This window comes from Artibeus jamaicensis, unplaced genomic scaffold (genome assembly GCF_021234435.1).
Source record: "Artibeus jamaicensis isolate MK-2021 breed Jamaican fruit bat unplaced genomic scaffold, CSHL_Jam_final scaffold_3307, whole genome shotgun sequence".
Classification (NCBI taxonomy): Eukaryota; Metazoa; Chordata; class Mammalia; order Chiroptera; family Phyllostomidae; genus Artibeus; species Artibeus jamaicensis.
This window is the reverse complement of record NW_026522040.1, coordinates 8,185,038-8,329,216: the sequence shown is the minus strand read 5'-3', so window position 1 is coordinate 8,329,216 and position 144,179 is coordinate 8,185,038. Positions and strand designations below refer to the sequence as shown.

The following is a 144,179-nucleotide window of genomic DNA, read 5'->3' as shown; positions in this document are numbered from 1 at the left end:
GAGGAGGGGCAACCTAGGCCAGACATGATCACTTGGGAGGCCATCATGGAAGGACTCAGTGGGGGAGGGGGTGCTGCAACAAAAAGCAATGGACTCTCACCCCCCAGCTTTGAGATAGCCAGACTTCCCATGTCCTCTGGGAGAAGCACTTCCTGGCCCTAATCCCCATAAGCCTGAATACCTGGTGGGGAGGAGTGCAGCTCCTTGCCTTGCTAGAGCGTGTCCAGGGGGAAAATCTGGCATCACATAGACTTCCTGATAAACCTGTGAAATCTGCTCTGCTAAGAGTGATTTCATTCATTTGTTAAGGGTTTGGGCAAAAAACCCTAAAACTCTTCCTGACAGACTCCAACTTGGACTAAGCCCTCAGATTTCTTTGAAATATTATCTACTGTTTGATCCTTGCCACCCTGTATTTTTGTGTATTATGACCCAATAAAAGCCTTTGGAGGAAGGGGCTCAACGCCTTTTTCCCCTGAGAAACTGGCCACTGCTCAAGGCCTTTTTCCTCTGGGAAACTGGCCACCTCTCCTCCCCAAGCAGATCACATTATGTCTCTGTCATGTTTACTTTCATCCGTGGCTCATGGGGGGACTTTCAAGGAAAGTCGCCCCCACACTATCTCTGCTTTCTTGCTGCTCCAATGTGTCTAGGAGGTTTGCCACATAATCAGGCTTTACCCAGGAGCAAGGCACAGGTCATTCCTGCTCCTGGAACCCTGCAAAGCAAGCTGAGCTTTCTGTCATCCTCACCCAGGGCTTGGGCACTGCCAACCAAGTACTCTAGAGCCAAACTGTCTCAGTGCAAACACTGGCTCTGCCACTTACTAACTGTGACTTTGGGCCCATCACTTGTCCCTGTGTGCCTCAGTTTTCTCATCTGCAAAATGGTATCTCATAGGTTATTGACAGGATAAATGAACTAAAGTATATAACGCACTTAGAATGCTTGGCACATAGTATGTACTAGATGTGTTCGATGGTGTTGTTGCTGCTAGTCCTTGATGGAAGATGGGATGGAACATCCCTTCTAGAACCATATCAGTGTCGGCCGATGGTGATGGTCTCTAGCACGAATTCAATGCCAACAGGAATCCCCTATTTGGGGTGAAGGAGGAAACTTTCAGTGCAAAACAACTCAATTATGATACAGCACAGCTGTGAGGCAGCCCTGGGGCCAAGACCCTCTCTAGCTAAAACAGCTGTGCTGTGCTGTGCTTCCCATGGGTCTGCTCTGGCCTGTGCTGGTCCGCTCCACTGTGCTCTGGAGAGGAGACATCTTCCATGTTTCCGCTCAGCCAGGGAAACACAGACTCTACTGGAAAGGCAGAGTGCACTCCCAGAGCCAGAGGGGGCTGACTTATATAGAAAGAAGTCTCTGCCTCTGGTCCCTAATTAGTCTGTCCTCATGCAAACAAGGACTCCAAATCCTTGCAGTTTGGTCCAAAAGGCACTGTCCTGACTGATCAGAATATAGCCACTCTGATTAGTCAGTGAAGATGTCGACAGGAATATAGCTGTGAAGCTTCATCTGGATGGGGAAAGCCTCGGCTCCATTGGCTGAAATAGGATTTCCGGAACTCCTTTATATGGTCTGGCTCTGCTCACAGGAATACAGTGCAGGCAGGCAGTTCAGCGCAGAGGCAGGTATTATGGTTTGTGCAGACCTCTCCCTGAAGTGCAGTTTGCATGAGAAGCCCCTGTGTAAAAATGGCTGCTAGACTTTGTTTTATAAAATTTGAGCCCAGTTAGTCACTGAGAGTCCTTCTTAGTAGGTGTCTTCTTTCTCAGGGTTCACACGGCATATCTCACCCGGCCTAGCTGTCACCCACACCCTGTCTCTCCACATCTGTTGTACGGGTAGGAACTTCGTGTTCCACACCTTCAGTATCTCAGCCTTCTGACACTCAGAATACCTTTATCTTTCAAAAACCTGGACTTCTGCAACTTAAAATCTTGACTGCCATACAAATCAAGAAACTACTGAACTATTGGAATTTCAAAGTCAGTTATTGGGTTGGCCAAAAAGTCCAGTTTTTTCTGTAAAATAGAAGACACATTTTTTCATTTTCGCCAATAATGTTATTGATCTGGATATTTTGAGTATGTCACCTATCTCCTGTGTGGTATAACATTGATCGTTCTTAATTAATGTCTCAATTTGATTGCTATCAACTCTAACTGGTCTACCAGGGAGCACTATTCAGCGAGAAATCTCCAACACAAACTTCGCAAACCACTTTTAACCCGTTCAATCAGTCACAGCACCTTCTCCATACACTGCACAAATCTTTTTTTTTTTTTGCATTTCAGTTGCATTTTTACCTTTCTTCAAATAATAAAGCCTTATGTGCCAAAACTGTTGCACATAAGATTTTTCTCCCATCTTCAATATTAAAATGGCTACGCAAAACGTCAGCAATTTTGACAAGTTTTTCTAATGCATGCTGATATGACAGCTGTCCCAATACAATCTAACAATACTGTTTCAAATGAAGTAAAAGGCAACTAAGTGCTACTAGAGCCACCATACAAAAGAGGGGAAAAAAAGAACTTTTTGGCCAACCCAGTATTAGTATTCTGCTCTTGTCTCCTCTCTCAGGTAGTAACCCTAAGCCTTGTTATCAGGTACATATCATGGAACATTTGTGAGTTCAAAAGTTAGCATTCCTCTCAACTGAACTGCTAGTCTGAGCATTTTGTGGGGAGAGTAATTGGATGGCTAGGATGGCCATGGCTGCCCCGTGCCTTAAATATTCCTAGTAATCATGAGAGCAGTTAAACATTAGCCAAGCTAATATCCTGCTAAAGTAATTAGTTGAGGCAAATCATGGAAAAATGCAAAAGTACACTAAAACAGGTGTGCTAGAACCATCTGTGCTGTAACAAAAACAACTCATACCACCGGGATTCAGCTGCTACTGCCACTATTAGAGCAATGATGTTAATGCTTTTGTAGAAAAATTAAAATCTGTAATCAGCCTGTGCCCACAAGAACTTTGTTCTGAGTACAAGTGGCATCAACACCTTGTGAGGTGATTGTTAGCCAATCTGAGGGGAATCCTGTAGAAATTTGTTTAAATCACAGATTCACCACTGGGGTTTTCATTTTAAGCTCTAAATGTGTTTTTGGTCACTGAACCAGATCCCTTGGCATTAAAGCGCATCCTCTGTGCGTACTCAGAGATATATCGCCTCTTCCAGACCACTACGGCAATGTGCGATGAGTTACACCCCAGGCTACAGGGGCCATTACTCACACTGAATCCCTGAAAACATCTGTTTGGCTCCACGGGCTCTAATGTTACAGCTTAAAGTCAAGTCTCTGAAAGCCTTTTTAAGAAACCACTAAATGACACCACCAGGCATTTTAAATCAACCCACATTCATTTGAACTTCAAGTGGTCAAACCATGTGTGAGAAAACGTAACACCATTTTCTCGGCAGCTGTACTCTGCCACACCACAAGGTCCTTCTGACTTGTGATCCTGTCCATACACATGTTTTAAATGTCAGCTATTCGGGCAGTAATGAATCCACAGATTCAGCTCAGTGGTTACAACTGAATTAATTATGATACATGAGAGGCAGGATCCTAGAATGCCCCAGGCAGACGGCTTTGAAAATCTGGTTCATTTATGTATGTTAATAGAGCCCGCTCCACGTTTCTGTAAAACCACAAAACTATTGATCATTTTCATTGGCATCACTTCCATTCTCATAGCCTCAGACTGATATTAAATGTATAGTTAAATGACTGCCTAGTTGTTTGGTATCAGATAATGGTAATAGCTTACACTTACAGGGTGTGAGTATATTAGGGAGGGTGGGTTATAATGGCCCATTCTATTTAAGAGTATTATCCAATTTGGTATTATATATATTGCCATTTTACTTAAGCCTCACGAAAGTTCAGGGACTTGTCTAAGGTCACACAGCTCATGAGTATGAAGCTAGAACTAAACTAAACTCAGGTCTGTCTGAGTTTAGTCTGTCTGATTTCAGAGCCCCAACTCAACCTGAACTAGACCATACCACTGCCTATACAACAGAATTTACAAAAATTGAGGCTGCATTCTCTTTCATCCCTGGCAAAACCAAATATGATTCTGATCCTAAACAGATGTTAGATTTTCCTCCTTGAAATGTCTTTTCTTCTTTTCCTCCCGTCCCTTTTAGTGTATCTCTGCTTCCTTCCACCTTAAAATAATCTCTGACCCCTTTTATATGCAAAGAGCTTCACACCCCAGATCACAGAATGCCTCTAACATAATACACATATCCATTAAGGTCTATAAGACACTTGGAAAAATTAAAGCAAGTCTTTACAAAATATGAATATTCCTATAATGCTATAAAAATATAAGTAATTCTGCCCTGGCTGGTGTAGCTCAGTGGATTGAGCGTGGGCCCGTGAACCAAAAGATCACAGTTTGATTCCCAGTCAGGGCACATGCCTGGCTTGCAGGTCAGTTCCCAGCAGGGGACGCACAAGAGGCAACCATACATTGATATTTCTCTCCCTCTCTCCTTCCCTTTCCCTCTGAAAATAAATAAAATCTTTTATATATATATATATATGTAATTCTTTTTTGATTCTTAAAAATATTCTTTTTTGAAAAGGCTGTCTTATTACATAAATAAAGAAAAATAACAGGTGATCAAAACAAACAAAACACGAATTTTAAGGAAAATTTACAGGCAATGAAGCAACAGAGACATAAGTGCCACCCTCTTTCCATCACACGGTGAAGCAGTCTTTGGTCACGCATAGCCACACACACCATGCAAAGTGCACCAGAGGAAGGACCATGGCTATGTCACTTTCCATGTCACAGAGGCATTGAAATGGGACTAGGAAAGATCCGGACACCTGAGAGACAATGGAAACTTCGTGGTAGATGAGATGGCCTTGTTAGAACGGGGGCCTCTCCTGAGCTCAGCCTCTGGGGTAGCCTACCCCACTGTAGAGCTATCTTAGATGCCAGAGCCAGATTCTTTCTCAGCTATTAAAAGAGAGACCAGAAGAAACTCCCAGTAGTCGCTATATTTGTATCTTTTCAGGATTTGAGCAAATATTTTTAGCATTTTAGTTTCAAATAGGAACAACTTCAAATATGTTAGGACACAGTAGCCAACTTGAAGGGGCTCCCAAAAGCCAGATATGAGACCATTTAAGCAACAAGAACAAAAAAAAAGGAGAATAATGGATTATGATTTATGGACTAAAATAAGAATCCAAGAGTTCCAGGAATATTAATAAATAAATCTTTCTTAGAGTAGATTTCTAACTAACAAATATTAGATAAGCGAATTATTAAAACAGAGAGTCCTTTTGGCCGACACCCCAGTAATAACTGTTTTACAAGAATCAATGACAAATGCTAAGATCTGTGAGTGAGGACCTGATGAGAGACGGGATCATTGCAGAATCACAAAGCATCTCTCAATCATTGCACATAATGGAGGAATGAGGAACTATTTGGAAAACCCTGGCAGACATCACCTTCATTAAGTGCTTAGTTAATATCACCAGCAATGGAATGAATTAATACCATGCACCTCTCAAAGTGATGCACTGAAAAGGACAAAATATCACTTTTGATATTGTCCCAAAAATTGAATTCTGAGGAAACATCAGGAAAAATGCAGATTGAGTGACACTCCACAAAATAGCAGAAGACTCTTCAAAAGTATTCAAGCCCGTGAAAGGCAAAAATGTATAAAAGACCAAAGAAAGTGGAGGAAGAACCACCAGAGCAACACTCCTGGCCATTGGTCCCACCCCGATTCACTCCCCTGCTGTGCATGGTGGGGGCAGGCCGCCCTGAGTGGAAGGGAGCGCAGTGGAGGTGTGGGCACTCAGTGCTGCCTGTGATGAGGCGGTAAACCTGCCTCATTCTGGACAAAAATATTAGCAAGACCTAAAGCTATATTCTCCACCGGCTTTATCAGTTATTAAGCTGGCATTTTGCTATCAGTCTGACTCCTGAACTGTTTCTCAAGAGGTCTAAGCCTGGACAGGAAAGATATGGTGTTATTTATTAGCAGAGTGACCATACACTTTACTGTCCAAACTGAGACACACCTGAGAAAGAAAGGAAGCACTATTAATAATTACACCAGGACCTCAGGCAAAATCTGGGACTTGTCCCTCTGGTCCTATTAGCCCCAGCTCATGCATGAGCAGGGATGTTGAGAGATAGACAGAAAAAAAGGATCTGAGGAGAAAAGTAACACAAAAATTGATGGTCTGGCTTAATCTTCAGAAGCATGGGTCATATAGAGTGTCTTTTATCTTTTTTTCTAAAATAAAACGTAGATATAGAACATTACACTTAACAAATACATAGCTGAATGAATATTATAAAGTAAACATACTTGTAAGTATCATCCGGGTCAGGAAATCGCCCTTTGCCAACCACTCGTGAAGCCCATCTGTTGGGTAGGATAGGCAGTAAACTAAGGCAGGGAGGATGGGGGAGACACGGCTCACCCATTGACTCAGCAGCCCTGAGCCTGTGCCGATAAGATTGCCAGGTGTTCAAACGTCACAGCAGGAATAGTGCAGGAGGAAGGGAGTCCTTGGGACTCTGTGCCAGGAAAGGGAGCCTCTGTAGCAAGCTCACTAACTAGGACAAAAGGCCTTTAATAACTGTGAAAGAAAGCCTTTGTAGTTGTACATTATTCCCAAGGTTTAGAAGGGGAAGAAGGAGGGGGACCTAAAAGCTGACTGAGGTACCTAACTCCTAAACTCCAATAGTTGGTGCACTCCGACTAGCTGAGCGCCCACTTGTAGCCTCAGCTCCAGTGAATAGAACTAACAACTTTATTTCCTCTGTACATACATGGGGCATCCAGACTAGCTGGATGCCTGCTTATAGCTTTGTGCTCATATGTGTTTCAAAAATAAACTTGTGATCTCATTTCTACTATATGTGTTCCCTCTTGTTTGAATCCTTCTCTTGCAAGCAAGGCAAGAACTTGAGGGACAAGCTCAGGGGGTTGGGAGCCCTGACCCAGGTCTCTCCCTACTAATACATCCCTGTGCCCTGTCCCAATCACAGCCCTCCTCCCTCCCTCCACAACTAACCTCTATCTTCCCTTATAGTTATTACTAATTTATATTTCTTTGTGTCTTGTACTGCTCATTTGTGTATCATTAGAATCAATAGTTTAGTCTTGCCCATCTTTAAATATCTTTTAACCTACGGATTTCGCCTTTTGCTTCTTCCTTTCCCTTACATTTTATCTGATGGAATATTCATACCATTTGGCCTGGCTTCCCGCAGCCTGAGTGTGGTTGGCTGTAGACTCAGGGTGCAGTTCCCATCCCTCTGTCCTCTACAGGTCCTACAAATTGGCATCTGGATCCTGAGGCTTGATTGGATTCAGGTTCGGTCTCACTGCGAAGCCTATATAGATGGTTATGTTCCTTTTATGTGATATTAGCAGCCACTGACACTCACTGTCAGATCTGTGAACTCACCAAGAGCAGCAAAACGGTGGTATTCCACTTCAACATTTTATCTTCATTTATTAGCTAGAATATTTTGATAAGTAGATAATTAACTCATCTGCTATTTAGTTATCCAGTGTACCCACTGGTATAGTTTATACAGGAAATGCTTGATCTTTCTCTCTAAAAATTAAAAAAAAAAAGAATTATAAGATAATAAGTTATTTTCCTGTTATCATCTGAATATGACCAATAATTTTATATCATAATGAATTTATTAATTTAGGCATATTATATGAACTAAATCCACTGAATTTCTTATCCTTAATAAAGCTCAATTGTCCCATCTTTGGCTAGTGGAGGTCTCTTCAAGTTGACTCCTTGGTTCTTTGGACACTGCCATAGTAGCCTTTCACAAGCATCTTACTATTTGGTGTAACAAGATATTCTAGACTCGTCTTGTAGACAACGGATGTAAACTATATGGCTTTTAAACATCCTTCTAGTTTTACAGTTTTGAAATCATAACATCTGGAATTAATTGGAAACATTTTATAGTAAGCCATACAATCATTTTATTATAATTTTACCTCTATTGTAGCATTTACAACTTCCCTTGTATGAGAATTATTTTAGTAGTTACATATTCCTCTTGCCCTGTTCATCTTTTATCACACTTAACTTGTAACACATTGCAGATGATGAGCAAATGCTTAGTGGATTAAATTGAACTATAAGACTTAAATACTTTACCGTCTTAATGGACTATACTATTAGATGAAGTTTCTCTGGTCTATAGATATAATTTGGGGTATTATCACTGATAATACAAGAGAGCAAATAGTTTACTTGTTAATATGAAAGAACAGGAGACACATCAATACTCCATTTCGAAGTAAACATTAAAAAAAGGGTTAGCCTGTCCTTTCCATGTTCTCAGTTCCATCTTGTATTCTGAGAGGCTTTCAGAAAAATTTAATCTCCTAACCTTTATTTTTGTAGGGAATGGAAGGTGGTAAGAGGGTAGAAATGTTAGGACCTATGGATTCCATAATTGTACTGCCATGTAGATGCACAGGAAAGCCAGGAGTCATGGGCTCTTTTTAAAATCCTGTTTCTTGTTGTGGAGGCAGTGAAGTCAGAGTAGGCGGTATGGGTGGAGGCGATGCAGAGAACGTGGGGACTTTGTCCTGCCCACATCTCACATCCATGAAACTCGAAGAGCAGAAACTTTATCTGTTACAAGAAAAAAAAATTTATAATAATGTTAAAATTAGATACCATTAATGTGTACAAGATGGACTACAGACATATGTTGTTATTTTTTAATAAAATGGTTTATTGTGGATATCGTACTGCTCTGTGAAAAGCTGAGTAATCTTTGGTCTTCCTGTCAGAAAACAGAACTTTTCACTTGCTAATACATCCTTTAAAAACCATGTTAGTCACTCAGGGCATTTCACATACAGTAATTTTCTGTTTTAAGAAATAGTTTTAAAAAGACTTCTGCTTTTGGGAATGTGGAATGTATACTTTTCTTCCTTCCTCCAAGAAGTACCATGAGAAACCTAAACATTACATATAAAAGCAATACAAAAAGACTCGGAAAGGTGAAGAGAAGAAACATGCTTCTTCAGATTATGTTAAACTGACACCCTGTTTCGAGATTCACCCTGCAGTATCTTCCTCTGCACATACTTGCTGCATGTTGTGTTGCTTTGCTTAAATACTGCATGTGAACAGAGTCCCGTTGTCAGAGAGCTCAGGGGTGTTTCACCACCACCCAAACCCACCATTTTTTGCCCCTCTCCCTGATCATTTTGAGCGAGGGAAAAACAAACTTCAAAAGCACCCAAGTGGTAGAACAATCATGGCAGGTATGAGCTTCATCTTGTGGCCAGATCTCTCATCTATTCTGGGCTTAGAAGTCCCAGAATGTAAGTCTAGAGAAACTTCCAAAAAAACTCCAGAGCAATGAATTCTCTCTCCAGATCTTAACAAAAACTAACATTTATTGAACATCACTGTGGGTCAGCATTCCTCTAAATGCTTTAAATAGACTAACTAACACATTTAATTCCCAGCCCATGACTTACATTCACCTTTTCTGTTTGGAAACTGAGGTACAGAATGGTCACATAACTAATTTAAAGTCACAGAGTAAGGGAAGGAACCAAGATCTAAACCTAAGTAATCCAACCTCCAGATTTCTTTGACTTTTGAGACCAAAATACTTGAAATGGTGTTTGTTGAGGTTGATCCAAAGGATTTGCTTCAGGATCATGAAGCAGAGGACATGTGTTTATGAAGCTGATTCCTTCCACTCCAGCATTATCAAATCTGAAGTCTCTGGATAGGATCTAGGAATCCATATTGTCAACATGCACCCAGGTGGCTCTCGTATGCAAGAAAACCTGAAACTCACTGACATAAGCACACTCCTGTAAGAAAAATACACTGATTTCTGAGAGAAAATAGGTCACACACAGGCCACTCTTAGTGGCCCAGAGGATCCCTTAACATTCCAGTAAGTAAAAGTAGAAAATCAAAGTCAGCTGATGAGTATCACTCTCCAAAATGAGGACTCCAAAGAGGGGTGCTGTGTGAAGGTTATTTTATTCTTGTCCTTTGGAGCTTTAGTACAGGATCTTAGTAGCAGTGCTCTAATTCTATCCCATGAACCAACCATCTAATGGTCAACCACTTGATTCGAAAAGCCCTAATATATATGAGGGGCTCTGCCTGCAGGGCCCCCACCCCCAGCTGCCACGAATGAGAATAAGTCTACCAAAACATGATCTGCTTGGGGAGGAAAGGTGGCTGATCTTTCAAAAGTGAAGGGCCTTCAGCCTGTTCCTCAATGGGCTTTTATTGGGTTTAATTTGCATAGGAATACAGGGTGTATATGTAAAGCTCATCAATCATTGTCAGGCAGTAGTGATCAAAGGATAGATAACATTCAAAGAACTCTGAGGGCTTATTCTGAGTCAGGGTCAGATAGCTAAAGCACCATAAAACTTTGGGAAACAAACTCATTTCCTGCTTGGAGCCTTATCATTTAAATTGAGGGTATTAGCAAAGCAGGTTTCATAGAATTTTATGCTTTCTTTCTTAGGCCTGATCACCACCCCAACCCGCCCTTTCCAGCACAGGGCCACATCTACCTCCAGCACTGTTTCAGGCTTAAGTCAGGTAGGGGAAGTAAGGCAGTCAAAAGATTAGGAGACTTCTTGTAGACAGAATGAAGACTCAGGCTAGGTCAAAACTGAGGAGCCAGGGTCCATCACCCCCTTTTTCTATACCCCCATCATGACTGTGCCTATCTTAGGTCATCCCTCCCTTGAGGAATCTTACCCATAATTGGCTAACTGGTCATCCCCTGAGGGCCAAGCAGGGTGAAATAAAAGAGGGCAGAGGTGGTGTTCCTACAAGGTAGATAAGCTTTGTCTCCTAAGTGGTTCATGGTCTCAAGGTCACTCACTCAGCCCTAGCCATGGGGCGTTACAGCTTCTGAAACCAGGCAGGGCAGTCCCCAACACTAACATTTTGCTTACTTGTTTAACTAAAGTTTATGTTATACTTCTGGTCAGTATTCCCACCATGATTGCTTTTTGAAAATAAAATAACTAACTGAATGAATGAAATCTATAGGTCATTCATCAAAATAACTCACAATTTACCATTCACCTTAGCAAATATTTCTGGATGTACTGCCACTCTCAAGTGTCATTATTCATGTTAAAAGAAATTATCCAAGTTCATTTACATGGACAGCATTTGTCCCCTAAACAATGTAAGTGTGTGTATCCTTCATGATGATGTAATGTCTCAAAGCTGACTGTCTGATGGAGATAAGAATTGACAGCACTGAGAGGTGAGTAGTGGGGGAATTCATTATAAATGTTGCACTGAAGAAGCCATATTTCTTGCAAAAAGGATTATTAAAGTAAATACAGCCATTAACATAAAGACATCAGTGACCTAATTAAAAAATAAACCCCCAAAAAGAGTGTTAATAGCTTTCTTTGGTGGCGCAATAGATAATACCATAAGCCTGTTTGATGAGACACTGTGTTTGTTATAAATGGAGGTTTAGATTAGTATTTAAAAGACCTGGTGAGAAGGTCTACAACTATGGGTAAGTAACACTACTTAATAGAACAGGACTAATATGAATTTTGTGAACCAGGTAGAACTGGGGGGATTAACGTTTTTCCAAAATTGTGCTGAAATATCACTATGTACTGGAATCTGAAATAAGGCTGGGCCAGCTGGACCACCCAAGGACACATACATAAAAATATGACCACAGACTGTGGGGTCAGACCACCTTGGATTCAAATCTTCCTTACTAGCTATGTTATCATGATCCAGTCACGTACATTCTCAGAGCCTTCTTTCCACACCTATAAAATGGGCATCATGATAATAATAACCATAATAATAAATATACATATTATAAAATCACTGGGATAACAAATATTAAGCACTTAGCACAGAAGCTGACATATATTACTAGGCCCTATATATGGGCATTAGTTCTCTTTCTTCTCTCCTCCCCATGCAAGCAGCTACAGTTACCAGAATAATAAAATAAAGTCCAAATGAGAACATCTTACCAAAGAAGGACCCCACTGATACGAACTCAGATGACAGTAATGCATGGAAGTTGTACTTCCAAAGATTCATTGTATACTTGGCATTCCTAAATAAGATAGAAGAAGTTAATCTTAGCCCTCTAGCTACTCTTTAAAAATATATACCTTTAAACTCATATTTTAATGTTCAGTTGGTTTCCATGGATTAGTAGATATTAGAATTGTAGAAATAATAGTTAAAATACTGTAGAGTTTTGTTCTTACTTTTTTCCTTCTTTAATCTTTAGCATCTTTTAAAAAAGACTGTTACAGCCACACAGAAAACCTGAGTCACCGCACGGTAGGGTTTTGTAGTTCTCTGGAATTACAAAGTAGTGAAGCTCTCCAACCTCTTCCCTCCAGGGCCAGTGTGCTAATGGTATGGCCAGGGAACTCGGCTCTGCTGTGTGCGTAGGTTTTTAGGTAGGAACAAAGCAGAGAAAACAAAGATGAAGGAAGCAGGACCACGTTTTTCACAAACCTAGACTGCAAGCCAAGCAGCGCTAGAAATGGAGCACTAACACAAATTATAGAGAGGTGAGTGTATCACATCATCCTCCTGTTTGAGAAAGAAACTCCTGGTAATGTGGTTTCCAATAGGCAAAAAGAACATCAAAGGTCACAAGTAGCCTGCTGCTAAATCTATCCTGTGTACGCATTTAATGTGCCCCTCAGTGAGCCTCAGAAGCTGTTAACAAGCTCTGTCCGTTTCAGTCCATAGCTGTTCTTCCATGTGTCTCACCCTGATCACATCTATGCATAGAAAGAGCCTGCTTCTTATGGCCACATCTTTCACACAGGGCTGTTTCTCAGAAGCCAGTGGTCATGTCTCAAGACCTGGTGGGCTTAAATAGAACTTGAACTGAGATAGGACTGTTGCTGTGGCTCTCAGTTCTTGATCCAAATCCATCCTGCTCTGAATGAACTCTTGTGAGACATAGCACAAAAGACTCACCTCCTGCCATCCTTCCAGCCAATGACACCTTGTCTTTATTACTAGACAGTGCATCTCTCCCACAGCTCTGTTAGCTCATGAAGTGTAGAGAAACATGATGGTTTCTTTACCTCTCTCCCCTGAGTCAAGAGCTATATATATTTCCCCATCATGTCATCACCAAGAACACTTTTCCTTTTATGCATCATGAAATTCAACATGGACAAAGAGTCAAATCCCTAACTTTGATTCCAAAGAAGAACCTTGAAAGCTCTGACTTTTCATTTTATGATCCAAGTATTTATGAGAGAAAATGTTTATAGAGAAAGGCTGATGAGCTAAATTTGAAGCTCTTAGCTTGGATACCAAGAGCCAGGCTGAGAGACTGTAGGTGTAGCATGTTAACAAGAAAGGAGGGATCCAAGATGGCGGCAAAGTATGTGGAAGTTACACTTACCTCCTCCCACCAACCAAACTGGAATTACAACAAATGCATAGAACAATCAACCTGAATAACCAACTGAAGACTAGCTGGACAGAAGTTTATGACTAAGGATTTACAAAAGAAGCCACATCAAGACTGGTAGAAAAAAAAAGAGCTGGTCTCACACCAGAGGAATATCTTAGCTGCCGAGTTTCCCCCAGAGAAGTATAAGGTCTCAATCCCATGCCAGACACCCCAGCCCAGAGCACCATAGCCAAGGAGAGGTGCCCATAAAATCTGCAGCTCTGAAAATCAGCAAGGATTCTGTACACCAAAAAAAGACCGAAATCAGCTACAGACACAGGTATACTTTTAAGGGGCTAATGCACAAAATCTCATTCACAGCCACTCATCCTGTGCTCAAGTGGAGGGAAGGGGAAGTAGACCAGAGTCATGTGAGCAGAGACTGGGGATTGTGGCTCTGAGGTGACAGCTAAAGGGACAGCCACAAATAAATGTCTGTGCTGAGTCCCTCTCCCACACCACAGGCACTAGCTTTCATCAGTGGAGCATACCCTCTTGCAAAATCACCTAGGGAAATGCAATAGCCTCACCCTCTAGACTCCCTGTCTCACCACCTTGTGGAGCTTAGGCACTGCTGAGGTGTCAGCTGCCTGAGCCAGAGTGTAGAGGTCTGGGCAGACAGAAGGCATGCTGGTTACTGAACTGTGTGACTTTCGTGGAACATTCCCTCCACTTTAACATGAACCTGAATGGTGCCTCCCTCTGATGAGAGATCCACTAGCCGCATCATCCTGACACCTAGAGACCCCACCCTTTCAAGGTCTGAGCAAAATCTGGGTCAGACTGAGTTGTGTGGCTCTAGAGCAAAGGCAACTATATCCACCCCCCAGCCTGATTGGTACCTCACCATCACGGAGATTCACTACCCCAATTCTCCTGGCTCCCAGCAATCCTGCCCTGTTAAGCTCAGGGTCCTGGCAGAATCTTGGACGGACTGAGTTGTGTGGCTCTAAGACAGTGGCCATTTTTCCTCACATGCCTGACAGGTAAGGAAAACCTCCCACCCCCCTTCACGTGGCCATATCTTGATCTGTTTGGGCCTGATAAATACTGCTGGTCTTACCCTGATGACTCTCTGAGACCCCACCCCACCACAAAGGTTGGCCAGGACCCACAGGGTGGTAGCTAGACTTGATATACCCTGGGGAATTTGCTGAGTGGACTGAGACCCTGCATGGGCACAAATGTTGAACCTGTATCAGTCTAGTGATCACCACGCACCCCTACCTAGTGACTCACTGAAAACCTACCTCATGCAACCTGAGTACCTCCAGAGACTCTTTCAGTGACTAAGCCTAACAGGCAGCTGTCAGATGGAGGCCTGCAGAGGCAGATCTTGGGGTGCCTTGAGATGTTTGTTGACCTGCTTGTGGGCCCAGTGCTGGTAACAGGCAGGCTTGGTGCACAGCTTATTCCTTCCCATACATACCAAGGCTGAGCAGAGGGAGCCAAAAACTGAGGACCACTTTGTAGCTCCAAACAGTTTATTCAGGACCAGTTATAGGCAGCCTCTGACATTGGCCTGCACCAGAGTCTCTTCCAAGAGGCCCCAGAACCAATACACCCAGTGGCCAGCTTCAGACAACATCACAGAAGGACATAAATAGCTTCAAAAGTGGCATATCCAAAGAGAAAACTCTATAGTCATCAGACCCTGCTGAAATGATTTCCATTTCATGTGGTCAGCACCTGCATAGCAACTTGTACATTGCAATGAATCTTCATAGTCAGCCAGCCTGAGGGTCAACCCCATGAACAAATAGGCCAATAGAAATCAAGACTCAATTACAATGAGAAGGCCTATGTAATCCACACAAGGAATGTTCCTTGAGCACCCAGCTCAGGTAATCAAGGGGACTGTGCCACTGGGACCCACAGGACACCTACCTAAACCAGAGGAGGGATACAAGATGGCAGTATAGCAGGGGGAAGTTATACTAGTACATAAGTCCACCCTACCAAGACTGGGAGTCATGGAAGATCTACCTAATACTTAGAAACAAACACAAAGAGGCAGCCAAAATTGAGAGACATAGACACATGTCCCAAATAAAAGAACAATAGAAATCTCCAGAAAAAGGAGCTGACAAAAATGGAGGCAAGCAATTTACCAGATATAGAAATCGAAAAAAATAATTATAAGGTCACTAAATGAACTTTGTGAGAATTACAACAACATGAAAAAGGACATCCAAGCCAGTTTAAAAATCATTCAGAAGTGAAGAATACAGTATCTGAAATGAAGACTACCCCAAAAGGAATAAACAATGGGTCAGATAAAGCAGAGGATCAAATCAGGGTTTGGAAGACAAGGTAGCAGAAAATACTCAATCAGAGCAGCAAAAAGAAAAAAAGAATTAAAAAATGAGGATAGTTTAAGGGACCTTTACAACAACATGAAATGTATCAACATCCACATCATTGGGGTACCAGAAGGAGGAGAGAGACTGCAAGGGATTGAGAACCTATTTGAAAAAATAATGACTGAAATCTTCCAAAACCTGGTAAAGAAAAAAGACACATTAGTCCAGGAAGTTAAGAGAGTCATACACAATGTAATCCCAAAGAAGTCCACAGCAAAAAAAATAATCATAATTAAAATGGCAAAGGTTAAAGACAAAGAAAAAGTGTTAAAAACAGTGAAAGAAAGACAGTAACCTACAAAAGAGCTCCCATAAGACTGTCAGCTGCCATAAGATTGATTGGGTGGCTTGGTTAGTTGGAGCATTGTCCTGTATACCAATGGCATTCTTCACAGAACAAGAACAATGACCCGAAAAGGAGTATGAAACCACAAAAGACCCCAAATAGCCAAAGCAATCTTGAGAAAGGAAAACAACATTGGAGGAATCAAGCTACCTGGTATCAAACTATACTACGAAGCCATAGTAAGCAAAACAGCATAGTATTGGCATAAAAATGGACATATGTTTAATATTGCAATGGAACAGAATAGGAAACTCAGAAATAACCCGTGCCTTTATAGTTAATTAATATTTTACAAAAGCAACAAGAACATACACTGGGGTAAAGTTGGTTTATTCAATAAATGGTGATGGTAAAATTGGACAGATACATGAAAAAAAGTGAAACTAGACCATCTATTTACATCATACACTAGAATAAACTCAAGATAGATTAAAGACTTAAATGTAAGACTGAAAACCATAAAAATAGTAGAGGTAAACCTAGGAAGTAAAATTTTAGACATTTTTCATCAGGCAAGAAAAACAAGAGAAAAAATAAACATATGGGACTACATTAAACTAAAAAGTTTTTGAGCAGCAAAGGAAACCATCTACAAAATGAAAAGACTCCCACTGAATGAGAGAACATATTCACCAATGATACATCTTGTAAGGGGTTATTATCCAAAATTTATAAAGAACATATACAACTCAAAACCAAAAAAAAAAAAAAATCCATTAAGAAATGGGCAAAGAACCTGAATTGATACTTCTCCAAAGAGGACATACAGATGGCCAATAGGCATAAGGAAACATGTTCACCATCACTAATCATTACAGAAATGCAAATGAGAACCACAATGAGATATCACCTCACACCTATCAGAATGGCTATCATCAATAAATTCACAAACAACAAGTGTTGGCATGAAGAAGGAGTAAAGGGAACCTTCATATACCACTGGTGAGAGTGCAGATTGGTGCAGCCAGTGTGGAAAACAGCATGAAGTTTTTTCAAAAAAATTGAAAATGAAACTGCCTTCTGCAACCACATCAAAATTACAACTACAGAACAACTATTATTTATAACTGCCCAAAATCTAGCTAAATGAAAGAAACAAATGAACCATTCCCACACTTACAAGTAGCAGATAAAAATCGGGAGGGTTCGCTCTGCTGCAGAGGACCCTGAAGCCAAGGGTCCCAGCCCCACACCAGGCCTTCCAGCCCAATGTTCCAGTGCCAGGAAGAAAAGTCCCCATAACTTCTGGCAGTAAAAACCAGCAGGAATTGAAGCTGAGTGGGTTGGAGGGCTTTCGGAGTCCCAGGCAGTTCCTCTTATAGGACCCATACAGGGACTTACTTGGACTCACTTCCTCTTAGCTCTAGCTTCAGGCAGCAGCTAAAAGAAAACAGGGTCATATGAGGAGGAAATGAATAATCTGGCATCAGGATGAGAGCTGAGGGGCAGTTTTGTGCCAGTCAAAAGTGCTGGCAGAAGGGCCCATCGTTCCCCTTCTGAGCCCTTCAACCACAGACCTGGCAGGCAGGCACCATATCTGAGTCTCCATCATCCTGGCTCATTTCATTCACCTTGCAGATCCCACTGCACCCAACTTGTGGGCCCACCCAAGCTGTTTCCAGTGGCTCATCCATACACATGGCCTGTCTTTGCTCTTGCTTGGACTTTCTTAACATTTCTCAAGCAAGCAATATCTGGCATCTGCATACCTCACAAAATGGCCACAATCCTGGTACTAGTTCAGCCAGTGTTAGTTGGCAACTTGGCCTTGCCTGGATACCTCCAAGCCCAGCACATGCAGCAGCCATCTACAGGTTACTTTGTGGTCATGCTGGGTGGCCCCAGGCAGAGTACACGTGGTGGCTGACCTTGACCTGGACCTCCCAGGAGGCCCTAGAGCCACACACCCAGTGGACAACCTCAGACCAAGCATAATCCAGCTACCTCCACAAACAACACACTCAAGAGCTGGACTGAGTGGGCACCAGAGCTCCGCCAAAGTAAGTTCTGCTCTGTGGTGTGGACCCCTGCACAGCTGACCCTCCATGATGTCACTAGTCCCAGCCAGTCCTTGCAGCAGACTGGCCTAAGAGTAAAGCCCTCCCATTGCCATGCCAAGAGCAATCAATGCTAAACTACAATAGGAGGGTGTATATACTCCACACTGTGTGACTATAGAGTGCCCGGCTTGGGTTCAGGGAGGTTCTGCCACTGGACCCTACAGACAAGCAATCTATTAGATGCAGAGTTTGAAATTGGTTACAAGGATGCTCAATAAACTTAGTGAAAACTTCAACAAAAAGATAGTAAACATAAAAAAGGACATAGAAACCATAAAAAAGAACTAGTCAGAAATAAAGATACACTAACTGAAATGAAGAATAATTTACAAGGAATCAACAGTAGAATTGATGAAGCCAAGAATCAAATCAGCAAGTTTGCATATAAGGAAGCAAAAGCACCCAATCAGAACAGAAAAGAGAATCCCGCAAAATGAATATAGTGTAAGGACCCTCTAGGACAACTTCAAGCGTGCCAACACTTTCATCGTCAGAATGCCAGAAGGAGAAGAGAAAAAGCAAAAAATTGGAAACCCATCTGAAAAAAATGACAGAAAACTTTCCTAACCTGGTAAAGAAAATAGACATGTAAATCCAAAAGGCACAGAGTCCCAAACAAGATGAACTCAAAGAAGCCCACCCAAGACACATCATAATTAAAATGCAAAAGGTTAAAGACAAAGAAAGAAGCTTAAAAGCAGTAAGACAAAAACAGTTAGTTATCTATAAGAAAGCTCCCATAAGACTGTCAGCTGACTTCTGAACAGAAATTTGGCAGGCTAGAAGGGAGTGGCAAAACATATTTGAAGTGATAAAAAGCAAGGGCCTACAACCAAGATTCCTCTATCCAGCAAGACTATCATTTAGGACCTAAGGACATGTAACAAGCTTCCCACATAAAGAAAAGCTGTAGCAGTTCATCACCACCAAACCAGTATCACATGAAATGTTACAGGGTCTTCTTTAAGAAAAAGAATAAGGATAAGAAAAATATGAATGATAAAATGGTAATAAATACATATCTATTAAAAGTTGATCTAAAAAACAAAATAATGAACAAGCAGAATGGAAAGAGAATCATAGATATAGAGAATGTTGATAACCAGGTGAAAGGAGGATTGGGAGGATGGGTGAAAAGGCAAAGGGCTTAAAAAGTACAAATTGGTTATTAAGAATAGTCATGGGAATGTAAATTACAGCATAGGAACTATAGTCAGTAATAGTCTAATAACTATTATGGTGTCAGATGGGTATGAAATTTATCAGGATGATAACTAAGTTATATAATGTCTAGTCACTGGTATACACCTCTGAAACTCATACAATATTGTATGTCAACTGTAAAAATTAAAAATAAAACTGTCTTATGACCCAGTGACTCCACTTCTGGAAATATATCCAAGGAATCTCAAAACACTAATTTGAAAGGATATATGCATCTCTATGTTCATTGCTGCATTACTTACAATAGCCAAGATTTGGAAGTAGCCCAAGTGCCTATCAGTAAATGAGTGGATAAAAAAGCTGTGGTACTTTTACGCAGTGGAATACTACTTAGCTATAAAATAAAAGGAAACATTACCTTCTGTGACAGTATTAATGTACCTGGAAAGTACTATGCTAAGTGAAATAAGCCAGTCAGAGAAAGACAAATACCTCATGATTTGACTTACATGTGGAATCTAGTGAACAAAATAAACAAACAAAATAGAACCTAACTCAAAGATACAGAGAACAGACTGACAACTATCAGAGGAGAGGTGGTTTTGGGGCCTGGGTGAAAAATGTGAAGGGATTAAGTAAAAAAACCCCAACAAACTCATAGACACAGACAACAGTGTGTTCATTACCAGAGGGAAGGAGAAGAATGGGAGGTAGAAGCTGGTAAAAGGGGTGATAAATGATTACAGGAGGAGATTTGACTTTTGATGGTGAATATACAGACAATGTACTATAAAATTTTATACCTGAAATCTATATACTTTTGTTAACCATAAAAGTCAATAAATTCAATTAAATATTTATGATAAACCAGAGAATTGAGCAGGATGTATGTTGACTTAAGATCCAATTTGCCATTACACAAAGGAGAGATTCGGGGATGGGGAAAGATGAATAGAGAGAGGAGGAAAAAGGCTTCCATATTGGCCTGGGCACCTGTTCCATCATTTGTCCCTTCTTCGAGACATATGACTCTTATTTTCCAGAAAATCATCATGTACAAATCAATGGTGTCTATAATGTGGATAGGACTCCCTTTGATGTGACACCATTGTACAGTGTATAACCATTTTAGGAAGGCCCAGGGCACAGACTGTTCCTAACTATTCCCTTGATAAACACTCAACTGCAGAGGTAAAGATTAAAAATTCTTCTATAGGTTGGGGATCTATAAGCACAGAGAACAGCTGTGCTATGCTTGCCATCATAGGTATCTTGAAGGTGGCAGGCTCAGAGTGCGCAAACAAGCACGGAGCTGCAATACAGTAGGAGCTGGCAGCCAAGTGTTTGCTCTCAGCTAGGTCTGAGATGACAACCATTCCCCGACCTGAATTTTGGGGGCCTCTAAGAAACCCAGAGAAAATAAGCATAGACAGTAGATAGAAAATAGATAGGGGGAGGGTAAGAATAGTATGGGAAATATAGAATCTAAAGAACTTGAGACACATGGTCATAAACTAAAGGGGGGAGAATGGTGGGGGAGGGGTGTGCAGGGTGGAGGGGAACGGAGGAGGGGAAATAGAACAAATTTAATGGCATAATCAATAAAATAAAAAAATAAAAAAGAAACCCAGAGGGGCACTGAAGACAGCTGAGGACTGAAAGTCAGCAAAGCTGCTAAGTGACAACTGTGGTTCTAGGCAAGCTGACTCGTACCTAAAGCTGCAGATAAACCAGCAGGGACCAGGAAGATATTACTGACTCTCAGAATAGCAAGTCCAACAAGAGCTGAGGTTAGGACCAAATCTGGAAAGAGAGATGCTGAGCTTTTCTGGGGAATACTTGCCCAGTATTTCTGGGGAATAAAAGGCTGGATAACGAGTCACAAAAATGTAGATGCACAGAGGAACAAGACAACTCAAATGTCATCCTCAGACGCCAGGACCATGACCCCCTGGGGTCACAGGCAGAGAGAAGGGGAGAAAAGGAGGAAGGAGGGCTCTATTCGACAGTGACTCAGCAGCTTCGAACTGGCAAGATTATCTTTCCCTTATTGATTTTTTTTCCTAAAAACCACGATATTTCTTTTTGCCACTTGAATTGTGTAATTATGTGAATATCATGCTTACCACAGACAAAATGTTCATTATGTATTTCTCAGGTGTCTCCTTTCCCCGCCTCTCAGTTCTCTCTCAGCCGCAGGCTAGGAATTCGAATTCCATAATCAGCCCCAATAGGGACATTTAACCCTGTAAGACTTCAGATTTTTCTTTTAAACTGTAGACTCTCCTCATTTCTCTTACTCTGTATGTTCAAGTAGAGTAACCAGTAGTATATTTTTTAGAAAAACCTAATCACACATGGTTGTTTAGGAAATAGAAGTAAAAGGGATTGGTAACTAAGTTTTGTTCCTGATCTGCAGCAGATGATGGAGAGCCTGTTGCCAGCCTGGTGGGGGAGGGGCCAGCATTGGTGAGGGAGGACCACTGCCTCACGACAGTCCTGGAGGGCTAATCCTGGAGATCGGAATGATGGAAGGACAACATTCTTCTTCACGGAATGTCCTCTCCCAAGGTGGTGAGAGTGATTTGGGTAAAGTGTAGAGCCCGTAAGTGTGTACTCTTTAAGGAATAAAATACAAAATGTTTCATTTTATGGGCTTGTATATAAACTTAACAACTTCAAAATGTAGATTCTTTCTGAAAATGAGAACTTTAACTCCCTGTTCTACCCAAGTGGTGGCTTTAACAAAATTCAGAACCTATTATAGTAGTAATTGCTAACACTTACCGAGCATCTTATTACAGGAATTAGTCAATAGACTCTATATAAATGAACTCATTCAGTTCTTCCAACCCAATGAGACAACTACTCAATTTATAGATGGAACAACTGAGGCACAGACAACAACTGAGGCACAGACAGGTTAAATAAGGTCTCACAGCTGGGGAGGTTAGATCCCCCTCTCTAAACCACAGTAGTCTCATATCTAAGCTGGTCTTTAAGTTTTAAAACTCTTTTAAGTTTTAGGAATTGTCTTCTATCCATACTACCTAGCACAATAGGCAGAGAACAGGCAACAAATAGAAGATTATTGACTTGACTTTTAGAAATAATATGGGAATTGTGCTCTTACCTGTCTCTGTGGATCTAATATAAACCCTCTTACTTTACAACTGGTTCTATAAAAGAAGTTCACTACCAGTCACCTCAATCCAATCTATGGTAGACTATGTCTCTAAGAAAATTGGTCTAGATATTATATCTATAGTTAGAACCAGAGCTTTGATTTGATCTTTCTGAAACACATTGTGGTACATCTTGATTTATTGGTAGTATTTTTTTTTTAACAAGACCTGAAGTCTGCTTGCAAAATGACTGCCTCACAGGGATAATTTTTGTCATATGTGATATACATTTATTACAGGGAAGATGAATGTAAACTGACTCAAATTTCAACTGTACTTGGGCAGTTTGTTTCTGAAAGATACTCTATGGTGAATATTTTATAAATGAAAAAAAATTCATGAGTTCCTTTTGTAAATCTATGTAAATTATACCTGTGTCAAATTAATATTCTCAATCTGACACCCTAGCAATAGTAATAATGCAAGTAGGTGGCCTTTTTATAGCCTTATAATATCAGTAAAGTCTTTGGCTGACAGAGGAACGCTTCCTCAGACTGATCGTCAGAGGAGCTCCACAGTGTGTGTATGAGGCGCTTCTAGGGGTCCCTTCCAGAATACAGTCATCACATTCAAGTTCCTGAGCCATTCAATTTTGTTCCCAAGCAAAGGGATTCAGCCTTACCTCACTTTCTCTGCTGCCTTACTGAGATCCTCCGCCTTACTGACAGCCTCTGGTCACTGTCCAGAGCTGCGTTAATGTTAATACCAGCATTAGCTGCAACCCTTCTCTCTCACTGAGGGATGAGATTAAGTCCCACTCAGAATCCAGAAGCCTGACTACGGCTGTGGGGCTCCTGGCTGCCATTTTCATCTCTCCACCCCTACCCCCACCCCCACACTTTTTTTCTCCCAACATCTAGTGCCCTGGGGGAAACTTGGGGTCTTGGGGGTCTGCATATCTCCCAAGAAATACAACCTACTGGGAGGAACTTCTGCACCAGCCTGACAGGTGTAGCTTAAGGACTCAGTGTCTCACTTGCTGGCTTGCTCTCAGTGATTGGCTTGCTCTGAGAGAGAAGAAAGGAAGGAGAAAGAGAGGAAGAGAAACATCAATGTGTGGTTGCCTCTTGCACATCCCCCACTGGGGAGACCTGGCCCGCAACCCAGGCACGTGCCCTGACTGGGAATCCAACTGGTGACCCTTTGGTTCGAAGGCTAGTGCTCAATCCACTGAGCTACACCTCGCTTTGCACTTTGCTTTGCCATGGAGGTGAGAGCTGAGACTGGGAAATGGGCTTGAGAGAATGAGTTGTCTTTCAGCCTGCCTCACTAATAGATGCACAGCTGCCTCTTGTGGCACCAGTGGGATCCTGCACTGGAAGGTCTGAGTACAAATCACAACAAGTGCACACTGGCAGACTTCTGTCCTCTCTGCCCATGTTTCCCACAAGTTCCTTTAAGTGCGGGCAGATTGCTTCAAAACAAAGGTCATATGCATCAGGGATTCTGATCCAATACGACTCAAATCTTATTTTCACTCATGATTCTAAGTCTCCAGCATTCTGGAAAATTTATTATTATCTGTGCTATAAATATAATTAATTCATCTTTGGGTTAAAATTGTACTGTCTGGCTTCTAAAAGTTCTAGTTAAATGTTTCTAATTAGTACTACTGGATAGCTAAAAGCAGTTCATGTCTTATGCTAGATTCTTTTTTAATTGCATTTATCTAACTGTATTAATATTCTCAGTTGTTATTGGTTTGTTGTTGTTTTTAAGAGTAAAAAGTAGCCCTGACTGGTGTGGCTCAGCACTCAGAATTGAGTGCTGGCCTGCAAACCAGAAAGGTCACTGGTTCAATTCCCAGTCAGGGCACACTCCTGGGTGGAGGGCCAGGTCCCCAGTTGGGGACATGTAAGCAGCAACCACACAATGATGTTTCTCTCCCTCTCTTTCTCCCTCCTTTCCTCTCCTTCTAAAAATAAATAAATGAAATCATTTTTTAAAAACAGTGAAAAGTAAAAGGCAAAGATCCTGAGAGCTGAAGTTGATGGGTACTTGCCTGTATTTCTGCAACTGATTCCAATGGGGATGGACATTCATCAGCAACAGCCTGAGGTAAAAGTTTAGTTTTTAGTAAGAAACAAAAGTAAGAAACTATCTCCAGTGTTCCCATTGATCTGCTCACACCCTCTCAGACTACTCATTACTTCTTAATAATAGTACATTTTCTCCTTTCTTAGGAAGAATTGATTTTCCATTTTAGTCCTTATAATTCACAAAACAAAGCATATGAAGATTTTTGCCTTTAGAAGATGAAAGCTCAGGAAGAGAATGTGAAATTAAAATGAATCCTTATTTTTAATATGATAGCCTTTCTGAAAAATCAATATGGCTAAGAAATTAAAAGAGCACACCCCCTGAACTTACTGTAAATATAGCTAACAAATCTAAATCAGAGAAAAAATATTTTAACTGTACTTAAATTGAAAAAAGAATTTAAAAATTCTCTCCAAGAGAAAACAAGAAAGATGAAGACTTTGAAGAAGTTTTGCAACTGAATGTATCTGTGGTAGCTGTCCAGTTTACCCCGTGGTAGGAGAAGCAGTAACAATAGTAGTGAGAGTGGTAGCCACTAACATTGGAGAACTTGCTATGTTCCAGGACTTGTGCAAGGTCTTTATGTGCTTAATTTAATGTACTCCTTAAGGAAATCTCTAAGAGAGAAGTAATTATTGTATTATTATTCCCACTTTTCAGATAAAAAAAAAACTAAGGCTTCAAAAAATATAAGTAGCCTTGTACAGGTGGCTCACTTGGTTGGAGCATTGTGCCCTATACCAAAAAGGTTGTGGGTTTGATTCCCCGTCAAGGCACACAGCTAGTTTGCAGGTTCCATTCTCTATAGGGGCACCTATGGGAGGCAGCGGATTGATGCTTTTTTTCTCACTTTGATGGGTTTTTTTTTCTCTCTCTCTCCCTTTCCCTCTCCCTATTTCTTAAATTAATAAACATATCCTCAGGTGAAGATTAAATATGTAATTTGCTTTAGGTCACATAATTAATAAGTGGTAAGGCAGAGTGTGAACCCAGACGTTGATCTTAACACTTGGACTCAGAATTTCAGGAGTGAGCAACCAGAGAGTGCTGGGTTCTTCCTCCACCTGCCAGCCCTCTTAGGTAATGCCTCGAACCATGGAGGCAGAACCAGCCCACACAGACCAGCACTGGGAGAGTTCTGGAAACTTGAGGAAACACAGGTGAGAATGGGGACAGGATTTGAGTGGCCCAAGGACCTACCATCAGTAACAGCTGAGAAGCTGAAACATCCAGAACTTTCGAGGGCTGCAGAGTACATAGGAAATATCCAGAAATGAAACCTCGAGAGCTTAGAACTGGAAGTAGAATAGAACTCTGTGGGAAGAAGGCAAACAGAAGACTAGCAGGACTCACCAGAGGATGAAGGTGCTGATGTCCCAACTCCAGAAAGAGGAACGTGACCACCACACATGAGTAACTATACCATAATTTCATGTCATCTTATTATAAAACTATCAAAAACATAGGAAAGTTAAAATAATTGTACACTGTGTACTCCCACCTAAATCTGACAACTACTGTTACACTACATTTGCACTGTAACATATTGATCCTTTTCTCCATCCTTCTACCCAGCCATCAATCTGACTTGTTTTTGATGCATTTCAAAGTAGGTTGCAGACATTGGTACATTTTGCTCCTAAATACACCAGCATTCATACCATTAGCTAGAATTCAATATTTGTTTTCTGCTTTTGTTATTGTTGTTCAGTTATAGTTGTCTCTCCTTTTTCTCTGTTGCTCTCCCCTTCCCTGCCCCCACACAGTCAATCCCCCTCATTGTCTGTGCCCATGAGTCTTCTATTCATGTTCCTTGACTTGCCCCTCCCCCTTCTATCCCCTGTTAACCCCCTCCCCTGTGGTCACCATCAGTGCAACTGAATGTATTCGTGGTAGCTGTTCTTTATTTCCGTGGCTCTGGTTTTGTTTTACTCACTTGTTTGTTTTGTTGATTAGGTTCCACTCAACATCTGTTTATGAATCTCACTTTTTGCTATAGAACACTATCATCATCTCGGAAAGTTCGCTCAGGTTCCCCTCCAGTCAATCCCCATCCCCCACACCAGAGACAACCTGTTTTGGTGTTTTTCATCATAGCTCAATTATGCCTGTTCTTAAACTTTTTAAAAATAGAAGTATGCTTTATGTATTCTTTTGTGTAAGGCTTCTTTCATGCAGCATAGTGCTTTTGAGATTCACGCATATTTTTTTCTGAGTCTCAGAGGCTCGTTGCTCTTCATTGCTGAGTAGTATTCCATTGTATGTTGAATGCCTCGGTGTGATTTGTCCACTCTCCTCTAGAAAATCACCCCAGATATTTCCAGTGCTTAGCTATTAAAAATAAAGCTGATATGAATATAATTGTACAAGTATTGGGGCTGACACATTTCCTTAGGTAAGTACCCAGGAGTGAAATTTCTGGGTCATCGGGCAGATGTATGTTTAATTTTATAAGAAATTGCCAGATTTTTTCCAAAGTAATTGCACCACTTTGCAGTCCCAGAAACAATAGACCTCAGAGTTCTGGCTGTTTCATAGGCCCACCAACCTTTGGTATTGCCAGTTTTTAGAGCTTTAGCCATTCTAGTGGTAAATAAAATTTATTCTCATAAGTCTTCATCCATTTCTCTTTCCCCTAATTTCCCCCCTTCCACCTTTATCTGAATGTTCTTAATAGCACTCATTGGGCACTTATTATATGTCAAATACTGTGCTAACCACACTGTGTAGATGTCAATGTACAGAAATTCTTTTTTATTATCATTTTACAGGTGAAGCTACTGAGACTTAGTAATTCCATCAAGACATTGCTACCACGTGTACTTGCCCAACTCCAAAGCCCATGGTTTGAACCTCTCTATTATACTGTATCACAAAGCTGGGGCTAGGACAGAGAAAGATTTCCCACTTGGAGCTACTACCTATTCTTCCTTCCGCATAACTAAATCTCCTCCACAAGGCACACAAGTCCTCTTTCATTAGTATGAGGAATAACTAAAGAAAACTCGAAGCCTAGTAGGATCCACAGAGCCACAGGTAGCCCAGCTGAGTGCTCACGAGAAGCGCATCCAATTCCAGGAGTCAGTGCACCATTCCTTCTTCCTTCAGCCAATTGCCTCCAACTGCCCCTCCCAGGGTGCCCGATGCTGTGCTGGACTCGGGATTCCAGAAAAACTAACCAATTTCACAAACCCAAAGATGCCACTCTTTTATTTACTGCTAAGAAATAAAAATCACTGCACTCTTACCATTTGCAGTTTTTATTTTACACTTATTAAAAGAATTATCTTTATACTCAAAAGTGTCAATAACCTAACCTGTGCTCACTTGATCTTGACCTTCCTTAGGAGCTTTGCACTGACAGTATCATTTCAAGACACATCAAAAAACACCTGAGTTGTACTGTTAACTGTATTTCCACTTTGCCTATATTCATAGTTTAACTTTTTTTCCTCAACAAAATCACGTTAGTGGAAGTTAAGAAGTTTCTACTGAAAGGTAGTAGAAAGTTTCTGATAAATGTGCATGTGTTGCCTAACCAATAGACCTGCATGGGTGCGGGGGTCGGGAGGGGGGTGTGTCGGGGAACTGACCTCACCAGCTTCTCTCATTATTTTAAAATTCTATCACCTGCTCTGAGGGATTTGACAAGTTCTGCCTTCAGGGGTTTGGCTCGGCCTGCGATAGGGAGTGCTTTTGCACAGGCATCAGGAACAAATATGCCATAGTTTCATCTGCTTGAGGGGACCTCCTGTCTTAGGCACCTTAAAACACACTTGGTTTTGCTTTATAAGAAAGTATAGAGTTGCATTTATCACTCCAACAGTGAATATCATATTCACTAATATCAAATGTATGCTGGATTGCTCTGTTTCTGTGCCTCTCTTTAAACATCATAATGTTCAATGCTGAATCATATAGTAATATTTTTGTAGCCCACAGTAATCAAAACAGCCTGGTACTGGTATAAGAACAGACAAACAGATCAATGAAACACAATAGAGAGCCCAGAAATAAACCCAAGTCTCTACAGTCAATTAATATTTGACAAAGAGGGCAGAAACATAAAATGGAGTAAACATAGCCTCTTCAACAAATGGTGTGGGGAGATCTGGACAGCAACACGAAAAAAAAATTCAACCACCAACTTACACCATGCACAAAAATAAATTCTAAGTGGATAAAAGACTTCCAGATAAGTCATGACACCATTAAAGTCCCAGAGGAGAATGTAGGCAGGGAAAATCTCAGACATTCCATGCAGCAATATTTTCACTGATATGTCCCCTAGAGCAATGGACATAAAGGAAAGAATAAACAAATGAGAGTTCATCAAAATAAAAAGCTTCTGCGTGGCTAAAGAAAACATCGCCACCATGAAAAGGAAACCAACTGCATGGGAAAATATAGTTGCAAATGATACCTCGGACAAAGGTTTGATTTCCAAAATCTATAAAGAACTCACACAACTCTACTTCAGGAAGATAAACAACCCAGTTAAAAACTGGGCAAAGGACTTGAACAGACACTCGTCCAAGGAAGACAGAGCACCCAGAGACATGAAAGGTTGTTCAGTATCACTAGCCAACAGGGAGATGGAAATTAAAACCACAATGAGAGAGGACTTCCGCCAAGATGGAGGCATAGGTGGATGTGCCGTGCCTTCTCACACAACCAAGTTTAGGGACAACTAAATATTAGCGACACAAAACACAGCCAGAACACGGAAAATTGAACTTTTCGGAAGTCCGTTAACAACAAATTCTGCAGCCTGACTGGTAAGGGGCAAAACCAGTGGCTGGTGGAGCGGGATTGCACAGGAGGACTCGGTCAGACGGGCTCAGGCGCGGAATCCAGGCGCAGGGTTGGACCTAGTGAGCGACCCAGCGAGTGACCAGGCGAGCGACCGCGGAGGAGACAGCGGGGAAGCGGTGCTGCGTGTTGACTGGGGTCACCTATTTGTGCGCGAGCGGACAGGCGAGGGAGTGGGCGGTTCGACCGGGGCCAGCGTCCCTGCAGCAAGCGGCAGTAGAGGGCGCCGCCATTTCCCCACTCTGACCACGCCCCCACATACAGCTTCACAACCCAGCGACCTGGGAGTCCAAGGCGCCGCTTCTCACACTTAAAGGGCCAGAACAGACCAAAAATGTCGCAAATTCTCAAAATCCCTGAGCCCATAGACCTAAGTGATGAAGAAATAGCAAAACTCTCAGACGCACAGTTTAAAACACTGGTCATCAGGATCCTCACAGAACTGGTTGATTATAGCCACAAATTAGAGAAACATATGAAGGCGAAACTAATTGAAATGAATGGAATTGCACAGGAAACCAATAGCAATGAAAAGGAAACTGGGACTCAAATCAATGGAGTGGACCAGAAGAAAGCAAATAATGGCCAAACAGAAAAGAGTCAAGAAGCAAGAATTCAAAGAAATGAGGAGAGTCTTAGGAACCTCCAGGACATCTTCAAACGCTCCAATATCCGAATTATAGGGGTACCAGAAAGGGGAAAGGCACAGCCACCAGTGGAAAACTTATTTGCACAAATAATAAAGGAAAATTTCCCCAATTTGGCAAAGGAAATAGACTTCCAGGAAATCCAGGAAGCTCAGAGAGTACCAAAGAAGTTGGACCCAAGAAGGAACACACCAAGGCACATCATAATTACATTAGCCAAAATTAAAATGAAGGAGAGAATCCTAGAAGCAGCAAGAGCTAAGGGGACAGTCACCTACAAAGAAGTCCCCATCAGACTGTCAGCAGTTTTCTCAAAAGAGACCTTACAGGCAAGAAGGGGCTGGAAAGAGGTATTCCAAGTCATGAAATCCAAAGACCTACAACCAAGATTGCTCTATCCAGCAAAACTTTCATTTAGAATGGAAGGACAGATAAGGTGCTTCTCAGATAAGATCAAATTCAAGGAGTTCATCATCACCAAGCCCTTATTATATGAAATGTTAAAGGGACTTATCTAAGAAAAAGAAGTTAAAGAAACATGAACAGTGAAAGGACAACAAACTCACAGTTATTAACAACCACACCTAAAACGAAAGCAAACTAAAAGGACAGCTAGATCAGGAGTGGAAACATAGAAATGAAGATCTCAAGGAGGGTTAGCAACAAGGGAGTGGGAGGAGGAGATAGGGGGAGAAGGTACAGAAAATAAGTAGCATAGACAGTAGATAGAAAATAGATGGGGGGGCAAGAATAGCATGGGAAATATAGAATCTAAAGGACTTGAGACACATGGTCATAAACTAAAGGGGGGGTAATGGTGGGGATGGGGGGTAGGGTGGAGGGGAATGAAGGGGGGAATAGAACAACTGTAACAGCATAATCAATTAAAAAAATAAAAATTAAAAAAAAAAACCACAATGAGATACCACTTCACACAGGTCAGAATGGCCATCACTAACAAATCAACAAACAAGTGCTGGCGAGGTTGTAGAGAAAAGGGAAACCTAGTGCACTTTTTGGGGGGATACAGACTGGTGCAGCCAACTGTGGAAAATAATATGGAATTTCCTCAGAAAACTAAAAATGGAACTGCCTTTTGACCCAACAATTCCACTGCTAGGCTTATATCCTAAGAACTCTGAAACACCAGTCCAAAAGAATCCATGCACCCCAACGTTCATAGCAGCACAATTTATAATAGCTAAGTATTGGATGCAAACTAAGTGTCCATCAGTAAATGAGTGGATCAAAAAACTGTGGTACACTCACACAGTGGAGTATTACACAGCAGAAAGAATGAAGGAAATCCTCTTAGTGACAGCATGGATGAAACTGGAGAGTATTATGCTAAGTGAAAGACAAATACCATATGATCTCACCTGTAAGTGGAACCTAATCAACAAAACAAACACACAAGCAAAATACAACCAGAGACATTGAAATAAAGAACTGACAGTAACCAGAGGGGAAGTGGGGGATGATGGGAGAAAAAAGTGTAGGGTCATCAAGGAACATGTATAAAGGACACATGGACAAAGCCAAAGGGGGGTAGGATACAGGGTGGGAGGCGGGGATGGGTGGGGAAGGCACCGGTAGAGGGAAAATGGAGACAACTGTACATGAACAACAATTTTTTTAAAACTTCAAATAAATATCAAAGAAACAGGAAAAATATTTTTAATCAGTAAATTTATTGGCTTAACCAAAAAAATCTCTGTGGAGATTTGAGATTGTGTTGGTTAGTTTACGCCTATTCCAGAACTGTGAGGAAGCTGGCCACCTTCTGAGCAACCTGATCTTTCTTCCAGAAAAATCAGATTTTAGGACACTTCCACCTGATCTTTTAAACTCTAAATTTCCTGTTATAGACTGAATTCTCTCACATAGCAGTATGAGCCTTCTGATACATCTCTCCCAACAAGCCCCGCAGTTAATGTTTTTCTTTAAATATTAAAATAACTATTTCTTATAAGCATGTACCCATAATATGTTGACCATGTGCTTCTGCATGGAATTCATTGCTTTCTGCATTGTAACCAGGGAATCACTTGGTATCTGGGGGAGATGGAACACTCCACATCCTGAGCTCCCTCCGAGTCCCAAAACTTTGTTCCCAAAGCTGGTCTGGCCAAGTCCCACATCTGAACAGCACGTGAAGGCAGCAGGCTGACCATCAGTCCTTTCCACCTTCCATTCCTCTCCAGCCACCTAGACCTCACTTGACCGTCTCAGAACTTGTCCACACCTGTGCCTTCTGCTGCAGCAGGCCCTAGAGACCACCGCACGTGCCTGGGGAGTCTGTGAGCAGACGTTGCACAGACTACCATCCTCTTCTTTTCGGGCATGAGCGAGCTGGCAGGGTCAGCCTCTGTAGGAACCGCAGACTGTCATCCTGCATTCGGGCGAGGTGTACTCCTTCGTACCTGGATTACCAAGTGCCCTAGGCGTGGGAACCCTACTTTCTCCTCCTCCTTCTTCTAAATTTCATGTCAAGTTACCTCTTGACAACTTTAACAGACCTTTCCATATTCATGGCTTGATACAAACCTTCAGGCTTCACAATACTGCAAAGGAAAAGGCTTTTGAAAACAGTTTTACGTGGCTTTTGTTTGAACTAAACTCAACATGTAGTGCCAACAATGCATATCACTTGATTGATAAGAGGACTTTTTGAAAAGCAACACCACATCACCACTGCCACCAATGTCAACGTGAAAAAAGCCTCATCTAGAAATGGATGGACGATGGTGGGAACAGCCCCGATTTTAAGAAATGCCAGGACTTACCTCCTTCAAGTCTATGTACTTTCTGAAGAGTGCATTCAACTGTCATTTCAGGGATCATTTTTTATATGTAAGTGAAGGTTATTTTTAAAATGTTCTTCTTCCTATTATACAGCTAAAATGGAAATAAATTTAATGTAAATTGACACTTAAAGACTAATACCAATGTACATTGCTGGAAATAATTGTGGGCCTTAATTAGATTTTATTCTGCTACTGAGAATAAATTTTTTAACTTGAGGGACTACTTGAAATGTGGTTTCTGGTGGCAGCCTGGAAAAGTACTGATAACATGCATTTCTGCAATAAAAATTTGTGAAATTCAAATCTATTAGTAGATATTTAAATAACAATTATTCCTGGTTCCCAAGTAATTAAAGGGAAAAACATTACCTAAAACAAATAACAGATCAGTCATGAAAACAGAAGTCTACACAGTATGCTAACTGATGAGTTCGAGGTTTCGTTCTGTTTTTCCCAGTTGTCAACATTATCCTTCTTTCCATCTTTAACCACAACATGTAATGTAGCGAAACTTTCTATGCCTCATTGTATTGTAAAAGGGTTCCACTTTTATTAACGCTTTCCAGGAACACCGACCTCAGTAAAGTCCACAGATTCCACTTCATTTATAACCAAGAAGTCTGCATTAAGAGACAAAATTAGTGTCTGTGGCCAAAACTATAAGATGTCAGGTACATGTCCCAATGTTCTGCTTATCTCATTAAACTACACTTCCTTCAGTTCTCTTCCTTCGGTTCCTATTAACTCATTCAACCAAAACGAACTGAGTTTCTTTGATGGGGGCCCCAGAATAGTGACAGCTCAAAAGCAAACCATTTCTCCTCCTTTAGTTCCTTTATCACCTTTCCAACTTAGATGAGAGCCCAGGGACTAAGAGAAAAAACTTTAAAGGCAGCATGACATTTTTAAAGGTTTGATTATTTTAAAGCATCTGTGCCAGCCAGAAAATCGGTCCTTTCATAATGGATATTCTCAATCTCTAGTTCCTCATTCGGTTCCTTTGAATTTTATGTCTATGATATAGTGCTGATGTGGGCAACTATGGGAAATAGTATATTCCAGAGGATGATCACCCAAGTACTTAGAGATATTTCCTGGGCAATTAATCAAGAGAAATAATTTCTGACATACTATTGAATTGAATGTGCTGTCTTACATTTTAAATAGTCAGCACATATCTACATTCTGAAGTATGAACAGAAGCATTTCTGAGGGCTGTGAACTTTAAATCTTGCTCTAGCTATTCTCTTTCTGAACCTCAGCCTACATTTGTTATAGAATTTCTATTGACTTAAAAACAGAACTACAGAATAGCTTAAGTTTTCCCAGAAAATTAGCATTACACTATTGTGTTTGATTTATTATGCATAATGATAAATAATTACATATCACAGAATAGTGAAAGTCAGGTAAGGAAAACAATAGCAAACTGCTTTTAAGTGCTGTTTTAGCCTAAAAAACTTGGGTTTGCATATATCATTTTCAGATTTCTGCTAATGCTAAAGCAAAAACCTACAAAGGAGAATTAATTATATTATTTGCATAAAATCTAATTTTTACAAAACATTTTATAGTATTTGAATGAAAAAGTGCCAGAGAAAATTATCAAAGCAATTAAATAAATTGCTGATTGCATATCCCTTTTACTTAGAAACAATGGATGCTGTTAAAGAATGACATAAAAGTAAAATTGCAAATTTAAGGTTTGTCGTTTGGGGGAATATTTTTCATTTAGCTCAAAATTGACAAGCTGGTCATTAAGCACTGCCAATTAAAACTGAGACTTTAGTCCTGGCTGGGTGGCTTAGGTTGGTTGGAGCATCATTCTGCTCACCAAAGGGTTGCGGGTTCAATTCCCAGTTAGGGCACATATCTTGGTTTTGGGTTTGCCTTCAATATGCAGTGTGGTCAGGGGGTGTACAGAGGCAAACAACTGATGTGTGTCTCTGTCTTTCATCAATAAAAAACATTCCCTGGTGAGCATTTAAAAAAAAAGAAACAAATCTGATTTATGACAAGTCAAAGTAGAGGGACTTTAAAGAGGCAACCCAGTTAGTAAGCGTCCCTACGAATGTGGAGCTACAGTGAGCCGGGTCTGACCCTTCCTTGCATTAGTTTCCCATCGCTGCTGTAACAAATCAGTGGCTTAAAACAATGCAAATTTATTATATCGCCATTCTGGAGGTCAGAAGTCTCAGTAAACCAAATTGTAGGTGTCAGCAGGGCCGTATGCCTTCCAGACGCTTCAGAGAGGAACAACTTCCTTGCCTTCCCCACCTTCCAGAGGCAGTCCGCAACGTCAGCCTAACAACCTCTGCTTCCGCCATCACGTCTTCTCTGCTCTCCTACCTCTTTCCCTGGTAAGGGCCTCTGTGGTTACACTGGGCCCAACCAGAGGATCCAAGATCATCTCCTCATTTTAAGATCCCTCTTCCACAGTCCTTTTTGCCACGTAAAGTAACACAGTCACAGGTTGAAGGACTGGCTCTGGTCTGTAGGCTGTGACCTGTCTATGATATTGAACCGAAAGTAAGCTTTTAGAATATGCTATCAAAGTTTGACAATAATTTTATGTCTGTAGAATATGATCATTTAAGGTGTTTTAATTTGTATCGTTTTAATTTTACTAGAAATTCATTTGTATTGTATATTTTCAAAACTACTAATTGGTCCATGGCACATTGGAAAACACTGGAAATGACTACTTTCTTTTTCTTTAATACACACACAAACCTGGCTCTTCACGATGGATTGTTTTTTCAAGAAACCCTGAGCTAGCAGAGAGTGCATCACTCACAGAGAGGAATTCCAGGTGAAAGGTCCCCCCTAGGAATATCCAAGGAACCAAAATTCACTTTAAACACCTCCCAGGCCAGTGCCTTCCATACCAACTCTGAATACTATCAGTCCATTAAGAACTTTCTAGGTCCCCTTACCCTCCTCCCACATCATGCTCCAACTCAAGGCTGGGCAAGCTAGGAGAAGCTAAGGAGCACTAAGCCGGGAAAAGGGATGGAGCCTGTCCACAGCCGGCAAGTAGCCATCCTTTGGCCACCCTCAGGGCCTAGGCGTGTTCAACTGAAGGCACAATAAATGCACCAAAGGGGCTCCCAAAGCAAAGCTGTTTAGACTGAGAATTCTGGGTCCCAGGCTCCCCCGTCCCTTTATCCTGGGAGAGCAAGAGTGACCAAAGGAGACCAGAGCAAACCCTGTACAGCATGGGACCCAAAGTAGGGCCTCTCTTAACTGGGAACTGGGTCTGAGAGCAATGCCGCAATCAGAGCCTCAGGCCATGCTGGGACTAACTTCTCAGTGCATAACAACAATAGGCACCGGAAAAGCAATCTATTCTACATGTCAAATCAACTGAAAGTTACAACATCAATACCAGTTCAGTGACATAATACTGGAGTATAGAAGCCAAGCAAAAGGGCCATCAGGATATTACTAAATTCATAAACAAAATCAATGTTTCCTAAAGTTTTATAATAATAAAATATTTATAACATACTTTTAAGGCAAACTTTTTTCTTTAATGCAGAACTTCTCAGACTCTTTAATATAAGAATGTGTTTTATGGCCCTCCAAATAGGCAAATAATAATAGGTGATATTTCCCAAACATGTATAAAGGAGGCATGCACCTCCACATATATGCATAGTACATCTCTTGGCACAAGAATCCTGAAAATACTATCAAATGAGACAAAATAACTGTTTCAGCTGGAGTTGAGTGTGACAGAAACTACTTACAACTAGTTTGAGGAACAAAGGAATTAAATGGATGATTATCAGGGGAGTCTTCAAGACCAGGCTTGAAGGGCAAGCCGTCTGGGCATAGAAACCATGGCGGGAACAGCCCAGTACTAATGCTACTAATACTGAAATAAATCAATTCCCAAACATCTCTACTGCCTTATGTAATGATTATTTGTAAGCATTCCTTATTTGAAATGCTTATAAATAATCAGTGACAAAACAAAACAATGCTGCAAAAGAAAATGAACCAAATTCTATAAAAAAGAAAGAGCCTTGCACAGATATGGTCCTAGAAGGAAATACAATAAAATGTTAGCATTTTTTTCTGCATTTAGAGTAGTAAGTAATTTTTATTTTCTTTACATACATGAATTATATTTGTAATTATAAGATTAAATATTTTTAGAACTACCTTTGTCAAGTCTAAAAGAAAAACTGTTGTAATGCCAAAATTTTGTGTCAAAGTACATGTTCACAATTTTCAAATAGTTCTTGAGTTCGTAAACTTTGCTAATGAGTTTTTCTAATTATTAGGTGATCATTTAATTCTATATACCTGAGGACTTTTGATGCAGTAAATATTTTTAAAGCTCTTTCTTGTTTTTTACATGAGTAATTGGACAGTATATAGAAATCACAATTCCAGTATGTGTTTGGTATTAGGAGTATACCACAGCTCTGTTGTCAGTAATCAGTGTATTACCATGCATTAGCACAATGGCTGGCTCTTATATAAAAAGGAGCTCTAGGTGCTGTTTGCATATAACTTCAGACAAGACCACTTTGAGATAACTTCACTCTTTCTAAATGCAATTAGCTTTTTATTAAAATAGCAAAATAAATATTAATAAATTTACTTCTTATTAAAAAGTAAATAGGATTAACAATGACAAAACCTCACAATGCTATCTTAAATAAAATCAGTAAAAACTGAAATAAAAATAGCAATTATAATCTGTTGTTTTAAAATAGCAACAATTAAGAGACTACATATCAAAACAAAATGCATATCAAAGTCAAAATGCATTGACTTTGCATTTTGAGATGCAAAGTTGTGCTCAGAGGTAAATTTATAGCTTTATGTGTCCTGTTATTAAATAAGAAATTAAAATAAATGAACTAAGTCATCAATTACAAGAAAACAATAAAATAAACTTAAAGGGATAAAGAAGGAATTAATAAAGAGTAAAAATTACATTAAAGATGTTAAAAATAGAAAAATATAATTTATAAAATACCTGTTAGTTCCTTTAAAAGACTAGCAAGTCTAATAAAGAAAAATGCAACTAAAAATACTTGAAATGAGAAAGAAGTTATAACTACAAATATAGACAAAATGTTTTCATTACTATAGGAGTCTACTAATAAACTTTAAAATTCTGTAAAAATGCATGATTTTTACAATTATTATTTTTTTAATTTATACTCAAGAATTAGTAATTAATCTGTCTAAGCCAAAAACCACAGAGGAAAAACTTTGTTTTCAGAGATGAACTTCCACTCACACACCCTTAAAACCAGCCTGAGTCCTAAGCAGTGCGGTGGATAAGTTCCTCCAAACCATCGAAGAATAGGCAATTCCTATACCCTATACTAATCCAGAGGAGGGATTTTTTTAAATCTCATAAAAATAGAATTAAAAAATGTAAAACTATAGTCCAATTTTATATGTGAGTATAAATACAATTATCCTAAGTAAAATGTAAAAAGTTGAATTCAGTATTATTATATTGAAAGAGGAAAAAACCTACACTAATGAAACAAGATGCATTTCATGCAGAAATAATTCAATATTGAAAATTTTATTTAAGGGAGTAAAACCACGTGGTAACTTCTAGCACCCCAGAATATTTTTAATATAATTTATAACAACTTTCAATAAAATGATTAGGATACTTAAACCAGGAAACAGCTTTCTTTATCTTATAAAGACTTTTATTTTACTCCAACAGCTAATATTAGAAGCTGATGAAATATTAATGGCATTCCTAAAAAGTCAGGAATAAGATGAAATTAATAGCATCATTTATTTAATATATGAGGTATAAATATTGTAAAGAAAGGGAGAAAATATCATTAATTATACTTCAAATTGTCTACTTAGAAGAGAATCAACTAGAAGGATTAATAAAAGAGTTCAGAAAAGTTGCCAAATACAAAAATCAGTAGGTTGACCCTGCAAGGAACAGCTGGTTATAAAACAGAATGAGAAAATTACTTCAACAAAGATATGAAACACCTATTAATATTATTAATAAGAATATGTGGGATCTACAAAATTACTGAGGAATATATAAGAAACCTTCAATTACCTTGACATCTGAAAAGTTCCTGAATGGAATAATTAATATCACAAAGATTGCAAACTCTAACTCAACAAATCTATAACAGTAAAGCAATTCCAAACAAAATGCTAGTAGAATTTCTTTTGAAACCTGCCCAAAATATAATTAAAGTTTACCTTGAAAAAGAAATGTACAAGTATAGATGAAAATATTTTGAAAAAGAACAATGTTTACTCCATTAAAAAGATAATCACACAATAAAGCAAATTTTAAAATGACATTGTAAAATGACAGCAAGTTTCAGGAAAAGATACCAAAAAATGAACAAACACACAAATAAAATCCAGAAACACCCCAAATATATGTAAGAATTTAATATTTGATAAACATGGAATTTTCAAAACAGTGGAAGAGAGAGTTTACAATAAACAATGATGCATCAGCTAAATAAATATTTATAGTCTTAATCACATCTATATCAAAAATAAATTTTATTTGGAGTAAAGATTTAAATCTAAAAAAAATTTAAAGAAAACATACACAAATACTTATTTAACATTGAGACGGAGAAGACTTTTAAAAAACATATCACCAAAAAACAGAAATCATGAAAGAAAAGATAAGTTTATGTAAATGAAAAATGTAATATTTCTGTATATCAAAGACATCATGAATTAAATTGATACATATATGACAAAGGGAAAAAATGTCTGCAGCTTACAGAATAAACAAACGGGTAGTGGTTGTAATATATAAAGAGCTCTTACAAATCAATAAAAAGTGAACTCCCAAAAGAAAAATTAGCAGATTGTTCATTCCTTCAACAGATATTTATTGTGCACCTAACATGTGCCAATATTGTTCTAGGGGCTGGGAATACAATGTTGAAGAATCTAGACCTCCAGACACAGTCTCTTCACATACACACACACAAAGTAAATAAACAAATAAATAAAGTTACAAATTGAGATAAGGAATCCAAGAAAAGAACTGAGATAGTAAATGGGAGGTCAGAGGCTATTTTCAATCAATGTTGTTGGCAGGCCTTTCTTAAGATGATGTATTTCAACTGTTATCCAAAAGACAAGGTTGTGATGGGGGAGAGAATAGCCAAGGAGAAAAGTTTAAGCAGAGATACAGCGCTTACTAAGCCTCTGAGGTGCAGAAAATATAAACGGAGCAGCATACGTGGGGTTCGAGATACAGGGAAGGGTCAGATTATGCAGGACTCTATGAGCCATGTAAGGAGTTCAGATTTTATCTCATGAGCAATGCTTTACTCATTCAATTCATGAGTAAAGCCATTGTTGCTACTCTATCAAGAAGTGGGTCTTGGGTCAAGGAGCAGGAGCAGAGACCAGGAAGGACTGGCTGTCAGGTAGGAAAAAAATATTGATGAGGATTGATAACATTGAAAATGAAAAGCAGCAGAAATATTAAAGATATATTTGAGGGTAAAACAGATCGATTTTGCTGGTCTACTTGATGTAGGAGAGGCCATGAAAAGAATCAAAGGTGATGCCTAGATTCCTAGCTTGAGCATATGATTGGATGGTGGTGCTATTTTACTGTTTAAGGAAAAAATAGGGGAAACAAGTTCGGGGTGAGAATGAGGAATTAAATTGTGGACATGTTAAGTTTGAGAGATCTGTATCATCCAAAGGAAGATATTGAGCAAGCAATTACACATTTGAGTCTAGAACTTATAGAAAAGTTCAAAGTGGAAAACAAATTTTAAACTCATTAGCATAAATGCATACTTAAATCTATAAAAACTGATAAGATCATCCTGGGAAAGGACAGAGAAAGAAAAGAGGGGCCCAAATGAAGGTGAGAAACCTCAGCTTTTCAAATTTAGGCAGGAAATAGGTAGCATAATGCTGAGGAGTGATCAGTGAAACAAGAAAACCAGGAGAGAATAATGCCTTGGATATGAATAGAAAACATTTAAAGAAGCAAAAACTAATCAAGGTGAGGACAGGAAATACCCTTTTGGAGAGAGTAATATGGAATTGACTGGTGATCTTAACAATGATATTTTCAGTGGTGGTGATGTGGAAGTCACCTGTGGATAGGTTAGAAAATAGAAGCAATATATAAGGATAATTCCATAAAGAAATTTGGTTATGAAAGAGAGCTGAGAAATGTCACTGATGGAAGAAAAGATGCACACGAGGGGACGCTTAGTTACGATGGTGGACACTGGAGCATGTCTGCAATCTGATGAGAACGATTCATTCGAGACAGACTGATGGTACAGAAGGAAGGGGATAACCTAAGGAGAAAAGTTCTTGAAAAGGCAAGGGGGATGAGATCCAGAGCTCAAGAGGAGGAACTAATCTTGGAAACTTCCTTCATAGTCAAAAAAAGGATGAAGATGGTTACCCAGGTACCTCGAGGCAGTACCTTGAATGAAGCAGAGGCGGGGGTCTTGTGGTGAAAGCTGAGGAAGTTTGTATGTAATACCTTCTATTTCCCAAATGAAATTTGAAGTAAACTGGGAGGAAGGGATCAGAAAATTTTGAGGAGAGACCAAAAAGTATAAATAGTAGTTTTAGAAATGAGAAACTGATACTACAGTAGGAACAATAGCACCAATTTGAAGTTTGAGATAACAAATTCAGAGTAAAACTGGTTGGCTACATTGTGTGCTTTTCTAGAAGAAAATGCTTATCTCAGTCAGGCACATGAAAGGCAAATGGTAAAGTTCATCCAGCATTGGGATTTTACAGGAAAGTAAATTGGAAAAAATTCAGGTTCAAGATTGCTGAAAGCATATGTTTCAAGAAGAATGATTATAATGATGGACCATGGGCTCTAGGCTAGAAAGGAAGGATGTGAATCCAAGAAGGGGCTGATACATAGTGGAAAAAATTAATAAATTAGCTGTCAGTGAACAAGGGAGCCAAGATAGAACAATGGTGATCAGAGTGGAATGTCTGACATTGTGTTAGCTCAGGTCCCCCTAGAAGCAGACACCAAGACAGGGTTCAACTTGTAAGGGTTTTATTGAGGGAACATCACACTGGAGTATAAAGGGAAGAATTAGAAGGAGGGGGAGGCCTTCACACCATAATGGAAGTCTGACACCTATGAAAGGAGGCAGGGATTGGGCAAGAGCCTTAGACTGCACCCAACACAGTTCTAAGAAAGTCTCAGCCAGGCTGCTGAGGAGTTCCCATGCCAAAGTTGTTCATTAGAAGAGTCCAGCGTTCCACATGAATGGACCATCACTAATACCCTCACTGTGCTCAGTCTTGCACAGGGAATAGGCTGATAGTCTGGGAGAAGCACACTTCAGTGCAAACCCAGCAGAAGTGGGTTCCCTGGGGTGGCAGTACAGAGAAAAAATCAGTCCTTGGGAGCATGGCCCCAGTCACTGAGGATTTGTGCACTACAAAAACAATCTTCTGGCAGACGGTGGAGGGGTTGGGGGTAGCGACCTGGTGAGAGGATTTGAGATGGCAAAGACTAAAATGGGAGCTAGTCTTGGAAGAACTAATAACGAAAGCAACTAAGCAGTTGATAAATTATTAGGAGGGAAAGAGGATGGTATTCACAGGGGTGTCCAACCTTTTGGTGTCTCTGTGCCACAATGGAAGAAGAGCTGTCTTGGGCCACACATTCAATACATTGCAACATGTAATCACAAACAAAGTTTTAAATTTACAATTTTGTGTTGTGCCACATTCACAGCCATCCTGAGCCTCATGAGGCCCGTGGGTCCCGGGTTGGACATCCCTGGTCCAGGGGCAAGATTCTCAAAGACACCAGGATTTTGGCAGGCAGCAAGAGGATGTAATGCTCTGTGAGTAGCAACAACTGGCAAGAAAACCATCCTCCCCACCCACCGGGCCCTAAGGCACATGGTCCTCCTGAAGGTCTGCAGAGGGAGTTAGAGGGTAAACCAGGTTCCGCCTAAGCCAGGGGGTGAGGGGGGGTCTGTGAAATCCGCAGGCACCGGGGAGCTTGCTGACGACAGAGGGTCTGGAGGGCAGGCGGGCACAGAGGCGAGTTACGGTGAGGCGCCTGAGGTACTGGAGCCGTGTGCAGTGCTGGCGTCATCCCGCCGGTGGCCGGGAGGTGGCACTCAAGGGGGCGCGGGCTTCCGTAGGCCCCGGGCGGCGAGCTGGCGCTCCCGGGCAGCGCCCCCGCGGAGCTTAGGGCGGCAGCTGGCAGCGGCCTGGCGAGTGGTGACAGCCGCAGCCCCAGAGGGGCAGCGGCTCCCCGGGGCAGCCGTGCGCGTGGCGGCAGCGCTGCGGGACGACGGCTTCCCGAGGCTTCGGCCGCACAGGCGGCAGCAGTCCCCAGGGAGAAAGACAAAGACACGCCGGTTAGAAACGGGACTAGGCAGCACCGGCGCCTCCCAGCTCATCAAAAAGTCGCAAACCCAAACTCCTGTGATGGCATTTCCGCCTAACAGGTTGTCTGGCTGTCACTCTGACACTGGAGATAACTTGTGTTGACCAGAAGGAAACGGCATCCAATTGAAGTCGCACACATGTTTTAGCAATTTAAGAAAATGTATCAAAACTCTTAAATTTTTAAGTACTCTTTGACGCAGAAAATCTAGTTTCAGAATTCTCCCTTAAATAATAATCATGAATAAATACAAAATTTTCATACAGGGTATTCACTGACATATCTATAATAGCAAAAAAATTTTGAAGAAAAACTGGAAATATCCTGTAACTAATAATAAGGTGTTCATTAGATTGTCTTTTTCTTATAATGTATACTGACCAGCTGTTAAAGTAATGTTGAGGAATAATACCTAATCATATGGGAAAGTATAGTAAATGGAATAAAATCAGTTTCATCCTCATTTGTAGTGTGTGTGGGTGTGTATATACTTAAGTGTACACAACACACTACACATGTACAAAGTAATGGAGAAAAAGACTCCAAAATGTTAACTGGTTATCTCCAGGTGATGAGGATGCAGATAATCTTCATTTCCCAAATTGTATACGATATTTTATTTTTATGACAAAAATACAAGTTAATTTAATAAAAGGAATTTTACTCCATTCTTATGTACCCAAACTTTCTCCCAATTTAAATGTATTAAATCTAACTATTTTATATTGTGTAGCAAAGTGGACATCAAAAGATTTTAAGAATTAATGGTCTACTAAGTACTTTATCTTCCTCAAAGGTTCTAAGTAAATCTCAGTATTACAGAGCAAGTTTATCCCTTAACCATTACACAGTTTTACTCCCTTTTGTGAGTTATACCTCATTTTATTCTATTAAACATTTCTATTTCAGCGGGAAGAAAAATGCTTTCCAGGCTTCTAACATCTAATTTGGTTTGTTATCTCCACAGACCTGGGAACACAAACTTTGCTAAAAACCAAAAAAAAAATCACATTTTGGAACAAATGCTTTAAATACCAATGTTTTAACAATGTATTCAATAATTTTCTCTTTAACTTGAAAGATTTTCGTAGGAGCAGAACTAAACTATTACAATTAAACTATAGTCTATACTTAACATCTTGGTCTTCCAATCACAACAAATTAAAAAATTCTGGAAGTTATTAACATCTAGGGAGTCTGTTTTTGCTAAACTTTATTCCAGGAAAATATAAGGATGAAATAAAATTACCCAAGTATGACACAGAGGCGGGGTTCCAGGGCTTTGTTTCTAAACTGACAGGAGATAGATACATCCTAAGGTCCAAGGATGTTTTAAGCTAAAGTGCCCTCAGAGTTGTCAGGCTGATTTTACCTAATGATGAGCAAGCCTAAGTTCAGAATGTTGATTAGAATGTTACTTAAACCACACCACCCCACAAGTTTCCTTCCCTCTGAAGGTACTGGATAAAAATTATCATGTATAAATGCATACCTTTAGTTAAAAAAATCAGAAATAAAATTTACAAATTTGACAAATCCAAGAGGCTAAAAGTTCATTAATCAACTGTTTCTGAACAAAAAGGAAGCTGTGTGAGCTTTTTATGAAGCATCATCTCTCCAAAAACCTTACCACCAAATGATTTAACATAACAGGATTAAATACAGATAAAATGGAAGAGCATTTATGTTTGGTGCTATACAGCTCAACTTTTTATCCACAGCGATTTCATCTTAATTCAATATTTTTGAGTGACCATTGTCTCAAATACTGCTCATTTAAGAAAAAACATGAGGTTCCTGCCTTTGAGAAGCTCTGTCTAGAACATTACTCTCAGTGTAAAGGAACTCAGACCCTGGGGATAACTTGAAACCCTGAACCACCCCACCCACCACTCTGCAGTCCTTCCAAAGCTTTCCTTCCCATCATATTCTTCATGAGCTTTCTAATTTCTGGTGGATTCTTTGCTCAAATTCATCCTGAGCACCCCATTATCTCCACACTAGCTAAATTATTGGTTTTCAGCTGTTCAGGGGAGTTAAAAACCAGTCTGAGATTCTGATTAAAGACATGGACTCTGTCCTCCAGAAACGTGCACAGAAATGCATATACCATATACTTTATTTCACTTCGTGAACGTAAGCAAAACAAAAAAAAAACACATTATTTAAAAAAGATTGTGCCTCCCTCACATTATGTTTTCATGAAAGAAAAATTGTTTCCTGAAAAAGATTAATTTAAAAAATTCTAACTGCTCAGTAGTAAATTTCAATGAATTTTGGCTTATTGAGTTGAAACTATGATACGGCATTTGACACAGCAACAAATACATCATCTCTGATAATCAAGTGCAACTTCTTTCTCCATGGCAACAAGTGCTGAAATCCTAGACTCAAGGGTACACAGCACAAAAGCAGAATTCCATAGCATGCTTTGTCATGTTATAGCAGCCTGTGTACTAGAACACTAACTTCCTCCAAGAATTTCAAGTTCAAGTCACATTATTTCCTCTATCTTCAAATTCAATTAAGACTTCTGGAGAGTCAGCAAATTTCTGTATGGGAGAGAAAAACATATTCTGTTCCTGGGAATATTCATATTCTTGGCAATACCTTTTGGAAAGGTGGTGACAACTGTTGATATGGAAAACAGGAAGGCACAATGATGTGTGGCTATCCTTTGCTCATTAGCAGGACCACCATGATGTATGCTTTAACATCATAGGTACACATCTGCCCTCAAAGTGCTATCGTTTTTTCTCCCATTTGAATATTTATTAAAGAAAGACAGACAGGAGAGAGAGAATTTAAAAGATGTTAATGCCCCGGTAGGTGTGGCTCAGTGGCTTGAGCTCTGGCCTGTGAACCAAAGGGCTGTGGTTTGATTCCCAGGCTAGAACACATGCCTGGGTTACAGACCAGGTCCGCGGTAGGGGGCACGCGAGAAGCTATCACATAATGTTGTTTCTCTCCCTCTCTTTCCCCCTCTACTCCCCTCTAAAAGTAAATAAAATTTTTAATAAATGACACCATTTCCAGTTTCCAAAAATCATCCCAAAATGGAATTCTTTGATGACATCACAGAGCACATGAAAACACGAAGCTCGATGCACGGAGAGGCACAACAGTTTCATCCATTTGTGCTCTGAACAGAAATGGCATAGCGCCCTTTCAGAAGCACTGCCTCAATTCTCTTTCACAGACTGTATTTAAGAACCTTGGCACCAAACTATCTGACTCTCCGCACCCCCAACATACACTGTTATTTCCCAACCAATGTTTTTGACATTTCACCCATCAAAAAACAAGGGCGTCTTCCTCTCATCTAGTCAAATGATGCCCATCCCTTGAGACCCAGACCAAAGCCATTCTGATATGCTTTCCCTTATTACTGCAGTCTGAAATGATTTACCCATTTTCTTAATTCCCACAATGTTTGCTATCCATGCGTCTTCTCAGAGTGGTTCTGAGACCACCAGCTTCAAAAATACACCATGATCTGTATTTTTACAAACACCAGTAAAAGCTGTGGCAATTTTTCCTGTTTTCACAAATCTCTTTTGCTCTTAAAAGAGTAAGTCATCCCACGTGCATGGAGAGGGGAAGGCCAACAAGGCTTACTGTTGCTGGAGTGACCAACTGACTCATCTCATTTGTCCTATCTGTACTCATTTGCACAGAAAGTTTTGATTTGTCAATTGTGTACTTGTCAGGTCTGTAATGTCATTGTTGATTGCTGAATTCACCATCATTATATGTCCACCCCTGTGTTTTTCAATCATTGCCTCCCAATTCCACAGCCATCCTACTGTTCTAAGGCTTCAGATGCTATTTTCTAAATAGCATTACACTCCATGAGAAAAAATTTAGACAGAGCCTGAAATGAAGTTAAGCATGATTAGATGGAAAGGACTACAACTGACATCATTTACTCAGATAAAATACAAAGTCACACATACATTCTAGAGGTGAGCAGTAACCTGAGGATCATCTCTTCTATCAGACTGACATTACAGATGGGGGAACTGTGGGAAATGCAGCATTTTGAAGCAAATAAACTAACATCTTATAAAAATCTAAATTTCAAAAACAAAATAGTAGCTAAAGCCCAAATTGTCCTAATTAGCCCACAGATTCAACATTAAGGATAAATTAAGGAGTTAAAAGAATTAAAGAATAAAAATGTAAAAGATGTAATAGATCAGACATCTATAGAAAGGGTACAAAAGATTTTCTCTGACATTGTTTAAGTAACAAGATGACCTGAACTCAACACTGGCCACATTAATATTTATTATTTATTTACATATATGCCAGGCATTAGGATGTTTTACATACATTAGCACAATTTTACTAACCTCTAATGGAAAAAAAGGTGCTAAAGAAGATAGTCTATGGTAACTTTGTAAGAAAAGAAACCAAGAAAGAAGAAAGCAAAAACTGTCCATGTATCTGCACCTTGGTCTAATAGAAAGGATGCTCTAAAAACTGAAAAATATCTGGTCTGAGTGGCAAGTACAGGGTGGGGCAAAGTAGGCCTACAGTTCTTTGTATAGAAAATAATACATAATTAATAAATAATAATACACAAATAAACTCTGTTTAGCTTACTCACAACTATAAACCTACTTTTGCCCCACCCTGTATATCCTGTGGGAAAGATAAATGTATCACACTACAAGAGCTGATATTGGTCAGAGAGCTGACTCAATGCTCATCTAACAACCTCATGATCATAATTAAGTTTTCCAAGCCGATTTGCCCACTGGGAGAAAATACATTACACCATAAAGATGAGAAGCAAGTGTGCCTGATCCCTCTCATTGCAAATTTTAAAAACTAGCATTGCAGTCATTATACCCCATTATCTATGAGGCTAGTTAGTGTGACACAGTCTTCTCACACCCAGTCACCTTGCTAGATGAACCAATAATCAGGGCCAACCTTAGAACACAGTGGCCACATCAAAGTTACCTGTGAGGCCTGGCAGGGAGGCTAGCCTGCCCTCTCTGTCTTGCTCTTCACCTCTTCAAACTATAACGCTGTATGATTTCAAACATGTACATGCAACCACGCACACACACATGCACACAAAAGAACCATTTAATTAGAAATGGAAATGATGAGAAAGGGGGGAACAAAACATAGTGTTTTTTCTCCATGTTCTAGAGCACCACCTTGTGAATTTAGAATTTAGTTTTTACAAAGGATAAGGCTGAGTGTGTGGGTTTTGTTTTGTTTTTTTAACATTTTATTTATTTATTTTTAGAGAGGGGAAGGGAGGGAGAAAGAGAGGGAGAGAAACATCAAGGTACAGTTGCCTCTCCTGTGTCCCTTGTTGGGGACCGGGCCCACAACCCAGGCATGTGCCCTGACTGGAACTCGAACCAGCGACCCTTTGGTTCGCAACCCAGTACTGAGCCACACCAGCCAGGGCTGAATGTGTTTTTTAATGGCACAAACAAGTATTTGTTTCACTTTTAAAAGAATCTGCCACCAAAACAAAAAAATTCAAGCAGAACTTAAGACATAAAACATCAAAATATTTCCCATGTCCACAAATATATATAATACGCAATTTCTCAGTGTGTTTTTTTTTCCTGTTTTCTTTGTCATTGTTTTCTGACAACATCTCCATAGGAGAGAGATCTATATACAGCAAGGTCCTAACATGACATCACAAGTCCTGACAAAACTTGCAGTCACAATCTCACACCAAGAATTACAAAGTCAGAATGCAATAAGAACCAATAGGACCTCATGTCAAGGGTTGAGGATAACACACACAAAACCTGCACTAACTAATGCTATGTACCTCAAGAATACAATCTTACATGTTCCACTAAATGAATTTTAACTATCATAATGGTATTATTGAAAAATACTTTTAATCTGGTTAACTTTTTTCCAATCAGTAGTGGACTTATAATTAATACAATTTTCAAAGAGAATTACTCAGTAAATAATACACTGAGAAGTCCTGCCATCTTTAGGGAGGGAGAATGCTGGGTAACTAAATAACTAAATTATTTAGCCCCACTGTAAGTACTTAACCTCTATGAATGCTATCATGGAAATTTGGCATGAGACACATTTTAAAAAATAATTTGTATTTTTTGGTACAGTTTCCTTAAAAGATCTAAAATCAAGCAGTTGGACCTGGCTCGTGTATGTAGCTCAGTGTATTGAGTGCTGGCCTGCAAACCGAAAGGTCACTGGTTCAATTCTAGTCAAGGCACATGCCTGGGATGTAGGCCAGGTCCCCAGTTGGGGATGTGTGAGAGGCAACCAATCAATGTTTCTCTCACACATCCATGTTTCTCTCCCTCTCTTTCTCTCTCCCTCCCCCCTCTCTGAAAATAAATTAAAAACCTTAAAAAAATAAAATCAAACAGTTCTGGTAAGTACCAATAACCTCTGAAAAATAAAGTGAAAATTGCATTAACAGATAACTTGGCCAAAATAAATGAAGAATGATCGAAATTAAGGATATATTTCTATAAGATACAGTTAAAAACTATTTCAAGAAACATAAAAATTATTTCTGTTATTTTTTCATATGAGAGTGGAGTTTTAAAATCTAGAAAATAAACACTGGTAGTTTGATATTTATAAAATCATTGCTTTTCACTGGCACTGAGCTATTAAACTGTTTTGTACATACCACAGAGGTTTTTACACAAGTCTAAAGGTAAATGATTTCCCTGAAAACTTCACTTGCCATTTCTTTATCAAATGGAAAAGAAAATATCCCAATAAGTCATTTTGGTAACTAGCAGTAATTACTATATACGTTTCATGTATGATTTTTTTAACTTCAACATTTATCATAAAATAAGTCAATAACCACAATATCTTTCTGGGAAGAAATGTGAAATACATTATATTGCAGATGAGGTACTCAACATGATATGCTAGAAACAAAGAACAATTTAACACTTTGTTCATTTCCATTAACAAAAACTGGATACCTGAATGACAGGCAATATAGTAAAAAAATGGAAAGTTCATGGACAAAGGAATAAAAATACCTGGGTTCTACAATTTTCAGACATAGTGTTAAAACATGATAAAAAACAAGGAACAGAAAAGTGTGTACAATATGCTAGCATTTGTGTGAAGGGAAATTATATTTATATGAGTATATATCCATAGAGCAGCTCCTGAAAGTCCAAGAAACTAGTGAACTGCTGACTCCGGGGAAGAGAATGAGAGAAGTGGGAATGGAGTAGAACAAAGACTTACCTTTCACAGTACACCTCTACGTACTGTTTTTCTGACATGCACATGTTATCATCTAATAAAGTAATCTTTAAGAGGTAGATCGCCTCCATTCCTGACTTCTTTACTAACTACATGTGTGACCTTGTACAATCACTTACCTCAATTTTCTCCACTTTAAAATAAGGTTATATTAAATCTCTTAAAGTCCCATCTACAATTCAACAGAATTATGGCTCAAGAGAAGGCATATACAAAATGCCAGGTGGCTAAATAAAATAAGCTTTACTTTGTGGTGACATACATAACACGACATTATAATTACTTATATTACTGCCTGCTCTGTTCCTACCAGACTAAAACAACATAATAAGCAAGAAGGTCCGGGAAGAAAATTCATATTTATGAACTTGATAATGTTTATCACCTTTCTATTCTCTATCAAAAGTAAAAGTCTGAGGTGAGCCTAATGTATGGTGACAGAAGATGGTGTGAATTTATGTGGTGGACACAGTGCAACACACACCTATACCACAGAAATGCACACTTGAAACCTGTATGATCCTATTAATCTACATTGCCCCAATAAATTTAATTTTAATAAAAAGTAAAAGTCTAGTTAATTCTTTTTATATATACAATTGCTTCTAAGATATGGACTCTCAAAATATGTTTTGATAAATTAATATTATTAAAAGCATATAAAGAGGTAAAATTTTTATGGTAGTTTAAAAATGAATCCTGAGATAGAAAAAAAAAGCTTCAAGATCACTCCTTTGTTCATTCCCATTAAATTAGCCCAAAATCTCCTAAAATCATCCATAATCTTCATAAACACAACACATTAACAGAACCACTGCAGCCAAAAGTAAAGCAATACAGCAAGTTTAGACCAGTAAAAGTAAGTCATGAAGAGTGGAGAACAGAGAATGGGGACATGGGACTCCCTCATTCATAACCCCACATGCTATAGAGTAAAACTGTTAGTTTAGGGTCTCAAAGGGCTTTAAGCTTAATCACGGTGACACTGCAATTAAATAATAATGCAATAATAACAAAAGGTGAAAATGAAAAATAAGTTCAGTGTTGTTGGTTCATCAGAAGAAGAGGTCACTGTGGGTTGGGGCCATGAGCACAAATTCACAGAAGAAACAGGACTTAGAAATCCGTGTGATCGGCAAAGTGGCAGTGACAGCATGGACCGAACAAAGTGAGCAGGGGAGTCAGTTCTGGGAGCAGGATGATAAATTACTTTTTGTGATAGATGGATTTTAAATAGTAACTTGGCAAAAATGCCAGAAATATTTTTCAAATATTGGGTTGCTAAATAGTCTTCATAGAATATATTACAAAGAAGCAATGACAGGCTGGTAATATATCAAAACTCACTGACCAGACTGAAATACAAGATCAATACGCATCTAGATGTAATTTTTAATAGGGCAGAGCCCTGAAGTATGAGAAAATTAGGCATACAGGGTGTTTGGCAACCCTCTTCCAGTATTTTCTTACAAGTATTTAGTATCATTTCCTATCACAACCTTCATTCTCAGGAGTCATCTCCACCCCAAAATACATATAACCAGGATAAAGGAGGTGCCTGTTTTACTTTTCCATTGAATTGGACCTGGTTAATGAAATAAAATGCTATGGGTTTCACTAAATTTAAAAAAATGTCAAAACAGAACAAAATAAAACAAAAAAAACTACCCTCAGTATCTCAGTGGTCTGGTGATCCTGTAAAGATAAAGGAATAATATCTAACCACTTAACTTCTGGAAAAATATGCAATGTAAGTTAAACATATCCATTATTTCATTTTAAAAAGTGTTTGTGTTTGCAACCCATGCATTCAAGTGTGTGTTTTATTGGTAACACACTGATAAATCTGTAAAATGTTGAAACAGTATGAGAAAGAATATCAACAAATATAAAGGTTAAGCAAAGTCCTCAATGCAGAAAGTATATATTCTAAAAATATATTCCACTATTCATTTGTTACAAGCCTTTGCCTAACTGATATTACCTTTATTCAATAGCCTCTTAATGATTTACTGAAGTAAGAATGGATGTATAACCCTGATTGGTGTGGCTCAGTGGGTTGTGTATCAACCCACAAACTGAAAGGTCACCAGTTCAATTCCGGCTCAGGGCACATGCCTGGGTTGGAGGCTGGGTCCCCCCCAGTTGGGGGTATTCGAGAGGCAACTGATGAATGTTTCTCTCATACAACAATGTTTCTCTTCCTCTTTCTCTCTCCTTTCCCCTCCTTCTAAAAATAAATTAAAAAATAAAATCTTAAAAACAAAAAGAATGGGTATATAGAGGCTTGCCATAAAAAAAAATCCATGTTAAAAAACAAATTTATTTTAAAAAGATTTGAACCAGGTACTGAAGTTTGATGATTTAAAATGATTCTGTGCTATATCATGTGCCTTGTGTTATTTTGACATGGACATGAGGTTTATATTAATGCCTATTATTGATAAATTTAAAATTCAAGAAATAAGAAAAAGAAACCCCTTTCTAAGCATTAGAGCAGAAAACTTTAAAGGTTTTTCCTCATTTTACTACAAACTGTAAGATTATAATAAGTGTTCTTTTATTATAGCTATCCTTTTCTTCAAGTCTGTCACCATCTCTATTATTGACTTCCACGTTTAAGGGTCATAACTTACCCATAACATTTACTCTATTAAAATTTGAAAAAGTCTCCTCGGATTATTTTCCCTTCAAAAGCAGATTTTAAGTTAATCAAAATTTATATAGCTCAAATGGTACACAGACCTACACTTTCAGTATTAAATCATTGATTTGTATACCAATCAAGGCTGACTTCTTAAAGGTTATTTTGTATATCCTCCTAAATACCTCTTGACCTGGGCAGGGTAAATAGGCTGCTTCATTTCAGTTCTGGGGTTAACAAAAACCTCCACTTGAATTCTAGTGGCTATCTAGATGGCAAGATCTAAGTTTTACTGTTAGGTTCTCCCTTCAAAAAGGAGGTGAAAAGAAAGTGATTCCACTCTTAGGAATTTATCCAAAGAAACCCAAAACACTAATTCAGGAGACTATATGCACCCCTATGTTCACTACAGCATTATTTACAAGAGCAAATATCTAGAATTACCCCAAGTGTCCATCAGTAATCAAGTGGATAAAAATACTGTGGTATATTTACACAATGGAATACTACACGGCCACAAAAAAAGAAGGAAATCTTACCCTTTGTGACAACATGGATGAACCTTGAGAGTATTAGGCTAAGAAAAATAAGCCAGTCAGAGAAAGACAAGTACCATATGATTTCATTCATATGTAGAAGCTAATGAACAAGCAAGTAAAATAGACAGACTCATAGAATATGCTGACATATTTTGGGGGTGGGGTCAGGGGGGAGGGTTGGAGGACTAGAGGGATTGAGCAAAAAAAGAGAAAAAGAGAGAAAAAACTGAGGAACATGAAGACAATATGGTGATTGCCAGAGGGAGTGGGCAAGGAGAAGTGAAAAGAGAGTAAAGGGGGGATAAGTGGTGATGGAAGGCGACTTGACTTGAGGTGATGGACACTGTACAGTGTTTGTACAGACGATGTGTGTGGAACCATGTTCCTGAAACTGGTATAATTTTGTTACCTAGTGTTACCTCAATGAATTCAATAAAAAGAAAAAACAAAATTGGGAGAAACCAGTGAGGGTCACAGGAACATATATGACAGTGCAGGACCTAGTTTTTATTAACTGCTATTTTAAATATGCACTAGTCCAAAAAGTGCAATTTGAAAAAGTAAAATTAATATATTCAATCATTTGTTCAATGTTTACTATCACATTTTTTTCCTGTAGAATCTGGCTATGGATATGAAATTACTTAAATTTATTGTATGGATTATGTAAGATTCTACTAGTTTACCCAGATGTCTTCCTCTTACTTTTCAGAAATGGTTTCTGCTGTGGTCAAAGACATGGGGACTAAATCACAAACAATTCCTAGACAGAATAAAGCTATGGGACTCAACAAACCTTGTTCAGTCCAACAACACTAATTGATTGTTTCATATTTGAAAATAAGATATTTCATTTTTAAAGAAATAATCTTTTAAAATAGGTCCTACAGACTTTTAAAAGCCCTCTAAATACAGCACATGGATTAGTTCACATTGCCTAATACTATTATTACTTAACTATCCAGTACTTCTTTTTTAAATTGATTAAAATTTTAAATCTTTATCGTATTTTTCCATTGCCACTTAGTCCCCTTATATATACCACCCCCAGTACAAGTATTTCTTAGAGTAATATCAAATGCATGTTCTCTTACATATTTTATACATGGCAGTGGGTGTGGGGCATGGAAGGTAGGGTGGGGAAGGTCACAGAGAGAAAATCAGGGCTAGCCAAACATCATTTCTAAATGAAAAACTGAAATAGGAAGATACTGAACTAAATTAAATAATAAACTAAGAGAACATGAGAAGTGCTATGTTGTTTCTATTTATTCTTCCATGTAATCTCTTCAAAACCTATCGCTGCAACAAGCACATGTACAGTGATGACGCCTAAGTCTCCAGCCCCTACACAATCTCTCTCCTGACTGATAGTCTGTATATCCTATCCCTACTAAGCATCTCCAATTACATGTCCCACAAGCAACTCAAACTCAACACACCTAAACTTTACTTCAACATTTCCCCCAGAAAGTGTTCCTTTTCCCATTCCCTACCTTAAAAAATGGTACCAGCCACCTGCCCAATCAGAATGACTAAACCTGAGAATCATACTAAATTTCTTCTTCATCTCCACTGTCTGGAAAGTTCTACTTCTGAAATAATTATGTACCCATCTCCACTGTCTCGTTGTAATTAACTAAATTTAGACCTCTATCATTTCTTAGATTTCTGAAACTGGCTTCCATTTGATTTCTCCACGACAAATATCCTCTTACCTCCACTCCAATTCAGTCTCCTCAATGCTATCAGATATCCCTGCTTACAACCCTTCAACAGTTACCCCTAATCTTAAAAGTATAATTCATACTACTAGGTACATAAATCTTTCTTGATTTGGCCATTGCCTTGTCTTATATTACTTCCCTAGTCTACATGCAGTCTCATGTCTCTGTAGCTTCCTGGAAAGTCTTCTGCCCAACTAACTCAAAATTCAACTCAAGAATGAACTTAGGAATTATGAAAAGCCTTCATTGATTTAAGGGAAGACTTTTCATAATTAATATTCCACTGCTGTATATCCTTATAATGTGTTCTTCTTCCATAGTACTTGAGAGGAGAAACTGAGTTTTTCTCTGTAACCCTTACACCTAATTTTGTCTTGCACAAACTAGGAGCTCAATATGTCTACTGAATGAATGAAGCAAGTCAACCTAACACAGTGAAAGCTGAAGAATCCTCCTGAAATGCTTACATTTTTTACACCCCTTCAGGGTCAATGGGAGAAAAGTTTAATTTTCTCATTATTGCTAATCTGACCCTAGATAATATTTTAAACAATTTATCTTCTGTCCACAATAAGTTTGTTAAAATGAAATCTTTAATCTTTAAAAGGCAAATAAATACCTCATTTCAGACACAGCTGGTCCTACAAGTAATAATGACTTTAATTAGCAAATAGTACAAAGGCTTGCATCACACAAGAGGCTCAAAAGGAATCTGGGTTGGCACAGCCTTGCAAATACCCGTTTGGCTACATACCTACAGTACCACCTATGAATCAATTTAAAAGGTAAACAAATCTAGCTGCCATCACCGAGGGCTCCCAAATCTACTGTAGTTATATCAGCATTAGTATGAGTGTGGGGTAATATAATTGTTAAATCCCATCCTCAGGGACATGAATGCAAGAAGCAGAAGGGAGAAGCCCATTACTATTCCAGAAAGGCTAGAACACAAACCACGGATTCTTGAGAATGTAGAAAGATTCCAGGACCCTATAACTTCTCTGCCTTTGCTACCTCCTGCTTGCCTATACTGATTTATCTATCAACTACCCACACACTCAACAAATGTTTTTTAAACATTACTATGTCCCAAGCATTGTGGTAGGCACAGGATCTACATAGCTCTCCCTAGTTTTTTCCCCTCTCCAGTCTCTTATATGTCTGTTCAATGGGAAGATAGATGTTAAATAAAACCATTCACAGATGTAAGCATAAGTACAAACTGTATTACATGATAATAAAAAAATGAAGCAGAACTATCAGAGAAACATACTTTATTTTTGAATCTTTGAAAAAAAATTTTAATCCTCACCCAAGGGTATGTTTATTGATTTTAGAGAAAGAAGGGAGGAAAAAACATCAATCGGTTGCCTCCTGTATGCACCCTGACTGGGGAGGGAAACTGCAACCTAGGTATATGCCCTGACTGGGATCAAACCCACAAACTTTTGCTGCAAGGAACAATGCTCCAACCTACTGAGCCACCAGGCCAGGGGAAGGAGACACACTTTAAATTGTCTTTATTTAGAAGTGGTATTTAAGCTGAGTCCTGAGAATAAGTTAGTCAAGTGATAAAAAGCAATGAACATACAGTAGCAACAGACAGTTCTGAGAGCAGCTTGGAAGACAGATTAGAAAGGGGTCAGTTAAGTGACTACTGCAACAGTATAGGAAAGATAAGAGTCCAAACTAAACTACTAACGGTGGAGGGGGAAAGGATCCAAATGTGAAAAACATTCAAAGGCAGGATGGACAGGCACTGATTGCTAATTAGGTAAAAAAAAAAAAAAAGTGTGTGAGACAGAAAGAAGTCCAATTATTTCCTAGGATTCTCATTAGCCTAGGTATGTGGGGGGCTAGAAGTGTGAATGACTGAAATAGGGGACACATAAAGAAGGAACGAGTTTAAAGGGAAGATAGATAAGTGCAAGTTTCTGTTGCACTTAAGATACTGGAGAAATATTCATGTGGAGATGTCTGACTTGCAACTCTGAAAACAATGGTCTTTAAAAAATGATCCTAGAGTAGGTAGGCTAGAAAACAGGTCTAGGGTACCTTCACAGAAGTGCTAAGTGATGCTCTGGGAAAAGATAAATCATTGAGAATATAAAACAAGAAAAGTGACTAAGAAAACTCTGACTTATATTTAAACACCTAGTAACAAAAGCTACTGCAAAGAAAGGAAGAATCAGAGTTCACAGAAACATCTACCACCTTCTAGGTATGATGCTAGATATTAGGTATATAAGTAAAAGACAGATCTACCCTTAACATGCTTACAGCCTAGGGGAGGGACACAAATACATCATTTCAGTATAGTCATAGATGGGGCACCTTAGAAATACACAAAGGGGAAACCCAGTCAAACCCAGGAGTTCTGGAAATACACACTGGAGGAGATAGTGTCTCATATAAGGTTTTAAGATTGATTAAAATCATGCAAAGAAAGTTAAGTGAGGGCAAACCAGATGAAATCAAGAGAATAATCCCAGACTTTTGGAATGCTGAGCAGGATAATGTGTTTAAAAAAAAAATCCTGGAAGAAGCCAAGAGGCTGAAGTGATTTAAACTGGAGTTACTTACACTTATTTGTGAAGTCTAATGAACAAAATAAACTGACAAAATAGAAATAGGCGTGAATAAATGGACTAGACGGGCAGCTGTCAGAGGGGAGTGGGGAAGGGGCAAGAACTAGATGAAAGAAGGTGAAGGGATTAGCCAAAGAACATATATGCATAACCTATAGACACAGACAACATCGTGATGATGGCCAGAGGGAAGGGGGTGGTGAGTGGAGGCGGGCAAAGGGGGTAAATATGGGGACATCTGTAACAGTGTCGATATAAAAGTAAAGAAAAAAGAAAGAAGTTACTCCTAGAAGAAAATAATAAACCCAGAAGATGGGAAAAGTGGACAAGGGGTGTTTGGTAGAAAATTTACAGGTTGGGGGCAGGGGGCGGAATGTTACAGAAGAGAGATTGGAGAAAGCTGCCAAGCTGTATGAGGATTTGGGAAGAGAGCTGGGTAAAGAGAATTTACATGAAGTTTTACTTTATGTAATTGTATCTTTTGACCTTAGATGACTTCTGTAAATAGTAGAAAGATTCATTATTTTCCAAAGATTCTTTGAGCTTGTCTATTTATTTTGGATATATCAGGCTGAGACCACCCAAGGTGACCCAGTTTTAAGTGATCATGAAAATCTGGAAAAGGTAAATTTGTAAGCACTAATGGTTGTAGAAAGGTCAAAGCATGATGGGAAAAAAGGCAGGCCATCAGATTGAGCACTAAGTGGTCATCGATGCCCTTCAAACTTTCAGTAGAAATGCAGAGGTGGAAAATTGCAGATGGTTCACAAGTGAATGGTGTACACATGACTCTATACTATTCATTCATTCAACAAATATTTTCTGAGTGCCTACTACATACTGGGAACTATCCTAGGCAAGAGCTTATTGCCTAACAGAAGACAAGGAAATAGATTAGAGGTATAGTGAAAGCAGAGCAAACATGGAAGTTTGACAGTAAAGGAAGGACTAATAGACAGCGGTAACTTCACTGAAAGTAGAATGAAGGGGAAGTTTACTTCTTGGCTAAACGGAATTTGAGCATGTTTGTAAGCTGAGTGGGAAAAGCTTGTGGAAAACGAGACAGACGATGAGAAGGGAGGAAAGAGAAGAGAATAGTTGGGGGAAGCTCCAGGGAAGGAGACTGGCAAGGGTAGAATTGTTGGACTTGGAGAAGTAGAACAGCTCTTCCTCCAAACAACCAAAGAAGGAACAGAAGACAAAAAAATAATTGTGAAGCAAAAGGAGAGCATAAAGAAATGTCCTCTTCCTTTTGCCACAGCACAGATAAGGTTTGCCTCTTATCAAGGAAGCAAAACAGGGTTAGAGGCTTTGAGGACAGTCTAAAAGTTTTGAAGTTTGCAATGTGAAAACTGGATAAGTGAAATAACTAATAATTTCCAATTTAAGATTACACAGATAATGGAAGAGGCAATCAATGACTGTACGCTTGCTTTGTTTCTATCTGGAAGTAAAATATAAAGTAAAATGTGACCTATATTTCACAGAATTCAGGAAGCATAAATTAAACAAAGCTAAAACTTAAAAAGAATTATCAAAATATCACAAGTGTACACCCATACAGTGCATGATTGATTATGGACTACTTATCAGAGAATACAGTCAATACAGCACTCCCAGAGTTTGAAACCTGTCACTATTACTTAGTAGCAATGGCAGAATCAAGGAAGCTCACAAAATGAATGCAGGTAATAAGATTCCATCAGTAACAAAAACAAAGAGGAGCTTGCAAGCTTGCAAGTAGAGAAGCTATATACAAGGGGAACCACCCCAAAATGGAACTTATTTATAAAAAATTGTGTACTTATTTACATGTATAAACTTTAGTCACCTTCAAGGTACTTTCCATTTGATGGATACACCTATTAAGGCATTTTTTCCACCACTCAAGTTTTTGAACTCAATGATTTTGATGCCTGTTAGTACTTCTGTTGTTGTTGTTGTTTTGTTTCACGTCTCCCACACCTGCAAAGTTACCCTTTGAGGACTTTTTTCATCCAGGGAAACAAAAAATGTCATTTGAGGAGAGATCCGGTGAATAGAGAGGGTGGGGCACAAGGGTCATGCTGTTTTGGTCAAAAACTACTCAACACAGCACAGTTTGGGCAGGTGCACTTGTAAATCACCAATTTACAAGCTGAAATGGCAAAAAGCACCAGAAGTGTTCAAAAATTTTTCACTGAAGCCAAACACAGCCTCTCACACCACCACCAACTAGTACACTGACACAGATGGGTTCTTAGAACACTCACCTTAGTGGGGGAAGCCTGTACTACAATGGGCCTGACCTCCAGAAGATAATTCAGGGTTTTCTGGGGGGTCTCCCCTTGTGTATTAAATGAGGTACTGGAAAAGAAGCTTAAAAGCAAGGACATACTGTGGGCTAATGTTAAGTCTGAAGATAACTGATTTTAATGTTCCTGCCTTCCCTTTTTCCTTCCTTCCACATGCTCTTAGCACCTGTTCTATGCCAGGTACACTGTGAGGCACTGGTGATACAAAGAAAAAACATGGTTCTTGCTTGTAAAGTCAGAATATGTTCATGTGCCCATAGCCTAATATTTACAAAAACAAAAAAAAACCCTCAAAATGTGCTCTGAGTTTTATTACCCCAAACTCTACATTGTTCTATAAGACATTAACCACAAAGAAGCAAAATATCAAAAAGGTCAACAAATATTTCAACAATTAGCAAAAAAAAATGTGCTGCAAAAGTGGCAGTATATTGAAGACCCATAAAATGACATTGTAACAATAAACTTGTATATTTTGGCTTTCTCATAGATGTTACATCTGACTTTTCATTAAAAAGGTGGATTAATGCCAACAAAAAGGCAATGAACATCAAATGGCAAAGCAAGATAACCAGAACCTAATGCCAAGAAGTATTCCAGCAGCAAATCATCAATTTTAGTGATCACTACAACAGTAATACATGTTTACTGAGCTCTTACTTGAGCCAGACATTGTGTTAAGTATATTATATGCAATATACCATGAAACTTTTATAAATTCCTACAACAAACCTACCTATAAGGTAGTTTTTAATACTATTGTACTGACAAGAAAAGTAACGCTTAGAAAAAGTTACATGCCTAAACTACACAGCTAGTAAGGTAAAGAAGCCAGAACTTGAACTTGGGTCTGCATGTTCTTAAAAAACCATGCTTTAACCACTGTGTGATTCTGTTTCCCCCAAATTATGGAATAGTGCCAGGCTCACCATGGACACTCAATAATGTCTGTTGTTGAAGGCATGAGTGCGAAGATATAAAGCAGCTACTGCAGAGTGAACCTAAATGTGGAAAATACAAATAGAAAAGCAGAAGCAATATTTTAAGGGTTCACCTAATCACCCAAACTGTGAAGCATAATTGTGGGTGTCTGGAAATTAGCAGTAACTGACAGAATGGCCTGATAGGCTGTTACAGGAAATGTGATGGCTCTGAGTGAAAACTTCAGGCTGTCCATGATTCTGCAAACCAAAGATAGAAATAGCACCAAGCAGTTTAGGAAAGAAACTGCAGATGCTTATCAGAAATCTCTTTCCCACATTTTCTGAACATGGAAAGGATTGTTGGTGATGCACTGACATAAGAGTCAAGCTCACACATTACCTTTAATTTTATTACCTTCAAAATGGAAGAAAGTCATGTGTACTGGAAAGATTATTACATTCTAGTACTACCCAGATCCCTCTTGCAAGATTCTCATCCTAAGATTCCTTTTATTAGCTCCAGGGCCATGTTTTATTCCAGTGACTCTGCCACCATGATCACCAATGATAGGACCAACAGAGAGCACCTGTCCCAAGAGCAGCCAAACAATGAAGAACAGCCTATAGCCAGCAATCTATGAAGAGGCCTGGCACAGGAGGTTTGCCCAATCTAACTGAACCAATCACACTTTCTCTTACAGTAGTCTGAACTCAAGCTATATGGACAGGGAACGTAGCTGGAAGACACAGAGAAAGTAAGCAACAGAAGTAAGGAGGTAGTAATAACCATACTGAGAAGACAGAATGAGGTAATTCATTTTCAAAAAAGTAAAAGCAGAGTCTGAAAGGGGATAAGAGCAGCAGAGAAGCAATACTTCCACTGCTAAGACGCCAACACCTAATCAGTAGAATTACATTGATTTTTTCCACTTTCTATGAAATCTACATGGCAAAGCCAGTTGGTACAATTACCACTAGAGTCCCTCCCATAAGGCCTGGCCACTTCTATCTCACTCATTTCCCCACATAACGCCTTCTAATAAACCTCTCCTTACTAGCTATAGACCAATGAAAACTATGTGCTTGCAACCAAAAAAATAAAACAAAATAAAAAGCATAGCTCAGTATTTGGATATATGGGTGCACATGCACTCACACACCTGCAGTTAGATGACATGGTAAATCAGGTGGTGGCTGGTAATACAAGCACTGTGGGTTTTGCTTCCATCTTGTAGCATCTGTGGTTTAAATTACTGTGCTACTCAGCTCTAGTTAACTTTTAGAAAGAAGGGCCTTCAAAGAAACATCTTAAACCTTAAAAATTAGTAATTCCTATCATTACAATTATTCACTTAAAGATTAAAAAGAGATCCAGGGAAGTTACAGAAAACAAAACCATCTCTTAAAAGGGAAGAAACTTAAAAGTTTCTTCCTCTTGTGCATGTACAGATCTGTCTGTGTCCATATGTCATGGCAAATAAGTGATTTTGTTCTCTTACAGTCACAAGAAACAATAGTGGACTAGTCAAGACAGCCAGGCAAAGAAAGGGCAAATTGGAAAACTTTAAAAGTGTTTTGAGGAAAGTTTAACTTTAAGATACAAATATTAAAAATTACTTTTAAATTTCAAAAAGTATGTTCCTGTCTATCTTTATGGAAGCCCCATATCTTATTTCCTCAAAGCCTGTCCATGCAAAGAGAAGGATGCTCTGAAAAGTCTCAAACATCTACGAATGCCCAGCATGGTGGATTCCAGGGAACTCCATAAGTAACTAATGATCAAAAGGCATGAAGGTGACATGGCCATCCTCCTAGAGCAGCTCATATAAAACAACCCTAACAAATTCTATCTCATAAATTCAAAGAAACTACATAAAAATCCTTTCCTTCCTTAATTTTTTTCCATATGACTCAGTCACTTGAGCACACGATGTTCCTAGTGCTTCGCTATTTTCTTCTCTGAAGAAAAGCATTCCTTGCTTTTTCTTCCCATCCACAAAATAAAAAGCTACCCAGTCACAACTAGCAGGTACTTTGGGCTTTAGGTCTAAAAAGGCACCCAAGACAGTCTCAACTTTAAAAAAAAAATACTTTGCACAGCTTAGAAAGAAAGTTTGACTACAGTCATAGTTCCACTTCTCAGAGTTAATTTATTTTCAGGATAATCCCACAGATAAGAGGAATTTAAAGCAAATATTCAACCTGAGTTGTAATAACAGTTCTATGCACTTAAGGTTTCTTTTGCTGTAATAACTTCTCCTCGATCACCATCACACATTCTATTGAAAATGTTACCAGATTACATAGAGCAGGACACCCAAATACACTGCAAGTTATTACTGTTCAAGCATTCAGTGGAGGGCGACGGGGGATTGTTTATTTTGGTTTGGCTGTATTTTCAACCACACTCTACTATTCTACTGCTTAAACATTATAATAATTTGTGTGTCAGGAATATGCTCCAGACACCTGACACAAGTATTTGAGTATCAGAAATACTAAGAAGCCACACAAGCCAAGTGTTGGAACCCCAGCACTTGATCTGAAGTTTCAGGATATGAAAGGTCATTCAAATCTAGAAACAAGGTTTTCTGGTGTTGCAAATTGTACCGGTCCCTAAATCCTAAAATTTCTAAAATCATCATCTTATTGTTAAAAATGCAAGATCAACCAACAGTCAGGTGTATGGATAAACCCTCTCAGCAGATAATTTAACAGTACTTGGGCCTCAGCTAAAATTTGGAGTACTGCCACTTAAGACTACCATTGGCAAAACTGTTGAAAAGTGCCATTTCTTCTTATCTCTTCATGACACACTCACCAAAGAAACTCCTGACTTGGCCTAAATTGTGCTCTACTAAAGAATCTACTCTTTCCATAATTAAATGCTTTCTTTCAAATAGCACCTACTTGTATTTTACAGAAATATTTCAGCTATGTTCATTAATATTTATTCCATGTAAATATTTTATACATGACCAAAAATAAAGTATTTGTGACAGGACACATAATAATGGAAATTTTATGACAGAGGGGTTACTTTGGGGAGTAAATATAAAAACAAAACTTATAACGATTGTGCTTACAACCACCTTTTGCAAGACAAATGAAAAACTTGTAAGAATGATAAAGTAGTAATATTGGATTAGAATTGATAGAAAATGATTATTTTCAATGGCTGAATTAAACACAAAAGCAGCAGCTAAAATATGATGTGTAACAATAAAGTTCCCTCTTTTAATGCACATTTTTCTAAAGGGGTAATAAAGTTCCACATTTTGATCACTTAATCATATCTAACATTTATTGTATCATGTCAGGCATTATTCTAAGTATTTTAAATGTTTCTCAATTTATCCTCAGAACAACTTATGAGGTTAAGAAATATTGGGATCCTCGTTTTATAGGTAGAGTAATAGGGCACAAAATGTTGAAGTAACTTGCACAGTGCACACGGGAAAGAATTTGTGAATCCAAAAATTTCACCATCTGGCTTCAAAGCATCACACTAGGCTACCAATAAGGTAATAGAGTGAATGTGCTTTGCAAATGGTAAAATGTGCAAATGTCAGGGGTACTGATCAAGGGCACATGATTTAGAGTCAGACCTAGTGTCAAGTCTCAATTCTATAATATGCTGCTACCTATGTGAACTTGAGTAAATCACTGAGCTGCTATAAGTTTCAATTTCCTGTTCTATAAAATGGGGAAAAGGAAATGACAGTTCTTACTTCATAGGGATGTTGGTAAATTAGGGAATGTGTGTGTGAAGGATTAGCAGAGTGCTTGGCATACGGTAAACACTCTATGAATGCTCATTATTATTAGCTAATTCTAAGAATTCCTTCTTATTATCATAAACTCTCACTTTAGTACCAGTAGCATCTTCTAAAATAAGTGAAATCTATCAACACTGAGATACTATAAATCTATGAAATTAGGACCCCAAGTCTCCAAAGAATATGACAGCACAGTTTTGAAATGGAAAAAGCTCTTACTTACTTTAATATCATTCAATTTATTTAAAGTGCCTGGGAATACAGCAAAATGTGCTGGGCACTAAACAAAATTATTAACACATAGTCCCTGACTTCAAAAATGCACAATCAAGCAATTTAATTCATCTGAGTAGGCACAAACAGAAAAACCTCCAACTTTAAGCATTTTCCCAACCAGATGCACCTATGTTCCCCTCTGTGGGGCAGTAGTAGTGAACACATGGCAGAAGAAATTGCTTAAGAATATATAGTAACCCTGACAAATAGAATGCAGAACATTAAGAACACTAAGGAAGAAATGAGCTGACTTCCCAATGTCTTACCTTCTCAAAAAATGTTTTAGTTACCATGGTACTAAGATCTCTGTTAACCAGAAGAAAAAAATAGGAAAGAGTTTAGAACAAGGTCAGAGAAAAAGGCTGCAGAAACTATTTATAAGAGGAGAAATAAATTTGGGAAGTTAGAAAAGCAAAATAATTGTGAGTTTAAGTGAAATATGTTTTCTTTTGTATTCTATCATGTGCCAGATGATTAGAAACTAAACAATAGCAATTTAGATTGTTAATCCTTACTTCTTTTTAATCCCGAGGTTTCCATTAGCTCTGAAAGTCAGAAAAGAACAGCACAGAGCGCAGTAGGATTCTAACAGCAGAGCTAGCATTATGCTGCTCATATCCTAGAGCTTGATTTCAGATCAACTATGAAAACCATGGTTGTGATAGCCCTGGTACTCTATGGATTCCATTAGAAAAATAACTTCTAAAACTCCTAAGAATCTGGAATACTTCCAAGGGCCACTGCAAAAACCTGAAAACCTCATTTCCAAAGTTTACAAGCATTTCTATCTCATCTTCAGTGATCATGCTATTAGAAGAGATCTTCTGCAACTTCACAACAGGAAATGATATCCACTTACACCTCTCTATCTGCATACCCAGTTGTCTTAACACCTGGGAAACTCTTCTATCACCACAGCCTCAAGTCATAGCAAGGCAGCAAACATTCCTGCTACTGCATCCATATGCCCTTTAAAAAAAACTAGGAACAGCCTATTGACCACAAAACTATTTAACAAACACATACTCCTTAAAAAAATGTTAAGGTACTTTTAAAAAATACAAGCAATCTATCAGTAGAAAACTTAGCTCATATATACAAAATCAGGCTAAAAATTAAATATGGGTAATTTATATAATCTTCAAGAATATGTATGTATTCTTCCACGTTTTCCTCTTGAAATAGGCAATAAAGAAGAAAAAATACAAGACATGAACCAGCGGTCACTGTGCATTCTAGGTACATCTGCATATCTTAGTGAATACCTGCCCAGTGTTGGCCATACCTCATCCAGCTCTCACTTATACTATACAAACTTGAGAAGATGAAGCACAAGCCATTTCTTTTGTTTCTACTCTTCCATCACTTAGGGGAGGAAGGTATATTAAGGAAGAAGGATGAGTTGAATTCTATAGAATAATTCTTTAATTGAGCAAATAGCAGCAAAGGTGAATATTATTTGTAGCCACAGGTCTTTATATATTATAAAGTTTCTGATGTAGGTCTTTATATATTATAAACAGTTTCTGATGGTTCCTTTGACTCCCTACAACGATAACAAATAGTGCTATAAATATTTGTTTATATAGCTTATGTGCAAAAAAAAAATCTTCCAGCACAAATTTCCTAGATCTCTTCTCAAGAATCTCAAGAATGACAGAGCTCAAAAATCAAACTTAAACTAAAAAATAAGAATGAAGACTAGAAAGGAATAGGAAGAACAAAGAATTTTAATCACTTCTTACTTGTTCATTCTACCTTAATAAACTGGTCCCAGTTTAACCTCTAACTTCTATGTCCAACCATAATCTCTTTGGCTACTATGATAAAATATTCCTAATCTCTCTAGGCCCTTCTAATGTAAACCAGGCCTGAAAAAGTGCTGTTTTTCCTCACTGGGCCACATAATATTTTTGATAGTCCCTGAACCCTCAATTCCACCATCTAAATTCCTGTTCTGTGGACCTAGAGCTATGACAGAGAAGATATGTGGGAACAGATGAGTAAAGTAAGGAAATTCCAGCAACTGGGCTACCCTCCACAAAAATCAAGCTATTTCTCTTTCTTCCACACAGTTATTTAGCAAGTAGAGCAGAAAAGAAAAGTCTGACATACAGATGAAAGGCTGTAAGCAAACAGCTACCGCAAGCTTTTTAGGACTCATCTTTTGGTTATAAGTACTTAAGTCTTATCTTTGGAATATGTCTTGTGTGTAGGAATGCGTAAAAGATAACACCTTGCAAAAGTCAAACATACAGGTTTAATAATGTGCAACTAAAGAAGATGGTTTATAAATGAAATACCACCTACACATTTAGTTCCCTAAATATATTACACTATTAATCATTAAAGTTAGACCTATAAGTACAAGTTTTCCATATGTGGAAAAGTAAATCTGTTTTTAAATTAAAGAGAAATTATAACTCTAATTCTTAAAAATAAAACTATCAAGATATAATTCAAGTGTAGCTGCTCATAGTCAATGAATATATTTAAATTTGATAATAAAACATTTAAGTTTCAACCAATGCACCTTTGTTGAAGCACATTTAGCTGAAATAACTCCAAGTCTGGTTTATTTCCATCACATATAGTACATTTTTCCAACATGAGCATGTACATTCAATATAGAACATTTCCAGCAACAGTTACAGTCTTTCTAGTTTCCTTTCACAGTATATTTTAGTGCAAAGCACTGGGAAGGGTAAATGTTTTTCTAGCTATAGAAATATTTTATTATGACCTTGTGGATCTTCAACATTTTAAAATTGTATACAAAAAGTATATAGATGGACAGGGTCCCTCCTAAATACAGGTGTGAACCTCTATAAAAACATGGTATATTCTCTGCTGTACCTTTTAAAATTATAATTTGACAAAAATTACTAAAAAATAAAATATTCCCTAAAAAGTACAAAATATCAATACATAAACCCTGTCCAAAATTTCATAAAGATAAATGTATTTGTTTTTCCTAAAATCTTGATTATAAAAATGAACAAGGAATCATTATTTTCCAAATTTTACAGTAGGAATCAAATATTATGTAAAGTGGTCATTTAAGATTTTACTTGGGAGGAAAAAAAAAACAGGGTTTATGCCCCATCTGCCTTTTTTTTTAAGCAACATTTAAAGAAATAAACTAATATAAGAAGTGGTTGTGCATGGATTGTCTGCATCCATAAAATATCAGTAAGCTACTTACTACCTTCATATTAACATTAGTAAATGTGTGGTCTTTAAAAAAACTGACAAATTAACTTGCTTCTATCATTAAAGTGCTTTGTATAAAACTTTTTTTAAAATTGGGAATGTTAAATTTTCATAAAAACCTCAGATGTTTACAAATGAAAAATATAATGATCCATGGATGAAAATGAACTAGAACTTTCCTGTAGTATATATTTTAGAATGAAATTTTCAAATATTTAAGTGCTGGAGAACAAGTTAGAAGTAAATGAATGTAAAAATAATGACAAACATTGAGTAGGCTAAATATGTATAATGTGTTGATACTAATTTGTCTTTGGTCCTAACATACACTCACTAGGAAATCATGTATCTGTACAATCCAGATGAAAATTCTGCCAAATAAGGTGGAACACAACTAAAATCACTAAGATATAAAGTCTCTGTCAATTAAAAATCACCAGTGGTGATATTTTCTTCAGGTTGTTCATCACTTCAATCAACAAATTGTTTGGAAAACAAAATTTGCAACATTTCTGTAGAAACTGTAGACCAAATGCACAAGGTCAAAGGTGGTTAACTGATGGACTGTGATGACAATATGTAATGTCACAGCTACTTCAAAAGTGCTGGAAAAGGCAGTGCCTTTGAAACAAGTGGTTAGATGATAATCACTTTAGTGAGAAAACAGCAGTTACAGTCAAATATTTATAAAAACTTTTTTTCCTCAAAATACCATTTGAAGACGTTTAGTGGTTCTAACACCAATTTAAAGTCTTTCCACAAAAATGAACTCCAAACCTTTTCGTACATCACTTGAAGTTATCTGAGGAGAAATGGGAATAAATGAACACTTTTGAGTTTACCAATAAAAGCTTGTTTTTAAAATTACACAATAATAAACGACTTCTAAAGAATGGTTTCATCTTGTTTTCCACAAAAGTATTTCTTTTAAAAATGTGTGATAATCAAACCACAACATTTAACCTACTCAGCACTCAAGCTACTGCTTTAGAAGTTAAATCCAAAACTAATTTAATACTAATTAAATATATTAATTGCCTTAACACAGGGACACAGGTACTGAAGGTAAACTTTTAAAATATAGAGACTTGAAAAAGCAAGTATAGGGAGCTACTCCTTATTTTACATTGCATTTTTAAAATCTATATTTGTTCCAAAACCTTCTAAAAGAGTAGAATTTTTTTCTTTCTTCCCAATAGGGATTTTACTTTTTTTGCAACGCACAACCACACAAACACATACACACACACAAAGGGAAAAAAACAAAAAAATTCCTATTTAATAATATTAACCTATATTGAAATGATCATCAAAAAGTTTATTTAAACAAAAAGGGAAATTAAGTTTAAGAGGATTTGGGACCTAAGTAATCATTTTTTTTTTCATAGATCAAACTTAAAAATAGTACATACTCCCAAGGAGGAAAAAGAAATTTCAAACTTATCAAGCTTCCCCCTTTATCTAGAAGCACTATATTAAATGTAAATAATAAATACTAGTCATCCTAAATTTAATTTAGGGATTTTTTTTCTGAGTACAGCACTTTATTTAGCCGTCACAGATTAACTTTTACAATAGTTACAATGCCTCAAAAGACTTTTTTCCTATAATTATTGCCTTCACAAATTCATTCTAATATATTTAATTTTCCTACAATGCATCAATTAGTAGACTAAGTCACTGAATCAAATTAAACCTGTGCAAAGTTAGTTAAACAGAAGATGTCTATTGTAAACATAAGCCAATATAAATGTGTATTTTACAACAGAGAGGAAAGAACTGACCCTGTGCCATCTACCTATAACTATATTGCATTGTCCTATGGAAGATAAATTCTGGAGTTAACTTTTGTTCCCAAGCCACTGGAAAAAAGGTCACTGAAGAGGAAATGCAATATGCGCATTACTCTTGCAGCTCCCACTGCCATGAGATATATGGAAGCAAACGTGTTAAAATGGAACCAGCTATAAATTATGGTCAAATGATTTTTTTAGTTCGATGGGGGGGGAAAAGCAAAACTCTGTTAACTGTTCCTCACCAGACAAGAGCCTTAGATCTTGTACTTCGGCCTTTGGTTTTGTTTCCTTCAGGTGAATTGGAAGCATTTGCCTTATGAGTTTTCTTATGATGTTCAAGATAAGTCTTTTTGGCAAATGCCTTTCCACATTTATTGCATCTGTGAAGAGAAAAGTTTTTTGTGACTTTTACTTCAATACCAACGTCAGCTACTTCATACTTTTTACTAGGAGAGTTAGAAGTGCCATCATGTTTTGAATCGCTATGTTTTGCTTCGTCCCTCGAAGGGCCTCTTTTTGCCACTTTATTTAGAACAAAATCAATGGGCTTTTTTATAGCTCTGATCTCCAAACTGGCTGTTATTTTCCCAAGATAACGGGATGACTTTTTATGAACCACAGTTATATGTCGTATCACATCACGCTTTCGACGAGTTTCGTAAGTGCAAAGAGGACACTTGTAGAATTTAACATAAATGTTATTCCCATCTGTGTGCAACTCAATGTGTTTAGTCAAGTTCTGTTTAGAAGTAAACTGACGTTTACAAAGTTTACAGTAAAGTTGCTTAAAGTCAAAGCCAGCTGAAAGTTTTGGTTTCCTGGTTTTTTGCTGGCCACCTGCAGCAGACGGACTGGTTGATTTAGGGCTTTCAGAGTCTTGTTTAACTTTATTTTTCTGTGCTGCCGGTGTGTTCTTTTTTTCATTTGAATGATTTGTTCCCTTTAATTCATTCTGTGGAGAATGGGTAATGGAAGGGGGTGAAGATTCTACAGAATCTGCTGGTTCAACTTTAACTTTTATTTCTGAACTGTTGGCAGTATTATTAGGGCCTTTCTCTCTTTTAGAGTTTGTTGCAGAAAGAGTTATCTTGTGGACAATTTGCATATGTCTTTTAAGCATTATTTGTGAACTATATTTCCTCTTGCAAAGGAGGCATTTGCATGCAGTTAAATTGTATTCAGCCTTTGAAGACGACTTTTGTTTTCGAGTCTTAAAAGATTTTTTAGGAGAAACAGAATCCAGAAACAAAGGTTGCCCAGGCTTTGTTGCTATATCAGGAGTAATTGAATCCCTCCTTAGTCCTCTATGAACTTCATCAAAATGCCTCCTTACATTCGCTTTTGTAGCAAATGATTTACAACACACTGGACAACTCCTACTTAATGGAACCAGAACATTCTTATTACGTCCTTTAGAGGATTGGTTTGGATTTTTTCGTGTTTCAATGTACTTTTTTAGTTCTTCCATCTTTTTCTTGTGTACTTTTCGAATGTGACGACGAACACCTCGTCTGGAATTAAATTCTTTTCTACAAAGACAACATATCAACTGGTGACCAAAGTCAGAATTATCAGAAGTTTCTAAGTCAGCTTGTGATTCCTGAGGTTGTTCATCAGATGTAGGTGCAACTTCATCTGCAATGATCTCAACAGGAGGGGGCTCTACAGTTTCCATCTCTGTAACTGGAACTGGAACTGTTTTAGAGTGTTCAGTGCTAGTTTCCTGTATTTGAACTTCGGTTTGTTCAGGAATACTGCTTGACTCTGTGACTTCAGTAGGATTATCAGTCCTTGAAATATACTGAAACACTGCATTCTGATTAGTTTCTATGGGTTCTAGCTTAATAATATATTCTCGCTTGTCCACACTTGGATATATGGCTTCTAGAAGATCATTTATGGCTTGGCTTTGTTTATCATTTACATCAGGAAGGTCTGTTAGGGGAAAAAAACCAACATTTTAACATGAAACATTAGCTTTTCTAATTTTTAATATGTTACAAATGTTGATCTTAAAATATATTTCTGGTTAATGTTTATTTTTATAACAGCATTATCTCTTTCCTATATTTTATGAAAATAAAAACTAGTATTAAACTAAAATTTGCTTTAATGCAAAACCTCAACATAATACTAGTACATAAATGTTAAGGACTAGACGCAACTGAAGAGTCACTCCACTTCTAAGTGCCCTTACTATAAAATACATAAGCACAAGGGTGTCCTAACAATGAACTAATATTTCATATTTTCATTCTAAAATTTTAGGCAACCAAAGGCAAATCTAAGTTCTCATAACCCAAGATGGATAAAATATCCTGAAGAATTTTACTATATATAAAAATAATTTTTAAAGAACACATAACAGCATTCCTATTAAATAACCTTATCCATAATAAATTTCCTACTCTAATTATATGAAGACATACTTATGAAAATAAAAAAGAAACTTTATAGGAAAACATAAACATGAATGACATGATATATACAACTATTTGCTAAACTTAGTCCCTTTATGTATCTCCTTAACATGACACAATTCTATTAAAACAAATGATTAAAAACTATACATTTATTCCAAATATAAGAGCTACTTTTATTTACTTGTATAATAATTATACCTTCTGTAGGCAACTAAATATTTGTATTGTAACAATTCTCTAATACTAGTTATGTTTTCACATACAACTCTAAATTTACCTATTATTTATTAAATACAGCATCAAATTTTCTATTTAGAAATAAACAGAGGATTTATTATAGCTCTTCTCATCTACTTCCTTTTTAAAATGAGTGAAGTTTCTATAAGGATAACACTTACACAAAAGTATTTCTAGAATGAGTATTGCCAAGAAGAAAGCACATTAATCCAGCAAATCCATTTATCTATTTCCCTCTATAAGCCAACTTTATACTAAAAAATAACAAATAACTACCTGAAAATTAACTTAATTTCTAATGGTCCTTTAACTAAAAAGCTAGATTTAAAACTAATCTTCATTGCTCTGACCAGGTGTCTCAGTTGGTTAGGACGTCATCCATACACCAGAAGGTTGCAGGTTCAATTCCCAGTTAGGGAACATACCTAGGTTGTGGGTTCGATACCCAATTGGAACGCCTATGGGAGGACACCAATTGATCTTTCTCACATTGGTGTTTCTTTCTCTCTCTCTCCTCTCCCTCTCCTCCCTCCCCCTAAAATCAATGGAAATATCCTCAGGTAAGGATTTTTTAAAAAAAAACTAATCCTTATGGACTGCCTTTTCATTACATCCCAATGATAAAAAAAAGTATAGTAGACCTAACAGCAGTATCCAAACAAATTCATGTATGTCCTATCACACGCCTTAAATCAGCTTCAGGCTAATACTTGAAGTTTGCATTTTATTCCCATCCCAAAAAGGTTAAGTTGAAAAAAAATGCACAAAATCCACAATGCAAAATAGTATCAGACTAGTAGAATAAAGTCTATATTTTTTAAGTCCACAAAGAGTTAAATCTAAAAAAAATAAAAGTTATTATTTATTAAAATATTTCAAGGAATTTACATTAGTTCTTTAAAGGAAGAAAATAACACCATTATATATACTGCAACTTAATCATACACAGGCAATACACTGAATTCAACAAACAAATTGTTCCACAAAGACTGAGCCTACTATCTGCCTTCATCACCTAAAGCTAGTTCAGATCTCAAGTTAACCCACAGTACAATCTAACTTCTGATAAAATGACTAAAGAAATTTCACTGAAAACAAATTGACCTTCAAATCAAGACTCAGAAAACACTAGAAAGATTAATAAATATTTAATGCTCTCTACCAGTCCCAAGAAATCAACTCATTTACTCAAGAGTAATCTAAGTAAACAATCAGTCATCTCCGGTAACAAGTTGTTAAAGAAGTAAAAAGGAAAAATACCAATAGCCCCCTTCAAGAATTAATATTTTAACTTACAAAAATCCTGAATATAAAGTATATGACCCATATGAACATTCAAAAACAATATTCAATATTTTAATACAAATAAATACTCATAAATCTAGCCCCTTATATATCTTCCAGCCCCTTATATATCTTGAGGAAAATCCAAGTAAAAAACACAGGTATGAAAGTACATATCTAAAAAAATGAATATAGCCCTGACTAGCATGGCCCAGTGGACTAGGTTTTCAACCCACAAACCAAAAGGTCACTCACTGGTTCAAATCACAGTCAGGGCACATGCCTGGTCCACAGTTGTGGGCGTGCAACAGGCAACCAATCAGTGTCTCTCTTGTATATCAATGTTTCCCTCTCTTTCTCCCTCCCTTCCCCTCTCTCTAAATAAAATCATTATTTATTTTTAGAGACAGGGGAAGGGAGGGAGAAAGAGAGGGAGAGAAACATCAATGTGCGGTTGCTTCTTGTGCTCCCTGCACCGGGGAACCTGGCCCACAACCCAGGCATGTGCCCTGACTGGGAATTGAACCAGTGACCAACTGCTTCACAGTCCAGCGCTCAATCCACTGAACCACACCAGCCAGAGCTAAAAATAAATAAAATATTTTTGAAACAAAAAAATAAACAAATAAATTGAATATAACATTGAGTATTTAATTTTACTCTCTATCATTAAGTTATCTATAATTAGATATCCATAACTTAACATACACATACGGTTGTAATATAAGAATACTTAACATAAAATGCATAACTGAATACTTGGATTAAAACTTACTGTCATCCATCTGGAGACTTGGTGGGCAGTAAAATTTTTTGTGGGTAATTAAATTTGGTAATCCTCTGAAGAGACTTCGGCATAATTTACATTCAAAAATGGTGTCCACATCTTTTAATAAAATATGTTTAAGCTGTTTCGTTCCTGAGAGGGAAAAAAAAAAGAAAACTTAACACAAAAGTAACTTTAATATGGACTTTTAAACTGAACAACACTGTTGAAAATCCAAAAGTGCAGTTTTACTCTTTAAAAACAAAACAGATAGGCATTTCTGTCACTACCACAGTGTATTATCCATAACAAAGTTACAATCTATGTTCTAAGCAAAAATCCTTCTATCATTTGGATATTAGGAAGCTAAAACTGGTGTTTCTGTCCTAATCCAGTAGCCAATCAAGTCTTGGGACATCCCAACACTGACCTCAACATGTTTGATCATAACAAAGACCTAGGAATAAAGGTGTATGTGATCCCTCTAGAGATTCTGATTCTACAGATGTGCAGTGGAACTGAAAAAATTAAACGTCTCCATCCCCTCCCACTCCCTGCCAAAGATTCTGCCTGGTTCTTCCAGCTCGCTTCTACATTAAAAAGTGAACATAAGAATTTTATAACACATTTCCCCTGATTCCTCAAAGAAATTCAAAATTATGTCACCAGACTGGGACTTTTATTTTTAAGTTTAGATCAAATTACTTCAGGTTCTGGGCCAACATAGGATTATGGCCATTTACTGTGACAGTGAATCTTGTCCATAATTTTGAATTTTGCTTAGGTCTCTTGATACTACTACTATAAATTTACTCAAAACCTTTCTTCCTCAAAAACTTACCTCAAATGCAATTAATTAAATATTGACATAATTACTAGTTTAAAGCCTGTCTTCTCCACTAGGATTAAAAACTCCAAAGCAGCCAAGTCTGTCTTATTTATAACTATAAATGTTCAGCTCTAATAGTGCTCAATAAATTTCTGTTGAAGAAATTCCAGTGATCTAGGAAATCTAAACACTGTGACAAAAGATCAAAGGCAGAGAAAAAAAATAAATGGCAATAAGCATCTGATCTTTAAAATAAGAACACCCACCAGGAATAAAACACAAATGGAAGGTCTTTTGTCACTACTTCCTACAGGTCTTTGCCACAGGTAAATTGACAAAACTGACCAGCAATGCTTTACTAATTAATGAATTTTCTCAAATAAAAGAACATGATAATATTGATTTAAATTAAAACAAGTATCCTGAAAAAAAAAAAACCTTTAAGACTATCTAGCTGTAAAGTGTTCTGTCATTCAACAAGCATTTGACTACTTAAGCTCTGGAACTACTGAAAAGTAATACTATTTTACTAATATAATTAATACTGAAGGATCCATAAAAGTTAAATACTTCTGATTCCATATTTAATAATCTGCTCATATTTAATTTTTATGAAATTTTAATTTTTATTTTAATTTAATTTTAAATTACATCACTTTGTAATTTAATCTTATTTTGAAAACAGACCAACCTTTAAAATTCTACTGCAAAAAGACTACCAGGTTATCGGAACTTTACTATTTCTTAAGAGATTCCGATTCTGATAGTTGTGTGACCTTAAAGAGCTGTATAATCTTTGCATTTTGATATATCCATCTATTAAAATGAACAAACCAAACGTATTCATAAAACATAAATTTAAAAAGATTCCGAAGATAGCTTGGGTATTAATTATTCTTTATAAAAAAAGTATATTCACATATAAACTACATACATACATACAGACATATATATGTGTGTAGTCCATTTCACACACATGCTGCTGTATTTAGAGTTCAGAGTTATAAACTCCTAAGTGAATGACAAACTATGAGAGGTAGATTAATAAAAAAATATTTAGATAAACCTCTCTAACTGATCTAAAGAGTTCTGAGGAAGTACAGCTGAGTGGAAGTATACTAGTAGGAAGAAAATAGCAAATTTTTACACACTTTAATTCTAAATTAAACCTGCAACACCTAAAGATTCAACTCTGCCTTTAAAGAGTCAATAAGGACTAAAGACAGACAAAGAAAATAACACCTGAACTAGTTTAAGAACTCAACTGAAGAGTTAGATAAGCAGTTAGAATAAGGTTATACATTTTTTTAAAGTTACTCATAAAAATATAAAACTGCATCCCTAAATCAGACACATAATTTTGTCTACCAGGTTCTCCCAATCAACCATTAAAAAAGACACAGTATCAATTTCTTATATATTCCTAGTTAGAGTTATATTCAGTAGAGTTCCCAATAAGCATCCAAAAATAGGTATTTGGCTCTCAACTTGACTAATCAATCACAAAGCTCCCCTACCCACACCCCACCTACACACACATACAAATACACACACAATAAAAACAGCTGTGTTGATCCAGGTATCCAAGTGTCTTTCAGGTCCACAGACTCACCAAATTCTCTACCACACTTTTCAGGCTTTCACCTAAGTTTTTTTCTCTCTTCTTGCAACATTCTCCCTATTCCCTGGTCTGGCTCACCTGCAGTAATCCTTCCGATCTCAGGTTATAGATCACATTCTCCAGGGGACCTCTCTGACCCCTCCTGGGTTTTTTTGTTAAAATTCTTCACCTATATTCCTATAACACCCTATACTTCTACACTATATTATCCCACTATCTTGTAATTAATTACTTTTCTGTATCCCCATTAACCTGGAAGTTCTAAAAGGATAGATAAGATATCCTTAATGCTCACCATTTCACCATTTTATTTCCAGCCCTCAGGACCATGCCTGATTAACATTTTTTTTAATGATGTATTAAAGAGCTTTCTCTATGTGTTAAAAAAAAAACTTTCTCTATAAAAACAAGATTTTTCTAGCTTATGTAGTGTTCATGGGCAAATCAAAAAAGAGACCTCAAAGATTTTCTAACTCCACATTTTACCAATGAGAAAAATAGTTGTATTTTTTAATTCTATGAATGCAGACAATAAAAATTTTCCCAAAGTTAGTTTCAGTAGCCATTTAAGGTTTGGGGTTTTTTCTTTATACCTTTATTCTAATCAGTTACCATTTCCTAATTGCTTTGCTAACAATTAGATACAGTCAACCAACTGTGCCTCTATCAATAGTTAAAACTTCCTATCACCTGACACAACAGACGTGGTCATTTTGACAGCAACATAAAGTTCTTCCACAATCCTTGACTTGGGGAAAGAGAAAGGGAGGCTGCCTTGCTCCTAATTATTCCTTTTCCTCTCTCTTTTGTACCTTAAATTATGTTAGCGGTCGCTACTTATACAGATCATCAATTAGTATTTTTCAAAAAAACAGCCCTCCAAGGTTTTTGATGCCTAGAAATTAACTAGTGGATATTTCAGATTCTTACAAAATAGATGTGTAATAAAAACTAGATAAATTTGCCCTGGCTGGTGTAGCTCAGTGGATTGAGTGCGGGCCTGTGGACCAAAGGATCGCGGTTCGATTCCCGGTCAGGGCACATGCCTGGGTTGCAGGCCAGTTCCCCGCAGTGGACACAGAAGAGGCAACCACACATTGATATTCTCTCCTTCTCTCCTTCCCTTCCCTTCTAAACATAAATAAATAAAATCTTTTTAAAAAAACTAGATAAATTTCATATGAATTTCATATCTATTCATATTAAATAGCACAAGGGTTTACCTTTTGCTATTCCTTAATGCCAAATACATTGTATATACTGACAAACATATTTAAAGGATTTTTTCCAAAAGAAAAAGTTTTACATTAGGTTGGTTAAGAGTCACTTCACATGACATAATATTAATTTAGGCTCTTCTGTGATAAAGATAAGCTTTCATTTTTTTTCTTAATATACTGATTTGTTGGTCAATGACCATTTTAAGTCATGGCAGTCACCATTTAAAATGTATACTGCTTGCTTTGCTGTTGACTCACACATGAGCCATGTTCGCAATCATCACCCCAACATTGCAAGACAATCTGTAACTCCTGTCAAATCTCCTGAGTTGTAAGACAAGTATGAAAGAAATTGCTAACTAATCATCCCTTAACATAAGCACTTAAACATAAAAAGTAGGAAAACTTAAGAAAATTAAAATTGTTATCTTAAAACCACCACCTAAAGGGGTTGATTAAAACACACACACACACACACGCACACACACCAAACTAATCATGGAACAATGCCACATACTACAAGAAATTTATAAGTAAAATAAAATTATTTTAGTGGCTACTCCATAAATGTTTTAGTTTGGTTTAACAAGTATTTATTGAACACCTATTAAACACCAGGTACTCTTATTCACTGGAGATATGAAGTGTACAATCTGTGCCCTTGAGAAATTCCCAGACTAATAAAAATGGCCATTCTTCTAACAATATATAGCCCCAAATAACATGCTTTGAAGATTAATTAAATCACTGATAAATCAAACAAGTAAATTTACATTTTCCTTATTTACCAAAAGTGTCTAGTCTTTAAAATAGCTAGATTTTGCCTTGGTTGGTGTGGCTCAGTTGGTCGGGGCATCATCCCATACATAAAAAGATTGCAGGCTCACTTCCTGGTCGGGGCACATACCTAAGTTGCAGGTTCAACCCCTAATCAAGGAACCTGTAAGAGGCAACCAACTGATGTTTCTCTGTCACTGTGATGTTTCTTTCTTTGTCTTTCTCTCCCTCTCTCTCTTTCTGTCACTCTAGCTCCCCCCTCCTGTCTTTCCTAAAAGCAATGAAAAATTAAATATATAAAATTAAATGTCCTAGAACTGTTACATAACCACCAAAAAAATGGCACTCCTTTATGTATCTCTGATAAATCATAATTCTATCCTGTCTTTAATACAGTCAAGACTGAAGGATCAGGACCCAGTTACAGCTTATATTAACTGACATTAATGTTGTTTTAAGCAGTATAAACAAACAAACAAAAAATTTCTGAGAAGTTAAATGACCAAACCTAAATTTAGGAAAATGATGACAACAGCAAACATCACACAAACCTAATTCTCATTTTCACTATAATTTATTCCTCCTTAAAATTCAAAAAAGATGTTCCTTGCACACAGTTGTGTATTCTACAGGCATAATCTTTTTTCTATACTATTATATATTATCTCTTTTTACTATTATATTTCAAGAATTTTTTAAATGTCAACTTCATATTAAAGACCAATTTTAAATACCAGAAAAAACGATTATCCTCTCCCCCCCCATCTTTCTGTTTCTCTAACCTTAGGACAATCCATAGCTCCTTTGCCTCTACCAAGACTAAGAAAGGATATTAAGCTCAATTAAATCCATTTTAATAATGTCTCATGAAAGCATACTTTTTATTATTTAAAATTTTGTTTCCATTTGAAAAGAAACATCAGGAAGGAAGGAAGCTAAAATAAAAGTGTTAATAAAAAAAAGGGAAATTTGAAGACAGTGAATCAGAGAAGTGATCTAGAAGGACTACCACAGCCAAGGCAAGGCTCCAGCAAAAGGAAGGCAGAAAGGCAGTACCAGAAGTCAAGAATTCGGAGCAAACGACGTCTCAAGTCACCCACCTGTCAGGAATTTCAGGGTAGAACCTGCAAGTCAGGGCAAAACAGGCAGTTTTCTTAAAAAATAAAAAGAGAGAGAGACATCTACAGATGTCAAATAACAGTGGACTGTACTGTTAATAAAGCAAATATGCATATGCGTAACAGTTAGCAGACTCTTCCACCATTTGTATTAGGAAAAAATTAGGGAAGTATGGTTGTATATATGAAAGGGTTAGTGGTTGCCTGAAAAAAAATTTTGTATATCTATTTGTATTACCTTATTTTTTAAACCCATAAGCAAATATCACTTAATCTAAAAAAGCTAAATCTATTCAAATTAATTTATAAGTCAAGCAGACAAAAATAAAGAGCTATCAAAAGTAAAGAAGAATTTGTAATTTAAAGCCAGAAAAACAGGCCAAAGCAAAAGCTGAAGTGTGAGGCAAAGAGAATGGGTCAAAACTGGTCATGCAGTCAGTATAGCACACACAAAAGTTGGTGGATCAAAAAGTGAGTCAACTCCTTCCCCAGCCTTTTATAAATTTCCAGCTTGGGTAGGAATTAATACCAGGTCACACACACCCCAGTGTAGGCAGGAAAACGTGAGTCACTTAACACTGTGGCTAAAGACAATTATCTGAGCTTGAAGATAAGGTAAATATCCTAACATGACTACTGCCCGACCTGACTTAGCCTCTGAAGGGTTAACAAGAGCAAAAGCATAGACTTCTACCTTTAAATATCTGTCAGATATATAACATCAGCAGGATAGTTCTTTAAATGCAATGTGTGTGACCTAGCTGTATTGGAAAAAAGCCTAGATACAGGTGAGTTATTGAAGGCAGGCTTGGGAGTACAGTAGACTGGGAGTAACCTGCAGAATGGGAAGAGATTTCAGTCCCTCCAAACCTCCATCTCATCCTCCCAAAACTGCAGTCAGCCACAACTTGAACACCTCAGAGCTACAGAAGGGCTACCTTGGTAGACTTTAGATTATCCAAATATGTAAGAGATTACTATCTTGAAGAGATTAAAATTGCTTAGCTATAAGACACATTAATGAAGTAAAACAATTCCTTTTTAAATACAAAATTAGTTTCTTTATACTAGTCACTATATTTCTAAATCACTAGTAATTTAAATTATTGGGTACTTAAAGAATTAAAATTATAGTACTTTCGGAATTTGCCTAAACAAAAAGGCAAATTTGCTGGATGGAGACATTTTTAAAAACAACATACTACAAATTTCACACTCCCTCTTCCTCAGCTTATATAGTAAAGAAATGGTGAATACAGAAAACAGATATGACCACAGCATAAGAAACAATTTCACTTTAATGTATTCATCTTTCAAAGTTAAAAAATATAGATTTTGAGGATAGATTCTTATTGAAGAGGTATTTTTTACAAAACAAAGCATTTATGAATGAACCAATTCTAACTTTTCAATCAAATAACACTATGAAGGAGTAGAAAATAACCTTATTAATTCTATATTATGAGTTTCTAAAAAGTAAGGATATTACTAAATGGGAGAAGCTAGTACCTTCATTTCCAGGATGTAAGAATGAACAAGAATAAATTTTATCTCTGTACTAAAATTAGATAATAGAAACTCACTGCAAATAGAAACTAACCATTCTTCTGTTATGCCAGAAATGTATTTAAATACAGTCCCTACCAACTAAAATTTTAACTGTATTTACCATAGGAGAATTTGACCTATCAATTATTACTGTTAATCACAAGCGATTATCATAAGTAAAAAAACACCCTTAAACAGGTTATACCACCAAACAATCTAAGCATAGGCATACAGTATATACTCAACACTTAATTAAATAGACATAAAAGCAATGCCATGAGGACTACAGATGGAAAGTTGAAGAAATGATCTTGGAGAGTCAAAAACAAAATCCTTTTTATTAAGGTTAAGAAATAATTTATTTCTTGGCATCCTAAACTAAACCAAATATATACTTTTTTCCAAATATATCTTAATCATTTCATTAAGATAAATAAAATAACAAAAGATATTCTAACCCTTTAAATGACTATCAGTTAGATACCCATCTGTCATGTGTGTTTGCTTGTTCCCATTTGTCTCAATAGTTTTCAATGTCAGAGAAGCTGAATCCACTTGAGATGGACAAGTGGATCTTAAGAGTCACAGTAACTTAAGATCTTACTGATAATTCGGAAGGAGTTCTAACAGTTCTCACTAACTTACATGTAGTAAGCAACATCTACTTTAAAGCACTGGATTACAACAGCACAAATACACTTATATACCTAATTATAATAATAATCTAATGGAAAGAAAAACTAAACAAATGTATCTGAAAATATCAGGCTGCAGTAAGTCTTTTTTTCTATCTTATGCTCTATTATGGATATTCAAACTCCATAAACTCTAGAGTTAGGCAGAAGAAGGTGAGTTACATAAATAATAAAGTAATTAACCTAGAACAAGTGACATCTTAGACAGTCTGAGTAAATAATTCACTCTTTCAAAACTTATAAAGACCCCGTATAATATACTACTGCCCTATGAAAGTTTATAAAGAACATGTCAAAAATAACAATGAATCTTTCAGAGGAAGAGGTACTTTATCTATAGATATATACCACTTAATACATTTCTTTAAACAAGTTTATTTTTAAATCAATATATAATATATAGTATGGAAAAAGAATCTCTAGATTACATCACTACTGATTCATTCACTTTTTAAAAATATGACATTAAAAATATTCTACTGAAACAGTGTATACATTTTCATTTTTTTTAGATTACTTCTAAGGATTTCTAGGTAGTTTTTAACTACTATGTGAAGAATAAAAAATACATCCTAAAACATTCATACCTGATCGAAAGCACTCAATTATTTGTTGAATACCAGATTTGGATGTCTGTAGTGGTTGCTGTAACAAAGGAGCATCTCCAGGTTCCAGGATATAAACTACATGAAAGACAAACACCCACCCCAATCCCCACAAAAAAAGGGTTATTTATTTAAATCATTTACTACTGAAGTAAAACAATAGTTGCTACAATCATGTAAATGACAATCACACTTATATATATTTCACCATCATCTTTGTAAGGCAAAATAAAATAAGAAAAAAATAACCAAAACAACTGTCAATTCAATAAAAAGGATAAAAATCAAATTAGTCTCAATTCAAGGCTAAAATAATGCTACTTAAAGCTAATTAGTTTAAATGCAAAGATCTTCCTATCCTGGTATTATTTAATAAATATTCATCATGGTTGCCTTTTTATTCCCCTTGAAGAGGGACCACTATATTTAACCAAAATTCTAGGGCAATGATGGCCTAACTGCACTTCATAAGCCATTCCAAAACCTCCCCTCTGGACAATCTAATACAGCTCTCTGGGCAATTGGGAAAGCAAAACCTAAAAACCACTGCCGAAAGAACTTGGTTGAGTGAACAAGGAAGGACAGATGCACAAGAGTGTTCACTGCAGCACTGTAAATAATTGAGAAAAATTTCCAACAATTTAAGAGTCTCAAAAGGAACAAAAATAAATAAACTATTAACCATTTGTACAGCGGAATCTCAGATGGCTGTTAGAAAGCATGAGCTAGATCTATGTGTACTGACAACAAAGGACATCAATAGATTGTTAAGCAACAAAAACAGGTTATAGAATATGATCTCATTTATATTAATATATATTTCAAAAGATCCACAAAGAAATAAATTTAATGTATAAAGTAAGTGTATGTATAAACACAAAAAGTCTTCTGGGTTACAAACAAAACTTAACAAAAGTTCTATTAAGGTGGTATTTATGGGGGCAATTTTTACTTTCTGCCTCACAGTTCACCAGTACTTCAGAACCTGGGCTTTTAGAAGTGTGCATTTGAGAAAGTATACATTTTCATTATAAGTAAAAATATTTCCATTTGCCCTGGTTAGTGTGGCTCAGTGGAATAAGTGGTGGCCTGCAAACCAAAAGTTACCAGTTCGATTCCCAGGGCCCATACCTGGGTTGCAGGCCAGGTCCCCAATTGGGGACATGCAAGAGGCAACCAACTGGTGTATCTCTGACACACCTGATGTTTCTCTCTCTCTTTCTCCCTCCCTCCCCTTCTCTCTAAAAGTAAATAAATAAAATCTTTAAAAATATGTATATTTCCATTTTTTAAATAGAATGTTTTATTTTCATTTACAGAGGTTAGATCATCCTGCTTTCCAAAATTTTCAGATTAGCTGTGTAAGTATGCAGTAAATTAGATTATGGTAATATGAAACAAGGTAACTGAAATGGGAACCTGAACTTTCCATCAGAAATCAAATAAAAAGAGATGGTTATGTTGGAGAAAAACTGCCCACTTTAATTACCTCTTTTTTTCAATGTTATGTTTTATTGAACTATTACCATCTTCACCCAATCTGCTCAATGTGGGGAAACAGGGAGGGTTATTTCAGTAATATGTGCTGCTACTGCTTCAGGACCTGGGCCTGGACAGCATTTAGCTAACAAGGGGGCTAAAGTCTGCTATACTATGTATATTGACACAGCCTTAGATTCTCTTTTAGGTTTGTGGCCACACAAATAGGAGGACCTGTGTCTCAGGACCAAGTCATTTCATTAAGCAAAATTTTCCTAATCTTAAGAGACACTTTAGGGGCATTTTAAATGAATTCAGAATATACACACAAATACAACTCATTTTAAGAAGAGCTAACACTGGCACTGAGGTGATTAAGACTTCAGAACCGGACTGTACTGAAATTCTCCTTCTGCCACTTACTAGATAAAACAAGTAAAAAATTAAAATCTCTGATCTTTCTTTTCTATCTCTAAAATGAGGATAATAAAAGTAGCTGAATCACAGGACTATGTGAGGATTAAATTAGCTAACAGGAAAACTGGTTAAAAACAGAGCCTGGAATATACTAACTGCTCAATAAATTTTCTACAACCACCATCATCATCACCACCAGCATCAGCATCATGTGTAAATCAATTGCTTGTCTGACACCAAAAACTGAAATCTTTTCCAAAATCTAAGAGAAGTAGAATTGAACACCTTAGAGAAACAATTACAGAAGCTCATAAACAGACTGGTGATACCATTTATATAGATTGGATGGATCTCTTTCCAGCATTTGTACTTTATTACTGATAACTGTTTATAATAAATAGTAGCAACTACAAAAGAGAAAGTGGAAGTTGTACAATGGTAAATAACTAAAAGCTTCCAAGTCTGTCTCTTTTAAGTGGCAAGAATTCTAGCAGGGAAGCATGAAAAAACAGTAATGAATAGGGAGGGAGATGAAGGAAAAAACAGCAACTTCTTACAGTCCCCTTTCCTCATTTAGGTACATGCTCCAGAAAGCTTTCAATAAATATCAACTTCCACTTCATTATGACAACATCTGATTTTAAGGATAAAGCTAAATTTTGTTACCCATTATCTTCAAACACTCTTTCAACACCAGAACATATATACCTCCTGAGATACCATTCCAAATAACCCTAAGATTACCTTATTTATGTAAGGACACATCCACTTGGTATATATATCTTTGTAGTTCCCACTTAAGAAACTAATGTTTCTTTATTTGAAAACATACTTTCAACACTAAAAAGTTTTATGTATTAATACTTCATAAACTCTCCTATCATCCATCCTATCATCCCCTCCCCAAGATCAGGTTATATAACCATTTAGGCAGGGGGAGGCATCTCCCTCCAACCAAAAACCCAAACCCTAAGAAGTTAACATCTTGCTTTACATACTTCCAGGAACACACTTCAAGAATAAAACACCTGCTTTTGTAAGAATCTTTCATATACCTTAAGACAAGCCCCTTAAAAGATCCTTCTATTTATGAGATCTGGAAGATGCTCTCAAATAAAAGCATGATGGGGCAGTTGGAGGGTGTAGAAGAAAATCATGGGAAGGGGAGAACAGACATGAAAAGAGACTCTCCATGTTTTGATAACTGATGGGAGTTATGAAATGGTTTTATCAGGTTCCTTATACCATTCTATGTACTTTTGAAAGGCTGAAAATTTCTATATCAAATAACATTTTTAAAACATAACTTCAACCCTGACCAGTGTGGCTCAGTTGGTTGGGTGTTGTCCCAGAAAAGTGAAGGGTCACTGATTAGATTCCCAGTCAGGGCACATACCTATATCGCAGGTTCAAGCCCCAGTTCAGGCATGTGTGAGGCAACCCATCAATGTTGCTCTCCCTCTCTTTCTCCCTCCCTCCCCCTCTCTCTAAAAATAGTTAAGTACAATCACTTAAAAAACGTAGCTAAAAAAGTACATACACTAAGAGGCTTATAACACTACCCTTCACTACAAACTGACCCATCCTATCAAGGCCTGCTCAAAAATACACTGCTCTCATCTAAGGAACTTATCCATTATTCATAATCCAAACCAGGACAGACCTCTCAGGAGAGCCCATTTAAAGAATTTTTCAAAAAGAAAAAAAAAAGAATTTTTCAAAAAGAAAAAAAAAAGAATTTTTCAAACATCATGTCATCTTCTATTATAATATATTCCTCTCAATCCTGGAAACATCCTCACACTCAGCACCTACCTTCCTCTGAAATAATGACAATTAACTACCCTGTAAGTTAACAAACTTCTAGCTTTCCGCTGAACTAAATGCTCAGAAAGTATTTTAATTATAACAAACAAAGCAAAGAAATACCAATTAATCTGATAATCTGCAAAATAAACTGCATGAAAAGCTTAGAGTAAAAGAAAGCTGAAATTTTTTAATTAATTCGACTTATCTAATTTTTTGTTAATTGTGGAGAAAAAAATAATCAAAAAAAGTTCCAATACGTATTTAAAAGTTCAACTCTGGAAGCATCTTTAAGAACACATTAAAGTCTCTAGAAAACTTTAATTGCCAGAATACACTAAATAAGATTTGGTCACAAATTATCTTGTTTTATTTATGTTTATCTCTTCCCACTCAAAAGTTGTACAAGGAAATGACATCTGTTTTGTTCACCACTTATATTTCCACTGCCTAGCACCTAACAGGTACTCAACAATAACCTGTCAAAGAAATGAATCAATAAACTTCTTCCTGAGTAAGATGATTTCATTAATTAGTTCAACCTGAATTAAAGTATTCTTAAAAAAACAAAAACAAAAAACCCTGGAATAAAAAAGTGCATGAGAAACACAAGTATAAAGGGCGGCATTCATAGCCCTGGTGGGGTAGCTCAGTTGGTTGGAGCATCATTCCCATATGCCAAGGCCACAGGTTGGGGCACACACAAGAGGCAACCAATGAATGCATAAATGAGTGGAACAAATCAATATGTGTGTCTGTCTCGCTCACCCCCCCCTTTAAAATTAATAAATAAAAATTGTAAAGGCATTGACAGCCTTCTACTTCAAAAGTAGCAAACTCCGCCCAACATTTGCTAAAACATAAGTGGTATATCTTCATTTCAAATACACAAAATATGCACTGTTAAGAGGGTGTTGAAAGCCAGATAGGTAAACAGACAGGTGAATAGAAACTGGATCCCATCATGAGATGACCTGTTTTATTAGCAGAGGTGAGTTATTACTGATTTTTAGCATATCGGTGGTGATAGGCTCATTGTAGAAATTTTATTCTCACATACACCAAAGTTTTCTGAAAATGGAAGTTCTTCCCTTTTACCACTGCAAATTTTTCCCACTAAGCAAAACAGCATTCTAAACACTACTGTGGTAAAACTGAGTACATTAGAGCAGTTAAAACACTCCAACAAAAAGCAAGCAAAAGTATACAAAGTCCTAATAACTCTTAGGTCAAAAATAATGATAAACACCTGCTTTTAACTAGAATAGATTAGACTTTATTTGGTTTAGAGATAGTGTGTATCCAATGATTCCCTTCTAAGTTGCACCAATTTGTGAAAAAGCACATCAAGCTTCAAAGCAGAAAAACTATCAACAGTTTACATATCCCATTTATCAAATTAAAGTTTTCTAAGTATTCTCTGAGACTACAAAAAGTAACTTTTTCACTTCATAAATTCAACTTTTAAAAGTTCGATTAAATAAAATATCTTGGAAATACTTACATATCCCAACAATTTGAATTCAACCAACTTTTTTAGCCCAAACTAAATTAATTTTTAGGCTTTAAGTGCTATTTTCTGACTTTAAAAAGGCATAAGAAACTTAATTCTTTCAAGTTTAAATAAAACAAGTTTCATGAAGGTTCATGCTACTATTCTACTATTTTTCCCCTTCTTCAGTTTTAAACATTTACAGAGCATGGGGCATACTCACTGCAAGCTGCCTTGAAACAGAAGGAAAGGGGACTGGATAACTGATCTTGCGGAAAAGATTTAAGGTGACACGTAGTACTTTTTTTAAGGGTTCAAAAAGCAGAGATCTCTTGTTTGTACAAGCATTTAGCTTCATAACCAGTTTTATGCTAAGGAAAATCATATCCTGCTTACTTAGCAATGACTTCTGGAACAGCAGGAAAAGAAAACTGGAAGGAGGGCAGAGTGGCAATGACGGAGGACAACGTAACTGGAGAAAAAAGAGGGATACCTGGTTCACAGCATCCGTGATGATGGTGGTCAGTCTGACAGTATTTGTCCCTTAAAGGCATTTTCAGTGGGCGCGACCTACTTTCCTTTCACTGTAAGTAGCTCTTCATTGCGGCTTGGCTGTTGAAAGAAGCACAAACCAGTCACTCACCCTGAACTTCCTGGGGGGACATTTTCCAGATATGTCCCCTTCACCCGCCCTCGCTGTCCCTCCACGGACTCGCTCCTTCTGGAACTGGAAAAAGGAAAACGCACGAGGGCTTCTCCAGCCCGAACTCCCGCACAGGTTCCCCGTCCTACCCGGAAACGCAGACTCCGGCGCGCAGCGCAGCGCAGGACGAAGGCCTGGCCGGCTGCGCGGGCGGCGGCCTCGCCGTCCCGGGCGAGCGCGCGCGGAGCGCGGTGGCACGGTCTGCGCCCCGGCCCGAGGGGCGACGGGGCGAGGGGCCCGGCGGCTTGGGTGGCTCAGCAGCGGCTTCCCCACGGCCGGGCCACGGTCTCCCACCTCGCACGTGTGTTGGGGTCTCCTAGGCGCAACCCCGGTCCCCACAACCAAGTGCGCCCAACTTACTTAACTCCGAGGGCGGGCCGGCGGGCTGGCGGAAGGAAGGCCGGGCGGCCTCGGGGACAGCCTGGAGCGGGAGGCGGCTTCGGACCCCACCTGAAGCGGCCTCCGCGGACCACGCGAAGGGAACTGGGGTTCGGGCCGACGCGCTCCCAAAGAGTCCCCACCGGCGCCGACGCGGAAGCGCCACAGCTCACCACGTCCCTCCGCGGCCCGAGGCGACGGTGGCGGAGGCTCACGGCGTCCCTCCGCGCTGTGGAGCTGGAGGGCGGGCGGCGCTCGGGCGCAGACAGTTGACAGGAGGAACCGCCCCGCAGCAGCCGCCGCCGCCACCAAAGGAGCTGGAACCGGAGCGGGCAGGACCTCAGTAGCTCCTCACCGGGGCAACGGCTGCCGCCGAAGCCCGGCTCCCCCGGCACCTCTCCACCTGCAACGGTCCCTCAGGCTTTTGGAAAGGGGCGGGGAAGAATGGGAGTCTCCCCCCACCTTGGGCCTTTTTTGGTAGTAGTTGCTGTTTCAGGAAACTTTATTAAGTCCGTCTCTCTCTTTCTCCGTCTCCCCCTCCCCGAAGAGCCTGAGCTGCCGCCACGGAGCGGGTAAGAAGGGGGAAGCAGAGACTCTCCGGCTGCGACAGTGAGCGACTGACTGACCCCGGACGGAGATGGGGCGAGGGCAGGAAGTGACAAGCTCTCCGAGTGGGTGGGGGGTAGTGTGGCCGGCACGCCCGGGAGCGCCGCGCGCATGCGCCCGGCCCGGCGCCCCCGCCTGTGGGGAGGCGAAGTGCGGTGACCGGGCGGGGGAGGGACCCGCGTCCCCGGGTTGGGTGTTCCTGGAGCCGAAACGCGGCGGGGGACGCTGATCTGCGCTTTGCTTGCGCTTACTCCCGCGGGTAGTTGGAGAGCAGAAGCCCTGTGTTGCGCGCACGGAGAGGACTGCGACCCCGGCGCGGCTTTCGCGCCCCTGAGACGGGCTGCTCGGCAACCAAACTGTTGCTATGGCTTTTCTCCTTTGAGTGGAACTGAAACTGAGGGAGTGTTGGGAAGGATCGGGAAAGAACTGTTGGGAGAGGCTTAGCAAACGTGTGCGCCGTGAAGAGGTGCTGATTCCGAAAAGGAAGTCGGCGCGTTTATAAATGGTAAACGTCGATCTTTTTCCCCCAGTAATTTGCATAGTGTGCCTCTCAGGGGTTTTCATCTGGTCCTTCTTTGGAGGAAAACAATTTAATGGTGGAAGATCGGTATTGATTCTAGCAGCGCTTCGTTTTGGAACCTGAAAGTGAAGTTGGGTCACGTGTGCTGTACGCATTCTTCCCACCTCTTCGGCGCCGGCATCATGCTTAGAAAATCCCCGAAGATCTGAGATCTCTTGTGGTCTGTCAAGTTCAGCAAGCAACCTCCTCTACCTTCTACCCAACTGTTGGAATAGAAATCTTCAAGAAGCAAATATGTGTGTGAGGAAATTTTGAGAAAGAGTTCATTCGCTTTGTTTATCCCCCACCACTAAGATCCACTACAAACCTTTGCAGTTTTCAGGGTCCTAGAAAAGCAAAGTTGAGTAGATAGGCTCCGTGTACATTCGGAAGAGTAAACAAGGGACTAAAATCCATTGTCACAATTCAAAGGAAAGTTTGTAGTAGGCCCAGTAATTGATAAATTTGTTGTAAAAGTATTGAGTGGAGTATTTGCACACGTCTTGGTGATCGTAACATCTTGATTATGGAATGACAGGAGAAGTATAGGGAAAATTAATGTTTTACAAGGAATTCCACATATTGTGCATTCTACCCACACACACTAACCGGTCACATAGCTAATGTTTGATTATTTTTTTCTGTTCCATTGTCAAGAAGAAGCATCACACATCAAACTAAACTGTAATGAAATGCTACAGTTTATAAATCAATGTAAAATAAATTTTGGAACGTCCATATGAAGATGTTTGTTATGCAGCCAATAATCACATTTTCTATAATTGTATACAATATGTACTTAGCATTATGCTATATGCTTAAGCAAAAGAAATGAAAATAAAATGTTTCATGTGATAATGAAATTAATTATAGGTGGTATTTAGTTAACATTGGAGATCTATGATAAAATTTGAAATGAACTATTTTCTTCATTTATGGAGGGTTTTTCCTACTTTCATAAGCATCTTTATTGCAAATTTAATGTACAGTCTAACTTTCCATAAACCTGAAAAGGCATTGCTTCAGATATCGTATCAATGTCTGCTGACCAGATATGAGTAAAAATGTTTAGTTTCCTGAGAAAATGCAGTATTGTTTTTACTTTCGAAGTGGTCCTGACTAGAGGGTCCTCTAAATTGCTTGCTAATAGAATATGTTTTCAATAACCTGAAAATTAATTTAGACAAGATTGGAGTATGCATATGGTAAAACAAATATTAAATGTGAGGTCATAGAATTTTAAAGATGGAAAAGAAACCATGGAAATTATCTAGCAAATCTTACTTTATAGATGAGAGAACAAACCCAGAAAGATTAAATGATTTGCCAAAGGTCACACAGTAACAAGATCCAGTTCTAGAATCTAGATTATTCTCCTATAACATACCACTATTTGACAAGTATTGAGTAATATGTTTTAAGCTTAAATATTAACTCAATCCTTACATTTTACAGGTGGGGTAACAACAAAGCTAACTCATCGAGGTTACATCCAATACGAAGCTGATCACACACTTGAACCCCAGTAGTATGGCTCTGGAACTCATGACCTTAGCCATTGTGCATGTACTGTGGTGTCTACACTATGCTATAGCTGTTTTTAATCACATTGTATAAAAGATGAGCCAGTAGATAGTATTGGTTGTGAAAGGTATTAAAATGCTGTGTATAAGTTCATGAAGTAAAAATGAAGTTGCTAAAATTATAAGAATGTCATTGGAATTTCACAGGGCTCTAGAGTTGAAAGAGACTTTGGGCATTGTCTACAATATTGCCCCACCTGTGGAAACACTGAGCACAACTCATCCCAGAAAAAAATCATGTCTTCCCTTTTCATTGTTCACTGCAGCAACCTAGGTGACATCATTTCAGCTTTGAAAAAGATTTTGATCCATTTGTCTGGAAGTACATCCCTATGATTAACCTAAGACCTGTTTACGGTTAAAATTATTCTATCATCTTCAAGGCAAGAGAATTCTAACATACAAACATTATTGCTACATAATAAACCACCCTAGAATTTGTGCCTTAAAATCATGTTATGGGCTCTCAGTTCTACAGAGCAGTGATTTGCACTGACAGAGTTACACAAACAATATCACTTCCACCACATTTTCTTTAAGTCAAAAGACCAGCACAGATTCAAGAATTGGGGGAAACAGGTTCCCTTTCTTCATAAAAAGAGCAACATAGTCATACTTCAAAGGGATACAGGCATATAAGAATGGGAAGACAGACACTTCTCCAAGGAGGACATACAGAACATCCAGAGACACATGAAGAGATGCTCAATATCTGTTAGCTATCAGAGAGATGCAAATTAAAACCACAATGAGATACCACTTTACACCAGTCAGGATGGCTATCATAAACAAAGCAACAAACAACAAATGTTGGAGAGGTTGTGGGGAAAAGGGGTCCTTAGTTCACTGTTGGTGGGATTGCAGACTGGTACAACCATTATGGAAAACATTATGGAATTTTCTCAGAAAAATAAAAATCGACCTGCCTTTTGACCCAGCAATTCCATTGCTGGAACTATATCCTAAGAACCCTAAAATACAAATCCAAAAGAACCTATGCACCCCAATGTTCATAGCAGCACAATTTACAATAGCCAAGAGCTGGAAGTAACCTAGGTGCCCGTCAGTAAATGAATGGATCCAAAAATTGTGGTACATATACACAATGGAATTCTATGCAGCAGAGAGAAAGAAGGAGCTACTACCCTTTGCAACAACATGGATGGAACTGGAAAGCATTATGCTAAGCCAAATAAGCCAGGTGGTGAAAGACAAATACCATATGATCTCACCTTTAACAGGAAGCTAAACAACAAAACAAACAAGCAAGCAGAATAAAAACAAAGACACTGAAATAGAGAACAGGGGGACAGTGACCAGAGGGGAGAGGGAAGGGAATTTAAGGGGAAAAAAGGGGAGGGATTTGGAGGAACAAATAGGAAGGACACAGGGATGAGAACTAAGGGGGGTGGAAATGGGAGGGAGGTGGGGAGCACGGGGCGGGGAGGGGAGCTGGGATGGGAGAAACAGACAAAAAACTACTTGAAAAATAACTAAATAAAATTTTTTTAAAAAGATATGCAGGGTAGAGGGGTAGAAGGGGGGAAAGTGGAACAACTGTAATAGTATAATCAATAAAATATATTTTAAAAAAAGATTCAAATATACAAAACATAATTGTACAAAATTGTCCTTACTGCCTATTGCTAATTCAGTTTAGGCACAATACATGAGAAATAATAAATAAAAATTTTCCATAGTAAAAAAAAAAGGATGGGAAGAATTACTGCAGTGATGTATATAATTTATAATATATAATCATTTCAAAAATGCTACTAAAAGCTGATTTAAAAAAATTTTTATGATGGTACCTTTAAGAACATCAAAAAAAGGAAATACTAGTCAAGCATTCTTTAAATGGACTAAGCTCAATTTGGTGGCTTTGTGATTCCTTGATTTTTAATATTGGACTTCTTAATCTGGTTATTTTGTTGCTTTCTTTGAGCTGTTCCCATCTGTTCTAAAAAGACCCCACTAAAACAGCATAAAAACCTAACACTGAGTAGAAGCAATTATCTTTCCTATAGGATCAATATACTCTGGTCCCAGATTTTGATTATATTGTGGCATTTTATAACACAGATAACTAAATTTATAACAATGTACAAATTAAATAATGAACCAAACTAGAGGCCGGCAGTTTAGAAAGGATTATAGAAAATTGATTTAAAAGAACAAGTATTTAGCTGTTGATCTATAATCAACTATAAGAATTCTAATATTGTTTAAGAAATATAATATGAAAAAAGAAGATAATGTTTTCCCTAAAATGCTTATTTTTAGGAGGGTAGGGAATAGTTGAACATGGGTTGCTACCGGGCGATAATTTGCCTACAAGTCAACCCCTGACATTGGCTTATACCTTCTATTCCTAGTGCACACGTAGGCCTTGCTAGCCAGGTGATATAGTGCATGCACCATGCTGCCATATGGACACCAACTTATACCTTACAGATCTTCCACTCAGATGCATTTCAGATATCAGTTAAGTGAATTCCATTAAAAATGTTTTTTATTATACTGAAATTTGGAAGTAAATATTTATTGTAATCTGATAATAACAGCTAATGATAATTTTGTTGTCACTTGATGAACTCAGACCACATGCTAAGTGCTTTCTAGTTTCTCACTGAATCCTTACAAAGATTCTGGGCCAGGTATCATCCCATTTTACAAATAGGGAAACAAATAGTGTCTGAACTAAGATTTAAATGTAGGTCTATCGGAGTACAGGTCCTATGCCCTGAGTTACATATATTGATTACTCCTAAAGTGTTATCTCTAGCTCAGACCTGTCCTCGGAGCCTCTAAGCTCCGTTTCTAACTACCCGTGAGACAGACTATCTGATTTCCTCAGGCATCTCTTAATTAGCTAGACCAAAATCGAACTTATCTTCTCACCAAACCTGTTCTTCCTCTTCCAAAATTTAATCAACAATGTTGCTAACCATTCATGCTACTAAGGCAGAAGTCTGAGTCAGAGAGAAAGAAGCATATGCAAATTAATGCAAATTACTTATGTGCAAGGTTTTTCATCTCACTTATCCCAGCCCAACCTATCGCCATAAGCAATTGGTTATACCTCACAAAGGTATACAGGTATCTAGGAAATACAATTTCCTCTCTTCATATGCACAAACAATCTTCTAGTCCAAAACCTTATCTCTGAACTTTTATGGTCTCTCTACCACTAGTCTCTCCCTCACTCTATTATTCTATGCTATCAACAGAATTATAATCCAAACAAATCAATTACTCGCTAATTTAAAATCCCTGTCGACCACTGATTTTCTACATAAAGAAGTCAAATCTTAAGAGGCATTATTAAAAAGAGCAGGTGTTTTGGAGTCCAAAGAGTATGAGTGTTAATCCTATTTCCAACACTTACGAGTTTTGTGTCTCTAAGCAAGTGAAAAACGAGCCTATTTCTTCAGCTGCATGCTACTTGCAGCATTATGAGAAATCAGTAAGTGAATAAAGCATCCAGAAGAACTTAGAACACAATACAGGGTATAATAATAAACATTTATGGTATCTGGCCCTACCACAAGTTCTCAATTTCATGTGCCATACACACTGGAGGGACTGTGAGACACAAGGGAATTCTAGAGAGAGATGATAGAGGTGTTGGCTATGTGGGTGTGTCCATTTGTCAAAGCAATTATTAAAATAATAGAATAGTGGTTATCTTTGAGGGGAAAGAGAGGATTAGGAAGTTTACTTGATGGGGAGTACCAACTTTAGAGTCACTGGCCATTTTATAGACCTTAACCTAAATCATTGCATATTTATTTGCTTTGTAATAATCCAATAAGCTCATAGTTATGTTTTATGTACTTTTATGAATGTGTATAATATTTTACAATAAAACTATTTTTAAGTAATTTACCTAGGCTTTACTGCCTCTGAACTAAATCTAGCATAAAATTAGAAATGGCTATTGAACTGTTTGTTCGAGGCTTTATACCTTTGCACATGCTCCTCCTCACACCTGGAAATATCCTTCCCCTCCACCTAGAAAACTCTTACTGATCCTTCAAGACTCACTTCAGATATCACTTCTAGGAAACTAGTTCCACTGACAATTGTTCCATCTTCTTGCTCCTGTAGTACATCATTCTGATTATGTCTGAGTGTCCCATGAGGTTGAGTTTATCAATAAATAAACCATAATTTATTCCTCTTTATGTTGTCATCATCTAGCACAGCAATCCCCAACCTTTTTGGCACCAGGGGCCAGTTTCATTGAAGACAATTTTTCCACAGACCAGGGTGGGAGAGATGGTTTCTGGATGATTCAAGCATCTTACATTCAAGCATCTTACATTCAAGCCCACCTCTTGCTGTGTGGTCCAGTTCCTAATAGGCCCCAGCTGGTACAAGACGATGGCCCAAAGGTGAGAACCTCTGATCTAGCACACTACTTGGCACATAATAGGCAATCATTAAAAGTTACTGGATGGGAGGGGGATCCAAGATGACAGAGGAGTAAGTGGAAGCTACACTAACTTCCTCCGAGGACCAATCTGAAATTACAACTAAATTGTAGAGAAATCATCCAGAATAACCAAATGAATACTAGCTGGAGAGAAGCCTTATAACCACAGACAGAAGAAACCACTTCACCACAATGTGAGAAGTAGAGTGTGGAGGCAGCACAAGAGGGCTGTCTGGGTTCCCACAGGTGGCAGCTGAACTGCTGGAGTGATATTTCAGCAGCCAGGGGTTTCCCCTGAGAAGTGTGGGGTCTAAACCCCAAGCTGGGCTCCCCAGGCTACAGCACCAGAGCCAGAAAGAAATCCAGATAATGTCCATCTGTGAAAAGCAGCAGAGTTTCTGTCTGCCAGAGAGAGACAGCTGGAGTTGTAGAGAGCTTCTTAAAGGGCCAAAGCACAATATTTCATTTATAGACCCTTACCCTGGGTACCAGTAAAGGAAGGATAAAGTGGACTAGAGATACTTGAGAAGAGTTTGGGGCTGGTGTCTCTAGGGAGTAAACTGAAGAAACAGCCACCAGGATCCATGTGCTGAGTCATTCTTGATACTGCAGGAACCATTACTCTCAGGCAGAAGACTGTTCTCTGAATGGCATCAGCCTGAGGGGAGACAACACGACCAACCACAGAAATTGCTCTGTGCTACCTACCCTGTGCTGTTTAAACCAGGCTGCTGATTACAGTGTGATTAGATTAAAACTGAACCATTTGATGGTTGATTAGCCACTAAGGCAGAAAATACTATGTGGACAAAATGGAAAAACAAAGAAACAGACCACAAAGGAAAGAAGAAGTGAATTTTCCAGAGAACTAGATGAAATGGAGGCAATTTATCAGACGGAGAGTTTAGAATACTGATTATAAGGATACTCAACAACATGAAAAAAGACACAGAAACCATAAAAAAGGACCAATAGAAATAAAGAATGCAATATCTAAAATAAATAATACACTGGAAGGAATAAACAGTAGGTTAGATGAAACAGAGGATAGAACCCATGTTTTGGAAGATGAGGTAGAAAATAATACCCACGCAGAGTGGCAAAAGGAAAAAAGAATTGTAAAAAATGAGCAGAACTTAAGAAACATTTTGGACAACATGAAGCATAACAACATCTGCATCATGGGGATACCAAAAGGAGAATAAAGTGAGCAAGGGATCGAGAACCTAATCAAAGAAGCAATGACAAAAAAAAATCCCTAATCTGGCGAAGGAAAAAGGCACACAAGTCCAGGAAGAACAGGGAGTCCCAAAGAAGTTGGATCCAAAAAGGCCTACAATTAGAAACAATTAAAATGACAAGGCTTAAAGATAAGGAGAGAATCCTAAAAGTTGCAAGAGAAAAGTGGGGAGTTACCTACAAGGGAGCACCAATTAAGCTGGCATTTGATTACTCAACAGAAACATTTCAGGCCAGAAGGGAGTGGTATGAAGTACTCAAGGTGATGAAAAACTAGGACCTACAACCAAGGCTACTTTACTTAGCAAAGCTATCATTTAAAATAAAAAAAAACTTAGGAGCTTCCTAGACAAGAAAAAGCTAGAGGTGTTTGTTAACACCAAACCACTACTGCCACAAATGTTAAAGGGCATGGAAGAAGAAGAAGAATAAGGAGAAGGAGAAGGAGGTAGGGCAGAGGGAGGGGGAGGAGAGAGGAAAAAACAGAGGAAAATAGTCTAATAATAAAATTGCACTACACACATATCTAACAATAATCACTTTAAATGTAAATGTCTTAAACACTCCCACCAAAAGACACAGGGTAGCTGAATGGATAAGAAAACAACTGATACCCATATATATGCTGCCTCTAAGAGACCCATCTCAGATAAAAAGATACACACAGACTAAAAGTAAAGGGATAGCAAAAGATATTTCATGTAAATGGAAAAGAAAAAAATGCTGGGGTAGCAGTACTTATTACATCCTACAAACTAGACTTTAAAACCAAGGCTATCGTAAGAGTCAAAGAAGGACATTAAATAATGATGAAGGAAACAATCCAACAAGAGGATATAACCCTAGTAAACCTTTACACACCAAAAATAGGAGCATCTAAATATGTAAAGCAAATCTTCATGGACATAAAGGGAGAGATCAACAGAAATATGGTCATAGTTGGGGATTTTAACACCCCATTGACTTCAATGGATATATCTTCCAGGCAGAAAATCAAGGAGAGACGGTTGCCTTAAATGACACACTAGATCAAATGTATTTAATTGATAACTTCAGAGCATTTCACCCAAAGTAGCAGAGTATACATACTTTTGAAGTGCACATGGAACATTCTCTAGGATGGACTACATGTTAAGACACAAAATAAGTCTCAATAAATTTAAGAAGACTGAAATCATATCAAGCATCTTCTCTGACCACAATGCTATGAAACTAGAAATCAATCACAAGAAGAACACTAAAAACGTGCAAAGATGTGGAAGTTATATAACATGTTATTAAACAATGAATGGGTTAACAATGAGATCAAGGAAGAAATCAAAAGATACCTTGAAACAAATGGAAATGACAACACAAGAATCAAAAATCTGAGGGACAGAGGAAAAGCAATCCTAAGAGGGCAATTCATAGAATTATAGTCCTAACGAAAAAGGGGAAAAAAGCTCAAATAAAACAATCTAACTTCATACTTAAAGGAACTTGAAAAAGAACAACAAACAATGCCGAGCAGAAGGAAGTAAATAATAAAAATTAGAGCAGAAATCAATGAAATTGAGTCTAAAAAACAATGATACAAAAGATCAATGAATTCAAGAGCTGGTTCCTTGGAAAGAGAAATGAGATTGGCAAACCTTTAACAAGACTCATCAAGAAAAAAAGAGAAAGACAAATGAAATCAGAAATGAAAGAGGATGTAACTGAACAACAATAAAAAAGAAAAACGAAGGAGAAATAATAACTGACACCAAAGAAATACAAAGGATTGTAAGAAAATAATATGAATTATTATATGCCAACAGACTGGACAACCTAATAAACAGATAAATTTCTAGAAACATACAATCTTCCAAAAAAATTGGGAAGAATTATAGAATCTGAATAGACAGATTACACCTAATGAAATTGAACAGTAATCAAAGAACTTCCAAAAAACAGACCAGATGGCTTCTCAGGTGAATTTTACCAACCATTCTGAGAAGAACTAACACTGATCCTTCTCAAATAATTCATAAAATTCAAGAGGAGGGAAGGTTCCCATACTCATTTAACAAGGCCAGCACTATTCTAATTCCAAAACCAGATAAATACACTACAAAGAAAGAAAATTACAGGCCAATATCCCTGAAGAACATAGATGCTAAAACCCTCAAAAAAATATTAGCAGACCCAATACAGTAATGCATCAAGGAGATCATACACCATGCTTAAGTGGGATTTATTACAGGAATGTAAGGCTAGTACAACTTTCACAAATCAATAAATATGATTCACCACGTAAACAAAATGAAGGATCAAAACCACATGATCACATTAATAGGTGCCAAAAAAGCATTGGACAAAATCCAGCACCCATTTATGATAATTCTCAGCAAAGCAGCAATACAATGAACATACATCAATGCAGTATAGGCCATATATGACAAACCCAGTGCCAGCATCATATTCAACGAGCAAAAACTACAAGTGCTCCACTTAAGATTGGGAACAAGACATGGATGTCCACTTTCACCTCTCTTATTCAACATAGTACTGGAAGTCCTAACCAAAGCAATCAGACAAGAAGAAGGAGTAAAAGGCATCCAAATTGTAAGTTAAAAGGTAAAATTGTCTTTATTTACATATGGCATAATACTGTACAAGAGAACCCCAAAGATTCTACCAAGACTACTAGGTCTGATCAATGAATTCAGCAGTTGCAGGATACAAAATTAATGTCCAGAAGCCAGTTGCATTTTATGTGCCATTAAAAGCTAACACAAAAGGGAAATTAAGAAAACAGTTCCATTCACAATTGCTTCAAAAAGAATAAAATACCTAGGAATAAACCTAACCAAGAAGGTAAAAGACTTATATTCAGAAAATTATAAGACACTGAAGAAAGAAATTGAAGAAAATACAAACAAGTGGAAGCACATACCATGTTCATGGATAGGAAGAATTACCATCATTAATATCTCCATACTACTACCCAAAGAAATCTATAGATTCAATGCAATTACTATCAAGATTCCAAAGACATAATTCACAGAATGAGAACAAATATTTCAAAAATTTATATGGAACCACAAAAGGCCCTGCATAGCAACAGCGATCCTGAGAAAGAACAAAGTTGGAGGAATCACACTAACTAATATCAAACTATACCACAAGGCCATAGTATTCAAAAGAGCCTGGTACTGGCATAAAAACAGACACATAGGTCAATGGAACAAAATAGAGCGTCCAGAAATAAACTCGTACCTTTATAGTCAATTAACATTTGAGAGAGGAAGCAAGTACATGCAATGGGCTAAAGATAGTTTATTCAATAAATGGTACTGGGAAAATTGGACAGGTATGTACAGAAAAATGAAATTAAACCACCTTCTTACCCCCCCAAAAGAATAAATTCAAAAAGGATCAAAGACTTAAATGTTAGACCAGAAACCATAATAACCCTAGAAGAAAACATAGGCAGCAAAATCTCAGACATTGCTTTTAGAAATTTTTTATCACATGTATTTCCCCGACAGAGGAAACAAAAGAAAAAAATAAACAAATGGGATTACATCATGCTAAAAAGATTTTGGAAGTCATCAGGAAATCATCAACAAAATAAAAAATAACCGACAGAATGGGAGAACATACTCACCCATGCATCTGATAAGGGGTTAATATCCAAAACTTAAAAAGTACTTACACAACTCAACACCAGAAATACAAACAACTCAGTTAGAAAATGGGCAAAGGACTTGAATAGACACTTCTCCGAGGAGTACACACAGATGATCAATAGACATATGAAAACATTCTCAACATCACTAATCATCATAGAAATGCAAATTGAAACCACAATGAGATACCATCTCACATGTGTCAGAATGGTTACATCAATAAATCAACAAACAACAAGTGCTGACGAAGATATAGAGAAAGGGAAACCCTTTTGCACTGTTGGTGGGAATGCAGACTGGTGCAGCCACTGTGGAAAGCAGTATGGACAGACTTCAAAAAATGAATAATGGATCTGCCTTTTGACCCAGCAATCCTATTTCTAGGAATATATCTGAAGAAGCACTAATTTGAAAGAACATAAGCATCCCTAAGTACATTGCAGTGTTGTTTACAATTGCCAAGGTATGGAAGCAGCCCAAGCATCCATCAATAGATGAGTGGAAAAATCAATTTTTTATGCAATGGAATACTATTTATCCATAAAACAGAAGAAAATTTAACCCTTTGTGACAGTATGGATGGACCCAGAGAACATTATGCTAAGTGAAATAAGCCAGTCATAGAAAGACAAATACTATATGATTTCACTCATATGTGGAATCTAATGAATAATGTGAACTAACAAGCAAAACACAGACTCACTGGAGTCTGCTCTCACTGGAGAGCAGTGGACAGCTAGTTGAAGAGGGAGGTTAGGGGGTAGAGGGATTGAGCAAAAAGGAAAAAGGACCCATGGGCATGGACAACAGTGTAGTGATTGCTGGTTGAAGGGGGGGAATAAAGGGACTAAATGGTAATGAGAAAAAATACAATAAAGACGAAGTCAGAAGAAGAAAAAAGTAATTGGATGGGCTTAAATGAATAGATTTTCACTTTAATTGGGCTAGAAGAAATATTGACAATATCATTCATTCTTTGCAACGAACAAAATAAAGTGTTTGGCAAGAAAAATCTATTCTAGTGGTCTGTTTTAGTTGGGCCCTTTGGCCTAATAAAACACTCATTTTCAGTATAGAGAACCACCATACAAGGACAATGAAAGGAACCACTATTGTATAGAATTAGAAATGCTATATATATGCTATACCTGGACACTTAAAACTACTAATGATTCGTCATGTAAAACCATTCATCAAGATTTTGGTTTTGTTTTTATGAAGTGGCTTTTTTGTTTGGTTGATTTTCTTTGACTTAATTCTCAAATAATTTCAAATTTAATAACAAATAGCAAGAATACATATGATTTTCATTCTCTTTACCCAGATTGACCAACTTTTTACATTTCATCACATTTGTATACCCATTCTCTCTCCCTCATTGTCTCCCTTCCTCTTTCTTTCCCTTTCTCTCTCTCTCCGTTCATATACATATATGATTTTTTGAGCCATATGAAGACAGGTTCCATACATCATGCCCCTTTATCCCTAATTACTTCAGTGCGTATTTTTTGAAAGCAATGGCATTGTTTTTAGATAAGACCAGTACAGTTATCAAATTCAGGAAATTTAACATTGATACAATACTTTATTTAACCTACAATCTATTTTTAATTTTGTCAATTATTCTGATGATGCTTGTGGATTTTTTATTTTTTGCTACAATATAAGACCCAGTCCAGGACCACATACTGTACTTAGTTGTCATGAATCTTTACTTTTGTTTAACCTGGAGCCATTCTTCAGCCGTTCTTTGTCTTTCATTACAATTACATTTTGACTGACACAGGCCAGCTGTTTTATAGAATGAATTGGATTGAATTTGTCTAATGTTCCCTCATGATTAGATTGATGTTTTACATGTGTTTAATGAAGCACAACATATATATGTCTTTTTCAGGGTTTGACATCCAGAGACATGTAATGTCTGTTAGATACTAATGTTTTTTACTGAAGTGTAATTGAAATATAACATTAGTGTCAGGTATAAAAAGTAATGATTTACTATTTGTTTATACTGCAAAATGTACATTACAATAAATCTAGTTAATATCATCACCATACACAGTTAAAATTTTTGTGTGATGAGAACTTTTAAGATCTATTCTTTTAACAACTTTCAAATACAATATATGTTTTATTAACTATAGTCACCATGTTGTATATCACACTCCCAGAATTTATTTATTTTATAACCACAATTTTGTATGTTTTTACTTTGTTCACCCATTTCACCCAATTTCACCCCTCACCTGGCGACCACCAATCTGCTGAGTCTATGAGCTCTATTTTGTTTGATTTGGGGTGTTTGTTTGTTTTTCAGTTTCATACATAAATAAGATTACATGGCATTTGCCTTTCTCTGATTTATTTCACTTAGTGTAGTACACTCAAAGTTCATCCATATTATCACAAATGGCAAGATTTCCTTCTTCTTATGGCTGAATATTATTTTATTATATATATATCGCATTATCCATTCATCTACTGATGGACGATTAAGTTTCTTCCATGTCTTGGCTATTGTAAACAGTGCTGCAAAATGGAGAGTGAGAAGAGAGTGAGAAAATGCATGTTCTGATCGCTCTTTTTTTCATTTGATTTACCTAACCTGTTGGGGGGACCAGTCCTACTCCACAGGGAACCAGGGGCGTTTACCTCTATTTACCCCTGTGGCATTTGTGATGGATCAACTTCCTTTCTTGAGGTTACATTCACCTTTCATCATCATCTTCTATTCCCATCCCCCAACTCCAGTTACCAAGTTTCTATCCAATGCAAGAATTTGACCGCTAAGAAGCAGATATTTTAAATAAATAAATAAAGCTACAATGAACATGGGTGTGCATATATGTTTAACATTAACCTTGATCACTGGTTTAAAAGGTTATTCACTTTCTCCATGGTATAGTTCCCTTTATCCTTTTGTTATAAATAAGTGACTTATATAGAGATAACAGTGGTTTTATTACAAATGCATTTTTACTAGTAATCTTAATAATCCTACTGAGGCTTTAGAAATTATCAAAGTGAAAGTAAAGGAGAATAAAAGCTAATTGAATTGATTCTGTAATATACTCAGAAACTATGATCAATTATGTAAATGAAAAATGGAATTTTTTTGTTTACACTTTTTTCATTGCACATGCTTCATTACTTTTTTAGTTTTAGTTTTAGTTTATTCTATTACAGTTGTCCCAATTTCCTATCTTCTCTTTTACCCCTCCACCCAGCCCTCCTACAGTCAATCCTTCTTAGCTGTCCATATCAATGAGTCATTCATACATGGTCCCTTCCATTTTCCCATATATGATATGAAATTAGAAAAAGTTTATACGTATCCTGGGTGCTACTTTAGTATCAGAAAAAAACTATTCAATGAACATTTACTGAAAATACACAGATGACTAAGACAAGGTCTTCTTCCTTTGGTCAACAAAAATTTCTATAGTGCTTATGTACTAGGTCACAGGAATACATCCATGAACAATCTGGGAAGTTCTTACCCTCCTGGAGTTTCTAATATAACAACTGAGAACCTTCCAATCTAATCATGGTGGCATGTGAAAAAGGTGCATTATTTCATAATAATCACGTAAGACATACACAAGAGATATGATTGAAACCATGGACACAACAGCGACAGGGAGCAGGGTGGAGGTAGCATTTGTAGCATCAGTTTTTCAAGTTACCTGAGTTAGAGAAGAGATAATAATAGATCATGAACAATGTGATGTTTTGTTAAATATTTTGTTTACTTTTTAAAAATATTTTATTGGTTATGCTATATAGTTGTCCCATTTCTCCCCGTTATTGCCCTCTGCCCTGCATCATCCTCCCACTCACATTCACTCCCCAACTTAGTTCATGTCCATGAGTCATACATATAAGTTCTTTAGCTTCTCCTATACTATTTAGCTTCTCCTATACCATTTCCTATACTATTCTTAATCTCCCTTGTCTATTTTGTATCTACCATTTATGCTTCTTATTCCCTTTACCTTTTTCGCCATTCTCCCCCTTCCCTCTCCCTACTGAGAACCCCCTATGTGATCTCCATTTCTGTAATTCTGTTCCTGTTCTAGTTGTTTGCTTAGTTTCTTCTTGCTTTTGCTTTTTTTTAGGTTCAGTTGTTGGTAGTTGTGAGTTTATTGCCATTTTACTGTTCATAGTTTTGATCTTCTTCTTTTTATTAGATAAGTTCCTTTAACATTTGATATAATAAGGGCTTAGTGATGATGAACTCCTTGAACTTGACCTTATCTGGGAAGCACTTTATCTGCCCTTCCATTCTAAATGATAGCTTTGCTGGGTAGAGTAATCTTGTATGTAGGTCTTTGTCTTTCATGTCTTGGAATACTTCTTCCCAGCCCCTTCTTGCCTGCAAGGTTTCTTTTGAGAAATCAGCTCATAGTCTTATGGGAACTCCTTTGTAGGTAACTGTCTCCTTTTCTCTTGCTGCTTTTAAGATTCTCTTCTTCTCTTTAATCTTTGGTGATGTAATTATGATGTGCCTTGGAGTGTGCTTCCTTGGGTCCAACTTCTTTGGGACTCAAGCTTTGGATGAGCTTCCTGGACTTCCTGGAAGTCGATTTTCCTTTGCCAGATTGGGGAAATTCTCCTTCACTATTTTTTCGAATAAGTTTTCCATTTCTTGCTCTTCCTCTTCTCCTTCTGGCACCCCTATGATTCAGATGTTGGAACATTTAAAGTCATCCTAGAGGTTCCAAAGCCTCTCCTCATTTCTTTTGAATTCTTATTTCTTCATTGTGTTCTGGTTGAATGTTTATTTCTTCCTTCGCCTCCAAATTATTCATTGGTGTCCCAGTTTCTTTCCCTTCACTGTTGGTTCCCTGTACATTTCTCTTCATTTCACTTTTCATAGCCTTCACTTTTTCCTCCATTTTGCAACCATGCTTCACCATTTCTGTGATCATCCTGATTACCAGTGTTTTGAATTCTGGATCTGATGTGTTGGGTATCTTTTTATTGCTTAGTTCTATTTTTGGAGCTTTGATCTGCTTTCTCATTAGTGATATATATATATATATATATCAGAACCTTAGATATTGGCCAGGATGGTGCAACCCATGTAGCTGGATTGTGGCACCATCTGTGGGGTGGGGGTCCAAGAGGGAATAGTGCTGCTTGCTCAGCTCTCCACTGGCTTGCAGTCACTTCCCCCACCACCCATAAGCAAATTGGGCCCTTCTGGTGCTGATTCCCAGGTGGGTGGGCTGTGTACATTCTAGGACCCTATGGGTCTCTCCAACAAACTCTTCTGTGAGGCTGAGAGTTTATCCTGCTGCCACAATTCCCACAGATTTTTATAGCCATAGGTTTCAAGACTTTCTTTTCCTGTGCTGGAACCCTGAATTGTGCAGTCCGTCTTGCTCCCCAGCTGTTCTTCCCAGTTATCTGTATGCAAATGTGGGACCACTTGGTCCTCCAGCTGCCACCTTGCTGCACTTCCTCTCCACCTTGGCTGCCTGTCTCTGCCCCTCCTACACCCTCCTACAGGTCTGAATGAATGTTTCTTCTTCAACTCCTTGGTTGTCAGATTCCCATACAGTTCCATATTCTGGCATTTATGGTTATTTTTTGTTTTTAAATTTGTTGTTGTTCTTCTTTTGGCTGTGGGAGGAGCAAAGTGTATCTACCTATGCCTCCGTCTTGGCTGGAAGTAAATAATGTGATGTTTTATTCCAAGTAAATATTATAATGTTACCAAGACCTCCTTCTTTAGGAGAGCTGACTAACTGATTATCTATTGGTATAGATCAGCAGGGTAGTTCATCATGAATTATAAGTTGTAAATGCTATTGATTCCATTTGAACAGGTACCACTGAAGAGCTTTGTATTTGATACCATATTGTCAAAAAGGCATTCTGAGTTTTGTTTTTCATTTAATCTCCCAGCTGCTCCTCCTCATCATTAAGGTTTATTTGCAAGACTGGGAATCAGACTGCAGTTCAAGACTGCAGAACATTATTAACCAATGCCACCCCAATAAATTCAATTTAAAAAAAGACTGCAGAATAGAATGAAGTTAGCTCTTTCATATAACTCTAACTTCATTAGCATCTTGATCTGAAATACCAAACTAGAAATCTTCCCTGGAAAATTGAGATGAATGATGCCTCATCTCTAATGATAAAGTATCAGAAGAAATGTATACTTTCGGCCTATGAAAATTGAATCCAAAGTTAAAAATCCATCCATGTGCCTCAGGTCTTAATTACAGTTGAACAAATAAACTATAATGTTCCACACCATAACCCACAATAAAATACTATATTAGTGGAAACTTTTAAGAAAATTACTGGTGTTTGCACTTATACTTTTCTGGGATTTTAAATAATTTCTAAAATAATATTTAGAAACAATTGCATTTTATCTTAAAATGACATTAATTTTTCCATTTAAACTTTTGATGTTTTCAAGTAAAAGTTGTATATCTTGAATCTGAGAAAACTCTAGAATTAGAGCATATAAAAATAGAATGTATTTTATATAAACCCAGGAAACTTGCTGGGTGTTTCATCAGATATTATCAGTAAACAAACTGTTTATAAAGCAATTTGAGTGTTGTAATTATCATATCACAAGGGAACAGTTAGGTTTGGTAAAATTTTTGAAAAAGTACATCAGGGAATTACTTTCTCCACTCAGGCAAAGTAGTTTTTAGTTAAGAGAAAGCCCCACCAGTTCCAGAGTTTCAAGATTCTTGGCAGGACCTGCTCTGCTAGGCAGTGCTAAATCATCCTAGATGCTACAGTTAATATCACACTTTTAATGCCATAGTATGGCTCTTTCTTCTTAGAGTCATACTGGTAAGGGAGTACCTGTATCTACTGTCACTCCCTATTCTCAAATAAATGGCTTTGTGAAAACATGAGTCGAAGTTCTGTGTGTTTCTAATCAGCTTGTTGCTGGAGGAGAGAGAATGCTGACACTGTCAGGAGTAGCAGTTTCATTTATGGGAACAAAGTTACTTTACATTTCTCAGAATTTTTTTTAGAAAGGAGCAATTGACATAGGATATTCAAAAATTCCCCCATCAGTGTTAGTTCTCCTTTCTTAATCATTTGTGAAACTGAGAGCTATAACACAATAAGGTGAGAGAGGATCTACTTGGAACCCGTCACTTTTAAATTCTTGTGTTTCTATTCTTAAGAAGATTGTTTTAAACACATAACCAAGCCAGAGGAATGAAGATATAAAATAATGCACAAGTCAACTAGCTTAATAAAATGATTACCTACAGATTGTTCAATTTAAGTGCTATATTGTATTTGGAAAACATCTGAGACATTTGTATCTCATCTAACTGTCCCTTAAGATTTTACTTAAAGAAAACAAAGAACTCATGTCTTCTGGGAATTAAAAAAGAGCCTACAGAAGTATTTTATAGTCTATTTGTTCATCCCGTCATCATTCTTGTGTTAAAAAGAGGGAAAAGATTGCAAAAGAAAATATAAAAAGGTGGCAAGAGGGAAGGAAAAGTTAACTAAGATTTGTTGCATCACTACTTTGAACCAGACTCCACGCTAGGCATGTCATATTCATTAATTATATCACTTTTTAGACAAGCAAAACCATTAAGCAGCTTTAACTTAGCTTTCATATGTTCCCTGGGCATGAAAATGAAAGAACATACATATTCTCTTTGTCATATTTTCTGTGACCTAGGAAAGAATCATTATCTCCCATCTAAAATGCTGTATACTTACGAGAGACGGAAATGTTGTTGCGGATTCATAGGAAATGGCATTACACTCCCAGGAAAACATGTCTGGGAAACTCCAATCTACAAATCCAGTATTTGGTAGAAACATAGTTGCTGCACATAAACCTCACCAAAAATACTGGGTCCTGTTTGGACACTACACTGTAAAAGAGATATGCACAGAGGCACATTCACCAGAAGAGTGACCAGAAAAGGAGAGAGACTTGCTAAGTCATATCCTACATGGAGTGTTCTTACAAGACAGAGAAATTACACCTATCTAGCAAAGATCTCAAACACATATGGGGTGTTAGATAGAAGAGGAAGTACATACGTTTTATCAACACATCTTTGCTTGGTGTGAGACGCTCAAGAGGGCCAATTTCAATACAATAAAATAAACAATTTTCTAACCAAACTGTCCTAAAATGGAATGGCTTGCCTTAGGAGGTCGTAAATTCCCTCTTTGGCTGGGCCCTTGGCAGAAATATTATAAAGGAGATTTTGGAATGTTGCATTGAAAAAGATGACTTTGAAGTTATTGCCAACCTTGACATTGTACAAAAATGGCAATTGAACTAATGCCCATTCCTCTGAACACATATAGTTTGAAAGACAGCAAATCAGAACAAACTATTTCAAAATGATCCATGCAATAAGAAATCAGACTTTTCTTGTCCCTCCTAATTCATAATTAAGAATTTGACTCACTGGTTTCTTTCATAAACCGAGACACAAACCAACAACTTGATCTGTTAATGACAACACTGGCGTCAGGCGTCATTAGTTTTTCCTTTATAAATACCAAATATAGAATTAGAGTATTTTGATTCGTTCATAGAACAAATATTTATTGAGCACTTACTGTAGGCCAATAACAGTACTAGAAGTTGGCATGGGAGATATAATGATGAACAAAGGTCCTCCTGAAGTTTACAGCCTAGCACAATCGTTCTCTCCCTACAGATTATATGAAGTCCACTAATTAACTTACTTTCTCATTAAAAATAATAAAAATTTTTTTCTATTAAATATTCAGCAGAAAAAGCATAATTATCAACTTAGAAGGGCTCAGTTTACATAATTTGAGAAACCATAAGTCTACCAAAAATACATTACTGCTTATACATATGGAGTTAATACAAACATACATAATATATAATAAGTGTGTTCTTTACTACAAATAATTTATATGGACATATTAATTTGCATAAAACATGATTGATTAAGATAAAACAATTAAATAATTTACAATCACTTATAAAAATGGATCAGCTGACTCTAGGTAAGTAGTATAGTCTAGATCAGCATTTGGTATGGCTAGTTCTTACATACCCCAGTAGTTTGATTTGGTACAAAATTAAATTTACAGTTTAGTGGGAAGTTTGGTAATATGATCAGGTGAGGAGCTAGAAAAATCTTTTAGAATTAAGTTATGTGATTTAGTTAACTGACATTACCAAGATACCGTATTGAAAATTCCAAAGGGAAACTCTATGAAGCCTAAAGTTCCTGCAGTAGACATGGCCATGTTATGAGGAAATTAATTCCTATATTGTTACAGGCCATAATCATAGTTGATTAAACCAGTTATCATTTTATGAGTCACAGGAAACCATATACAGCCTGGCATATAACAGGTCTTAAATGGACATTTTTAAATGAATGAACAAATGAGCAGAAGAAGTAAACTCCGAAGTGGCATAATGGAGACTACGAGAAAATGACTCACTCATTAATTCACTCAATAAATATTAAATAGATCAGGCACTGTGTGTCAGAAACTGTTGCAAACTGTATAGATGTAAACAAAAGTACACATGACTGTACTACTCCTCAATGAGTTGACAGTCTAATTAAGAAACATATATAAATCCAAAACCACCCATTAGAATGCAAACATAACATGCATAATATCAGGTGTTATGATAAGCAATATGGTGCTGTGAGAGGGTATAATAGAGAAATTTGACCTTGTCAGGGAAGTCAGGGAAGGCTTGCTAAAGAAAATGACAAATAATTTCCCAGAAGAAATGAGACCACAGAAGTGTTTTAGACAATGGGTCTGGCAAGTGTAAAAGTCTTATGGAAGGAGGGCTAGTGTGCCTTTGTACAGGGGACACGGTGTGAAATGAGGTTGGAACAACCATCACAGGCCATGCATAGAAGTCCTTTATCATAAGGGCAAAGTAAAAGCATCAGAGTGTGTAGCAGAATTGCAGATTTAATCACTACACTCAAATGAGGACACAAAACATGGTGCCATTATGTTTTAGTTGTGTGTGCAATGTGTACATATATGTACATACATGTTTTCTAAATTGAGATATCACTGGTATCAGATAACTGACATAATAAATTCACCACATTAGAATAAACAATTCAGTGGTTTTAGTATATTATGGACTGGTTAAACCATCACCACTAATTTCAGGACATTTTAGTCATTCAGAAATAAATCTCACACTCATTGGCAGTTATTCTCTATTCTCCTCTGTCTCTGACCATCACTAAGCTACTTTCTGTTTCTGTGAATTTGCCTATTCTGAACATTTCATATAGATGGAATCATATACTGTGCGGCCTTTTGCATCTGGCTTCTTTCACTTAGCATAATGCTTTCAAGGTTCATTCATGATGTAGCATGGATGTACTTAATTTCTTAATTAAGTACAATAATATTGAATGTACAATAATATCCCATTGTATAATCATACTACATTTTATTCACATACTCATTAGTTGATGGGTGAGTTATTTCCATTTTTTAGCTATTGTGCATAATGTTAATATAAACATTTGTATGCAAGTTTTCATGAGGACATTTTTAAATTTTTTTATTATTGTTCAATTATAGTTGTCCCCATTTTTCCATTACTCTCCCCTGCCCTACCCACTCCCACCTTCCACATTCAATCTTCCCCCCACTGTCTTTGTCCATGGGTCCTCTGTAAATATTCCCTGACTTGGCCCTTCCCCCCTTTTCCCCCATTATCTCCCTACTCTCTAGTCAATGTTAGTTTATTCTTTATTTCCATGTCTCTGGAAATAAAAAATATTGCTTGCTTGTTTTGTTGATTAGGTTCCACTTATAGGTGAGATCATATGGTATTTATCTTTTACCACCTGGCTTATTTCATTTAGCATAACACTCTCTAGTTCCATCCATGCTGTAGCAAAGGGTAGGAGTTCTTTCCTTCTGCTGCGTAGTATTCCATTGTGCAAACATACCACAGTTTTTTGATCCACTCATTTACTGATGGGAACTTAGGCTGGTTCCAGCACTTGGTTGTTGTAAATTGTGCTGCTATGAACATTGGGGTGCACAGGTTCTTTTGAATTGGTGTTTCAGGATTCTTAGGACATAATCCCAGCAATGGAATTGCCAGGTCATAAGGCAGTTCCACTTTTAGTTTTCTGAGGAAATTCCATACTATTTCCCACAGTGGCTACACCAGTCTGCATCCCCACCAACAGTGCACTAGGGTTCCCTTTTCTCCACAACTTTACCAGAACGTGTTTGTTGATTTGTATATGATGGCCATTCTAACCTGTGTAAAGTGATATCTCATTGTGGTTTTAATTTCCATCTCTCTGATGGCTAGTGATGGACATATATTTTAATATCTCTTGGGTGTATACCCAAGTGTAGAATTGCTAGGTCATATGGATGTTCTGCTGGTGTTCACTATTAACATCTGCAGTAGATGAACTTCTGACTTGTTCTTTACTTGCTTAGTTAGAGCCCAGTAGTGTTCCTCAGTCCCTGCTGAGCTTCTCCCGGGATCATGCTGGCATCTGTGCATTTGCTACATATTCTATTTAGTTCTGGGCAGACTGTCCATAGCATAGCCAGCCAGCTCTAAACCCAGCATCCAGGCCACATGGGAACTAAGGGAGAATCACAAGTGCAAACTAAACCTCTCTCTGACTGAGCACACCATGGCACACTTTTAACTATGGTATGCAGGTATGTGAGACTGCCCTGCACTGAAATTTCCTCCCAGGTTCCAGAACAGTGAGTGGAAGAATAAATCATCCACTTTTGGTGTTCCTCCCAACTGATCAAACATACTTGCCCACAATGGGTTGAGGCTGGGAGATCAGCACATCTCATCTCCCCTCCTGTTTCAGGACCTCAGAACAAAGAGATGAGAATTTCTCCAAAAATCTTTCTACCCTTCACCCTTCTAGTCCACCAAAATGAGTGAACTTTATTTTTACTTCTTCCATAGTTCAGTGATTCTCTCTAGGGGATATTTTGAAACTCTGTGGATGAATGATTGGTTGTCTTGATGATTGGGAGGTGCAACTAGCATTTAGATGAGCAAGGTTGGGGATTCCAGATGTCTCACCCTGTGCAACACTCTGCCTGACGTTTTTGAATAACAGCTTTATACAGATAAAATTTAAATACTATGCAATTCACCTATTTAAAGTATTTTTCAATGATTTTAGTATATTTAGAGTTGTGTAACCAACACCACAATCAATCTTAGAATTGATTTCATTACCCCCAAAAGAAATAGTATACCCACTAGAAGTCACTCCCCATTTTACCTTGACCCCTATCCTGAAGTAACCACAAAGGTACTTTCTGTCTCTATGGACTTGCCTATTCTGAATACTGTGCAGTAACTGGACATGTACCATATGTGATCCTTTGACTTGTTTCACTTAGCGTAATGTTCCCAAGGTTCATCCATATTGTACCACATATCAGTACTTCATTTCTTTTCATTGCCACATACAGTCAAACCTCAGTTCTTGAACATCTCATGTCTTGACCAGTTTGGTTCTCAAACAAGTTGTTCACAGGCCAAAAATGTCTAGATTGTCAAACAAAACTTTAACTCTTGACTCAACAACCCTTCCATAATGATACAGTCACACATCTCTTCAGCAACAAACAAAGGGGAGAAAGCATGAGTATGAGTATGATTCAGTTTTTAAACAAATCACTCCTCAAACAGCCTTCCTGAACAAATTGAGTTCAAGAACTGAGGTTCCACTGTGATATTCTATTATATGGATATACATTTGACTTATCTATTCATCAGTTGATGGACATTGGGTTGTTTCCATTTGGGCTATTATGAATAGTGCTGCCAGAACATTCATATACAAGTTTTCATGTGGGCATATTTTATTTCTCTTGGGACTATGCCTAGGAGTATAATTGCTAGGTCATATAGTAACTGTATGTATAAATTTTTGAGAAAATGCAGACTGTTTTTCAAAGTATGTGCATGATTTACAATCCTACTGACAGTGAATAAAGATTCCAATTTTTCCACATTTTTGCCAATACTTAGCATTGTCTGTCTTTTTTATTATAACCATCCAAGTATGAAGTGGTATTGCATTGTGCTTTTGGTTTACATTTCCCTGACAGAAAATGATGTGGATGGAGAGTGTTTTCATGTGTTTATTGGCCACTTACATATCTTCTCTGGAGAAATATCATGCCTGACTTTTGAATGTCCCACTAGACTTTCATAAAGATGAAAAATGCTTATAATTATAGAATCTAACTCTAGCTTTACATATGATCATGAAAAATTTTTACTTAGTTTTAATATACAGTAAATTCAAGGAATGTACCTTCCAGGCATACTGAGTATGCTTTTATACCTTGTTTTGTTTGGAAGATTAGCGAGGTTTGTTTATTATTCCAGAAGACATCATCAGTGGCAGTGCCCTAATGGTATTTGAATTGCTAGTGCAATGTGCCTTTCTATATCAGTTTGTGTTGCCATGACATGCAATATGTATCTAAAGAAATCTGAGACACTTTTAATAGAGTTAGTAACACAGGGATCTCTTTGAATGTTAACAATAAGGGTTGTTTTGAAATATGTTATGTTACCTTTAACATATATTTTAATGTCGTATGACACTGTTACATACCAGGTCTGTCCCGAAGGTAGCCAGCCATGTAATATGAAAAATATAGACATTTATTGAAGAAGATATAAGATACAAGAAACATTGTAATAGGAAAATGACACCTCAGTTCCCTTCAAAGTAGGCACCTTGGGACCTCACACAGTTCTCCCAATTGCCATCAGCTGCCCTGACATATTTTCTTGAATCTCATCAACAGTCTGAAATCTCTTTCCTTTCAAAGGTGATTTTAGTTTTGGGAAAAGCCAGAAGTCATAAGGTGCCACATCTGAGCTGTAGGAGGGCTGAGATACCTAGATGATTTGATGTTTCACCAAAAATCACTACATGAGATGTGATGCATAAGTGGGCATGTTGTCATGATGAAGCTGTCACTCACCAGTTGTCCATAGCAACAGCCTTCTGAATCATCCAAATAGTTTCTGCAGAGGAATGTTCAGTCTACAGCTAAACTGAACTGAAGGAGCCTGATCTCCTCTGATCTTGGAAACTAAGCAGGGTCGGGCCTGGTTAATGCTTGGGATGTTCAAGCTTAACGCAAAATTTGATGCAGATTCACTGCTCTATTTGCTCAGTCATTTTGAATGTGATGTCACACAGTACACATGCTCACTCAATGACATCTACAGTCCCCACTGACTAGTACAGTGAAGTCGTCATTGTTCATGCATGTGCATTCCTGTCCACTTTCTTTGGCTGCCAGGTTACATTGATGTTGCACAAACAGTTCTTGCTATATTAACAATCGCTGGGATTTTTCCAGATAGACCTTGTAAGCTGTGAAAATTATATGTTAAAATTATGTAATTTGTAATGGTCTGCTGTTTTTCAGTCGTACTTTGACTCTAATCCCAGAAGCCTGTGAAACAACCCTTTTGTTAGCCTCTTCTAATACAGTGTTATTTTCTAATCCACCTGCTTCCTCTTTGTCTATCTGAATATATATTATCCAAGGCCTTTTCGAATGCCAAAGATTGGATGTGTTCAGATTTTAAGACACGAGATACAGTTTTTGTGCATGTGATACTTTATCACTGCCTATCTGATGTAATAATAAAGAGAATTATTCTACACTATACTAACAAATAAGACCCAACTCATTTGTACAAATCTCATACTTCCTCATTTTCTTCATTACATTGTCTGTAATTTCTCCTGGCTGTTAACTACACTTCGATTATGGCTGTTTCTCTCTTATCTCATAGAAATAAGTCTGATCTGGTATTACATATCTTAATTCTAGTTTATATCTTCATTTCCACTTGTACTCCTGCTCTTTTATTTTCCTATATTTCTTGTACAGATAAGTTTTTTACTTCTCCTAAATTTAAACTTTTTTGTTATAACCAGTCTCAAAAATCTGACCTCCTTCATTATACCTGCTAGTCTAGACATGCCCAGATATTTACACATTGAAAAACTTATTTTATAATAAATTACTTTTCCATTATTTTTCCTTTATATTAGGCTTAGGCTGTTATATTGATTTTCTAGAATTATACATGGAAATAATTTATATTACCTATGACTATCATTCCAGGATAATAAAGGCAGCACTATAAAACATTAGCATTAAAAATGGGGCATTGGATCTGAGACAGTTGAGAACCATCGCTTATTCATTATAGGACAGCAAGCTTCATGGCCTGGCTATCACAGGAGGAAGCAGCATCCTCTCCACACTAGGGCAGGTGCTATGTCTCAAGTGAGTTGGGTTGGTTCTTGATATAGGAGTAAGATAATCATCTCTAACCCAAGCCTGGTTTCAAGATTAAAGAAGTTAAGTAACTTCCCTCACAATTCCAGAGCAGTAAGCCTTAAGGCTCAGCTTCAAAAGTAGATGATAAAACTCATAACTTAAAAGATAAATTAAAATGTGTTATTTTAATTATTGCTAACTATAAATATTTTAAGCAGGGTCAGGGGGTAACATATCATGTTTGGGTTCTACAAACTCCAACTCTGTGCAGATAATTGACTGTAAGAGGCTCATGTATGAACTCAAGAGGAAATGTCAGCCTTTCTGGTTTCCTCTGAAATCTAGTGCAAATGTGGCCAGTATCCCCACCATGCTCCCTTATGGTGTCAAGTATCATTAAATCAATTTTTTATCACTAAAAGTCATCTGGGATCTTATGAGACTGACAGTGTAATAGTATAACTTAAAGACATGAAACATAATTAGGGAGTGACTTGATGATCTTAAGAATCTAATTCCTTTATACTCTAATTTTATGTATTGATTAGCTTTAAGTACCATAGTTGTACTGCTGCTTTACCACTTCCAGCTAATAAAGTCAGGTCTTGAAATGAGAGTCTGCATGAGCAGGAAATATAGAAGTGACAGCATGATTGCTTTCTCAATCTGAACCTTCTCATTTTATTTTTGTTTTAATATATAACTTGATGAAGCAGAATTAAGTCCAATATCAAGACATCTTCTTTAATTAACACATGGTATTATATATAGTGACAAGAGTCACATTCGTCCATGATAATCATTTAATGAACATTGTAGTATTGATCCAGCCACCAATATTGCTATGACATTCCAGACTGGAGAGAAAGCGTCATCAACTGCCCTCAAATTACTTTGGGGAGAAGGTGGGTAGGAATTGTGTAAGATGGAATACCTGAGTCAAGATGGCTGAGAAGAAGACATTCCTAGACGGACCATAAAATCTTTTTATGGGAAATATTCAGTAATGAAAAAATATATATATAGCTACTGGAAATAAGACGGAGAAGACTGGGTGAACTGGATTTCTTTGTCTTTTTTGGACAGAAGGTTCTGTGATTCATTAAGAATTATTACTTAACTAAAATGAAGTTTGGGGCCCTGGATAGTGTAGTTCAGTGTACTGAGCTCAGGCTGTGAACCAAAGGGTCACTGGTTCCATTCCCAGTCAGGGCACATGCCTGGGTTGTGAGCCAGGTCCTCACAATGGGGTGCGTGAGAGGCAACCACACATTGATATTTCTGTCCCTCTCTCCTTCTCTTCCCCTCTTCCTAAAAATGAAGAAATAAAATCTTTAAAAAAATAAAATGAGCTTTTGGGCGATCATTTGATGGCTAATTCCTTGATTGAAATTGCTGGTTTATTCATTGTATATACTTTAGTAACATATGCTTTATCTTTCTTTTATCTTTTTTGACCAGTCATTTTTTTAAAAATATTTTTATTTATTGATTTTAAAGGGCAAGAGAAGGAGGGAAGAGAGATTTGTCATTCCATGTATTTATGCACTTATTGGTTGCTTCTTGTATGTGCCCTGACTGGAGATGGAACCTACAACCTTGGCATATTGGGACAATGCTCTAACCTACTGAGCTACCCAGTCAAGGCCTGACCAGTGACTTAATAAAATGAAGAATCTTTATGAAATATGACTTCTTATAATATAGATTCAGCAATTCTTTTGCTTACCATATTATTTTTCTAATGCTGCCATCCACATGCCACAAACTGAGTGGCTTAAACAATAGTTTAGAGGCTGAAATAAGATCAAGGTCTCAGCAGGACCATGCACCCTCTGAAGGCACTAGGGAAGGATCTGTTCCAGGCCTTTCTCTGAGCTTCTGGTACTTTTTTACTCTTAAGAGCATAACAATCTTCACTGGTGTTCTTCTCCCTGTGTGCATGTCTCTGTGTCCAAATTTCACCTTTATATAGTACACCAGTCATATTGGATTAGGTATCCACCCTATTCCAGTAGGACATCATCTTCACCAGTTACGGCACAACAACCATATTTCCAAATGAGGTCACATGCTGAAGTACTAGAGGTTACAACAGCATATAAATTGGTGGGAAATGACACAATTCAACCCATAACACTTACCTTTTTGCTCAAAGCAAATGCTTTGTCTATGAAATTACAGCTCTGGGAAAGGAAGTGGTTTTGATTAGTGGTATGGCAACCACGACTTCTACTTTCAATTTCTAAGTCCTCCTACTTATTTTTCTTCTTGATTTTAAGGAAGAAAAATGCCAGAAGGCTTAGACAATTCTGAGTGTCCATAAGTCACTCTGTTTTTCATAAGAAACAATAGCAATAGAGATACAACTTCCCGTCACCGAAATATATGCAAAATTATCCACAAAACTTCAGTGTCAAGAAATTGCTACTTTTTGATTTGATCATATAAAATACAAATGATATGCACTGCCCCTCAGCTTCCTGTTCCCATTTTCCTCAAGTTTAAGAATCTTCAGCCCTGGCTACTATGGCTCAGTTGGTTGGAGAATCGTTACAAAAGGTTGAGGATTCCATTCCAGTCAGGGCACATGCCTGGATTGTGGGTTCCTTCCCTGGTCAGGGCACATTAGGGGTGGGAGGCAACCAAGCACTGTTTCTCTCACATCGATGTTTCTCTCTCTTTCTCTTTTCCCCCTCCCCCATTTTCTTCTCTCTCTGGAATTAAAAAACAAAAAAGAATCTTCAAAGCAAAACCCAACCCAGGCAAAATTATGAAGTAAAAAAGAATTGCCCTTTTGGCTATTCTCTTCCTTCTCTCGTTTCCTCCTTTTGCACAGCCTTTCTCAGACACTTCATTGTGTGCAAATGCCTTTCCTGAGTGGCAGTCCTGAAATGAGAATTGGGAGGAGGAGGCAAGCTGGGCAGGGCAGAAAGCAGGTAGCCAAGAACCTGTCTAGGGAGAGTAGGGGGAAGGAGGGAGGGGCAGCAGTACTGCTTCTGAGCCTGAGGCTGCAACTCTTCAGAACATGCTCCATTGTCCCATCAGACTTCAACCTCGAATGCAGTAGCTCCACAGAAGGGGGAGTAATATTTCCATGCAAATAGATCTTTGTATTGGTCCTTCAATCACATGGCACAATAAGGACACCAAGACATAATGTAAACAGTATAGGATTTGGAACAAGAAAACCCAGATTTGTGCCCTGACTTTCTAACTAATTAAATGATATCATTAAACTTTTCAAAACCATGTTTTTATCACTTATGATGGTATCAGATAAGGTGGTATTCTATAAGGGTTATATTAAATAAGGTTAGTTGTGGCAGAGACTACAAGGTAGCCTCCATCTTCGGGTGCACAGCCAGATTGTTTCCTTGTCTTTCTTACTGGCAGGTGGAGCCACGTGACTTAGTTCTCTCCAGCACAACATGAGCAGAAGTGACAAGTGCCCCTCCTGGGCCAGGCTCAGGAAAATCTCCCACAGCTGATGTTCTCTGCCCTTCCCATTCTGCAGGTGGGTTGTAAATGATGATGAGGCTCTAGGAATGGGAATTCTTAACCTGGGGTCCATGGAGCCTCAAGAATCTATGGATAGAATTCAGGGAATCTGTGACTAGATGATGAAAACTTTAAATCTTTATTTTCACTAACCTCTATTTGAAATGTTGTGTTACCTTTCATTAATAATGTAGGCAACAAAGCACAGTACTATGAGCAATAACTGACCTTTTTACCAATAAAAATCACCAGTATTGTCATACTTTATTGAAGCTGTTGCAGACATTTCAAAATGCAATGTATGGTTATCACTACTTTGATATTATGGTGGTTGTTAACCCACAACTAGATCTTATTATTTAATGCATTAATAAAAAGCACACATATAACTATATCACAAATTAGCTCTTTTAATACATATATGTTTTAATATAACTTTATTATAGAATCTTAAATATTTATTTTGTGCATTTGTTAACATTGTTCCAAAAAGGAACTTTACAGGCTCAACCAGACTGCCTAAGTGACCCATGACACAAAACATTTAGGGCCCCTCGTAGGATTATGCTACAGACAAAAAAAAAATCTAGACACAAAAGGCTACTTAGAGAAGTCAGCAGGGGAGGGAAGAAGTTTGACTATAAAGGGGCACAGGATACTTCTTTGGAGCAATGGAAATGTTCTATATCTCAAATGTGATGATGGTTACACAACTATGTATTGTCAAAACTCATTGAACTGTACACCTAAAAACGGACAACTTCACTATATGTAAACAAACCTGACTTTTAAAAGAAAAACTCTAAGCCCTGGCTGGTGTAGCTCAGTGGATTGAGTGCGGGCCTGCGAACCAGACGATTGCGGTTCGATTCCCAGTCAGGGCACATTCGTGGGTTGCAAGCCAGTTCCCAGCAGGGGCCAGTTCCCAGCAAGGGGTGCACCAGAAGCAACCATACATTGATATTTCTCTCCTCTCTCCTTCCCTTCCCCTCTAAAGGTAAATAAATAAAATTCTTAAAAAAAATAAAATAAGAAAAGAAAAGAAAAACTCTGCTAAGGGATAACAGAATCACCAGTGAAAGAAAACTGCATGACCACATGGAGGAGAGTCACCCATTGATCTAAACAATGGCCTGGGGCTGTTATGTCAGAGAGAAATAAATGTTGGTTGTGTTGGGTCCAAGCATGGGTCCATTTGTTACTACACCTTAGACTACTTTAACATAGTTAGTAAAAGTGTTTACTAACCATCACTTATTATGTAAACCTGAAACATAATACAAATGCTGAAATGAGAATATTCATGTTCAAATTCTGACACTGGTACTTTGTAAGTTTTTATAATTTGAACAATCACTTAACTTCTCAATGTGGTCTATCCAATCTCTTCATCCACAGAAGGGATAGAATTGATAATACTCTCTGTATAATATGCTGTGAAGATGTTTTTGGCAAAACATCAAATCATCCGGTTGACTCAGTCCCACTACAGCGCAGATTTGGTGCCCTGTGACTGCTGGCTTTTCCCCAAAACTAAAATCATCTTTGAAAGGGAAGAGATTTCAGACCACTGATGAGATTCAGGAAAATATGATGGGGCAGCTGATGGCAACTGGAACTGTGTAAGGTCCCAATGTGCCTAGTTTGAAGGGGACTGAGGCATCATTGTCCTGTGTACAATGATTCTTATATACTGAACCTTCTTCAATAAATGTCTGTATTTTTCATATTACATGACTGGCTACCTTCTAGATAGACTTTATACATTCTAATGTCAAATTGTGCTTTGAGAATTATTATTTTCTACATTTTTATATCATTGCTTTTTTTCTGGGTTTTGGTAGTGATGACGGTAATGGTACTTTTGGTTTCCTTTGACTTTTGTTTCCAGCTAGTCAAAGGTTCACTGCAAAAATGATTCACAAAAACAGAAACTGAAATTCCAAATTTAAGGATAAATTCATCGTAATTCTTTATCAAACTCAGTAGAAATAAAAAGACCCAAATAGCATGCTGAGCCCTTATTGGGGAGGGCTGAATTTTGTCCCCTCAAAATTCCTGGGTTAGCCTCACCCCCTTATACTCGTGAATGTGACTATAGTTGAAGATAGTGTCTTTCAAGAGGTAATGAAGGTAAAACAAGGTCATTAGGGTGGGCCCTAATCCAATATGACTGGTTTCCTTATAAGAAGAAAAAAGTTGGATACAAACACACACAGAAGAAAATGTGAAGACACAGGGAGAAGACAGCCATCTACAAGACAAAGAGGGAGGCTTTCAGGAGAAACCAACCCTACTGGCACCTTGATCTTGGACTTGTGGTTTCCAGAACTGAGAAAATAAATTCCTATTGTTTAAGCACCCAGTCTGCGATCCTTTGTTATGACATCCTTGGAAGACTAATGAAGTTATCATTCTTTTCTACTTTGTATTTCACTTAAAACTATAGCATTGTAGAGCTAGAAAGTTCCCAAGCACCAAGTCCAACCCTATCATTTTATGTATAGTAATAATAACTAGCAGAATTGAATGCCTAGTGTGTGGGGCACATATATATTCTGATATTTATATCAATCCTCTCTGTGTGTTTGTTATTATCTCCATTTTTATAGATTCCCAGACCAGGGATTACCAGAAACTGAAATTCAATGCCAGGTCTGTTTAACACCAAAGTCCTGAATGCTTTCTCTTTTTTTGTAAAAGTATTAAATTGATGTATTTCAATATCCTGAACTCTTGGACACAAACTGTGAAGAGGTTTGCCTAAAGTTAACCACTGAGTCATAGCTGAACTAGCGATGGAATGGAAGTCACCTAACTCCCACATCAGTGTCCTGCCTCAATTATTATAAAAACATTTTTAAATACAAAGCTTTATAGAATTCATTTGCTGGTACATGGTTGCCTGGGAAAGTTCTTACATTCACTGGAACTCTTATTCCTGTCTCATGCTCTGTAATTATTTTATAACGTGTCGGAGGATTTTAGTACTTTTGGCTTCTGGTCTATAGCTATCTGTGACAGTGGCTGGAGATCGATCATGGGTAGAGTGGGGGAAGAGGCTGTGTTGGTAAGGTTTAAGGTCTGAAGAGGAAAACTCAAATAGCAGGGATTTAAAACACGAGAAACTGCAGTTTTGACCATACACAGAGATTCATAAGCTGGCACACATCCTAAATGCTTTTCTAGACAATCTTCACATACATAGGAAATTGTGAGGGTCAGGATGTTTTCTTTTGAAGGAACTGCTTTTCCTCTCTTAGACCTATGGAGCTTTAAGTTAAAGTCCTACAGTTTATACTCGATATTGTTCCTGACATTCTCATTAAAATCAGACTACAAAATTGCACTTTAAAAATGCTAACTAAAACCTACAACTCACCACTGTAGTGTGAAATATCCAAAATGGAAGATGGTAAGTTGTAAGCATGAAACTATTTCTGCTGTGTTAGAGGAAAGTGTCTCTTCTAAGCTGTGCTCATGTAAGTATACCCTATATTAGTGGTTGCCAAAGTGAGGTCCCAGCCGGCAGCCTTGACATCATCTGGGGTGAGTCTTGTTAGCAATGTGTAATTCAAGACTCAACTCAGACACGGTGTTGGTTAGGAAACTTGGCAATGTGTTTTAATGAACCTTCCTCCAGGTGATTTCAATGCACACATATGTTTTAGAACCACTCTTCTATAATAAATATTTATAAATTTTTGATAAAGTTCTTTAAATATTGAACTCCAAAATCTTTAATAAGTAAATGATTTAAAAGGGAAAGTTGTAATAATGATCCAAGACAATTACTAAATCATGTTCTGTCAAAGACTCAACACCACCTATTGAACTTATCCCTGTACTTTGGCCTCTTGGGCACCTGTCATATCTAGAGCCTGTGAGCATTGAGAAAGAACAATCTCCTGATTGGACAACTGTATAATTACAAATAATTGACACTTTAATTTTTTTCAAAGTTTTGATTTTCTATTGCCTTTTTAAAAATGTCATTCCTATGAAAATATCCTTTTGAGGTATAACCTAGTCCATTTATCATTTTAAGATCCAAATAAGAAATACAGCAAAATGTTAACAGTGGTTGTTTCTGGACAGAAGAATTATAAATGAATTTTTATTATTCTCGTTTGTTTCATATTTGCATTAATATTTTTATTAAATATTAAGGTAAGGTTAGATAAGCATATAAGGTTCCATTAAAGCCATGTGAAATCCATCATTCATAATGACTGTAGCCAGATCCAATACTGATAGGTAAAGAAATATATTTTTAATAACTTTACATAGAATGCATTTTCAGTAAATAAGTTGAACACAGATTTTTTTCCCCATTACTTTTGTTCTTTTCCTTGTAACATGTCATAGGTGGACTGTTGTTTATTGTTGTTTTTAATGGGAATTAGAAATTATTCCGGGAAAGAAATGCAAATAGATTTAGTTTAATTATAAGAGCATTTTTAATGTATTTTATTGATTATGCTATTATAGTTGTAGCATCTTTTTCTCCCTTATTCCCCTATGCCTCTTACCCCCTTTCCCACCAGCATTTTCCCTCCTCTTAGTTCATGTCCATGGGTCATACATATAAGTTCTTAGGCTTCTCCATTTCCCACTATTCTTAACCTCCCACTGTCTATTTTGTACCTGCCAATTTTGCTTCTTATTCCCTGTATCGTTTCCCCCTCCCCACTGATAACACTCCATGAGATCTCCATTTCTGTGATTCTGTTCCTGTGCTAGTTGTTTGGTTAGTTTCTCTTGCTTTTGCTTTTTTAAGGTTCAGTTGTTGGTAGTTGTGAGTTTATTGCCATTTTACTGTTCATAGTTTTGATCTTCTTTTTATTAGATAAGTTCCTTTAACATTTCATATAATAAGGGCTTAGTGATGATGAACTCTTTGAACTTGACCTTATCTGGAAAGCACTTTATCTGCCCTTCCATTCTAAATGATAGCTTTGCTGGATAGAGTGATCTCGAATGTAGGTCTTTGTCTTTCATGTCTTGGAATACATCTTCCCAGCCCCTTCTTGCCTGCAACGTTTCTTTTGAGAAATCAGCTCATAGTCTTATGGGAACTCCTTTGTAGGTAACTGTCTCCTTTTCTCTTGCTGCTTTTAAGATTCTCTTCTTCTCTTTAATCTTTGGTGATGTAATTATGATGTGCCTTGGAGTGTGCTTCCTTGGGTCCAACTTCTTTGGGACTCTCTGAGCTTCCTGGACTTCCTGGAAGTCTATGTCCATTGCCAGATTGGGGAAATTCTCCTTCACTATTTTTTCAAATAAGTATTCCATTTCTTGCTCTTCCTCTTCTCCTTCTGGCATCCTTATGATTCAGATGTTGGAACATTTAAAGTCATTCTGGAGGTTCCTAAGCCCTTCCTCATTTTTTTTGAATTCTTGTTTGTTCATTGTGTTCTGATTGAATATTTGTTTCTTGCTTCTTCTCCAAATCATTAATTGGTGTCCCAGTTTCCTTCCCTTCACTGTTGGTTCCCTGTATGTTTTTTTTAATTTTAATTTGCATAGCTTTTACTCTTCCCTCTATTTTGCAACTGTACCCAACCATTTCTGTGAGCATCCTGATTACCAGTGTTTTGCACCTGGCATCTGATAGGTTGGCTATCTCTCATCGCTTAGTTTTATTTTTAGAGTTGTGACCTGTTCTTTCCTTGGGCCATATTTTTTTGTCTTGGCACACCTGTTATTTTGTAAGGGGCAGAGCCTTAGGTATTCACCAGGGTGGGGAAACCCACATCACTGCATTGTGGCTCTATATGTTGGGGAAGAGTCAGAGAGGGAACAATGCCTCCTGCTCAGCTATTGGCCAGCTTTCAGTTACTTCTTCCACTACCCACAAGCAAATTGGGCCCTTCTGGTGCTGATTCCTGAATGGGTGGACTTGTGTACATTCTAGGACTTTGTGGGTCTCTCCAACAAACTCTCCAGTGAGGCTGGGAGCTTCTCCCCACACCACAACCCCCACAGGTTTTTACAGTCTGAGTTTTGAAGTTTTATTTTCCTGCACTAGAACTCTGAGTTTCAGTCTCTCTCCCCTCCTAGTTGTTCCTCTTACTTTATGTGCACACAAATATGGGACCACTCACTCCAACAGCCACTGCCTTGCCCATCTCAGTCTACCAGCTGCCACTTTGCTGAACATCCTCTTCTGCCTAGGTGCCCATCTCCACCCCTCCTATCAGTCTGGATGAATGTTTCTTCTTTAACTCCTTGGTTGGACTTCCATATGGTCCAATTCCCTGGCAGTTCTGCTTATTTTTTGTTTTTAGCCTTCTTTTGGTTGTTGGAGGAGGCAAAGTATATCTACCTACACCTCCATCTTGGCTGAAAGTCCCAAGAGCATTTTTTTAAATATCCAAAGCCTTCCTATTCTAAATAAAGAATATGCCTTGGAATCTACAGAAAATTTATTTTTACAAAACATGGAGTCACTATATAAAACCCCTTGTCATGCTTAATGGTCCTCAGTTCCATGGGATGTTACTTCCTTTTGTTGATTGGCAGTTATATTGTAATGAAAATAGATTCATATTTTAGCTACTCACTCTTTATTGCAGCAACTAAGATTGAAATTTTTATTTTCCTTACTTTGATTCTTAAGATGTGTTTTCCTGAACATAGATCTATTGTTTTAATTTTTAAATGTTTTTCATTTAGATATCCTTTAGGTACTTCCTGTGAATTCTATGAGCCTCCATTCTTATTATTGCCATAGCTGTCATTTCTGAAATCAATGAAGCATAGCCTTTTATAGGATTGACTTGTACCAATCTACTAAGCTAGAAGAAAGATTGGCATTCTGTTTCTTTACTATTTCCTACCCAAATAATGACTGCGTAATGTTGTTAGACTAACTTTTTGAAATCCTAGATAAGGTCTTTTTTTATGTTCATTTTTGTCAACTCCTGTATGCTGTGCCATTGTCTTCACATTATAGTTTAATAAAGAAAGCACTGAGTCAAAATTCCTGAATTAAGTTCACCTTCTGCCACTTACTTGTTTTATGAATCACTTAACTTCACTGAACTCTACTTTTTTCAGCTGTAAATGGAAGTAATATTAACTACATCACAGGGTTATAAAATAAATGATGTAATAATGAGACCATGAAATTTCATAATAATTACTTTTATTGTTTTCTGTACTGACTCAAGTGCCCCAGGTAGCATGAAATAACTGAAGAAGGGCAAAAAAAAGACTGTAATTCAAATAAATTGAAATTTGTCTTCAGAATTGTCCTTGTCACATTTTCTCTGCCACAAACATACCCTCCACTTACATACGCCATGCCTTTTTTAGTTTACTATCTTTTTCAGGTGTTCAATTAGGAAGGTTTTTAACCAGGCCTGGAAGGACTTTCTTCACTGAATGAGTTTCTAGGGTGGGTTTTGAGGCTGATAAAAAAATCTAGAAGGAAAAAAATCTCAACACTCCCCTAGCACTTCAACCATCTGTTCAGCCTGTACAGTTCCTTCCCTGACTCCCAGAAATGACTGGCACATCCTCCCCTCAAGCCAGTCTGGGGATAGAGAGGGATGCTGCCAGGGGGGTAAAAATTGATGGATGGCTATACAGGTGCACAGATAGTTATACATAGAGTCACTTAGTCTCATGGGTATAAGTGGAGTATCGGAAGGGGAAAGAACAAATGGAATTTTTGAAATGGATGAAAGACAATCCCAGAACAATTTCTAGGACTTTGACAAGTCATATAGGAAGATATAGGAACATTCAGATTGTAAGGAGATATGAATCTTAGGATAACTAGAGAAAGGAATAAAATTAATAGTTCTGGGCCACTAGGATGGGAATTTGAAACAGGTTCCACATTAACAAGGTGATTGGCGCTTAATTAAGTACAAATACAGGAAGGACTGCAAGTCAGTGTAGGCTCCTTGATTTCACTATTTTTTGCTCTGCTAATTTAAAACCTTTGTTCATTAGAGGATATTTTATTTACCCTTTATTCTATTTTTAAAATATATGTATTTCCAATAATTAAGAAACTGTTTTATACTAACTATAATTAATAATGGAAAATAGCATTCCATCAAAAGAACAAAAGAATTCTGTGCACCTTATATAAGAATGAGAAAACTCTTACAACACTGAATGACTCAACATATTCACTGCAGACATGGTCCCTCAATTTACCCACCTCTGTGTAGAAGATAACAATACTTATTTTATAAGGATTTTATGATGGTAAATGGGACTAATGCTCATAAAGTACTGAAGGTGTTTTAATTCATTAATTTTGATATGTTTTCCCGTGAATTGTGTGTGTTGTGAAAAACACCTGAAAAAGAAAAATTACTGTGAATTTTTTTTAAAAAGAATGTACATGTATAAGGACACATGGACAAAAACTAGTGAAGGTGGAAGTGGGAGGGAGGTGGGGAGGACTGGGGGTTAGGCTGGAATGGGAGTAAAAGACAGCAAACTGTACATGAACAACAATTAAAATAAAATTTAAATACATAAATAAATAAAATGAAGCCCCCACAAAAGAGAGATTCAATATACATGAATATAACCAAGAGAGATTATTTAGTAGATTATAAGTATTAATATCAAATTAAATATCAATTTTAATTTAACTGAAATAAAACCAAAGAATCCTCAAAGAATAAGTTTGTCACTAATAAGCTGTCATTTTATGAAAATAAGCCATTATAAAAGAGCTGTTTGGGAGGCATTGTTGATTTCTAGCAATACCAAATAAATAATAATCATTGTAGCTAATGAATGTTTTTATTTCCCCTAACATGACTGTCCCAAGATAAATGTTTATTGCTTATGTGCGGACTCACTATTGAAGGGAAATCTGAGGAGAAGATACTGCCCCGCCACAGAGTGGGACATCCAGCCACCTCACTCCCTAATCAGTCCCAGGATCAGTCCACACATAGGATCTGTCAGCAGCATAGCACAGTATGTTCCACAGATATGGTAGATTTGGTGCTAAAATAAACACTTAAAGCACATAGGTAACAGTATCTTCTCCAGGACATGGGAGTAATTCAGGAAACACATTAACAGTACCCTCCTCAATCTCATATTTCACACACAAAATGATGGAGACTTCTAATAGGAGGAAAAGACTAAGTGAGCTTTCCATTAGACGTAAGCCTAATCACTTTAAGGCTACTAAATTTGCCACAATAAGTCAAAATATAAGGAAATCACCATCACCAACAAGCATTGCTGGTATCTATGGTGAGTAAAATATAATGCATGATGCTATGGATACCCAGAGAAACACTACCCGATATCCGACCTCAACGGGCTTATAAAATAATTGGGAAAGAGAAGATAGGCATTGTAGCCATGGAAAATTGTGACCCACCCACTATTCTTTTGACATTGTTTCTGTAAATGCTGACTCTGACTAATGTGTGGCTTATAGATAAACAGCATGTTTGTGTAACAATCCTAGGAACTAACTGCTCAAAAGATACAGACTCTGACTTCAGGCATCCCAGCTCCAGGAGATTTGCCCGACTTTCAACTGTAGAGCCAGGATGATGTGAAGCCAGGAAGACTAAACCAGCATGATGTGCAATGGACCATCCCTTGTTTTATTGGAATGCACTGCACTTGTCTGCATGTAGAGAATTTTTCAACCCTTTCCCTTGGCCTCTTCGTTCTGTTCCCTTCTCCCTCCTTATAAAAACCTCAGCCTGCACTGAGATAGAGAAATAGGCTTTGAAACACAAGTCCCCTATCTTCTCAGGAAGATGGGTTTTGTGACATGAGTCCCCCCATCTTCTCATGAAAATTTGTTTTGAGACAAGAGTCCCCCATCTTTCAGGTGGCTGGCATCTGAATAAACCACTTTCCTTTATACCAGCACCTGTCTCTCAAGTATTGGCTTTCAAAGCAGTGGGCAGCCCAACCTGCATTTGATTACAGAATTACAAGTGAAGTAAAATACAAGGTAATATGAGGCAAACTAAAACACTAGATGAGCATTGGATCTAAAAAGGGGGAAGTTAGCATTTAATTAAGATTCATTATATACCTATGAGCCAGTCACTGACCAATGAACTCTACATAGTTATGTGCTTAATATGGGTTTTAAGACAACAGACTTTGAAAAATAGGAATTTAAGAAATTTGATACAACTATACAGAAATTATGCACAGCCATTAAAGGAGATATTTACAAATAAATCATTGTAAGTATGAGAAAATGCTAATTCTAGTATTAGTATATTAAAAAGAAGTATAGAAACTGTATATGCACTATTAACTCAATTTTGTACCTTTTGCTTTTAGATTTTATTTGTTTAATTTATTTTTAGAAAGAGGGGAAGGGAGGGAAAAAGAAACATCAATGTGTAGTTGCCTCTCAAGAGCCCCTACTAGGGACCTCACCTGCAATCCAGGCATGTGCCCTGACTGGGAATTGAACTCCCTTTGGTTTGCAGGCCGTCACTCAATTCACTGAGCCACACCAGCCAGGGCTCAACTTTGTGCCTTAAAAACCTGAAATATTATACTAATTATTTACTGTAAAGATCAATAAATAAAGGAGAATTATTAAACATTTACCTTGCCTTTTTAGGGAAACCAAAGTGTAGGAGGGAAACCTCTTCCTTACAGAATAATTTCAACTAATAGATATAGAAAGAATAAAATTAGGAAAAAAAGACAATTTTACAGCTCCCAATGAAATAATTCAGGCAAGCATCTCAGTGGATGCTGAAACTACTAGGTAAAAAAGTGACAGGGGACTAAATATTTTAAAGTGTCAACATTTCACACCACAGATTACTTGTCAATCACAAAGGGGAAGAAAGGGAGGGATGTGGCTGCCCCACTTTAATCAGGGAAGCAAACAGCATCACTCCTAGTGACATACTTTATATCAAATGCCTCTCGACATGGACCGATATGAATTACACAGCATCACCCATGAAAGAGTCTTCCCAAAAATGTTAGTGTAAATCTAACCAAGGCCTTAGATCTATCTTCCAGTTTATAGGAAACAACGTGAAAGAGAACAAGGTAAGTGTCACCTTCAAAAAACAGTCACCCACCAAAATGTGGGACATCCTACAAAACTAGTCTCTTCTAAAGGCAATGTCATAACAAACAAAGAAAAATGTACAGATACAGGCAACAGCACGGTGGTTACCAGTGGAAAAGGCAGGTGTGGGGAGGCAGAAGAGGGTGAAGGGGGTCAAATACATGGTGACAGAAGGGGACTTGACTTTGGGAGGTGGACATATAATGCAATATACAGATGATGTATTATAGAATTGTACACTTGACACTTACATAATCTCATTAACCAGTGTCCCCCCAAAAAATAATTTTTAAAAAGGAAAAAAGTCAGTGTTACGAAAAAGAGAGTAAAGAAACATAACAACCCAATGGCCATTCTTTATTTCATCCTGGTTTTAAAAAAAAACAAGCAGTTATTTAAAAAAAAAAAAAAAACCATGAGAAAAATGGATGGTATTTTAAATACAGACTGAGTCTTAAGTTTTATTTGGGAGTTATTAACTTTGATGATAATGTTATTTTCATTACATAGAAAATATCTTATTTTCTGGAAAGTACAGAAGTATGGTTTACTCTCCTAAAAAAGAGATGGAGACCCATAAGGGCAGAGAGTTAGAGAGAGAAATACTGATTGACATTTATTGCAAATCCTAATAACTATTGAATTCATTGTTAAGTAGATGGGTGCTCCCTGGGCTAGTCTTCTATTTTTCTATAGTTTTAAAATCTGTATTACAAAAACTTGAAAAAATAGGTATTGAAAAAAGACTAAAGAAATATACCAAAATATTGACAATGGTTATGTCAGCATAATTATAGGTGATTTTCCTATCAATTTAAAAATATTCTGTAATTTCAAAATTTCTCCTAATTATTACATTGTATTCTAATAATCAGAAAATGTGAATGTAAAAAGTCAGGCATTAGATTAAATTGTGTGTGAAAAAATAAAAAGCCTTAAACCTATCCATTTAAGGAAATTGTGATGTGGGCTATCGTTGTTTTGGTTCTGTTATTATTTTCATTTATTAATAGTTTCCAAAAGAAAGTTTAAGGTGTATTAATTCATATTTCAAATAGTATCTTAGCAAAGCCATAGGGAGGGCTACAAAAACAGACCAACCCAGTTTATCAAACTGCTCATGCTCTTACTTCATTAATAAACAGGGACATTTTTTAAATCTTGAAAAATTCAATCCACTACCTCTGGGAAATTTCTTGTCTGCATAGTTATTCAATAATAGAGAAACCTGGAAAGAAACAAATGGCAAGGAGAAAGCAGCAGAGAAGTGGAGAGAGATCTTGGAATGATGATGGGAAACAAATTAGAAATTAGTGTCCAATGGTGTAAGAGAAAAACAGGTCAGTGTTGATTTGAACTAGTATCCTAGCAAGACTGCCTTTCCTCCTTTCTCAACCAAGACTGTCTAGTCCTATGTAGTGTTCAAATTGAGGACACAAGAAACTGTTAACATTAGGTCTAGCAAAACATATAAACAGGAGCCTTCAGGGACTAATTCATCAAAAAAAGCAAGAAATTAAATATGCAGAACCCACCAAGAGATGACAGAGTGCAAAGATAAAGTCACAAAAATTTGTAAAAGATGTCAATGCCAAAAAGATAGAGAAAGCACTTAACCCAGAGCTAAGAATAACAGTATTAAGTAAAATTGAGAACTAAAAACATGGTAGTAAAAATTATTTAAATGATGTCATTGGAACATCTCTTACTATTAATACTTGCCTTTACATGCTACTGCTCAATTTAGTGGTCACAGTCTCCTTGTATTGCATGACTTGCATGGGTTAACACTTCCCTTTTAGTCAGGGAGTGGCTCAAGCTAAGTCATGAAATATTGAAATAGAGCAGTGGTGCCTGATTTTGTTGCACATGAGGTTCATCCGGGAAATTTTTTAAATCCCGGTATCCATGCTTCATCTCCTACCTATTACAGCTCATATCTGCAAGTGGGAGCCAAGCATCAGTCAGGAGCATCCTAAGTGCAGCAAACTTCAGGAACTACTGGCATGGTATGCAAAGACAAATGTTGGAAGCTGTACTGACCACATAATTCACACTGATTAAAATATTTTAAGCTAAACCTGCTTCACAAATGCTCACAGCACAGTCAAATCATGTATCATCCACACAGGAAGAGGCAGGATTGTGACACTATATGGGCAGAAAGTAAAGAGCTGAGAGTCCACCGGCACAGGTAGAATTTGGTCCCAGTTGGTGTGGAACCCTTGTTGGCATGTTATGAGGACCAATTCCATACTAGCTGATAAAAAACTAAGTGTAGTTTTTTGTATGCAACCCCTTTTGATGCATGGCAATTGAGAGTCTATACACTCTGTTAGCATTTGAAACCAACTGCATTAAAATTTTTTTCAGCCCTAATAAATGATTTTCTATTTCAGAATATCACACCCATTTTGAATTGTTTCCATTTGCCTTTCATTCTCTGAGTGTTTATCAACTTTCCCCCACATAACTTGGGAAGTTTCTTGAATTACTGTAATGTTTTTGAAAAATAAATATTTAAGTGTATGAATTTAGAAGTGCGTTGAAAAGCAATTTGAAGTTTATTTCACTTAAAAAGCATATAGTAAATTATACTTTTTGAGTTTGGCTTTTGAAAGCCAATACAATTTATGCTTAAATATTCTGTACGAAAGGCAAAAGGTTATCTCCTCTCTTTCCAATATTTCCCTTTATCCAAAGAAAACCTGACTCACTCTTCTATGCTCCCATCTAATTGTCCACCAGCCTGTCTCATCTTTTTGTGTGCTGATTGGCCATCTGTATATCTTCTTAAAAACAATGTTTATTTAAATCCTTTCCTTACCTTTAATTGTGATATTTTTCTTTTTATTATTATTACATATGACTTTCAAATATTTTCTCCCATTCTGTGGGTTATCTTTTCACTTCTTTTTTTAATCCTCACCCAACAACATGATTATTGATTTTAGAGAGAAGGAAGGGGAGAGAGAAAGAGAGAGAGAAACATTGATGTGAGAGAAATATCCATTGATTGCCTTTCATATATGCCCTGAATGGGGACCAAACCCACAACCTAGGCATGTACCCAGACTGGGAATTGAATCATGACCTTTTAGTTTGTGGGATGACGCCCAACCAACTGAGCCACACTGGCCAGGGCTCTTTTCAAAATGAAATGATACCCATTAAATCAAAATAGCTTCTTTTTTCCCTCTCTCTCTCTCTCTTTTTCTCCTTTTAACTAATCCTATATCATTGTGGTCCCATACAAGAATTTTAATGTATATAGGACCTAGAATATAAGCTTTTATTAAATCAGTGCTTTTAATTAATGTGTTTTGTTAAATACTGTAACTTTAAAGGAGTACCTGGCACATATAAGACCTTAATGAATATCTGTTGAATGAATGATTGAATTAGCATTCACATACACTCAGATTTTTGTCTTTCTGGACATATATTTCATTTAGTTTAAGTGTGGCCTTTTGAAACCAGGGAAATGACCCTGTTCCTCAGTCCAGTGAAATATTAAAGGAATATCTTGGCCACACACAAGCAGCAGGATCATCTCCATTCCCTCTAATCTTTAATCTTGACTATCTCCCTCCTATTCACAAAGAAGTTGCTAATTGTGCAGCAAAGGAATAGCAGCCCATCCTAAAACCTTTCCCTGCTGCCTAAGCTACAACCAGCAGTGGACTTCAGGGGTCCCCCTTGCTTGCCATTCAAGGAACAATCCTTTGATTACATGATTAAATTCTTTTATTATTTTAATTTAGAGCCCTCTAGTTCCATAGACACTAATTTTTAGTGATCCAAAGAAAATCAGAATCCTTGGGGTCAGGTGTACAGGGCCCTTGTTCCATCTGATCAGAGGAGTACCTCCAAGTCCTTGCTTGGATGAACACTGAGCACAGATGCCAGTCCATCAAGGATCATGCCACTGTGGCAAGACTGGAGTGATGAAGGCCTAGACATCGATGGTTCCCTGAAGCCACCACAAACTAGGAACCATCTTTGCTGGCCTCTAATATCTGGGCTGTGGCTGGCATTCTTTCAGTTAAAAGCATTAAGTCTCCTTAATATTGATGACATCATTCTGTTTGCTTTGGTCAAACTTATTGGGGCAAATATAAGTGGTTGAAGGGAAAGGAGTACCTCAAACACTAAGATAAGGATACTCCCTTCACAGCCTGGCTCTGAAGACTCAAGGCTGCCAAGAAAATATTTTCATATTTTTCTCTTTATGTCACTTCTTTATATTTATATCCTTCATTACCACCACTTATCTACAAAAGAATTTCAAACTCCTCAGCATCGTCCTAAGGTTCATACGATCTGGTCCCACCTTGTCCACTAAGCTTTTCCTCACCTTTCTTTAATACCAACACCCTTCTCCCTGCAAGTCATATTTCCTGTCTTCTAAACGTGTCATGCTCTCTCCCAAGTCTTTGTGTTTGCTTGAACACAGTGATGTAATATGTTTCTAATTCTTGTCATTATCTTTTAGAAAAGCAATTTAGTGACAGATGGTGAATGCTTTCCATTTCTTAGTACACATTGAACAATTTTTTGCCCTAGCTTACTAGTTTTATTTTTTGTTTCTCAAATGAAAAATTTAATGTCAAAAGTTATAGAAGCAGATGCTTCCCAAAACAAGAAGAATAGAGCAGTGAAATATACAGTGCTTAAATATGCAAGAAATACATATTTTTAAAAATCTAAAACAATGAGCAATATCAACAGCACGACAAGTTATTCACTACCTAATAAGCCTTTTTAACAGCAAAGAAATATGAGGAAAGAATAATGCATACTTACCGCTCAAATTAGTTGGGTGCAAGATTTCTCTAATTTAAAGTCCTATTAAGTTACTGACTTCCCCAATACACCTAAAGAATATTTTTAATTTTAAAATATCTGTCACAAGCCATATTGTAGCACAATTAATAGATTTCTCAATAAAAGAATTAAAACTCACTAACCAGGTACCTTCTCAGCAAATCAGACTTGGAAAATGTACCCAAATTCCCATTGAAAAGAAAAGCGGTTCACAAAGGAAATACAAAATAGTAAAAGATAGAAAATTGTACTTGAACAACAGTTAAAATAAATAGCATAAACAGATGAACAAATATTGTCAGTGATCAGAGAATTATAAATTAACATGAGATACCACTTTTGCCATTCAAACTGACTTTATTGGACATAACACACACTTAGGACTATAGCGCATTCTGTTTTTTCAAAGTGTTCGCTAGAGTAAGGTAGAGTTATATGAATACTCTCAAATAATGCTGATAGACGTAATGTGGTTTAATATTACTAGAAAATGATTTGACATTTTAAATTACCCATCCTATGGGCTTATAGTCTTCTAAAATTTATATTTCTAATGATTACGAATGTATATATATCACTCCTCTACTACTAAGTATGTAGGTTTTCCTAGTGTTTGCTATCATCAAGTCTGCAATGAACATTTTCACATAACTGTTTGACAATATCTCTGGTTATTTTCTTCAGAAAAATTCTTAGAAGAGATAGTACTAGAGGAAGAGGTAGAATAATTGTTAAGGTTCTGCTTTTAATTAACCAACACACTGGTCGTTCTCCATAAAGCTGGAAGTTGGGCTCTTTTAGGGCAGGGATATTTGTCTGCTTTGTTAAACACTATACCCCCAGAACCCGGCACATAGAAGGCCCTTAATAAATAATTTTAGAATGTACGATTGAATAATATTTGCATACATACAAATTTTGGCAGTTGCCCTTATAAATTTCTGGGAAGACATCTGACCCTGTCTTATTAAGGATATCTAGAGGCCCATAGTGCTTTGTCAAGACATAAGTACAAATATGAAATTTAGAAAGAATCGCCTGTCATTCATTTTAAACAAGATAGTAGAATTATAGCAACAAGTTGGTGATGACAGTCCTCAAGATGACAGTCCTCAATCTGCTGTCACTGCTCCAAAATTGATTTATACGTTCCATGAAACTTCAATAAAAATGCTAGCAATATTTTGTGTAGAAATTCACATATTTCACTGTAAAGCTGTGTGGTATTGAGTAAAGATAGATATGGCAATATAGACAATGAAGATAAACATAAATACAGACAATGAAAGAGAATGAAGAATTCAGAAATAAACTCATACATACATGGTTGATTGATTTTCATCCAAGGTACCAAGATAATTAAATAGGAAAATGATAACCGTTTTAAAAATTATGCTTTAAAATTACATATCCATATGCAAAAATAAAATAAATCTGAATTCTTACCTTTTATCATGTACAAAAATTAGCTCCAAATGGATCATAGACCTAAATATAAACACTAAAACTATAAAACTTCTAGAAGGAAAGTTAGGAGAAAATTGTAGTGACCTTGGGTTAGGAAAATAATTTTTAATAGGACATAAAAACACAAATTAAAAAATAAAATAATAATAAATTGGATTTCATCAAAATTAAAAACTTTTGTTCTTCAAAAATGTTGTACTATATTGTTTAACAATATAGTACTTCAAAAATTACTGTTAGGAAAATAAAAAAGTAAGCCACAGGCTTGGAAAATATTCACAATAACTACAACTAATATGAAACTTGTGTCCAGAACAAAAAGAACTCTTTTAAGTTAACAATAATAGTATGAAGAAACCAATTTTTTTAATGAGTAAAAGATCCAAACAGAAAGTCATCTCTATCCCTAAATTTAGACACTGCTCCCAGAAAGTAGAGACTATGCACCATAAGTTGAAACCTGTCACTTTAGAAAATATACAGTTCAACTAACTAAGAGGGGGAATAGAACTAGTAGTTATTAAATAGCTACTATGGGCTTGGCCCTACACTAGCACAGTACATGTATTTTATCAGCCAATAATATTAATATTATTATAGCCATTTTACAGATTGGAAAACTAAGACTCAAAGAGGTTAAGTTACTTTCCCATAGCTGCAACCACAAGTAACAGCCCAGAATTTAATTCTGCTTGACTCTTACTATGCTCACTGTACTATGTCAGTAAGCACAGTGCTTGTTAGTATCTAAATAGATGCTTAAGGCTCCCTTCCCCCTACACCTTTAGAGGAGCCAATTTGGGCAGAAGCCAAAGTCACTATCACTGAGTTATCATTCAATCTCAAAAGATTATGGACTGAAGTTTTCAGTACGGCTTGAAGTGGTTTGAATTCCTCACTTTAGCCTCGCATTCTTGGCTTCTCACCCGATTAGACTTAACTACAAGTGACTAAAACTGTTTGAGGAGAGGGATAGCCATGCGTGCTGTTGTCCATGGTCCTGAACCATCATACATGCTAGGGTTACTCCTCTGGGAAGTAGGAAGTAGTCATGAAAATGAGATGGAGCATAAAATGAGAAAGGCCAAGCAGAACCAGATGTGGGCCAAAGAAAAGGAGCATAGAGTAGATGGCTTTACCAGCACCATCCAATAGGACTTTCTGCAATGATGGTAATGTTCTAATTCAGCACTTTTCAATATAGTAGCTATTAGCCACAGGTGGCTATTGGGCACTTGAAGTGTAGCTTGTAGATGAGTGATTAACTGTACTATATTACTTAATTTTAACTAATTTAAATAGCCTTATGGTACCATATTACACAGCACAGGTTAGATCCTTGGTGTAAAGCTCTTTCCTGAATGCAAATTCCTGGGTACCACTCCAGATGTATCGAGGGGGAGTCCAGGATGTGTACTCTTAACCAGGGAATTCCTGTGCTTGCTGACATTTGACACCCACTATCCTCCAGGGTATTTGTGTCAGCCTTCTGAAGCTTCTCCTCTGGGTCCACTGCTGCCTGCCACTTTCTCATCAATTCCTGAGCTGGTCCTGACTTAAAGTGTTTAAGAGTATCAGCCATCTTTTTATACCTGGGGCACAGTGGCTCAAGATCCAGTAGTCTCTGGGCTTCCACATCTTTTTTCTGCATCCCAAGGTTCCTTAAGTATCAATTTCAAAGGCACTCATGACATGCAAACCTTATGCACATGTCTGACTCTGCCCTGAGCTCCAAAATTCAGGTGCTATTTGCCTTCTTTCCCCAGAGAAATAGGCATTTGTCTTGGTTTCTGCCTCCTTAAGTCTTAGTCCTTCCCCAATCCCCTCTGGTTGTAGGTATAGTGCCTTCCTAGTTCACCCAGTCTGTCTCACATGAATCCTCATCTTCATGATCTCCATCCACAGCCAGGATGTATAGAGAGCTCTCATGGTATTGACCACTATCCTACTGGGTTTCAAATTAAACTCACTTATAATGGACCTCCAAGTTCTGATTAATGACCAATGTATCCACCAACTTGATATGCCCTTGAAACACTGGGACTTGGATTGCCAATTCTCTGTAGCTGAGTCCCTTTCTTCAGCTTCACATACTGATCACATTACCCAGGTTCCAGCATGCTAACACCTCTGAGCTCGCTTGAATTAAATAGTTTTAATTTAATAATGGAAATGATAGTGAACACTAAATAATTATTATCAGGGCTATGAATTCAATATCTATTAAGGTTTTCATAGCTTCTTACCACCACCACCACTATTCATACACACACATACATACCACACAAAACTTACACTGACAGAACACTGAAAAAAAACCACTTCCCATGCATTGTACATTTGACTGACAAAATGTGTAGATTGTTACACTAATTATTCCACCTAAAGCATCTACACTGTGGCAAAGTACCCTCCCTCACTGACCATTAGCTTGGTCATGTGACTTGCTTTGGTCAAAAAAAAAAACCCATGTAGCAAAAGTGACAGTGGAGACTTGGTAAGCACTTGCATATGGGACTTGCCTTCTTAAAATTACTGTTATTGCCATGTAAGAAATCTGGGGCTGGCACTCCATTGACAGTCACTCCATTGACAGTCACAGATGACTGTCATATGAGGTGAAACCACCTTTGATCATCCAGCTTCAGTCAAACCCCCTGATCACCTCAGCTGCATAAGTGACCCCAGAAAAGTCCAACAGAACTACCCACCTCGACCCAGTCCAAACTGTATGTAAATGTGGCAAATTATTGTCTTTAAAACCATCAAGTTTTGAGATAGTGTGTTAGTTCACAGCAGATAACTGACACACAGATTGACCCTAGAAGATATTATTTTTGCCATGTTATAAGCTATGAATGTAAAGTTCAGAGAGATTAGATAGTTGATTCAAGGTTTTAAAGCTAGAAAGCAGCAGAAGGTGGCCTAGAACTTCAGGCTATCCCCATATTCGGCACTCTGCAATACACTAAACTGCATTTGCACAATCTCCATTCAACAGGGCAATCGAAGACCCTAGTCTGCCTGAGACATTTGCTGACATGGTCACCAAATTCCAGCATCCCTTTATTGAGCATAAAGGGATTTATTGAGCATAAGGGTTCTTCCAACTCCCTCTTGGCAGGCTGGTGACCTCACTTGTTACTTTCATCTGGAATAAACTAAGGCCAGGAGTTGTTTTAAAGGAACTACTTGAACACAGCTAGTGGAAGCATTAAAAGATGAGGTCTACTTTATATGCAAAGTGAAAATTCTGGTCTGCAGTCCTGAGTTAGGTCATCATAATAGAGAAAAAGGGAAACAAATTTGCCTAGTCAGGAGGGGGAAAGTAAGGATTATCTAAGGATTTAAAAAAATCATTAGTGAAAAACAGATTTTGGAATCAAAGTTTTTATTCACAGAGATCATTATAGTTATATTAATTCTTTAATGCAAAACTGAAGAATGAAATGGATTTAAACAATAAAACTGAAAATGTGCCACTAAACTGCAATCTTAGGGTAGTAAGTAAGGCTCTGAAAAACACATTTTGAAAAATCTATTTTTTTAGAAGTTTATACAAAAATTATCAAAAGAGTAAGAAGATATGAACATGTTCATCCTTCATTTCTCCCACAATTTTTTGAATAACATCATTATACCCATTTGGGCTAATTCGTGGATTTAGTTTCAGATGAAGCAAGTGATTCCAAAATATGTCCCTCCTTTTCAAGTGAAGATGTGTTTACATCTCACAAAAGGAGAGTTAACCAGTCTTCTGAGTTTTTGGCTTGGGAGCCAAAAATATCTTAAAACTAAAATGTTCACATCTGAATGTTATTTCACAGATGATGATAAGACAGGAAGAAAGCACCTGGCATAAATGAATTGACCTGCTCTCCAAATCATTTGATGAATAACTCTTACTGTGATGACATGGGGTCATCATGAAAACTGGATCATCTACAGGCTTCGAACGACAGAGTAGATAAAATGTGTAAACTCATAAGCAAGCGTTCTCAGAACAAATTCATTGTCCTGCAGCTCTCTGTCCACACAATGGAGTGAGCAATCAAACAGGTGTAGCCTGACTCATGCTTGCACCAGCAGAACTTGTGTGCCCACATAATTTCACACAGGAAGGGAAAGCAGCGTGGGCTGGTGGGGAGGCGCTGCTGACTTCAACCCATCACTTAACCTCTCTGTGGCTCATTGTTCTTGCTTATGAAAGGTGGGTAGAAAAATTCATGCTTCCTACTCCACAGAGTTGCAAGCATGAAATACATAAACATGCTTTGAAGAAGTTAAAAACTGCTGTGCAAATACAAAGGGCCGTGTATCTGGTGAAGAGCATAAAAAGGAGAGTCCCTGCGATGCAGCAGCAGTGATCCCACCACCTGGCCACAAGGCTGCTGGTTATTTTCTCATGTGAAAGCAGAGTCATTTTAAAACACAAAAGACCTAACAGGGAACAGAGTTAAAGATATGCTGCTTGCAGAAACAGTAATGATAATTGTGTCTATTCTGGGGTCCATATACAAGAAAATAATATTTTGAAAAACTGCCATGTTAAATTTAAGCTACCCTTGGGTGGCTTCAAGCAATGCAATTTGCATTTAGCCCAGACTTAATTATATCCTAGAAGAAGTCCTCTAATTCTCAGCCATGACAGTAATCCTACAACATTTAACTTAGATCCACTTACAAAAACTTATGTACAAGGTTAATAACAATAAATCAATCATTTCTTTTGCTCACCTACTTTGGGAATAATGATTCCATTTCTGCTGTCTAGTAGAGAGTTCCAACGTTGTTTACTTACAAGCCACGCATTTGTCCTATACTATTCTATTTTAAATCCACGCATAATTTCACATGCACTCATTCTGGAAGAAGAGTGCTCTATGTTCAAGTCAGTCTATTTCGCTCAGTTAAATAAATGATTTTTTATTATACTACTTCTGATGGTTTTCTTGTACCAACACCACATGCATTTGACACTGTTTTTGTCATTTGGGGTTAATACATTCATAAATAAGAATCTCTGCATCCAAGAAGCCTACATTCTAACGAAGAAGGTCAGAAAAAGCAAAATGATAACACAAGGCAGACTAAAAAGAACTTTAGGAAAGGTTTAAAAGGCTCTGGGTGGCAAAGAAAGACATCATATCTAGTCAAACTGAGGTTGCTCTCTAAATAGATGAATGAAAATAAGCCAGTCAGAAAAGACAAATACCATATGATTTCACTCATATGTGGAATCTAATGAACAAACTGAACTAATAAGCAAAATAGAGACAGACTCATAAACAGAGAGCAGGATGGCAGCTATTAGAGGGGAGGGGGCTAAGGATGGAGGGATGGAGCAAAAAGGACAAAGGACTCATGCACATGGACAAGAGTGTGGTGATTGCAGGGGGGAGAGGGGATAAGGGGATTTAACAGTAATGCAAAAAATACAATATAATGCAAAATAAACATTTTAAAAATAATAATAAATAAATACACCTCAACGTTGAAACAGAAATAGAAAACATATATTATATGCCATCAAACATGTTATTTGTAAAAATACTAAAGGCATGGTTGAGAGCAGGAAGAAGGACAAGTGCAAAGACTTGGAGGTGGGAAAGCAAAGAGTTTGCTCGGGTTCTCTGCTGCTGAAATCTGGACAGAGTTCAGGATACCAGTCTCTACAAGCAGAGGAGTAAAAAGATAAAGGAAGATGAGCTCTTCTTAATATTTTGAAGAACCTTGATTGCCAGGCTAGCATTCAGGATGTTAGAGGGTCTTTGAGAGTGGAAGACAGGAAAATACAATATTTCAAAAAAAAACCCCAAAACCCTAGCTCTTTCTATTACACCATCATTAACATAAATAATATGTTAAGTGATAAAATGTAATGCATGTTTTCATTAAAATCCTGGTCAAATATTGCTTTATTATTTTACTTATATAGCTACACGATTATTACTTGCTATACTTATTAGCTTTCTTTTAAAAAAACGATTGTCATGAATTTCATTTTTGATTGTCAAATGTTATCCACTTATTCATTACTGAAAAAGTTTTCCCCAGTATAATTTGAAAGTGGTATTTGGATTTCTATTTCTTGCCTGCTCGTCCCTCCTAAAG

General features: G+C 37.5%; 1 protein-coding gene across 5 annotated transcripts; it reads right to left on the bottom strand.

The window, feature by feature from the left end:
- Positions 1-39,649: 39,649 nt before the first annotated feature.
- ZNF800 (zinc finger protein 800) lies at positions 39,650-90,453 on the bottom strand. Of its 5 annotated transcripts, none has more exons than XM_037137150.2 (6): positions 89,786-90,453; positions 89,216-89,334; positions 83,511-83,606; positions 75,125-75,268; positions 70,648-72,340; positions 39,650-43,284 (listed from the first exon to the last, which is right to left on the bottom strand). In XM_037137150.2, exons 2-6 carry the CDS (start codon positions 89,274-89,276, stop codon positions 43,095-43,097), a joined length of 2,184 nt encoding a protein of 727 aa, XP_036993045.1. In that variant the 5' UTR covers positions 89,277-89,334; positions 89,786-90,453; the 3' UTR covers positions 39,650-43,094. The 5 variants fall into 5 exon arrangements, with proteins under 5 accessions (XP_036993045.1, XP_053513064.1, XP_036993046.1 ...); XM_053657089.1 differs by having other exon boundaries at positions 89,977-90,453; XM_037137151.2 differs by having other exon boundaries at positions 90,266-90,453.
- Between the last annotated feature and the right edge of the window lie 53,726 nt (positions 90,454-144,179).

Coding starts and splice junctions, on each gene's coding strand:
- ZNF800 (XM_037137150.2), bottom strand. CDS start 89,276: ATGCCTTTAAGGGACAAATACTGTCAGACTGACCACCATCATCACGGA. Junction 83,607..89,215: donor TCACGGATGCTGTGAACCAG/GTATCCCTCTTT, acceptor TCTTTCATGTAG/TTTATATCCTGGAACCTGGA. Junction 75,269..83,510: donor AATTGAGTGCTTTCGATCAG/GTATGAATGTTT, acceptor TTTCCCTCTCAG/GAACGAAACAGCTTAAACAT.